The 117,925-nt window shown below is 35.9% G+C and overlaps 6 protein-coding genes across 7 annotated transcripts; 5 read left to right on the plus strand and 1 right to left on the minus strand.

Annotated features, from left to right (window-relative positions):
• Positions 1-18,576: 18,576 nt before the first annotated feature.
• Positions 18,577-27,129, plus strand: LOC129259049 (cytochrome P450 2U1-like). The gene is made up of 6 exons (XM_054897319.2): positions 18,577-19,559; positions 21,718-22,026; positions 22,333-22,632; positions 23,873-24,058; positions 25,696-25,902; positions 26,153-27,129. Exons 1-6 carry the CDS (start codon positions 19,208-19,210, stop codon positions 26,329-26,331), a joined length of 1,533 nt encoding a protein of 510 aa, XP_054753294.1. The 5' UTR covers positions 18,577-19,207; the 3' UTR covers positions 26,332-27,129.
• A 4,221-nt stretch (positions 27,130-31,350) lies between these two features.
• On the plus strand, positions 31,351-35,971 carry LOC129259580 (uncharacterized). Its single transcript, XM_064098350.1, has 2 exons — positions 31,351-33,133; positions 33,736-35,971. Exons 1-2 carry the CDS (start codon positions 31,351-31,353, stop codon positions 34,332-34,334), a joined length of 2,382 nt encoding a protein of 793 aa, XP_063954420.1. The 3' UTR covers positions 34,335-35,971.
• A 6,295-nt stretch (positions 35,972-42,266) lies between these two features.
• Positions 42,267-64,453, plus strand: LOC129259048 (dimethyladenosine transferase 1, mitochondrial-like). 2 transcript variants are annotated; one of them, XR_010293356.1, is made up of 8 exons: positions 42,267-42,601; positions 50,794-50,945; positions 52,182-52,290; positions 52,783-52,934; positions 57,096-57,215; positions 58,284-58,411; positions 59,253-60,040; positions 60,389-64,453. XR_010293356.1 is itself a non-coding variant. In XM_064098351.1 (7 exons), exons 1-7 carry the CDS (start codon positions 42,481-42,483, stop codon positions 59,425-59,427), a joined length of 957 nt encoding a protein of 318 aa, XP_063954421.1. In that variant the 5' UTR covers positions 42,267-42,480; the 3' UTR covers positions 59,428-64,453. The 2 variants fall into 2 exon arrangements, 1 of the variants encoding a protein (XP_063954421.1); XM_064098351.1 differs by having other exon boundaries at positions 59,253-64,453.
• Positions 64,454-70,008: 5,555 nt separating this feature from the next.
• Positions 70,009-91,392, plus strand: LOC129258467 (organic cation transporter protein-like). Its single transcript, XM_064098352.1, has 11 exons — positions 70,009-70,511; positions 77,870-78,124; positions 78,639-78,742; positions 81,314-81,468; positions 82,265-82,433; positions 83,718-83,856; positions 84,554-84,645; positions 85,064-85,272; positions 85,631-85,739; positions 86,370-86,579; positions 87,120-91,392. The coding sequence occupies exons 1-11, from the start codon at positions 70,362-70,364 to the stop codon at positions 87,247-87,249; spliced, it is 1,722 nt and encodes a 573-aa protein (XP_063954422.1). The 5' UTR covers positions 70,009-70,361; the 3' UTR covers positions 87,250-91,392.
• A 284-nt stretch (positions 91,393-91,676) lies between these two features.
• LOC129258461 (osteopetrosis-associated transmembrane protein 1-like) lies at positions 91,677-100,154 on the minus strand. The gene is made up of 6 exons (XM_054896729.2): positions 99,536-100,154; positions 98,552-98,654; positions 97,814-97,920; positions 96,459-96,584; positions 95,303-95,465; positions 91,677-94,971 (listed from the first exon to the last, which is right to left on the minus strand). Exons 1-6 carry the CDS (start codon positions 100,031-100,033, stop codon positions 94,895-94,897), a joined length of 1,074 nt encoding a protein of 357 aa, XP_054752704.2. The 5' UTR covers positions 100,034-100,154; the 3' UTR covers positions 91,677-94,894.
• Positions 100,135-117,211, plus strand: LOC129259577 (ribosome production factor 2 homolog). Its single transcript, XM_064098353.1, has 8 exons — positions 100,135-100,477; positions 106,899-107,069; positions 107,588-107,709; positions 109,262-109,338; positions 111,778-111,877; positions 112,715-112,817; positions 113,949-114,093; positions 115,316-117,211. Exons 1-8 carry the CDS (start codon positions 100,464-100,466, stop codon positions 115,487-115,489), a joined length of 906 nt encoding a protein of 301 aa, XP_063954423.1. The 5' UTR covers positions 100,135-100,463; the 3' UTR covers positions 115,490-117,211.
• The last annotated feature ends 714 nt before the right edge of the window (positions 117,212-117,925 follow it).

A 117,925-nucleotide genomic window follows, 5' to 3' on the forward strand; every position in this document is an offset into this window, starting at 1 on the left:
CAACACACCTTCACTCCATACACATATCCCTATTGAAGAGAACACGCTGTCCAACAGTGTGTCCACAATATGTTCACAGTGTGGAACACAATGTGAAATCACCTTCACATTGTTAAATTTCAGCACTCCAACACACTTTCACTCCATACACTTATCCCTATTAGACAGAACCCAGTGTCCTACAGTGTGTGACACAGTATGTTCACAGTGTGGAACACATTACGAAATCATCTTCACACTGTTAAATTTGAGCAATTCAACAGTGTGAATCACATATTCACGTAGTCGACCATGTGCACACGATGTGAACAGTCTCACTGTCGAGGTGTCCACAGTGTGAAAATATCTCCATTGTTGAATTTAGACATTTTAACAGTGTGTATAACATTTCTACATAGTCCACCATGTAAACACACTGTGTGACACTGTGTTTTTTCGAGCAGGGATATGTACGCTAGTAAAAATAAAGAAAAAAATGATAAAACCCGAATCCATTTGATAAATAATACCTTTCTTGATTTGATTCTAGTCTTGTATTTTCCACTTTTTTCATTGTGTCTTCGAATGTTTTTAATAAATGATTGAAAATATGTTAGTGGTGTTAACAAAAAATATATGTCCTTTTTTCAAAAATTATTCATGTAAGTTCAGTGATCAAGGTAAAGAACTATTATGGGAACCTATTTTGATAGACACAAAGTAGGAGTTTTGACCAGAAAGGTATAAATATTATGTTATTCACAATGTCACATTGGAGCTATTTTAATCACGCGTCTACATTGAATAAATAATTAGCATCTATTTTTGGATCCTTCTTTGATTGCGATTCTTCAGATATAGTAACTTAATCCGATAGGTATACCAATTCTGAACTATTTCCGTCCTTAATGGCATGTGATATCAAATTCCGTGTTTACCTATACTGGAAAAACAACATTAAATCCTCCAAATTTGGATTGACACAATGTCACACAACTTAGATAATACAGATCGTCATGGTAAAAAAAAATCCTTGTTAAATTATAATGTCGACAGTCGCCTCATCGAACAACTGGGCGACGCGACATTTGCTCTGGTGACGACTGCTCCGGGCTTTATTTCGTCGAAGATATTAGGTTTAGCGTAAGGGTAGCAATGGGGTTTTATGTTATAGCAAAGGGTTAGGTTTAGGGTAGGGTCATTCCCATTTAGTGTTTGAAAATTTACAGCGGAACAATTATCGCCGGAGAAAATGTCATGGAACCGATTGAACCCAAAAACTGTAATGAGCAGTCATTCCAGGTGAAAATGAAAATGATGTCACATGTATTTGAGAAGAATTTCTCTATTTTGACCTCTACGTGGTGTTTCGCTATATACCCTTCATAAATAAATCCGATACTCAGTTGGCCTCTATTGTCTTAATACAAGTATCTGTTGTTTTTTGTTGTTTTTTCTACGCTGGTATGCCGGTTACACTGTGTGTACTCTAGATAAACAAATAAACAAATTATTAGTCTTCAGAAGCAATCTTGTATAGTAATAAATTGTTGTTTTTCTAAATGTCACGTTTTTATTCGCTTATTTACTCTTTATCGTATTACAAATTCAGATTTCTTTCCCCCACCCTTTTCTCCTGAAGTTTTCGTTATAGACAAGTTATCCTTTTTATTCTCTAAAAAAATAATGAAGGAATTTTTTAGGCTCGCTTACTACGCTTGCTCGCTGCATTTCTTTGAAATAACACACACCTTGCAGGACGTTTTGACCATCATTCTGTCTTGCAACCACTGAAACTTTGCTCGCTCGTTTCGCTCGGTCGCATTTGGACATTAACTGTAATTCAGTAGTTAGTATAACAACAAAACTATTACAATATCCATCGAAAAAATTCGGAATAGACCTTCAACTGACATCACCAAAAGTGATGGATGGTAGTATTATGAACACGGTTAAAATTATACCCCCGTTTAAATAGCCCTTGTTGTGATGATAAGATACACATCACTTGAAAGACGTTGTTGATCATTATTCTGTCCTATTCTGTCCTATTCTAATTAAAATTTGCTCGCTCGATTCGCTCGCTCGCAGTAGAACATATGTAACTGTATTTCAGTTGTATATATCTGAACAAAACCTTTACAATATAGCCATGGAAAAATGGTGATATGCCTTGAATTGAAAGATGGTAGGATTTTGTACACCCCCCCTGCTTGGATCGGATTTACGCCATTGTATAGATGTTTTCATTGCCGATATTATGATTCACCTCTGAATTTACATGAAAACAAAATAATGTTTAATATGCGTTTTACCAAGATACCAGAGATAATATCATTACACTGCGCTAAAATTTGATTTGATTTGCTCAATGACTAAGTACAATAATAAGTTGGAAAACAGGTTTCTGCAAAAAGAAACAAAAGTGGTGAAACCTAAATTGAAATGGGGCTTGTATTTCTTAGGTCCCTGAAAAGATACGAATGATATGATTATTTCATTTTTATCATTAAATAAAATACACAATTAGCCCAATACTGTTGAGACCAACTATATAGCAAATTTCATGTCTCAGGGACATTGTATCATGAAACCGACTATAATTGGTTCTTCGACTTTACTTGCAGTAGGTCTATCACTTGCTCTACTCTGTCTACTGTAATTACTTAATCGCATTATTCCTCAATCTAGTATTTTGTTTGAGAACTTAACGATTACAAGACTCTTAGCACAAACAATACCTTGGATTGTAAACCCGTGCATACACCAATGATGATATGATATTTCGCTATGAACATTCGAATTCAGGGTCCATTGTACTGTTCAAAAATTGATTTAACTGAATTTATTTTTCCCATGATGTACGACTTAGTTTACAACAACTTTCCCTTCTTAAGATTTGAAGTGTCAATTCAGTGTCAGACATGCGCATACGGTCACAACAGTTACCAGACGTACAAGAATGATTTGTTTGTTTTGCCACACTGCGGAAACAGCAATGTAAAACCTACATGGTGTATATTTAAAACTTGATGGTGTAGGCTTGCCATGACACTGATTGCTTATATAAACACCGTAGTTTTAATGGGTGGGTACAGGGCTGGTGCTGGTATAGAAGAAAAAATTGACGAGCAATAGAAAAGGTTTTTCATTCCAAAATGAAAGGGATTTTGGTTTCATTTCTTCTGTTTAGCGTACCTACCTGATTTCAATGGGGTACGTGCTGCGTAAGGTGTATAAAATACGCAGCACCCCTATGCAAATCTTGGGGTGCTTCAGCACCCTCTATTCCCAGAGCCATGGAAGGATAGCCTGCCTACATGTAGTGATAGCATGGAAATTACCACCACCCCCCTCCATCCTCTCATCGAAAAATCAAAAAGTGAAAATGGAAAGATGGTTAAAGAAAATTAAATCGGAGGTAAACATGAAGAATGGCTTGGTTGTCAATAACGGGGGGGGTGGAGATGGGGAGATAGATCCCCCAATATATATTGGCCTGTATGTACCCCTCCCCCTCCCGATAATTTACAGTAGAACATTATACTATTTATGATGAATTATACGGCAAGTAAGATCATGGTTATAAGGGAGGTGTAGAAGATGTGACGATCATGATGGTGGTAGGTTAGTGATAATTATCGTATATATATATATATATACAGTGCGTCCCAGAAAAAACGAAACCGAGATTAAGCGATGATTTATCATAACTTAATCACAAATACAATAGACAAATGACCTACCAATGTAAAGCTTAGAATCTCCTCTTTCATCTGATATTACTTAGAGTATTCCTTATTCACGCATGAGTGAGCAAAACACTTTGAAGAAAGGATGCCAAAAACTCATTTGGCGGGGGGTATCTGAATTTCAAAAAGAAAATCACATGCCTAAAAAGTTCAATATCTGCTCTTTTATTTGATACCTTAATCACAAAAAATGGTCAAGAAGTAAAAAAGTTATGTTCCCTCGATACAATGCTTGTATTTCCAAAATTTCATTAAATAAACGTGTTTTCACCGGTTTCCCACAGAACCTATCGCGAGCTTAACAAAGACTTGATGCATTGCTGATCGTCAACAAAACGGAGTGTCAAGTGAGTTTGAACGCTAGCCTGTATAGAGCCTCTTCATTTTATGGAATTATTGAATTTCAAGCCTTATTTCAAATAACCAGAACTTTGTTATTTCTCAGTTGACCATTTTCGGTAATTGAGGTATCAAATTAAAGAGCAGATATTTAACTTCTTAGAAATGTGGTTTTCTTTTTGAAACCCAGAGATACAGCCCGCCAAATGACTTTTTGGTATCCCATCTTCAAATTGTTTTTGCTCACTCATGCATGAATGAGAAATAAACTAAGTAATTTTAGATGAAAGAAGAGATTCTAAGCTTTACAATGGTAGGTCATTTGTCTATTGTATTTGTGATTAAGTTATGATAAATCATCGATAAATCTCGGTTTCGTTTTTTGTGGGACGCACTGTATATATATATATATATTCAAACAACAAGCAAACACATAGTTACCAAGATTCATTATAGCATTTTCATTTATCTCAATGCAGGATAAAAGAACTATGTCGATTAAACTCCTTGCTCATGGGCATAGGTGCCATGGCCGGGGATCGAATCCCGGACTTCTAAATGGCTATCAGCGGCGCCTAGGACCACTCGGCCACTGCATTTTCACGTTTATAATTATAACTATCGATTTTTTTTCTCTTGCATTTTTTTTAATCTTTATTGTAATTGAAAGAAACAATTCCTTTCAGAAACTTTTCAAAAAAGATGAATGGAGCAAGAAAAGAATTCCAGGATGAAATAAATCAAAATCTTATGTTTATGTTTTTTTCATTAATTTCATTAATTTCTTTACCCTCCCCTCAACCAAGCGAATCGGTGTGTGCCTTGTTTATTTTACCACCAATTTGTTGAATATCAGTTCATTTTCGTAAGTATTCTTTATTCTGGTTTATGTTGTAAACAAAGTCTAGGAAATCCAAAATACATAAATGAGATTTTTTAAATCCCTCACATAAAACGATATTTGCATCATACAGTCATCTCCCAACCATGAATACCGATCGACACCCATAGAAAGGGTATGAGCGGACTAGAGGGGCGTGGTCGTTAACGTCAACCACCAACCTCGCTTCCTGCTTCCTCCTCATTGGTGGAAATGCCGAGTCACGTGCCCCCTCGGGCACGTTGCAGAGAGACTTGCAATCAAACGTAAACCAAGAAAAAACAATCGAATGCGTCGTTCGTGACTTGCGCTTGATTTTTTAAAGCTGTTTTTAAACGCAAGACCCCTGGACTAGCGTTGTGACGTTGGAAATATTCTGTAGAAACTTTCGATGAAAACATCTATATGGTGACTGGTTCTTCTGCTCAGAATCTATTCCAGACGGCATGATGAGGTGATACTCAACCCGAGCTCCTAGTCCACCATCAAACAGACATAAGACGTAAGTTGATCCAGACCGTGTTTTCAATCTTCATGTTATAACTAATACAAATTCGCAATGCTAACTCTGTTAATACATTTAAAGTTATGCTTAAAACTCATCTTTTTAAATCTTAAATTGATCATATCATATGTTTATTGGCCCATTGATGGTATTTCTTTATTCATGATCTGGCGAGAAAAAGTTGTAAATTGTAATATTAGTTTTGATACACTTTGTTGTGCAAAGTATTTCTATTTCTATTTCCTCTATACTTCATTTTCCTTTCTTTTAACCGCTTAGAGGCAATTTGCGAATTTGCGGTATATAAAATTGTTATTATCATTATTTACCTTACATGATAATAATATGATGCTCGTAACTTTCCGATCTTATCATGCTTATATCGAATTTAGGACTTGCAGTTCGCCCCACCATCACTGTTTTGCTCAATACTTTTTATAGTTTGCTTTATTAACGCTTACTATGTATATTTCCAAACTATGTTGCATATTGATCTGAGCTTTGATGATAAGGAATTCAGGATTTTGATATTGTTATTTTACAGTCTATTTCATTTTTCGTATTATAATTATCATTCACGTTATCATTAGTATTGTTTAAACGTATTTTCTTTAGCTTCCAAAATTAAATCGATCGGTCAGAAAAGAAGTAGTAGGAGAAGTAGTAGTCTGCTATAATCGACAGATCACCTCTTGTTTTGTATTTCAGAATGTTATTTATCACTATGAGGTTGTTTGTTTTTATTCACGATAAAAACTACATAAATATAAAACGAAATATGCATTTTATGAACAAAAATAATATGTAACAATACCTCCACAAAGTAATGAATGTAAACAAATATAGAAAATAAATCGTATATAGAGATACACCGTTAAAGATTGCTTCCCCCTCCCCGAGGTCTCGGGAATTGCTATTACAGTTTCTATGACAATAATAAATTAATGTAAAATAAATTAAATAGTTAGGATGTATGAACTTACGATGCAAGGTCAGATATCACCCTCATCTTGCACAGCTCCGGTTATTTCTATTTCTCTTTTTATAAGTTGAAAAGTAATCTGTTTAGTTTTTGGATGGAAAGGGGTAAATTGTACAATTTTCCAAAACGATATTGAAATGTCCGTTTATAGTTTTTAGTGTTAGGTTTAGGCAAGATAGTTTGATTCACTTTCCTTGTAGGGTAACTCAGTGCCTCAAAATATTTTTTCTTCAAATTGGCATGAGAAATATAAAATATTTTATAGAATAGACATTACTGTATATGGAAAATTGATGTTGCTAAAAAGTAATTCCTGTCTTAAAATATAAAGAATTTCATGCACTCTTCTGTGATCTGATACTTTGATTTTGAATATTAAAATTGTCCTTAATGTATGGTTTTGCAGTTTTTGTAAAATGCCAAGACAAGATTCAGTCGCCGATAAAAGATTCAAACTTAACTTATTAAAAAAAAAACTGATAGTCCACCAAGAAAACTGATTATCTTACAAACTTTTGTGAAAAGGTCTTATCAATTACTATTCCTTTTTAGATTAAAAACAATAGTAATCCCAACATGACCAGGGTAATTTATAGATTTAACCTGTTCAATATGGATATCCTGAATTTTTAGGTTTAATAAGTAATCTTCGAATAAACGGTGTGCATTGCCCTATATTCCGTATAAATGTAATATGTGAAAGAATATTTTGTGACTAAATGTACTGAAAGCGTTGCTTAAGTAAAAAAGTATTCCAAATTACATGCTCTATGTTAGCCATCGCTTTTGTAATTTTGTCGTAAATATTTACTAACGCTAAGCCTTTGAAATGTTTCTTTCTAAAACCGTATTGATTTGGAATCAATAAATTACGCAATTTTAAAAAATTGTATAATCTTGTATATATACATGTATATATATATATATATATATGTATATATATATCATTGTCATTGTCAGCTTGTCATTGTTCGAAACCCACCTTCACCCGACAAAGGAAATTATAATTGGTATAGTGTCGAAAATTTGTCTATCTGACGGTCAATCGGATCGGGGTCGCCCTAGCCACTAACCCGTCTCTGTGGTCTAGTGGTTAAGGCACCGGCGTTCAAAGCTGGGGGCCCGGGTTCGATTCCCGGCAGAGACATTTTTTCGGCATCACCAATTTTTCCAAAGGGTAGATAGCTCTGGGGAACCTTGATTTAAGCTACGCCTACCATTGTTCTCTTCATCCATTTCTTTACAATATTTAAATAAAAAGAGTTGCCAAAGCTGTTGTACATGTATAACTTTACACATTTGTATACGTTCCCCCTACGTGTACTGTATCAAAGCAATAGCTTTGATCCAGCTGAAGCATGGCGGCTTGTCATTGTTCGAAACCCACCTTCACCCGACAAAGGAAATTATAATTGGTATAGTGTCGAAAATTTGTCTATCTGACGGTCAATCGGATCAGGGTCGCCCTAGCCACTAACCCGTCTCTGTGGTCTAGTGGTTAAGGCACCGGCGTTCAAAGCTGGGGGCCCGGGTTCGATTCCCGGCAGAGACATTTTTTCGGCATCACCAATTTTTCCAAAGGGTAGATAGCTCTGGGGAACCTTGATTTATGAGCTACGCCTACCATTGTTCTCTTCATCCATTTCTTTACAATATTTAAATAAAAAGAGTTGCCAAAGCTGTTGTACATGTATAACTTTACACATTTGTATACGTTCCCCCTACGTGTACTGTATCAAAGCAATAGCTTTGATCCAGCTGAAGCATGGCGGCTTGTCATTGTTCGAAACCCACCTTCACCCGACAAAGGAAATTATAATTGGTATAGTGTCGAAAATTTGTCTATCTGACGGTCAATCGGATCGGGGTCGCCCTAGCCACTAACCCGTCTCTGTGGTCTAGTGGTTAAGGCACCAGCGTTCAAAGCTGGGGGCCCGGGTTCGATTCCCGGCAGAGACATTTTTTCGGCATCACCAATTTTTCCAAAGGGTAGATAGCTCTGGGGAACCTTGATTTAAGCTACGCCTACCATTGTTCTCTTCATCCATTTCTTTACAATATTTAAATAAAAAGAGTTGCCAAAGCTGTTGTACATTTATAACTTTACACATTTGTATACGTTCCCCCTACGTGTACTGTATCAAAGCAATAGCTTTGATCCAGCTGAAGCATGGCGGCTTGTCATTGTTCGAAACCCACCTTCACCCGACAAAGGAAATTATAATTGGTATAGTGTCGAAAATTTGTCTATCTGACGGTCAATCGGATCGGGGTCGCCCTAGCCACTAACCCGTCTCTGTGGTCTAGTGGTTAAGGCACCGGCGTTCAAAGCTGGGGGCCCGGGTTCGATTCCCGGCAGAGACATTTTTTTCGGCATCACCAATTTTTCCAAAGGGTAGATAGCTCTGGGGAACCTTGATTTAAGCTACGCCTACCATTGTTCTCTTCATCCATTTCTTTACAATATTTAAATAAAAAGAGTTGCCAAAGCTGTTGTACATGTATAACTTTACACATTTGTATACGTTCCCCCTACGTGTACTGTATCAAAGCAATAGCTTTGATCCAGCTGAAGCATGGCGGCTTGTCATTGTTCGAAACCCACCTTCACCCGACAAAGGAAATTATAATTGGTATAGTGTCGAAAATTTGTCTATCTGACGGTCAATCGGATCGGGGTCGCCCTAGCCACTAACCCGTCTCTGTGGTCTAGTGGTTAAGGCACCGGCGTTCAAAGCTGGGGGCCCGGGTTCGATTCCCGGCAGAGACATTTTTTCGGCATCACCAATTTTTCCAAAGGGTAGATAGCTCTGGGGAACCTTGATTTAAGCTACGCCTACCATTGTTCTCTTCATCCATTTCTTTACTATATATATATATATATATATATATATATATATATATATATATATATATATATATATATATATATATATATATATATATATATATATATATATATATATATATATATATATATATATATATATAGTTATATATATATATATATATAGTTATATATATATATAATTTTTTTTTTACGACGCTCATCTAAGCGCGAGCTAAGAAAATAATATTCTAACCTGAAAACTTAATATACTTCGTCGTCATATTCATCTCAATATGTTTTCGCTCGATAGGTTATTTCACTCACTGCACCATGGCATCAATTGGAACGTTTATTCTCTCTGTCTTCCTAATGACAGCACTGATACATCCTTTACGTAAGCGAAACACTACTAAATACTTGTAGCCAATTAAGCTGTAAGCTGTTCTTCCAGCGGGCCCTGCATAACATGTTATGATTGACCTTTCTCCATTCTTATGCGTCGAGCGTCCGACAAAAATAAAATCATTTTTTTAAAGTCTTTGGTATGACTCGGCCGGTAATTGAACCCAGGACCTCTCGTTCATGAGGCGGGCGCTCTACCACTGAGCCACCAATACCTTTCTTTATTGTCAAAATGTTAAGCAAGATCATTACTATGTTTATTACACAGTTCGTATAACATTCACCCGGAGAAAAAAAAGCACTTCGCAGCATCCTGGTGCACATTTCGCACAAGAGTATAGACCCTTAATTAGTTTAGCAATTGCCACAAATCCCATGCAATTCTTATTCTATATGTAGCCAAATTGAATAGATGTATCGTTATTTTTACTCTTACTGATAAAATATAATTGATTTTTTTAAATATAAAGTATTGAAATAGCTTTGCGCACGATTTCTATCGAAAAATTATTTTAAAAACAATGAAGTCGAAGCCCAAGGAAATACTTCTGAAACTTAAATTCATACTTGTGCGGGATGTGCAACGCATCACCCATTGGTGAAAGAAGAAAATCCCCGAAAATGTATTTCAGAAATAGGCCGAACACGTTAAAGATGATTTGATACTGTTAATGTCAAAGATTTTGAAAGAATCGTGCGATCAATGCAAACACATTTTCAGTCCCAGAATCAATCATACATCTTGCAGTTAATTGCAAATTAGCGATTGATCGCTGATCTGTTTCATGAAACAATAATTATTAGGAGTGTAAAGTGATTTTCTACAGTGCAAATTTATCTAGAAGGGCATATCCTATATGAAATTGCCACAGAATTTTGCGATTGATAATGCAAATATTTTCTTGCAACACCTGCAACTTGCAACACCAGTCACAAGTACCTATTGTGAAACAACCTCAGTTGCATGTGACAGCCACTTATAATTACTCGCTGTGTGTTGTTTCCTCTTTATACGCAGTCGGTACTCTATTAAGAGCTGCGGCCTGCGAAGGCAAAGTTCTACATATAGAGTGTCCAAATAGGATCTTTATACATTGGGCATATTATGACAGAAGAAATGAATACAAATGCAGAGTTGAAGGAATACATTCTTGGATGAGTGATGATTATGGAATTTGCCACGAAAGGACTGGCATTGCATCACGTGTCGTCAGAGCCCGTTGCCATGAGAAACAATCGTGTTTTGTGCCTGCCATCAATCCTGTCTTTGGTGACCCTTGTCTTGATACAATCAAGTACTTAAAGGACAAGTCCACCCCAACAAAAAATTGATTTGAATAAATAGAGAAAAATCCAACAAGCAAAACACTGAAAAATTTCATCAAAATCGGATGTAAAATAAGAAAGTTATGACATTTTAAAGTTTTGCTTAATTTCACAAAACAGTTATATGCACATCCTGGTCGGTATGCAAATTGGCAGACTGATGACGTCACACACTCACTATTTCTTTTGTATTTTATTATATGAAATATGAAATATTCTAATTTTCTCCTCCTTGTCAAGTGAAACAAAGTTTTATTTCTCCCTGAACATGTGGAATTACCATTATTTTAACAGTATGTGGTTAAGTTAAGTTGGTCCTTATTGTCAAATCTGTAAAAATTGAAATATTGTATTATTCAAACAATAAAAAACAAAAAAAATTGTGAGTGATGGACATCATCGACTCTCTCATTTGCATATCGCTGAGTTGTGCATTTAACTGTTATGTGAAAAATAAGCGAAACTTGAAAATGTCATAACTTTCTTATTTTACATCCGATTTCGATGAAATTTGCAGCGTTATGTTTGTTTGATTTTTCTCTATCGATTCTAATCAACAATTTTCTGGGGTGGACTTGACCTTTAAGGGTCTATTATCGCTGTGTGTAAATCAGCTGGCGAATTTAGGAAAATCACCCCGAAAGAGAGCCCGTAATCGAGACTTGGGGGTGATGCAGTATAGTTGAGCCACTTTTCTTTAAATATTAATCGGGGCCATGCATTTCCAAGTAAAACCTTTCATTGTTTGTTTAAATTAGAATTATCTCAATTTGGGGTTTATTTACTTAGGTGATAGCTTAGCTATGAAACATCAGTATAAGCGCTCTATCAATGTTATGGTTATAGTGCATGGTTATGTATTCTATTATATATAGGTAGTTGTCTGGTTTCATTTCAGAATATAGTAGACGATATTTTCAAAAATAGAATATTTGTGCCTTAGAGTCTAAAATCAGGAGGGATCAGTTGAACATACTCACTGCTGAAGGGAAAGTCCACCTTGACAATAACGTTTTAATCCAGAAAAAAAATAATGGTGAAGGTTTGATGAAAATCCATCATCCTCATCAAAGAATAACAATTTATGACTTCCTTTTTTTTGTCTTATGCGAGCAGTTCAAAATTAGTTGATACTATTTAATGGAATGTGATGAATTTAAATATTTTTCTCATAAAAATAGGTATGAACTGACGTGCCTGATGATGTATCCATCGCACAGATTAAATCCCTTTAATTTTTTTTTGTGAACACGAAATTTGGAGGATCTGATCGTTTGTAGCGTCGTAAATTACAAACTTTAAAAAGTTATAACCTTGTAATTCTTAGACGGATTTTCACCAAACTTTCTTAATGATTTTTCTGCTTTCATTAAAACCAACTTATTGGAAGCGTGAATTTCCCATTCGATGAGAGTAAAACCACACGGGGACAAGTTAGCTTGTGTGAGAAGAAAAGTCAAAGAAACAAAATAATGAAAATTGGAGAAATAATTAACATTGGAAAGTTATGAGCATTTTAAATGTTAAGATAACTAATGATGTTATCACACCAATCCTGTGCAATTGCCTTGTTAAAGTTCTAAATATTTTACTTAAAAATGTCACTTTTATCAAGTCCGTATGCCTGCATAACTCAAGAGGAACGGGTTATCATGGGATGGTAGTGATTTCTATCATGAGCAAAGAGTTTGTGCTGTCAATAGAATGGGAGACAAATAAATAAATAAATAGATAGATGAATAAATAAATAGTAGATGAATGAATGAATAAATAGATGAATGAATAAATAAATAAATAAATGAATAAACAAATAAATTGATGTTTAGGGTGTATTTTCAGTGTCCAAAGGGAATAGTTGTACTTGTGTGAACTTGTGTGAACCCCGGTCACATTGCAAATTGGAGGGTCTCCAAAATCATTAGTCATGTTAGTGATTTTGACATTCAAATGCTCATTTTTTCCTAATTGTTCTCAAAACTTTATTGATATGTTTCTTTGATTTTTCATACCAGCAAACTTGTTCCAATCGTTTCATTCCCCATATTTTCTGTTGTATCTTATTCTTTCTTCGTGGTGCCCCGCCCTCGCCCCCATACCTTTTTGTTCAGTTATTTTTGTCATCCATGATGATGCATTTATCACTCCCTAATCTCCTATTTACGTTCATTCATAATTATTTGCATTCTGTTCGAGCGATATCCTTATTCAACATGTTCAAGCCTCGCTTTTGAGCTGGTAAATTTTTCATTTCTCTTCTGTTTTTAAGCATACATACCGCTGTTCATACTTTTAAGAATGGTTAATTTACCCATGGAAATAATGATTACAGTTTATTGTATTTTGTTTGTGTTATTATTACTAATTCGAAATTGTAAGCTCTGCCGTTATTTTTGTTGATTTTGTTTGTAATTGATTTGTGTCTCTGATTTGTTTGTTAAGAAATGGTTATAGAGGTGAAATAAATCAATAAATTTAATTTGATTAAATCTTATTCAAGAGCCTCCCCGGGAGAGTTTTAGCCATCATGTAAATAAGAAGAGGGAAAGGTTTGTTGTTTGTTTGTTGATAACTTTTTTTATAAACCAATCAATAAAATAATAATAAACACATTTCTAATGCGCAAAGAAGAAATGCTCAAGGCGCCTGACAATTGAATATCAACTCAGCATTATGACAGTAAATAAGAAAGAAAATATTAAATCATATTGTATAAATGAAAATTACACTGTAAATCTTTTGGAGAGGGGGTTTACTAGGGTATTGAGGGGCATTATGAGACCTAAGATATGTTTTCAGGTTTCTTTGGAATGACTGAAGAGAAGATGAGATTTGAACTATGGGGGGAAGAGAGTTCCAGAGACGGAGTGCAGGAGCAAATAATGCCCTGTCTACATGGTCAATCGGCACGAGTAGTAGAAGAGGGATGAATGTATTTTTGGGGGGGTTTGAACGTACAATTATTGTGATCAACACATCCATACATTTGACAATTCTTAACGAAAATGAAATAAAACAATGTCATGAATAAATTCTAAATCAATTCAATTTGTTCTCAAAATATCTGATATACATTTTTTCTATATTCTTTTCTCTTACATTTATACACATACATAATCTATATGTCTAATTGAAAAACAGTACAACCTAAAATCAAACAAATTATTCACCATTTCTTGATGGTTGTATCACACACAAAAAAAATCTTGAAATTATTGAAATGCACTAATAAGATTTATGAGAGAATACTAAATATTCATAATCCTCGGACACACTCACATCCCACCCCCACCACACTCAACACAGATTCACGCACAAACACAACCCCCTTCACACACACACCCTTACACCCCCCCCACACACACACACGTACATACATCCACCAAATCAAATGCATTTCATCTGTCCGCATAAGTGTCATGGCAGCCGTCATAAAAATAAGTGCATGTCTAAGTTTAGTCAAAGAAACAAATGGATTCGGAATGCCTCGTCGTCATGAAGTGTGAAAATTTTCCCACTTCCTCAGGTGACCGGATAATTTTCCACGTGCCTCTGCTATTCTTTTTTCCTCCTTTTCATTTTCAAGATTTTTTTCCTAATCTCTTGTGGCTCTGAAGTACGATCGATCACACACGACTTCAGTCGTAAAATTCGGGATTTCCGTTTTCAGAGTTTGCAATGATAGTCGTGAATTTTGCGACTTTCGTTGCAAACTTTGCACTTTCAGTCATAAAGTTGGCGATTTTCGTTGCAAAGTTTGCAATAATAATCGTGAATTTCACGATATTCGTTGCAAACTTTGCAAGTTTAGTCGTGAAGTTCGTGACTTTCATTGCAAACTAAAATTGGTAAATATTTCTTTTCTGCAATAGTTTCGTTTTCAATGCTATTTCTGTCAATGTTCTGGGAAGTTTATAATGTGGCCTGTGATGGCCTAGAATCCTTTAATAAAGTACCCTTTGTCCAGATAATCATGATCCCATTTTATTTTATCCTATCTCTCCCTTAACCAGACTTAAACAAAATCTGGACTGTTTAATCCTTATTTGCTCTTTATATTTCTCTTTCCTTTTCTAACGTTTACGTTACTGATAATCCACCCTTATCATCCTCTGTAATATATGCATATGATTTTAAAAAACTACAGCAACATTTTCAAGGCTTGCTCACTACGCTCACTCGCATTTCCCCAAAAAATTACACACCCTTTAAAGGGATGCTCTGGGCTGAAAATATTTATATCTAAATAAATAGAGTAAAATTCACAGAGCAAATTGCTGAACATTTCATCAAAATCGGATAACAAATAACGATTTGAATGTTAATGTTAAGTAATATTTTGTGAAAACAGTGATATGCACATCGTCATGAATATTCATTAGGTGGGCTGATGATGTCACATCCCCACCTTCCCTTTTCTTATGTTATTACGTGAAGTCATAATTGTTTCAGTATTTAATACATATGTGAATGATATGTCTCCCTCATAATGAAATAAGTTGCTGCAATGAATGTCTAATGCACTTAATCAGTTTTCAATCCAATGTTTTAAATTTTAGAAGGAAAATGATTTGAATAAACCTAATTTCATGTAATAAAATACAAAAGAAAAACTTGGGATATGACATCAATTTGCCGGAATAATGCAAAATTTTAAAATGTCGTAACTTTGTTCAAGTTCAAGTTTAATTTATTAAAAAACCAGACATACATGTATAAGTACAAATCAATGAACAGATAATACAAAAGGATAAATAACATAATATGAAAGGTTTTCGAGGACCCCTAAAAAGCAGAGCTTGTGAGTAAAGGGCCCTACAATAAATGAGATGTAAACAGTGAAGGAACATACTGTACATAATAAGAATAAAATACAGAAATGTACAGAAAAAAAGAGATAAACAAAACAAATATGCAACACACACACACACGACTAGGCTGGCTAGCTACGTGATAACTCGTAGTTTTATAAAAACAACATTTTCTATACTAGATTTAACCCAGATTATCAAAGAGATATCTTTTACATTGTACTTTAAACCGATAAAGAGTTGTACAGTTCCTAATATCAGCAGGTAACCGGTTCCACTCTCAAGATGTTATGAAATAATTCAAGGAAACATTAGTTCTTACATAAAGTCGGTGGATAAACGATTAAATGCAACTAACTCATGAAGTGGAAGCAACTTTAACTGAAGGAATAAGGGTTTACTAGGATGTCTGAAAGTTGAATGGGTGATAAGCCTCAAAATTTTCTTCTGTAAAACTTTTAGTTTGTCAATGTAAGTCTTAAAAGTATTGCCCCATGCAACATTGCAGTAGGTCAGGTAGGGAAGCACAATGCTGGTATATAAAGTTTTTAAAATAGCCTCAGGTAAAACACATCTTAATCTACATATAACACCAACACCTCGAGAAACCTTTGTACACACTGATTCTAAGTGGGGTTTCCAAGTCAAATGCTCATCGATAATTACTCCTAGAAATTGAACATGCTTACTACGAGCAACATTGTGGCCTCCAACATCAAGATTATCCACAGTTTCTGGAATAATTTTGCCTCTTGAACGAAAAATAATACATTTAGTTTTTTTTTACATTCGGCAAAAGTTTATTACAACAGAACCAAGCTAGTAACTTTTTTATTTCTATATTCGCGACCGACATAAGAGTAACAACGTTTTTATGAGACAATAATAAACTAGTGTCATCAGCAAAAAAGAATAAAAAAATATATTTGATGAGTTAATGATATCATTGATATAGATTAAAAATAATAAAGGACCGAGTACCGAACCCTGGGGCACACCGTATTGAATATTACCAGATTGTGATTTTACACCATTACCATGACATATTGAGTACGATCATGAAGGTAGCTATGGAACCAAGCCAATGCTACTCCGCGTACTCCATATTGCTCAAGTTTACTGAGAAGGATGGCATGGTCAATCGTATCAAATGCCTTGGACAAATCAAGGAAAACTCCAAGGCAAAAAAATAACATTATCAAATGATTCTATAATACTATTTAATAAGTTGAAAACACTCATGCTTGTAGAGAAGTGTTTACGGAAACCAAATTTCTGAGGGATCAAAATGTTTCTTCTCAATAAAAACTAATTTAACCGCTTGTAGACAATTTTCTCCAAGATCTTAGAAAATATTGGCAAAAGAGCTATAGGTCTGCAATTTACAATATTCTTCTTGTCATCTTTCTTGAAAACAGGAACAACCTTAGCTACCTTTAACTTCGATGGAACTATTCCAAGAGATAAAGAGTTATTAAGAATAACACATAATGGTTCAGCAAAGTAATGAATACATTCCTTAACAACGCTAGGGGCTATATCATCAGAACCACCTGACTTTGATGACTTAAGTGATGAAACAAAATTAATTATTTCGGAAACAGAAGTTGGTCTAAGAAACAGAGAAAAATTATCAAAGTTTGGCTTTAAATATTCATGAAAAGACTGAGGCACTGTTGGAATTTCTGTACTTAATTTTGCAGGCAATCCAATGAAATACTTGTTAAAACATTCAGCTTTATGCTTACTTGACACTAGAAATGATCCCTCATGGAACATCTCTGGGGGATCAATTGCTTCTTATCCCTGCCCAATAATTCATTGATGTGTGACCAAGTTTTCCTAATATCCCCTTTAACACTTTGAAAAAGGTAGTCATACAATTTTTGTTTTGCTAAGCGAAGCGTTGTAACAAGAACATTTTTGTATTTGGCATATTTTCTTTTATTTGTACTACTTGGCGTTTTGACATATTTGGAATATAAGTGATGTTTGCGATCAAATTGATCAAATTTTCAGGGTTTTGTTTGTCTGATTTTTCTTTATCTGTTTAAATCATATTATTCTCAGCCTGGAGTATCCCTTTAAATGGGGATTTTTGGTCATCATTCTGTCCTCCAACTATTGGATATGTTCTCGATCGCGTCTTTAATTCATTTCTTTATCTTACAAATCCATTATAATATACATGTATACCCATCCAAAAACCGTGATAGGTAAGATGGTAGTATTCTGTTTACGGTATATATACATATATACATTGTCCGTGATGATTGTGGTATACACACCACTTAAAAGAGGTTTTTAACACCATTCTCTCTTCTATATAGCTTATATATATACGCTTGTTCGAATCTAACAAATCCATTATAATATAGCCATCGAAAAATATTGTTGTAGGTCTTTAACTAAAATATGGTAGCAATATGTACACATACTTCCGTATACATAGCCCTTGGTGTGGGGGCGTCCCCAAAATTTTTAATTATCAGGTCAATATATTGCTATCACCCCCCCCCCCACACACATACACACACACACACCCACACACACACACACACACACACACACCCTCACACACTATTCGGACCAGATTTCTGCCAGTGTACCATTCTTTCTTCCCCCCTTTCTTCCTCCTTTCTTTTTCCGTTTCCCCTATTTGTTTCACTAATTTGGAAGTTATAGGGGCGTGATCGCCATCTACTCTAACACCCGTAGTGCCGCCCGTAACACAGAGTATACAGTTCTGGTCTTTATCACGAAGATGCTTCATGTAGTTTGTTAGTTGAAGTATGCAAATAGCCAAATATAATCAGGACGTATTGGGCTCTATACATTCTAAAACAAACACCGAGCCTTCTCCTCGACTAAGTTATGTAACCTACCCTGCAATCTGGGTATTAAAAACCTGCTATCATTTCAGCAAACTGATTGTTCAGGTTGACATTCAGGACCTTCGGAACACAGAACCGAGACGTAGGACGACGCCATAACCGTTTTTTTCCATACTTCAGTGAGGAAAAGTGTAGGCCATCATTCATATTTCCTTACTCATTTCATGGAGTTTTATGCCAAAGGCTTACAAAGAGTCATCAAGATGATATGTGCCTATAACTCAGAGAGATAGCTATACACAAAACAGAAGAAGCTTTTTTTGTTATTTCGCTGTCAAGCAACCACCAATTCCTGTGCACATTTTCAAGTCGCCCTTCGTCAAGACACTCTTAGAAGCTTTCACATCAGCAAGCTAGGCTGCTCATGAAAATTCGCCTGAATCCCAACTCTTGTAGCAAGATACGGAGTAATTCGCAGAGGTAGAGGGTTGTTTGTTTATGAAATATATACTTCCAATTTCATAAATATTCTCTTAGAAGAAAAGTAGACCAGTTACAATCAGAGAAACAATGGCATTACTGACTGACTCATACGGAGTCCTCTTGGCCACCATAAGCCTTGTTCTGACGCTGGTATGGTACTTTAAGAGCTCAAGCTTTCGGAGATTTCGTCATCTACCACCAGGCCCCCTCGGGTATCCCATCGTCGGCATGTTACCCTACCTCGACGAGAAATATCCTTCTGTTGGTATCACAAAACTGTCCAAGAGATATGGGCCGATCTTCGGGGGTTTTCTGGGCAGCTACCGAGCGGTGTTCCTGAACGATTACGAGACGATAAAAGAAGCTTTCTCAAGAACTGACGATATCTTCAGTGATCGGCCGAGGATTTCGGCATTCGAACTTTACAGCGACGGGCAAGGTAAGAGGCAATTCTTTTAGTTGTCAGAATTTTTACCCCCCCCCCCCTGCTCGACGATGTTTTACAGGTATGCCATTCGTAAGAAGATACAAGAAAGAACTTTTAATCGATTCGGGTACTCCTTTTTTTTAAGAAGTTAAATTTTCAAATACCATAATTTTGTTATTTTCTATCCGATTTTCTATCAAAAATTAATATATCATTTGATTGATATGATTTTCGTTTCATGTTAAATGTTAAAAAGAAAAGTCGTGTCCAACACGGTCCGTATAAAGATTTTTCTCATCATAAATATTACCATTATCATTATGTTCATTAGTGTCTCTACCATGACAATGTAGGGTTTACGATTTAATGTCACTAATTGCGAAGTTTAATGCACTATATGTTTTTACACCCGACCCGTCGGTTTATAATTAAAATTAGCATTATCTTGTAAATGTGTTAGTGCCGAAAAAATACAACACTTTAAAATCATGCATGTTGCCGTGCATACTTAAAGTTATCAACAAAGAATGCCGGGAGCAGTGGCAACGCCAGTGTTTCTTTTCAGGTGGGGTGTTACGGCACATTTTGGTAAATTACCAACATTCAATTTTCAATTCATTTCTGGTTTTATTGTAAAAAAGGTACATAACAAATATCACAATTCTAGTGCTAGACAAATAATCAACAAATAAAGCCAGAAAAAATCATTTTGGACAATCTCAAAAAAGATTAAAATGATTGAAATTATAACATTGTAAAACTATCATTGTCAAAATGCAACATGTGCAATTTACCTAAATTTGCTTTTCAATTATTATGATACGACATATTTTGGTAACTGCATATTTTGGTAACCAACATGTCACGAATGTGTAAAACACATTTTGGTAATTTCTTGATCATCTAAATAGTCGGCTCTCACCAAATGCAATTAGACTGCCAATGCAAAATATACTTTAACGACGCAAGGAGGTAAGCTATTATCAGTCTATTTTCTAAAACCACACCGGCTGAACCCACTTGGTTAAAAGTTAATTGTATCTAATCAACACTTGGGGCCCGTTTCATAAAGGACTTGCTACTGTTGTGACTTTGCCATTATGGCAACTACTATGGTAACCTTGATTTTGATTGGCTGCTGAGCCCTGTAACCATGGTAGTTGCCATAGCGACAAGTAACAGCAGTCGTACCTCTTTATGAAAAGGGCCCCTGGTCTAAGCTGAATGGTCTAATACCCATTGCCAATAAATTATCTCAAACCACTTCGTCTTTTCATCTATTCGCTCTACAGAGTATTAATTTTGTTCCGTCTATGCCAAGTTTGTCAAATGTCTCATTGTTCGAAGTTTTCATGAAAGAGGCCACAAATTGCCAAGTTAGCATAGCTGTAAATGTGTATTGAATGGGCCCCAGTATGCATTTCTTTTGGTATGAAAATCATGTAGTTAAGTCGTATTGTAAATACGCTGTAACTATATATGTGAACCCACCATATTCCGTTATTCCTCTCCCAGTTTATTGATCCTGGGGCGGTGGAGCGAACTTGAAAGTAGGGGCTCAAGAAAAAAGCACCTTTTCTTTCGAAAAGGGCACTATCTTAAAACAAAGAAAAAGTGGCCTTAAAAAAACCCTGATTAAAATCGTACAGATTGAGAGATGGGGTGGTGGGCAAGTTTCTGGAACGGAAGGAAAAAAAATGAAGAAGAAAAATTTAAAAAAGATAATGAAATGAAAGGAAAGGGTAAAAGTGTGCACATCATGTCAGAATTTGTCACTAAATCAAATTGTTCTAAAAAGGTCATTAATTGGCACGTAGCAACCTGGATGTGCATATAACTGTGTCATTGTATTATTAAGCGAAGGTGATAACTTTTTTAAAAACTTTATATCAGATTTTAATGAATTTTCATTGTAATACTTGTCTGATTTTTTCTTTTTATTCAAACCATTTTTTTTTTTGGGGGGGTGGACTTCCTCTTACGCTCTTTGTACAGAAAGGTTTTTTGACACGGTAAATCGAAATCACAAAATTTGCGTCACATTATTTTGGGTACCCATGATTTACGCGGGTTAAGATAAATTGTTGGACTCCATAGCTTAATTGATAACACTTTACTTGCAAAGCCACTGCATTTCACTTTACATTTATCCCTAAAATTTTCCACACAGGAGTTGCATGCTGCTACATTGAAAACCATTGGAAAGAACAACGTCGGTTCACACTTCGCGCCCTGCGGAACTACGGCATGGGTCGTCTCCAGGGCTCCCTACGAGACGCCATCGATGTCGAGATTTCAATCATGATGAAGGAATTCTCCAAGATCAAGAAACCTTTTAATCCATTCATCTACATCATGTCGACTGTCTGTGACATCACCTGTAAGATGGTTTTCGGTCGGCGATTCGAGTACGACGATGACAAGTTTACCGATTTCCTTCACAAGCTTGACAGGATATTTGAAATGACTGGCGTAGCAGGTGCGTACATTGGCCGGGATATTGACTAGGGCATGATTATAGCAAGGAGGTATACATCCTTGGTATTAGTGACCATGCATTGGTGGTGCAGTGAAAGGGGTAGTGTGTCCGCCCCGACGAGTTCAAGTAATAAAATAGACGAAAGATCTGCATATGAGTGGGGGGGGGGTTGAGAAAATATGAGAGAATATGTGAAATTGCTGGGTTGATGCCCTTCGCTTTTTCATGAAATATATATATATATATATATATAAAACACATAGTATTAGATTTTTTTCCGAATTTAATTTCTCTTATTTTTTTCAGGAGTGACAAATTACCTAAGCTGGATGAAGTACGTCCCTTTCAGCGGGTACCATGAACTGGGGAACGCCGTCAAACAACTGGAGAATGGTCTCTTCACCGGAGAATGCGAAGAACATCAAAGAACCTTCGATCCAAGCAGGGATCCCCGTGATCTTATCGATGCCTTCCTCCTTGAGATGCACAAGAAAGAAGAGGAGAGGGCGAATAATAACGGAGAGCTTCTGGCTCCGACGGGTTTCAGCCGGGAACAGTTACTGCATTTCATAGGGGATATTTTTGCAGCGGGGACAGATACGACAGGTACGCCTTGGTTCCTCTCCATGGCCCTGGGAAGCGGGGGTGCTGGGGGTGTTGCGTGTACTATTCACACCAAGCACCCCCGCTTCCCTGGAGATGGGTTAAGTATGCTTAATAGGATATGTTTAATTAAAATCAGCTTCATTCTTATTGTATCGAAACCCTTTTTTTTCTTGTTGAATTTCTCGTGACCAAACTTCATTTTGTAGTGAAAGCTTTTTTTCGATCTTACATCTCCATTATTCGTTTCATGTTGATAATTATTCGTCATATGGTATGACCTCGTACTATTTACTTTTTCTATTTGTAAATAAGAGCAGGGGATTTAGTATCAGTGGCGGTGTCACACATTTTATGTGCACGTGAATATTTTTTAGAACAAACTTTTCTTCTCCTTTGTATTGATCATTGGTTTAATTATTATGTATGGGGGATCTTACTGGTCAATTCCGCCCAACTAAGCTACTATAGCAATAATTTTATTAGTATATCTAGAAAAAAAAATAAAAAGCCCAAATTTGAAAATTCCCAGACGTAGGATGTAAAATAAGAAAGTTTGTTTAATTGACAATCTGTAAACTGCACAACATCTTTTGTATGATATCGTATGACACTATTGTAACACATCATTAGATTAATTGTAGCATGGTATTGTTCTGTTCTATCGCCCATATATTCTGAAACCCTGTCCATCAAAGACAATGTAGGTATAACTCTAAGCTAAAATTAGGCGTATGTGAAGCTACAAATTTCAAGTTCAGAAATCATGATTGATAAAAGCATCTGATTGGATACATTGAACCTCTACTATTGGTGGAGGGGTCACGATTGGTTATTCATAATTAAACTAAGACTTTAGGTTATAGGGTTTGAATTAACCCCGAGTTCAGAATACGGGGATTTGGGTATACATTGTATTTAAATGAAAAGTTTACTTGATATCTTTAAAAAATATATGAAGAAAAAACATTTACTTTCGATTTTAATGATAGTTATAGATACATAAGTGCGTATCACATTGTCGTGGAAGCAACTGAAGTAAAATAATTGTAATATCATATTTCCCATTAAAAATGATATCTGATTTTGGTGAAAATATAGTTATTTAACCTGATTTGTTTCTGTCTAAACAAATCAACTTGTTGGTATCCTTTAACTTAAATTTATTCTAATAATATTGTGAATAATGCATGTTATAATCCTACGTACTAACACCATTCTTTTGTTTGTATATGCAACGCAGCTTCGTCTTTGAAATGGACTTTCCTTCATCTGATCAAATATGAAGATGAGCAACGTAAGATGCAAGAAGAAATTGATCGTGTTGTAGGACGGGACAGATTACCAACCCTAGAAGATAGACCAAGTCTACCGTACACCCAGGCATTCTTAACAGAAAGTTTGCGACGCGGAAGCCCTGGACCACTAGGTAACGTTCGTTTCACATATTTTTATTCGCTATATTGGTACTAGTATGCCCTAGTAGTAGAAGTGGTAGTAGCAGTATAGTAGAAGTATTAGTAGTAGAAGTGCATAGTAGTAGTAGTAGTAAAAGTATGGTAGAAATAGTAGTGGTAGAAATAGTAGAAGTAGTAGTAGTAGTAGTAGTGGTAAAAGTATGGTAGAAATAAAACTGGTAGAAATAGTAGAAGTAGTAGTAGAAGTAATAGTAAAAGTATGGTATAAATAGTAGTAGTAGCAGTAGTAGTAGCAGCAGCAGCAGCTGCTACTTCTAAAAATATTTTTTGTCTATCCGAAATAATGTGTAAATATGTATAGGCAAATATTGTCCTTATATTGTCCGATCGCATAATGAATGTCAATGACGTGTATCATATTACTGAGGGCATATTCCCGCAGAAATTGCAAAAATTCTTCAAACATAAAAAACGACAATCCAAGATTTTATTTGAAAAAATATACATGTATACATGATTTTAAATCATGAATATTCATGTGTGATTATTTGGTTTTGATAGGGATTGGTTTATCTTTTTAGAACTATAGAGGTCAGAAAGTTTTGCTGTGCGATTTTGATATTAGAGGCAGAGAACATGTTTAAAGGACAAGTCCACCCCAACGAAAAGTTGATTTGAAAAAAGGAGAAAAATCCACCAAGCAAAACACTGAAAATTTCATCAGAATCGGATGTAAAATAAGAAAGTTATGACATTTTAAAGTTTCGCTTAATTTCACAAAACAGTTATATGCACACTCTGGTCGGTATGCAAATGAGGAGACTGATGACCTCACCCACTCACTATTTTTTGTATTTTATTATATGAAATATTCTAATTTTCTCCTCGTCAAGTCAAACAAAGTTTTATTTCTCCCTGAACTGTGGAATTACCATTATTTTAACAGTTTATGGTTAAATTAAGTTGGTCCTTATTGTCAAATCTGTAAAAATTGAAATATTGTATTATTCAAACAATAAAAAACAAAAGAAATAGTGAGTGAGGGACATCATCGATTCTCTCATTTGCATATCGCTGAGTTGTGCATTTAACTGTTTTGTGGAAAAAAACGAAACTTAAAAATGTCATAACTTTCTTATTTTACATCCGATTTCGATGAAATTTGCAGCGTTTTGTTTGTTTGATTTTCTCTATTTATTCAAATCAACAATTTTCTCGGGTGGACTGGACCTTTAAGTTAAGATATGCTATTCTCAGTGTAAAAAAAGATACTGTTAAATTTATATTAATTAATATCACTCCGCAAAGTTGTCAGATATTGGTTTATTAAATCAACCTTATCATCAGCATAACGGCTATATTCTGACGAAGACTTAGTGTAGAAAAAGCAGATAAATTAATTTATTTATTCACTGTACACATGTATAAGGAAAATATCGACAATCATATGGCCTTAAAATACCGTTAGGAAATAATAAACATAATTTCAGTCATATAATTTGCGTTCTATTAATTTTTAAGTGTTACTTTAATGGAAAACGTCAACATTTTGTGCGTATTTCAATGTTGAGATGAAATGAAATGGTGATAGCACCTATCCCTAGGGGACGCATAAAGAAATTCTTATCTTTCTATCTCCTTATGATAGGTGTGCCGCATGGGTCTAAAGAAGATGCGAAATTTCGTGGCTTCGACATCCCCAAAGGGACCGTGGTCATCGCGAACCTTCAAGCTGTGCTCCATGATCCAAATGTGTTCCCAGAACCACAAAAATTCAACCCATCCCGTTACCTAGACGACCAAGGCCAGCTGAAGACGTCGCTAGTGGAACGGGCACGTTCTCAGTTTGGAATAGGTGAAGTACTTGCCTGTTATGTAATAGATCGAAGTTATTCCAATGTATGCTACTTGTTTGTTTTTATTGATATGCTTGATTTTTTTCTATGTTCCAATCGATTTTCACCCCCCCCCCCTTACCATCAGTATCAAATTCATTGTAAACATATGTATGTTTGATAATTGTGAAACTTATCTCTGAAAACGGGTTTCCATTTTTGTGGGACGCACTGTATATTGATAAGTTAATACCTTCTCATGTCTTCCAGGGCGTAGACATTGCGTTGGATCGGACATGGCCATGATGGAACGGTTTATATTGGTGTCCAACCTTACCCATCGCTTCAACGCCAGGGCGCCACAAGGACCAGACTCGGTAAGCCTTGAGCCAAGGAGCGGACTGACCTACATCCCCATGCCATTTGAGATAGAACTTACACAGCGATAGTCTCAACTCTAGATAAACAGAGACTCCGACTCTTTCGCTTTCGACGGGTTCTTGGGGTTGGAGTCTCTATTATCATCTACGGCTTTTCTCCCCAAAATGTGTCGGCATTTGTCATCGATGTGCCCTAATGAATTTAAAACGTCATTCGGTGATCACGGCAAGGGTCAGGAAGACAGCTTGTTGAATGGGAGGGAGGGATGAGATAGGGGATGAGAAAATAAGAGACTTCGCCAACCACAATGGACTGTTACTATCAGAATTTATGTACAAATAAACCGATACAGAGTGACACGCGACCTAAATTTCTCCCTTAGTTCATGTTGATGGTTATTTTCTAGAGGTTTAATATTTTTCCTCCTGATTATCATTATCATAGAAGTCTTCATTTAGAGAGAAGACGAAAACGGAAAATAACATGATAAAGATTAATGAGTTCGTCGTGTTTTCTTTTAATTTTGAAATTATTTTTACAGAGGGATTTCAAAAGTTTATCACTATGATCAATGCTAGTTTCTGACGAAGGAATAATGCTATATAAAACCATTCTTCACAATTGTAGCAATCCAGACTGCATTTTAATGCCAATTAGGCCTAATAAAATTAATTACCAGACTGTATATTCTAAAATATATTCACCTTTGGTCATAAAGGTATAAATACTCTCTAGATGTACATGGTTGTATCTGATCTAACTTTACTTGCTTTTTCATATCGTACTTTGTATATTTATCAATGTGTATTGTCTAATTGATTATTTTTCTTATTTTGTTAAAAGAAATCAATCAACTTTATCATCAATTGTGCATTATTGAATTATCGCTGATGTAGTTTACGGTAGACCATGTGGAGTGTTATAGAAACAGTGGATATAATAAGAAAAAGGAAATGGATAGGCGAGAAAGTGGAGATTTGAGAGTAGAGTATTCTTTCTTGAATAGTCGTAAAAAGAACTGTAAACCAGAAGAGATTGATGAGTTGAAACACAGCTTGAGTAGCAGGGTGGATGAGGAGATGCTGGCTTGAGTCGGCGAGTAGAGATGATGAGTAGAAGCAGTAGACTGGACGTTTCGGGCAGGTTGACTGTCCGTCTTCAGGAGTGAATTGAATTATCGAATTAATCAAATGTACTTGTAAACCTGGGTTACACTTCGTAATTCCGAAGGTTCTTTATTCCGAAGGTTCGTAATTCCGAAACACGTAAATTGCCTATACCTCGATGTTCGTTAATCCGAAAACGTAAAAGGGTTCATTAATCCGAACATTTGTGGCGTTATTCCGAAAGTTCGTTATTTCGAAGGTTCGATAATCCGAAAACGAAATAAGGTTCGATGTTCCGAAGGTTCGTCAATCCGAAAACGAAATAAGGTCCGTTGTTCCGAAGGTTCGTTAATCCGAAAACGAAATAAGGATCGTTTTTCCGAAGGTTCGTTAGTCCGAAAACGAAATAAGGTTCGTTAATCATTAGTTTTCGGACTAACGAAACTTCGGAATTACGAACCTCACTTCGTTTTCGGACTAACGAACCTCCGGAATTACGAACCTTCGGAATATCTGAACCTTCGGAATAACAAAGCTTCGGAATTACGAATGTATGCGGTAAACCTGTTTACTTTGAACTCGCCTCGCGGTTCTTCTGTTGAAATATAATGTAATATAATGCCTCATAAAATATTGAAAAATCCACCAGTAATCAAATTCATGCCACAATATCTCATAAGAAACAAAACGAATACACTTTGTTTCCAAGCACTAGTGCTCGTAATCGAGCTGTTTCTTGGGGAAAATTGTGGCATCATGATTATAATTGCTGGCGGATTTTTAAATATTTCATGAGGCATATATAACAAGACTATAACACTTCTCTAAATGTTGCAATCTGGATGAGAATCCGGGATCAATACGACATGTTTGAATGGTTGCGGTCTATTAATTATGTTTTTTATATGTCTGTGATATAATAACAATAATAACAACTGTAAAACACACGGTAGCCACTCAAGCTATCACTTAAATTCCATCAGTAGGCCTATACATCCTGCCTAACATAGCACTTTCAACAAAAGAATGACGAGGTGAGTTGAAACTAAAACGTTTGACAAGTATACTTTTGATTAATTGATAATGCAAAATTGTAGATAAAGTTGATTGACTTCTTTTAACAAAAAAAAATCACAGTTAGTTCAGTAGGGGAGACCGGGGACAATATTGTAACTCATTCCAAGCAGAAAATAAGGTACAAAGACAAGCTGTGAACAGAGCATGCGCATTTCACCGCTCCACATGCTGTTTGGGTGTAAGCAAATTTAAAGGTTCGTGGAGCTTTCTACAGCAAATTCATCGTGTTTAGGGCAGGAAAGTCACATCTCACATTGACATTACCTTGTGTTTTTTTTTGTTCAGGACAAATATGTATGCCTAATTGAGCTATAGCTAAACATCTTTTTATATGTTTAGAAAATATGTTCTTAGACCTGTATTTGGGCTAATCTTTCAACGACAAATGCTAAAAAGGTAAAATGAAAAAAAAAAAAAATTCCAAATGTGGCTGCCCTCCTCGGGGGCAGATGCATGTTACAATTGCCCCTAGCACTTTATAAACTCTTGAAAATAAAGTTCAGAAAAGAGAATTGCATAATTTTGAACATATCTGTCAATCATGTAATTTGTTTACAAAGAAAAAGTAGCTTTAGAAATAAGATCTACATAACTTTGAACATGTTTGTCAAATTTGTTTGTTACAGAGCAAAATATGGATTTTTTCCAATAAAATTTGCGTATTATTTGTTTCACTGTAATCAGAGCCTTCAGTGTTTTTTACTCAGAACAAAACGCTTAAACAACAAAGAAATGCTGTGGAAATAAAATAATAGATTTTAAAAGGAGCGTAGCTCTCAAACATTAAAGGTAGAATAGACTCACACTTTTCGTCAGTGCCAATCATGTGACCAAAAAAGAGAATTCAAAATCCGTTCTTGAAACAGTCGTACAAAACACCTAAAGCACTTTTTTTTCACGACTCTTTCAGAAACGGATTTTAAGTTCCGGCTCTTCTTTTTTTGTCACATCATGGGCACTGGCAAAGAGTTTGACTTTACCTTCCATTTTTGAAAGCTACGCTTCTTTTAAAATGTATGATTTTATTTTTAATATATCTCCAAGCGGTGAACCTATATCCCCCCATCCACTTGAATAATATGACGTCATGGATTTAGGCCCATGTATATGTATTCGTGTCACTGGCGTAAATCCGTGTTGATGGGTGGGGGGGATGACTGAAATATTTTGGCATTTTTTTGCAATCATGTTTTTAGATATGCAAGGAATTGTCATTGATATGTCCACAGTGGCGTACCGTGGGTCACGGCATTGGGGGGGCACCAGCAAATTTTTTGAATCACTGAGTGAGTGCGCTAGTGAGCGCGCGAAGCGCGCTCAGTTGCCAGTTTATACTGACCTAATAGAGACATTTTAAGGACAATGTCATTAAACGGATATGTATCTCACTGATCAAATAATGCGAGCGCGAAGCGCGAGCTGAAATTGTTTATATTCACACCTAAAAAGGGACATTATAATCAAATTTGTGTAATTATGATAGGTACCTGTCTCGCTAAACAATGCGAGCGCGAAGCGCGAGCTGAAAATTTAGATAATTCAGACCTGAAGTGGGGCATTCTAAGGTTTCTTTGTAGGAATTAACTAGGACCATACGTATTTTATTAACCAAGTGATGCGAGCGCGAAGCGCGAGCTGAAAATTTTTGATATTCAGATCAGAAGAAGGGACATTTTAAGGACTGATTTTGGGAATTCATGAAGAGCAGACATATCTCACCAATCCACTAATGCGAACGTAAACACGGACAGGAAATGTTTTATATATACGAAGACCTTAACATGGGGCAATCACTTTTTGAGACATGAAAAAGAAGCATATATGTCACTACATAAAACAATGATAACTCAAGTGCTAGGAAATATATTTGGTTTGTATTGACTTGAAAACGGGATGTTTTAGTACAACAGGATTATATATCTCGTTAAACAGACAGTGCGAGCACCAGGAACAATGAAGACGTAGGCCCTGGGCAAATCATAAAGTTATGATAAAAATGCTTCTTATGTAATGTAACATAACATAATTATGATATAATATATTATAATGAATAATATTTTCTTCTTTCACTATGTTTTTCTTCCTTTCTCCCTCTTTTCCCCCTTTCCCCGTTTTTTTTTTTTTTTGGTCAGCCGATGGGGGGATGTGCCCCCCATGCCCCCCGTAGTTACGCCACTGTATGTCCATATGGCAAATACCCCTCCAATATTATTTTCTTTTTTACCCCATGATGGTTTAATGGTTTTATTAGAGATTACATTCATATTTTTTTGACATTCCATCTTAATCCCTTCCCAAAGACCCTAACATTGATGAATTGGAAGAAACGGGGGTTTGTCTTCAATATTATAATAAGGACATAAGTATTTTGTTTGGAAATGGTGAACTGGCTCTTTATTTGCATTTTATGATTAAATAATATTGTTTTATTTGTTAAGCGGTATTTTAGGAAGAATTTTCACCAATAAAACAATTATCTCTTGTGATTTTTTTTTCATTTCTTTCGTAAAAAGTGGGGGTGTTTGTACAGGCCATCCCCCCCCCCCTCCTCGAAAAGTGGGGGGATATATCCCCCCCCCCATCCCCCCCCCCGGGATTTACGCCAGTGATTCGTGTGTTTACTGAATAATCTCGTGAAAAACACGCACACTGTCAGTTCCTGGATGTACCACTAGAGGGAGCACACTCGTTTGATCAGATATAATTATGCAAATCATACTTTATTGTTCATAGTGGGGAATTCCAAAGTTGTATTGATAATGGGAGTGGACATTTCCAACACGATTGTTTTGGGGTTATGTAGGACATATGCCGCCATTTTCTTCTCATCTGACATTTTGCATTATACTATTCGTGGTATTCTTTAAGCTATATAGTTGAAGAGAATTTCCACATGCTATTAAAATGGCGGCAAAGGCTGTGGAAAAACTCAATCGCGAATTGGACTGTGCTGTTTGCATAAACACCTTAAAGAATCCTAAATCCTTATCTTGTGGACATTCTTTTTGCGAAGAATGCCTGAAACAATGTGGTCAAGTTCGCCCGGGTGCGATCAAGTGCCCCATGTGCAGAGAAACAATTACCCTTCCAGTGGATGGTGTGTCAGGTCTGAAGTCAGATCCACTGATCAGCAGGGTCATCGAAGTTCTAGAGGCTAAGAAGAACTCGACCGAAATAGCCTGCGACGCCTGTGGGGACAGCGATTTGATTCTGACAACGTATTGTAGAGATTGTCTCAATTTCATCTGCGACTCATGTGCATCTTCTCATTCAAGAATGAAAATATTAATGAAAGATCACCGCCCAGTACCCCTGGAGAAAATCGTCAACGGTTCGGTAAAAATCAAATGGATCGAAGAGGGTATGTGGAGAAAGGAAAACGAGTGCGACGAACACATAGGTGAGGTACGGAGATTCTTCTGCAGGACATGTAAGAAACGCATCTGCAGAGACTGCATTGTTCTTGACCACACCAGACCTGACCATGACTGCACAACAGTGCAAAATATGTTCCTGGAAACACAGGAGAAAATGAAAGATCGTCTGGAGAGTTGTCAAAGAAAGCAAGAATCTGTTCAGGCCATGCTCAGTGACGTGGAGAAAAAGGAAACAGAGATAAACCAGCAGATCCATACCCTCAGAGAAAATATTCGGGACCTCAAAGCAAAGGCTGTAGTGAATATGAACAGAACTGAAGAGGAGCTCCTTCAGAATGTTGAAGCATTCAAGGGAAAGCTCAATCTCAAACTGAAAGCTTTCAAGGGCAATTTGAAAACATCTACAGAAATACTGACAAGTTTACAAATAAAAGCTAATGACATCATTTCAGCAAAGCAGGTGACCGACCTCTCGAGGGGCCCTTTCTTGCCCGAGGATGTTCTTAAAGAACTCGAAGAGGAGATTGCGTCAGAAGTCACTATGACAATTTTTAGGGATCTCCTGGCTTTAAAAGGTACCCTGGTTCAAGGTCCTAATTTTCCGACACCAGTATCGCCGTTTGCGGTGTTGTTATTGCCGCCCATTTGGCAAGAGAGACGGATGTTTCCTATTCCTAATAAAGACATAGTGAAAATCTCATGTGACGGAAATTCTCTATACGTTGCCTGCAAGAATGGTATTTACAAGAAACTGTTGTCTCGCGAAGCTGAATCGTCAACCTGGATGAAGCTAAACCAAGAAGTCATCAAACAGGTGGTAGATATGGCTATATCAGTGGAAAACAGGACACTATCTGTCCTTGTTGAGACAATCGCAGGTGATACGAAATTCTTCCGATTGCAGCTGGATGCATTTTCCAAATCCAATCAAGTCTTCCTCAGTGCAAGTTCGTCGATATCAGTCTCGTCATGTCAACTCAACAATAACGCCCGGATTGCTGTTGGTTTCCAATCTCGTGTGGTCATTACTGACAACAATCCTATGGACGATCAAGTTCATAGCGAACCAGAAAATCCTGCTCGTTCGCCATTTGGGAAACATGCAAACACGAATTTTGCTTCATTCAACTTCCAGATCCCTAGCATGGACAGGTCGCAATCTCCCTTTGGCGAAGCTCGGAGTTCACCTAAATTTCGTCAACCAAGTACAACCAAAAGTTCTTCAAATTTTTCATTTAGTCAACCTGGTCATGTTGGTCAAGGTACTAAGAGTTCATATGTACTCCCTACGTTCGGTCGAGTAAATACAGGTAGGCATATTACATTCTCAGTCATGCACTTGTAAATTTGTACTTGCAAGTTGTAAATAAAAGAATGAGTTGATTCTTTCATAAAGAATATATTTGTCTAAAATAACAGTTTCATTTGAATCAAAATCTAGAATCAAAATCTCATTTAGAGAGATGAGATGTAGGCCTGATAGTCTATCATAGTCACGAGCGGTATGTCTTTTGTTTACTAGCCATATCAGGCAAAGTAAATAAACCTTAATTATTTTTTTTTCATAATTCAAAGGTTGGCCTGATGTTGATGAAAAAACATAAAGCATAAAGTTTGATGGAGTTTCTTCTATAGTTTATGTGACTCATTAAGGAGGAATCGGAGAAGGGCATATTAATTGTTCCGTAGTTTGTGATTACAAATTGTTGTACCATATTCCAAGCATATTCTGCTTTATTATCCTCACTATTTTATTTCATATTTATATTTCATAATTGAAATGAATAGTCAAGTGTTAATAAAATATCCCTTGCAATTTAATAGTTAGCGTAAGCATTTATTAGTCAACACCCCCACCCCCCCCCCCCCCGTTCCATTATCATAGGGTTCAAGTTATCTCCCACCGATTCAGGAACGAAACACAAAACGGCTTCACAGGAAATAGAGAGCAAAGCAGGTTCTGGATCATCCATTCTTACGACGTCAATTACTGTCTATCAGGGTCGCTCTAAGAAACAGGTCAAAGGTTTCTCGTTCGGCAGCACTCTACTTCCTTTGGCAGATCAAGAGTTCGATAATTTCAAGGTGCCTATTGAGAGGGTTAAAAGTCTTGCAGCCACCAAGTCAGGTCAGTTGGTGTTCCTCCGAGGGGATAAGAAAGCCGTCATCATCACTTATTACAATGGTACAATACAGCAAGAAATCAAGGAACCGGGAAGGATGTACCTGTCCATCTCCTGCACAGAGAGTGACGCCCTCTACGTTCTATCCGCCAGCTGGGGCAGCCACACCATTACGCTCACTAAGCATTCCCTGAATGATGGTCGTGTTCTTGAGTACATCATCGACGAGCTCGATGTATCAGCAGATTTCAAGTCAGAAGACTGGCCAGTAATTGCTAACCATGGAAATGACCTCGTGGTCATCAATATAGGCAAGGTGATTCGTGTCTTTTCAGCAAAAGGGGATATAGTAGATGGCGATGACGGATATCCAATCGAGGGTAACTAACCTGCACGAATCGCAAACCTTATGAAATTGCAACGTCCGAAATGTCATGGATGTGGAGATTATATTATTATTATCATAATTATTAGTTTATCTCGGATTCAACGTAGACATATATGTCCGTCATGTCTATCGCTCCATACCTACATAAAATGATGTAAATGAATAACTCATTTGGTTAATTGATTCAATAATTTTGTATGTAATACAATCAATAAATCTTCAAACAGACAAGTAAAAGACTTAATTTTCGCCTATATTTTTTCTGCGTAAATTTCTGCTGCTTTAAAGGTGCTTTATATTCAAATCATGCATATAAGAATATTCTAGAGTTTAAGTTGAAAGTAACCAAAATTTATTGCAGTGCAAGATGTTAAACATGATGGAGAAAATAAGTTTGTAGCATTACCAAAATTAGTCAGACTGTCATTGTTAAGAGAGAAATGTTCTTATGGATAAAAATGTCAGACTTCAACGACTTTTTCTGCACTAGATCGTGAGTACATCATCTGATTTTGGGTTGCAACTTTTTATATTTCAGTTAAAGACTCAGTCTGGCCATTTTATACAGTATCTACCCAAATAAAACTTATTTAAATTACTCTTTAAGCATGTTAAGTTTGAAGGCCTCATCAATTCTTACTGATTTCTATATTCATTTATGTTAATGTATAAATGTAAATATGCACATGATTAATTGTTGTTGTGAATGTTGTCTATTATTCTTACTGATTTCTATATTCATTTATGTTAATGTATAAATGTAAATATACACATGTTTAATTGTCGTTGTGGTTGTTGTCTATTATGGATTTTGCTTATTACGTTTGTATCATTTTTTTTCATCGGGTGGCAAATAGAATCCTCCATTTTACTTTAATAATCAGCCTATAATGCAAATGATATAATAGTTTTATTGGGTGTGCAAAATAAAACACAATATTCTGAATAACATGAAGAAGACGATGAAGATCAATACCATAGTTATTGTCGAGAGAAATGATACTTTTACATAATATTCAATCATTTAACCGCCAGGGTTGAATATCTAAAACGATCTATGCTTTCAAGTAGACATTTCCTTTATAAAATTATGCCCTTATACTTGTAACTGTTAAAAAATAGTTATAGACCTATACGGCATGTTCGGTGTGTAGGAAAAAAATCATGTATTCTGAATAAATATAAGGAAAGCAATAAAGGTCATTATCATGATCATTGTACAATAGAAAATTTAGCAAGTATACAAAATTATTGTTTATCTTAACTTGCATTATGTATCATTTATTCTTGGTCATTATTATGCACATTTTTTATCTTAGAAAAGATATGCGATATAATCTTTTTGTTATAGGATTATCATGAAAACTGGTATATCGCGTGTACTTTCTCTTCATGCTGAAACTGGAATTTAAAGCCATACAATGATCAATGTATTTTGCAAACTTCTGTTGGATGAAATTGCAGTACTAGTGGACTCAGTAGCGTACCTACGGGGGGGGCACTCTGCCCCCCCCCCTGACGAGCCACAACCCATACAAAAGACATATACCTGCCCCCCCTGACGAGCTTAAAATACCTTTTTTGCCCCCCCTGACGAGCTTGAAGACCTTTATTGCCCCCCCCCCTGATGAACTTGAATTGAAGACCTTTTTTTTTTTTTTTTGCTTGTCAATTTTTTTGGCGGCCGATTTTGCCCCCCCCCCCCCCCCCCCCGCTGTGGAAAATCCTAGGTACGCCAGTGAGTGGACTGCAATTTCATCTAAAACCATGGTTTGAATCAGTGACTGGGGTGGTTGGTATTCCTCAAAATGTCCAAACTACATTCCACTGCATGTCCTTTCCAGGTTGGTGAAGTGGGGGAAGGGAACTTTTCTTCACCAATGATTTGGTCCCCCTTGTAAAAAAAAACCACAAACAAACTGAGAATTGATTTAACTTTGAGAGACATGTATAGGTTTAAAATGTACACCAAAAGAAGTCATCACTAAGAAAATCCGATAACAATGTATTAATTGAATTAAGTTCCCCTTTTTCTTTCCGTTTCCGTAATACGGGGAGGGGTTTCCGCGGTCTCAACAACCCCCCCCCCCCCCCTCTTGTACGGCTTTGCGATGTCTTTATGCGATTCGCATAAACTATTTAATGCTTGGTTTATTATGAAAGTTGAAGACTAATGCCAACTAGGAGCAGTTAAAGGTGCGATTTTGTACCCACTTTATACCTTTCAGAAAGTAAAGCACCTTAAAATAGCAGCTTTGCAGCATTTTCACTCCTCAAATGTTGAAATGTTTCTCCCATTCACTCTTAGCTCCCAAAAATATTCAGTCATAGCAAAAATCTTGCAGGTCGTTATATAAATTTTGCTCGCGCTTTTTGCAAACAGTGGTTGTTGATTGAGATAAATAAATGATCTGTTTAATAGAATAACATGGGGCTTAAAAATCAAGTGCTGAAGTCAATATGCACAAATTGGTCTCGCTATTCAAGTTTTCATTAATCGTTTTACGCGTCCTGCATGTTCATGAATACAAAAAGTGATGAAAATAGACCCCAAAAAATCATCTCGCGCCAATTGTTTAGTTAGATAGATATCCATCCTGTTCGTGGTTACAACAATTAGTGCTTATATAGAACATCAAGTTATCATCTCACGATATAAAACAATCAGCTCGTGCTTTACTTTCGCATTGTTTGATGTGATATCATCTTCAAATGTCAGTAGGGCCTATTTAGCTCGCGCTTGATTTTGTGAAACGTTAAAAAAAGTGTCCGCCTTTGCCCCCCCCCCCCCCTAGTTCAAAAATCCTGGTGCCGCCACTGATCTTTCATATTTCAAAGAAATACGAATGTCACACTGGGAGCAGTGAACGATGCAGTTACATACATATTTTGTACCTTTCAGAAAGGGGAGCACCTTTAAACGAGGAACTTTGCACATTTCATTTCAAGACGTACAAGTTTATTTTACACCTATATTGTGCTCCATGTGTGACATATATAGAGAGATAAATCATGTCCTTTAAAATAATTATTATGCTATACATTTAGTGTCAGTGTGATGTTCCTCTGACAAGCGGATATGCTTTTGTTTTTCTTACTAAAAGAGCGTTACCGGTAGAATACTAGTATAATAGTTGAATATTTTATTCAAATCTTAATCATTTTCTTAAAAATTGTGTGAAGAAAAATGTGACATCATATTATTTTGGGTTTCTTTTATGTCATGAACAGGCATTTTCAATGTCTAAATCAATACTATTACGTCAAGGGATTTTGGTGATCATGTGAAAAGTATTTAAGATAACTCTTTCACAAAAATAAGAAATGTTTTATTGTTGGTTGTAAAAAAAATGTTGTTTTTTACCCATTTTAAGTATATATTAATACTTCTTTCCTCATGCATGGTAATACAATAACTTGTACTAAGTTCTATGATTTAAAGGTCAAGTCCACCCAAGTAAAATGATGATTTGAATAAATAGAGAAAAATCAAACTATATAGTATAACGCTGACAATTTCATTAAAATCGGATGTGAAATAAGAAAGTTATGAAATTTCAAAATTCCGCTTATTTTTACAAAACATTAATATGCACAACTCGGTGACATGCAAATGAGACGGTCGATGAAGTCCCTCATTCACTATTTCTTTTGTTTTCAATTGTTTGAATTATACAATATTAAATTTTTTACAGATTTGACAATAAGGACCATTTTTATTGAACTATATAGTATTGAACAATGCTAATTCCACATGTTCATGGAGGAAATACCCGTTGTTTTACTTGACAATGAGGAGAAAACCAGAATATTTCATAATCCATAATGAAATACAAAAGAAATAGTGAGTGGATGACGTCATCAGTCTCCTCATTTGCATATACCGACCAGGATGTGAATATAACTGTTTTGTGAAATTAAAGCGAAACTTTAAAATGTCATAACTTTCTTATTTCCAGTGTTATGCTTGTTGGATTTTTCTCTATTTATTCAAATCAACTTTTTGTTGGGGTGGACCCTTTAAGTCCTTTTAGCAACTTTCTCCCAATTGTTTTAGCCTATGATGTTAAAATAATTGTTTCATTATTCTCTGATTTTGTTTTGTGTCTGTTTGATTGTTTTACTCTTACTGGTTTAACGTTTTGTTTTATATTATTGCATTGTAAATGGAGGGCAGGCCCTATATACTGCACACCGTGTTATACAGTGTGTTCACTTGCAAGTGCATTGATCACTGTGCAAATTCAATTCATGATTTCATGTTGTTTCCACCCTTTGAATAACGTATGAGACACTGTTATTTTCAGTGGGTGGTTACAGTGTGTGTAACCATGGTGTAACCGTTTGTAACAGAAAGAAATAAAAGCTATATTGGAATGGATTGAAAAGAAGGAGTGCGCATGGTTAAAGTCCACCGAGGCATGTTTATGACAGAGCTATATTTTCAAACATTGATTCTGTATATAAACACCACATGCGACCGAGGAGCTTCCCCGTAATCACATCTTGCAATTAATACAAATTCAATAATTTCGAGAAAATATACCGTACTTTATGTTGTTTAATTCTATTGAATTTGTATTATAGAGATGTGATTACGGGGAGCTTCTTTAATGTGCTGTTGTACAGAATCAAAGTTTTCAAAATTCATAGCTCACATAATAGCCTATATGCATTCATAATCAAACACATCTATACCCTGCTATATGGGAAGAAATATACATATAATAATTCATTCCTTTTGAATCATCTCAAAAAATAAATATAGAATTCAACCTATCTGATTACAATTTCTCTACAAGTGTGTGTTTGTTTTGTTTGGGGGCTTATTGTGGTTAGTCTACACGTATAACGCGTTCGTGTGAAATTGCACTGATCCGATTGCGCAATGTGAGAGGAAGGATGTACCCAAGGATGTACCTAATTAACCCCAAGATCGACGATTGCAAAAAGTCCACCAAGGCATGTTTATTTATGACAGAGCTATATTTTCAAACATTGATTCTGTACATTAACACCACATGCGATCGAGAGGCTTCCCCGTAATCACATCTTGCAATGAATACAAATTCAATAATTTCGAGAAAATAATATACTTTATGTTGTTTAATTCTATTGAATTTGTATTATAGAGATGTGATTACGGGGAGCTTCTTTAATGAGGTGTTGTACAGAATCAAAGTTTTCAAAGTTCATAGCTCACATAAGCCTAATCATAATTATTTGCTATGCATTCATAATCAAACACATTTATTTCATATACCCTGCTATATGGGAAGAAATACATATATAATAATTCATTCCTTTTGAATCATCACAAAAAAAAATAATAATGTTCAACCTATCTGATAACAGTTTCTCTACAAGTGTTTTTTTTTTTTTTTTGGGGGGGGGGCGGGTACTTAATTAGATAGTCTACACATAACTATCGCGTTCGTGTGAAGTGTGGTCGGAGTTGCACTCTCCAAGATTGCGCAATGTGAGAGGAAGGATGTTCCTAACCCCAAGACGATTGCAAAATGATCAACAGACTGATATGACTTAAAGCCCGCGTCAAAAATATCGTTTTGTCATTTTTTTTCATAACTACACTCTTGTAATTACTCGAAGAAAATTGATTTGAGTAAATATAGAGAAAATAAAATCTATAGGAGGCATAATATTGGAAAATCTCATCAAAATCAGATGTAAAATAACTGAAAACAATAAAGTTGTGACAAAATAGCCTACACAGTGAAAATGCTGGTAAAAGAATTATTCAACGTTGTTTACTGCCATGAATAGTTCAGTTATTAAACATTTAGTTCAGTTATTAAACATTTTAAACAACCATACTTACTTTATTATATATATAATCACCCACTCACTAAGAGTCCATTTTTTGTACATGCAATAATTAAGTCAAGTTCACCCCAGAAGAAAGTTGGTTTTAGAGAAAAATCAAAGAAGCATAACACTGAAATTTTAATCAATTTCAGATGTAAAAAGGAAAATGTTTCGACATTTTGAAGTTCAGCTTATTTTTCACAAAACAGTTATAATATGCACACCTCAGTGATATGCAAATGAGAGAATCGATAATGTCCCTCACTCACCGTGGCCGAGTGGTCTAAGGCGCCTGGCTATACATGGAAAGTCCGGGGTTCGATCCCCGGCTGCGGCACCTATGCCCGTGAGCAAGGCATGTAATCTACAATGTTCTTTTATCCTGCTTTCAAATAAATGGAAATGCTATATGCATTATTGGTAACTAGGTGTGCACTTGTTTGTTAAAAAAATAATAATAAAAAAAACTCTCTATTTATTTTGTGTTTTATTGTTTGAATAATACATTTTTTCCCCAGGGGAGGGGCAGGCAAATTTGCTAGTACATTATTTCCAAACACCCCCCCCCCCCCCCCTAAACGACGAGTTTTAGAGTGCAAAATAACCAACAAGTTTTTCGTTGGCTTCATTTACACATTTTGGCCCCTTAACAAGTTGTCGCCAGAATATGACCTCTAAAAAAATTCTTAGAACAAAACAAAATTGGTCACGCATAGCTGTACGGCAATTTGACTCCCCCCGGGCAATTTTTACTGATTTGAAAATATAAGGACCTCCTTGTATTTGAACCACAGAACATTGGTAATTCCACATGTTCAGGGAGGAATAAACGTTTGTGTGAATGTTAGCCCCTGCAAAACTTTTTTTTTCTTTCTTTCTCTCTCTCTCTCTCTCTCTTCAATTCTTTAATTTAGTCTTCCGTTTTTTTCTTTCTTTATTCTTTCTTTCGATCTTTTCCTTCTTTTTTTTCTTTCTTTCAATATTCTTTCTTTGATTCTCAGTTCTTTCTTTGTTTCTTTAACTAGCTTTCTTTCTTTCTTAATTCTTTAATTTATTTCTTTCTTTTCTTTCTTCCCCCTTCCTTCCTTCCTTCCTTCCTCCCTTTCTTTCTCTTCTCTCCCCCCCCCCCCCTCTCTCTCTCTCTCTCTTTCTTTCTTTCGTTCTTTCTTTTTCTTTCTTTCTTTCTTTCTCTCTATTTAATTCTTTATTTCTTTCTTTCTTTCTTTAATTCTTTGTTTATTTTATCTCACTCTTTCTTTCTCTCCCATATCCTCCATTTTGCCAAATGGTACCGGTATATGAATTTGCCGACTGCCCATGCCAGAATGTTGGGGGTGTGGTGTCTAAATCCCGGGGGGGCCACTTCCTTTCACGAATGGATACCATGCGCGACCATGGGGTCTCGAAAAGCACCCTAAACACGTAATTTCCATATTCTGAAAATGCACCCCTTAACAAGTATTGGCGTGTGAAACCCTACCCTTAACAAGTATTGGAAACAAAACGACACTCTTGGCAAATATTCCCTGAAATGAACCCCTAAACAAGCAGGAATGTTTTATTGTTACGGGTCCCTTCGGTCGTCGGCTTTACCTTATTTGGTTTAGTACGACCCCACCTTCTACACCTTGCGCAAATCGGACTCTAAACACGAAGTGTTGGGGCAAAATGGACATCCTTTATAAAACATTTTAATTTTGTTTTATCATTCCCGCAAATTCGACCCTAAACACGTGGCGAAATAGACACCCTTTTTTCATTATTTTTGTGTTTTTGACACCCTAGCTTATCACGTTACGTACGTAACGTGCCCTATCGTGAAAAGGACATCCTTTTTACGTGTTTTTTTGGTCGCGCATGGTATCCACTCGTCAATGTAAGTGGCCCCCCCCCCCCCCCCCCCGGGGTCTAAATGCCAGTGTTTGGGATGTCAAATCATCAAAAGCTTTTACCGGTAGGTTACTCTTGTCGGAAATAATAAGCACCGAAAAGCTTAGCCGTCAGCAGGACAAATGAAAATGTACCTGTGCAACCACCACGAGAATGGCGCACCACGCCGCACGCGTACGCACGTACCATACACATCAAGGAAATATAAGATATCATGCATTTAGCACAGTATCGGCTGCTGGCGCGGGTGGCACTGTACGCACGTGTAGCAGGCAGGATCTCCTCGCCTCTTACCGGTACCCCATCAATTCGCACGGGACACTGTCGGCTGATTTTGTCTGAGAATTCCGCTAAACGACGTAGCCTTCCGAAGGAGCGCAGCGGGCAGACTAGAATACGAGTCTAGAAAAAGAATCTCAATAAAGACAATATGACGTCAGCAAGATCAAGACTCCCTCCATTGCCCACTATTAGAGAAATTATCAGATTATATGGACTTCGAGCGGAAAAGCATCTTGCTCAGAACTTCATCCTCGATTTGAAACTGACAGGTAAGCCCCCGGGCCCGGGGGGGGGTACCTAGGGCTAAGTTCGTGCAGGCTCACGTACGTGCAGTCGCCGCTGGCTAACGTCAGCTTAATGGACGACGCCATATTGCCAGATTCAGGCAGATTTGGCCCGCGCCATCTCCGGCTACACGTACGTGCAGTCGCCGCTGGCTAACGTCAGCTTAATGGACGACGCCATATTGCCAGATTCAGGCAGATTTGGCCCGCGCCCTCTCCGGCTAAAGCTCGAACGCCATTCACCCATACACTAATTCCCCTTGATTACCGTTGTTAAAAACCTCTGTCATATCTTTTCCAGCATTTTTATGAATTAGCGATTGATGTTTTTCCGTTTATCAGATATCCTTCATTATACACATATTTTTTTCATATTTATAACATTTTTATTTTAATCACAATTTTAGTCCAAACGCGGGTCAGTTTTTGTTAACCCACGTTGTTTGTGCATGCCCACGTATAGCCTTACGCGTATTGAAAGGAATGATGTTGGGTCGAAAAACAGAATTGTTATTGTTTGTTCCTTGTTTGTTGGGGATGAAACTATGATGGCGACCAGTCACGTTTGACTGTACCGCCAAATAGTTAAGATTAATTAATTAAGGTCAAGGTGAGATAAGAGAAATGAGCAAGGGGCATTGTGGTGGGGGAGGGGGAGAGGGAGAGGGGGGGGGGGGTTACGAGGGCCGAGTGGGGATACAGTTTCATCATGCAGTACAGGGCGTCGATGAACACTTTTATTTTTTTCTCCAAAATATGGAAAGTGACAGAATAATCAGAAAAAGGTTGATTGGTTCTGATTTTGAAAAAAAAACAGAATTTATCAAGATTGCTGTTATTCTTCATGGTTGTAGAATTTAATTTAGTTTCTCTGATAAGTATAATTCTTTCAAACAACTCAAATTTTGATTAATCGTATTTCATTTATTTCACTCTTTTCTTTCGCCTCGTTTTTTTTTCTTCCAAAAAACCAGGGAGCTGAAAAATATGAGAGCTAGAACCTAAAGATATGGGGTAGCTATGACGTTGGAGGGGGCGCAGCCTCATGCACTTGCAGATCCAAATCAATTTTCACAGGGGACACTTAGAGTAGCCCCTATTTCTTTAATATTATTTTTACAAGCAAAAAGAAGTCAATGAAGACATCAGGCCACCGACAGCTGCCTCGTCAAAGGGGGGGGGGGGCGGTCGATTATTTTGAGTATTTTTTTTTTCATTTTGTCCTCAATAAGGGGGGGGGGTTCAATTAATTCTATATACACTTCTATTGTCTTTATATATGGGGGGGGGGGGTCTGCTACTGAGCATGTTTTTAAAAGGGCTTAATAAGGGGCTTAATACAACAGAAATTGTACGATTTAATACAATAAAATGTATCATCGAGGTTAATACTAAATTAATACATAATTAATAATTGTTTTAATTGAAAATGAAAATAATAAAGGCACCCATAGATCTTAACATCTCATAAATACAGGCCTAAACCTGTATTGGAAGTTGAACAGGCATAAAGTATAAATGTTTAGCTATATAGCTGATGCTTTGATCCCGCAACCAAATAATGTTATCATAAACTAGTAGATGTTATATCAGTCATGTCAGTGGCGTAACAAGTGAAAATAATTGAGGGTACTACGATATGGCGTATCAGGCAAAATTTATAAAATATATAGTTGCAAGCAAGCGACATAAGCATAATTTTGACTTTTGGTTACAAAAATCCAATTGAACAATTTCGCAAGATTCTCTTACCTTTTCCTTTTTTTTCTTGTTCGTGAATTGGGGACCCACCCCCCCCCCCCCCCATACAGCACCACTCTTTGTTGTCACTGTCTAAAATTTGATTTAAACTTTGAGAATTTGAATTTCTTATCTAAGTAATCCAAAGGGATAAGACAAATATATTTGCAGATTACTTATTTCAAAGTATTTTTATACCTATAACTCCCCAACTCTGCTCTAGCTGCACTGCACGTTGCCTAACGGCCTTCCACCAAAGGGCCAGGCCGACTCGCCCCGTGAGCAAGTGACCGCGTTCGCGTAAGTTCACCCGAAGCCATGACTAAATTCTGACCATAAACATCACCTAACTAATCACTCTCTGACAATATTTCAAAGTATCTTTTATTACAGTCGATCCTTTGGGCCATTAAACGATAATATTTCCAATGTTATCATGACAAACAATTTTAATGAGATAGTGGCATTGTAGAAAAAACAAATTTATAAGCACGAAATGGCACCAGATAAATCATCAAACATACAGCGCAGCGTTCGGGACTGGTGAGTGGTACGGCTCTCTTGGAGTTTTCGCCCCGACGAATTCGGCGAAAACGCTACCATTGCGCCGTGCGAATGTTCAATCTGCGGCTCTCAATCAGAGACTTGAATGTCTCTTTTTGCATTATCGAAAATGTATCATAGACTTTGTTTGATTTGTTTACAAGTAAGTTGCATATCCGTCGTGATAATTAGGAAAATCCATGATGTCTTCTTCTAATTCTGTAAAAATTACCTCTTCAAAGTGCCTGTGTCAGAAAATTGCCGGAAATCGTAAAAACTTGCCTAAAATGTCTCTTTTTGAAAGTTCATCCATGGTCTGGAAAAAAATGTTATAATTTATGTAGACGTATACCGTAAACAAATACATCCTCGATCACTGAAATGAAGTGTTTGCTAAGCTTTTATATCTCAGACCGCGTTACCATGGCAACTTGGGAAAACCTTTATTTTTTACTAATAAAATTCTGGTTTTAAGGGTCATTTTAGAGACATAAAACTAACCATATTTTGAAGTATTGGGTTTAAATTTCACATAAAACTGAATTATCTATGTTTATACTTTCGTATATGAATATTCATATTTCTTGTAGAATCCTAGTTTTTGATTGGTCAATGTTTCAGTCATGGATAATAACTGAGCGTTAAAAAATCTGAAAATGCGCATTTTATCGGCAACCAACAAGCAAGATGGCGGAACACATTAAGTTGGCGCTATGCACGTACGTGGCTAACGCTCGGCTAAAGCTCGAACGCCATTCACCCATACACTAATTCCCCTTGATTACCGTTGTTAAAAACCTCTGTCAAATCTTTTCCAGCATTTTTATGAATTAGCGATTGATGTTTTTCCGTTTATCAGATATCCTTCATTATACACATATTTTTTTCATATTTATAACATTTTTATTTTAATCACAATTTTAGTCCAAACGCGGGTCAGTTTTTGTTAACCCACGTTGTTTGTGCATGCCCACGTATAACCCAGAGAGCTCCGGCCCGGGCCGGAGCTCTCTGGGTTAGCCCACGTATAGCCTTACGCGTATTGAAAGGAATGATGTTGGGTCGAAAAACAGAATTGTTATTGTTTGTTCCTTGTTTGTTGGGGATGAAACTATGATGGCGACCAGTCACGTTTGACTGTACCGCCAAATAGTTAAGATTAATTAATTAAGGTCAAGGTGAGATAAGAGAAATGAGCAAGGGGCATTGTGGTGGGGGAGGGGGAGAGGGGGGGGGGGTTACGAGGGCCGAGTGGGGATACAGTTTCATCATGCAGTACAGGGCGTCGATGAACACTTTTATTTTTTTCTCCAAAATATGGAAAGTGACAGAATAATCAGAAAAAGGTTGATTGGTTCTGATTTTGAAAAAAAAACAGAATTTATCAAGATTGCTGTTATTCTTCATGGTTGTAGAATTTAATTTAGTTTCTCTGATAAGTATAATTCTTTCAAACAACTCAAATTTTGATTAATCGTATTTCATTTATTTCACTCTTTTCTTTCGCCTCGTTTTTTTTTCTTCCAAAAAACCAGGGAGCTGAAAAATATGAGAGCTAGAACCTAAAGATATGGGGTAGCTATGACGTTGGAGGGGGCGCAGCCTCATGCACTTGCAGATCCAAATCAATTTTCACAGGGGACACTTAGAGTAGCCCCTATTTCTTTAATATTATTTTTACAAGCAAAAAGAAGTCAATGAAGACATCAGGCCACCGACAGCTGCCTCGTCAAAGGGGGGGGGGGGCGGTCGATTATTTTGAGTATTTTTTTTTTCATTTTGTCCTCAATAAGGGGGGGGGGTTCAATTAATTCTATATACACTTCTATTGTCTTTATATATGGGGGGGGGGGTCTGCTACTGAGCATGTTTTTAAAAGGGCTTAATAAGGGGCTTAATACAACAGAAATTGTACGATTTAATACAATAAAATGTATCATCGAGGTTAATACTAAATTAATACATAATTAATAATTGTTTTAATTGAAAATGAAAATAATAAAGGCACCCATAGATCTTAACATCTCATAAATACAGGCCTAAACCTGTATTGGAAGTTGAACAGGCATAAAGTATAAATGTTTAGCTATATAGCTGATGCTTTGATCCCGCAACCAAATAATGTTATCATAAACTAGTAGATGTTATATCAGTCATGTCAGTGGCGTAACAAGTGAAAATAATTGAGGGTACTACGATATGGCGTATCAGGCAAAATTTATAAAATATATAGTTGCAAGCAAGCGACATAAGCATAATTTTGACTTTTGGTTACAAAAATCCAATTGAACAATTTCGCAAGATTCTCTTACCTTTTCCTTTTTTTTCTTGTTCGTGAATTGGGGACCCACCCCCCCCCCCCCATACAGCACCACTCTTTGTTGTCACTGTCTAAAATTTGATTTAAACTTTGAGAATTTGAATTTCTTATCTAAGTAATCCAAAGGGATAAGACAAAAATATTTGCAGATTACTTATTTCAAAGTATTTTTATACCTATAACTCCCCAACTCTGCTCTAGCTGCACTGCACGTTGCCTAACGGCCTTCCACCAAAGGGCCAGGCCGACTCGCCCCGTGAGCAAGTGACCGCGTTCGCGTAAGTTCACCCGAAGCCATGACTAAATTCTGACCATAAACATCACCTAACTAATCACTCTCTGACAATATTTCAAAGTATCTTTTATTACAGTCGATCCTTTGGGCCATTAAACGATAATATTTCCAATGTTATCATGACAAACAATTTTAATGAGATAGTGGCATTGTAGAAAAAACAAATTTATAAGCACGAAATGGCACCAGATAAATCATCAAACATACAGCGCAGCGTTCGGGACTGGTGAGTGGTACGGCTCTCTTGGAGTTTTCGCCCCGACGAATTCGGCGAAAACGCTACCATTGCGCCGTGCGAATGTTCAATCTGCGGCTCTCAATCAGAGACTTGAATGTCTCTTTTTGCATTATCGAAAATGTATCATAGACTTTGTTTGATTTGTTTACAAGTAAGTTGCATATCCGTCGTGATAATTAGGAAAATCCATGATGTCTTCTTCTAATTCTGTAAAAATTACCTCTTCAAAGTGCCTGTGTCAGAAAATTGCCGGAAATCGTAAAAACTTGCCTAAAATGTCTCTTTTTGAAAGTTCATCCATGGTCTGGAAAAAAATGTTATAATTTATGTAGACGTATACCGTAAACAAATACATCCTCGATCACTGAAATGAAGTGTTTGCTAAGCTTTTATATCTCAGACCGCGTTACCATGGCAACTTGGGAAAACCTTTATTTTTTACTAATAAAATTCTGGTTTTAAGGGTCATTTTAGAGACATAAAACTAACCATATTTTGAAGTATTGGGTTTAAATTTCACATAAAACTGAATTATCTATGTTTATACTTTCGTATATGAATATTCATATTTCTTGTAGAATCTTAGTTTTTGATTGGTCAATGTTTCAGTCATGGATAATAACTGAGCGTTAAAAAATCTGAAAATGCGCATTTTATCGGCAACCAACAAGCAAGATGGCGGAACACATTAAGTTGGCGCTATGCACGTACGTGGGCTCCATTCCACTTCAGTGACTTCACTACTGCCACATTACCCTCCACCTACCCGAACTTCGGGACGGTGAACTCGATCGGATATTCCGAGTGCAGGGACTCGGTTTTATAATTATAAGGGGAGCAATAAAAAGCTCTCCTAGAACTTTTAAGGAGAGCGGTAGAGGAGCACTTCAAAAAGCTCTTCTTCAACATACAAGGGGAGCTTTTTGCCCAATTAACAAAATGGATGGAGGAAATGTATGTACTATAAAATTACAATCAACAACCAAAGGAAGTATTTATAATGTATTGTAATTAGATTGTGTGTTGTAAAACCTGTTTTAGTTAGGTTTTGACTTTGGCTAAAAGTTAAGTCACTGACAATTTTTTTTTTTTTTTCGGGGGCTCCATTTTAATTTTTTTGTCAAATTTCGGGGGCTCTTTTTAAATGCTACTTTTTTGTATTTTGAGGAATACCTGTTCACTTATTAAGGAATTATTACTTTTTGTTTAATATTGTATGATTTTTAAAGTTATTTATCATGTTTAGAATCTTGGATGTGGGTGTGTGTGGATGGGTGGGTGTGTGCGTGTGTGTGTGACTGTGAGTTGGACTTGGATATAAATGAATTCAATATCTAATTTCTACTCCATTTATTCCAGTACAATACCCTAGTCAGCCATGTACATGTACAGGAATAAAGGCCCACTTACCCTAACTAGTAACTTTTCCTGAAGTTCTTTGAAAACGCAGATCTCCATGAAAATTTAATTTCTCTATGGGGGAGTCTAAATTTGGTGAGAATGTATTCATTAAGAACTTAAATATACATGACAATGAAGAAATCATCAAACTTTATTGGCAGTTTTGAATAATATTCCTGAAATGTAAACTCTGTCTGAAACAGAAAATCACCATCATTGAGGCCTTTACTGAGCGAATTGTCCTCCAGAGCTCTGGCAGAGAGACAGAGCTCCAACTGGCTAGCTAGTAAAAGCGCCAATGCGTGAGCCTGCCGCCGTCCTTGTAAAAAAGATGGAGCTTTGTTTGATGATTTATTGTCTGATATAATACCTCATCCCCTAGAAAAAGAAAACAAATGATTTTTTAGTTATAATTGATAAATTAGATAACTTATTTTGGAAGTTAATAAGCCGTTTTGAAAAGCAAAGCCGAATGACAACTCACCAATGCTAGGTTACTAGACTCTGGGATTTATTTCTTGTGTAATTCGAATTATTTTATCACAGAATTGTGATATCTGTAGGGGAAACATGTGCATTCGAAATGGCACACGGTGGTAGTCATAATGGACCCCTATACATGCAACTCTTTCCCGACCGTTGCGTTGATTTTTTTTTCCATACCTACCTGGTACCATGTGTATGGAAATACGTGGTACAGAAAAAATAACGCAACTTCGGAATTTGAAACTGCGCTACTCGCTACTTTTAAGGCTTATTCGTGATTTTGAGTGTGGATTTTGGATGGTTTTTAAATGGTAAGCGGAGCTCGAGCATATGGCACTAGTGGGCCGTTGAGTTGTTATCACTCGGCAATAATTTCAGGGGCGACATTCAGATTGTATGTCGCCCCCGAAAGCATGATTTTGGGTGATTTCGAGGGCGACTTTAGGCATTTTCGCGCAGGTCAGCTATCGCGAGGCGCGCTATTAATCGCGCTACCAAAAATGGATTAAGGCGCGCATGTAGCGCGCGATCGCTCTTGCGCGCCTTAAAATCGAGTCCCTGCGAGTGACAATTAAAGGTGGGATCAAAAACTGGTTTATTGTAAAAATTAAAGAAAAAAAATATAACGAGAAAGGAAAATAGCTAAAAGTTAATTTCTTACTCTTCACCCTTATTTCACTCCGTGTCCATCCTCTGGTTATCCTCAAAATTTGTGATTTTGGGCCAATATCAAATTCCTCACACGTATTATTCACGGCCTATTTCAAAACATTGCATGCAACGAACGTAGAGGGCAGCAACACACATCAGTTTTGCTATTAGTATTAGGAAGGTCCACTTGATACGCGCATACAATATGTCTTAGCTGACAATGTGTTTTTGATTGAATGCTCATCTACCAGTGATGTGGCTTCTACCAGCAAATAGCGATAGCTTGCTTCGCACTCAAATTGAAACAGTGAAAATCACTCTGCAAACCCAACACAGCAGTAGCACCAAAGACCATGATCCAGTCGCCAATCATCCGTAAGGTAGTGCTAGTTAAGTTGTACATAAAGTTGTACGTATAGTAATAGTTATATATTGGGTCGTTCATAACCTTAGTAACTGTTCAATGAAATACCGTCCAGATTGATCTTTTTTGTTTTACCTAGATAAGATTGTCCGTCAAGCTGGAAGTGTCCAGGGATCCCATGTTTGCGAAGTAGGACCAGGACCTGGTGGTATCACTAGATCTATCATCAATCAAGGAGTAAAAGACCTCTTGGTTATTGAGAAGGATACCAGATTCATCCCCAGTTTGGAGGTAGACCACTTTTGTCTGATTTTCAAAATCTAATAACTAATTTTCCCCAAGAAACGTAAACATATTTTCCCGAATTCACAAAGGTGGTTTTCAGTCTGGGTGGAAACTATGGTTTATGAAGATTTTATAAATACAATAATCATGTTTGTATTATTAAAAAGCTCTGTGTGTTGAGAAGTAACGGATATGTGTCTATGTCATGGGGCACTCAAATCACCTAGGTTCAATGGTCAATTATTATTGTTTTGAATTTTTTTGAGTCCACTATGTATTTGAATCAATTTGTGTAGACAGAATCAAACCATAGCAAGACGCACAAAATTTTGCACCTTGTAAACAAAAGTGCATTTCTTATTGGACCCTTCTTCACAACACTTGTAATAAATTGCAGTGCACAGAGAGGGATGTCAGTTGGAAATTGTTTTAAGAGGGAGCTGTCCCATTGTGGGCCAAACATCCAAATGCAATCCTTTTTGCAATGCACCTCATGACACACATAGTGACACGAAATTTGCTCCTGCGACAATTGCTCGGGCTTAAAATTATGTAAGATGTAGGGTTAGTGTTGCAATAGAGTTCCATGTTAGGTTTAGGGTTGGGTTAATGGTAGGTATAGTATTAAACTCAGGGTTGAAGTTGGTCATTCAATTCGTGTGTGGAATTAAGAGCAGAGAAATTGTCGCAAGAGCAATTGTCATGGAAATCACATGATCCCCTCTTGCAAGAGCTGGGATTTTTGCTGTAGAATGATTTTCACAGTCCAGGTGGGTGTTTCATAAAGCTGTCCATAAGTTACAAGGATCCTTTCTTATGGTAAATGTTTCACACCTGATTTTCATGGGTAGTGATGTTTCTAAGAAAGGATCACCAGTCGTTCATAAAGTATCTTGTAATTTTATACAAACAGCTTTATGAAACACCCTCTTGGAATGATTATTAACCCAGTCCCGCATTTTGACATCGACAACTCATGATTGAGATAAATTATAACAAGTTCTGTTTTTTTTTGTCTTGTAAAAAGATTTGTATATAATCCCAAACTCATCCACTGAAACAAATGGATCAAATTCCTCATGAAAATTAGAGCACATATGAATTCATTTTGAAATTTCACTTGTGTTTCTCCAGTGTTCTTATATATGATTCTCATTTATTGTTTTTAATTTTGTCATTTTCATTTTCCCACTTTTGCTTTGAATTATGAAAACTTTGATCCTTTTTGTGTATTTTTTACAGATGTTAACTGAAGCAACAGAAGGGAGAGTGAGAGTAGCTTGTGGTGATATCTTACGGTTCAAGTTTGAAGATGCCTTCCCTTGTCATATCAAGAAAGAATGGGATGATGGTAAGGTCAAGAGTAAATAAGCCATTTTAAAGTATGGACTTGTTGGACATTTTATATGACAAAGTCTGTTTTATTCAACAGCTACCATAGTAACAGTGCAAGCGCTGAAACTCATACTTCATAGCACGCAAGATTGTTTTTTTATGTGATATTGTTTGAGCTTCACCAACGATGAATTGTTGACACTCGGCGAAACTTGATGAAATCTCCCCCTGCGTTTCGGCTTTGGTTTTATAGAAGAACAGTTGACGAAGGCAGCTTCCCTTTGCCTTAGACTACACTGCATGATCCTGCGTCCACATGTGAGCACAACAAAGTATTTACATACATATACATTTTAAAATACTTCAGTTGATATAAGATGGCCGATTTTAAAAAGATGTGAATTTTAAAAGTATTCTTAATACTAATGTGTGCTTTCATGGGTTGGCAACTCCGCATAACTTCACTGTTCGATTCATCCTTTTAATTTGTCTTTTTATTGTTTCCTAGATCCTCCCAATCTTCACGTAATTGGAAACCTGCCTTTCAATGTCTCTCTTCCTCTGATGTTACGATGGTTAGAAGCCGTAGCCGAGAGGACGGGTCCGTTCTCATATGGGAGAACTCGTATGCTACTCACATTCCAAAAGGAAGTTGCCGAGGTAGGTTTGAAACTGTCACAGGTTTATTATTTAGTTTGTCTACAAGAAGTTGGTCTATTTCTCAGAGAGTCTAATACCATATGGGCTGTTTGGTCTCACTACACTTTGTCTAATATCCACCTAGTCAAAATTTAATTTAGTCTAATGCCCAGATAGTCTAATTTAGGATTCATACCAAATGTAAAAATTTGAAAAGGTGATATTACATTATCATTTTATTATTGTATTTCATTATTTTCTTCTAAGATTTGTTCGTTGGATGTTCCAACTATTCTGACCTTCAAAAACATGAAATTTATTGTTTTTAATCCGAAAAATAAAAATAGATGATACATTCATGGATTTTGGAGGGAGTAGAAACAAAACTTGCATTGATTTTTAGATGAAATCTTATTTTTGAGCAATTTTTTGGTCTGTCTTGTTTTGATGCATTATAAAGTACCTTACGCTTTCACCTTGTAGGATTTTTTTTTTCAGCTTGGAATTCAAAATAACAGTCGGTCCGCAGCCCGTCCGAAAGTGCTCTATTTTATTCAGCGGTATGCATAGCCGACCGTGGTTATGCATACGTAATGAGCTGTGAAGACGAACTTTCCGATCTGTGTTTTTTGCTCTTAGAATTGTTTATTCCTCACAAAATTTGTCTTATTTTATAGATAAAACTTTGAAATTTCTGATCAGTTCAATAAAATGCACATTTAACATATTTTGAAGACCGATATTTAGCTTAGAAAAAATGATTTTTTTTCAAGAAATATATGTGAATAAACAGAGCGTATTTTTGCATATAAATCACACTTGCGTCAAATTGATATTATAATCAATATAAAGGCAAGCGTAGACATTCTTCTTTCCGACTGAAAAAGAATTATGAAATTTCATGATGTAGCAAAGTCAGGAACCACAAAAAACCACGGCAATGTCCATCGCAAAATGATTGGAATTGCAGTAGAATTGCCGACGAGTTCTGATTGGTCAAGAGCGGCGCACAGACTTACATCATTTCATATAGCATTAAAAACCCGGAAGTGGTACGAAAGCAATCTATGGCGAATTGCGTAAGCACAATGTTTTGACGTGTGCAAGGACCCTGGTTCGAACCCTTCAGATTGTGTGTTTTTTTTTCCGGGGGGGGGGGGGGGTGGTGTGGATATATTTTGTCTTTTTCTTTAAATCATATTCCTTCCCCATTCCTACCCTGCTTTATTCTCTTTTTACTCTTATGTGAATTTCTATTCAGGCCTGTATTTATTAAGTCATGGAGCTATTAATAGCTCTATGATTAAATCTTTCTTCTTAATCACTGCTTTTGATTTTCAAGTTCTTCATTCCACTTTTTTGGGCAGGGGTGGGAAGGGAAGTGAGTTAAAGGTCAAGTGCACATCAGCAAAAAATTATTTGAATAAATAGAGAAATTTCCCTTTTAACACAAAACAGTTATATACACAAAACAGTGGGATGCAAATAGAGTTGATTATGTCCCATCACATTACTTTTTAAATTTTTGTTGCATTTTATTATATAAATTTTGGCAAATTTGATATAAAAACTCTTCATCAAATCACAATAGGTTACATTCATGGAAACTACGAATGTTAATGGAGGAATTAAAATCCCTCTCAAAATTTGTTAAAGAAAATGAGAAATTAAAAAAAATATAAACATGTCATGTATATGTATGAAACAAAAAAACACACAATAAATTAGAGTGTGTGTGACATAATCGGTTCTGTAATTTGCACATTGACCAAGATGAGCATATAATTGTTTTGTAAAATTAGGCAATTTCTCAATGTCAAAATAGTAATTTTTTTGAATTTTGAATCATAGTTTTTATGCAATTTTCTGCAATACTTTAATTTTCTTTAAATTCAAATCAATTTTTTTGGTGGGGTGGACTTCTCCTTTACTCTTTGCATGGAATGTTGGGAATGCACATTAATATTTATCCATGAACAAAATTGTCTAAACATATGCAAATCAGTAATTGGACACATGTTCACTTTCCTTTCATCCAGGCCACTCACTCACATCCACCAGGTTTACAGTCTTATAACAAAAATGATGAATTAATTATAATACCATCACACCATAGCTCCATGATCAAACAACATTCACACAGTGCTTCACAGCAAATATTTCACTTCTGTTCATACATGCAATAAATACTGTGGAAAACAAAAACTAGGCGTAACCACATTCGAATACCGTTTAAAAGGACAAATATATTATACCTTTCGAGAAAAAAAATTGTGAACATACATGACACTTAACCTTCAGCACATAAGATAACATATAACAGAGTTGCTTGAGAACAAAATATAATTATGGGGCATTGCAAGAAACTTATGTTCAATTGCAAATCAACTACATGTTTGTGTTTCATCAAAGGACTTACCCTTGATTTTGGAATGTGAGATTGAGTAGAAAGTTTCTAGCAATGCACTATTAGTAACATTAAAAATGTTCTTTGGTTTTAAATTGTGTATTCTTATTTTTGTCAAGCTGTATTCCTGTCCAAGTCAGTATTCTAAGTCCTCCCCAAAACTGTGCTCTAATTTTTTTGTTTCCAATATCGATAAAGATCAATTTTCTGTTGTATCATTATCAGTCCAAAATTTGCAAATGAAAAAATGGCTTTTTCCAAATCACAGTCTGACCGTTAGTACATGATGGAATCTCCCAGAATGAAGCAAAGACCAGAGTCAGCAAGTGTGCAGATCAGTGTGTAGAAGAGACAAAAAAGAGAGAAATAGTCTAAATTACTATATAATCATTCAAAGACAAAGTATGAATTATGTTACATTAAGTCAGGAGACTAATATTACTGTCTGCGACAGCCACTTTTTTTTTATATGAATAAAATGGTTTATAAATACTACGGAGTACGGTAGTACCAGACTTTTTTTGTATGACTTTAAACTGTTTATAGTCTATAGAGTAGACTGTCTGAGCTAATCATCATTTCATTCTTAACCGCAGCCTGGGGCAAAAATCATGGGACTTTACTGTGTTCGGGCTGCCGCAGTAACATGGGACTCAACTTCGACTAATTAAGAAAAAAGGTTAATAATTTTCAACATAAGTCAAGAAATATCTCAATCTATACAAACTTGATGGAATTCGGAAACCTGATAATCATCAAATAAAACTTTAGAATTGATCTACTTATTGAGCTTCGTTTATATTAAGTCTTAATTACAAAAAAAAACAGGTCCACCGTCCAGTCACATAAATAATGCGAGCCATCTGTCATCATGATTACAGAAGTTTCAACGTATGGGACCAAAGACGAAATTCTACCAACCCGCGATGAACGTAATTTTTGCATTATTTCGCGCCATCGTAGAGTGAACGAGAAGGTTACTTCGGGTTAAACGTAAATTTCTTGATTTTTAGGGTATCATTTTCTCTAAAATAAAAATATAAGGTGAGTTTGTGTCAAATTGGTTCTGACATATTTTGAACAGTGACTTTTCTTTCTAAAAAACCCCGAACGAAACAATTTGGTTATGTAGCAAAGTCAGGAACCAAAAGTGAGATTCCGACTACAAAATCGCAGTTAAAATATTACTAAAATAAGAATCAATTAAAGAGGTAAAAATGGTAGGGTGGAAATGTCGAAATATGGAAAATTATATATCAAAATGTAGATAAAGGTCTTGAGAATAACTTACCACAATTCGTTTTGACGTAAACTGAAGTTAGCGACCAGTACAGAGCTATAACTTCAGCCCCTCCAATTCACTGGGAAAATCAAGCCAAATAGATCGCACGTTTTCTTTCGGAGACCGCTAGAGGGCCGCTGAATAAATCTTCGTGAATATGCTCATTATCGCGCGAGCTGCGGCCTGACTGATAACAATCACAAACATCTAGAATAATACAGAAAAGTATCAATCATGTTTAAGTTGGCCAATGTACATGGCTACCTGCTAGTTTTCATCTTGGAAACAGTCTTGGTTTTTTTTTTCTTGATTCAGATATTAACAGCGTCACCTAGTGGCCCATTCACCTTTATACAGTTTATTTTTACTTGAAATTCAACAATCCAAACAGTAACAATAATCCTAAAAAGTAGTAGATATTGCCAATTTACATAGCATGCTTGTTTTTTTTTTATTGCACATAGTCTCTGTTTTTTTTCTCCCCTTGATTCAGAGATTAACAGCGCCACCTGGTGACATCCAGCGAAGTAGGTTGTCAATAATGGCCCAACATCTATGTGACGTCAAACAGTGTTTCGTGATCCCTGGAACGGCATTCGTCCCAAAACCACAGGTAAGACCAGGGATGGATTGGGGTGAAAGGGCCTTGCAGGGTTCCCAGCCCATCAGGGAAATTATTTTACTTTTTCCAACCGTGGAAAAATCAGGGAATTTGAAAAAAAAATACCCAAAATCAGGGAATTTTGATAAGCCAAAAAGTCGAAAGCCCGGTAGTCAGACTCTGTTATATTTTGTTGCATATCAGAACAACATCCATTGAATGACTGGTTATGGTAGTACTAATTAGTTTTACATTATTTTTTTTATACTGAAAATACATGTCATTCACTGCAACAACTTAAAAAACACGCGAAACTGGGAATGGGTTTGAATAATTATCAGGGAATTTTTAAACTTCATCAGGGAAAAATTAGGGGTAAAATCAGGGAATTATGTTTTCTTGAAAAGCTGGAACCCTGCCTTGTCTTCCTACCTCTCTTTTCCCCTGACTACATGTACTCTTTTTTTGCCAGCACTGCTTTGAATTTTGTGTGTGTGTGTGTGTGTGCTTGGCTGGATATTTTTTGTTAACCGCCTACTGGTACACGACTGGTGACCCTTTCTTGTGAGCAATGTAAACCCTACATAGCCGACTTTGCACCTAAGAACACGTTCCAGTCGTGTTTAAAGTTGTGCATAACTTTACAAACAACTTTATGAAACACCCACCAGTGTCCCATAACATAAAGGTTAGCACTTAATCGTACGCTTGATTTCCACGATTGATTGTATATTGTAGTCAATGCAATCAATTTTAGAAAAATGTTCTACGATCATTGCTAAGCTTTGTGTTACGGGCCTTTGGTGGATTTTTCCAGGGGAGCATTTCATCAATATTTTTGTCCGTCAAGTTCTCAAATCTGGCAATTTTCGTCTGTTCTGATTGGCTGAGAAGCACTATTACTATGGTAACTGTGGGATAAAAAAGGACTTGTTGGATAAGATCATGGCAAATTCTTCCATGAAACGCTCTCCACAAGTATAAAAGAATGTTTTCTCACATATGAGTCTATTCCACATACCTGTCCTAATCATGAAAACTGGATTGAAATCAGCTATCATAATAATGTATTTTGTACAGATAGACGTGGGTGTCGTTCATCTCACCCCCCTTCAAGAGCCGGAGATAAAGGTACCCTTCAAACTGGTGGAGAAGCTGGTGAGGTGTGTCTTTCACTTCAGAAGGAAATACTGCAAACGTGGAATTGAGTAAGTTATCATGCCCCCCCCCCCCCCCCCACCCCCTGAAAGAAAGAAATCCCAAGATTTGGAATTTCAGTGTTTTCAAGAGAATCAAGTAGAATATTGTATTGGGAGTACCAATTCATTTATTGCCTCTATACATCTTGATAGTTGCCTAAAGATTCTTTTCTTTAATTTGTGAGTGTCCTTTTCCATGATCAAACTTCAAACTAGACTTGCGTATTGAGATGCAAGTGACTTAGATCTAAGTACACAACTATTATGCTTCTGAACTATTCTTTCCATCACATGCTATACTATACTTCATTAATTTCATTTATATATATTACAAATATACTGGAACATTGATAAAATGCTTCATGATTGATTTGCTAATTGCTTTCTAAGCTTCTCAACAGTTTCCTTATTCATGCCTTTCATCTAAAATATTACCGGTCCCATACACAACACTACCATAACTATTTAGCAAGATTCTTTTTTAGCAAAATAGACAGGGGTGTTAATGTACATTTTGGCTATTTTCTGTTAGTCAATGAGTGGAAAAGCATTCCTGACATTTCATTTTCCTCAATTTTTTTATTTTTTATTTTTTTTTAAGACGAGAGGTACTTTAAGGGGATTTACCAAATATAAGAGAAGCTTTAAAATATTGATGAGTTGAATGAAATGTAGCTCAATTGTCAGGAATATAAAACTGGTTGATTTATAGATCTTCTGCATACATATACATGTACCAATGACATTATGATAATAATAATAATAGTGGTATATTTCCCCAGGGTAGCCACTTCAGTTCCGAAAACTGTTCTCCCAAATTCAAATTTCTGTTTTTATCATATTTACACAGGACACTGTTTCCATTGGAGAGACAGGATTTGACCCAGGAAGTGTTTGATACCTCTGGAGTTGACCCCACCCAACGACCTCTGTGGTTGACCATGGAAGAGTTCAACGCACTTTGTCTGTCCTATAGAAATATATGTGAGCGGATACCCGGGATGTTTGCCTACAACTACAGATGAGAAAACAACCGATAGTTCCAAAAGAATTGTCTGCGGTTAAGTTCAGCAGTTGGTTGCTGAAGACGTGGCTTTACGTCCTATCCAAGGGAGGTTGCGGTACGAACCTGGGCTGCCAGACTATGGAATCAAATGAATGGTTTCTAAGAATTTGCATGGTTGGAGATCTTGTAATGTATGCACCTTCTCTGCAACCTCAATAGTTGGTTGCAAAAGACATGGTTTTACATCCCATCCAAGGGATTTTGTGGTACAAACCTGAGTTGCCTGGCTATGTAATCACATGAGGGCAATTCTTGGTCACGTGTGTGACCGAAATTATGACAAATCTTGGCTTTAATTAGTTTTAAATCTAAAACTTTAGAGATTTTAGCTGGTGTTTGTAGACATGGCTTTACATCCTATCCACAGGACCGTGTGGAATGTTCCCTAGTTACTGGACCATGGAATCGATGCTCTCTACCCACCGAGCTATCACACCTCATCTGCCTTAGGAATTTGATTAAGGTTTCAGTAATGCATTGTTTGAGGGTGGACATGTATGCAATTATGACTGAAACACCTCTACTACTCAATTATGTTGTTAATCAATGTATGCTATTATATTAAAGGGGGAGTGAAATGTGTGTGGTCTCTCATTGACTGTGTATTATAAATACATAGTCCTACAATATACTTTTTCAGATATCTACTAATACTACAGAGAATAAAGTGACCTGTAATTGTATTTGTATAGAGAAACTAAAATGCTTTGGTAGGAAGAGTAATTGTTTTGCTACTTGGTAACATAATTATTGAAGCACAAATGTATTGAGTAGTTAATTAGCATGTTATCATTCAAGTGGGTCTATATTACTAGACTACACTAGCATTATGGGTCAGGAAACTGGCTAGCTATGAGTAGTTGAGGACTCGAGATGGCGCTATTGGTTCGTATCTGCTTTAAAAACACTTGGTCGACAAGCACATGGTCTAATACTTAGTCTAATACCACTTGGGCTAAACCAAATTGGTTTAATATTGGGTCTTATTGCCATTTGGTCTACACTATATTTGGTCTAATACCGAATGAGTCTATTTCTCATTTAGTCTAATTCTAGTCTAATTTTAGTCTATTTCTCATTTGGTCTAATTTCCACTTGTTCTAACTATTAAACTTTTCCAATGATGGAGATATCGGCATACTTTCCATCTTGATTAGGTAAAAAATGAATGAGTGCTCAAGGTGCATTAGAGCAAATGAACAACTCCCCCAAAACAGATTACAGATTTTAAACTTTATTAATGAATAAAGTAATTGATGTCTATAAAAAAAAGCACTCTTATACATGTAGGGTATGTCTTACGGTACAGGTTGCCCCTTAAAGGCGTCACTGATGTCTGGGTTTTCAAACTCATTGGAAGTGAATTCTACAGGTTTGACCCCTCATTATAAGCAAAGAAAGCCCATCCCCCCATGATTTCTTTGAAACTGGAACTTGATTGGAGGTTGAGGTTCACATTACCTACAAAGCTAGGACTTTTTGTTACTCTAAATATATTCTTCAATCACTTGGTAGCACTGGCATAACTAAATACATGATGTCATGCTATTCAATGGGGGGGGGGGCTGGCACATCCCCCCCCCCCCCCGAAAAGTAGATTCCCTGGTTGAATTTGCACTGGTGCTTAGTAGCAATACATTGCTTCAGTTGTTTGGGTGTACAGTATGTTTTCAATGAGGCTATCTGCACACATTAATCGTGCTTCATCAAACATGACATTCTTGAAATTAAGATAGCAAGCTATTCACTATCTACAAGCTTAATTGATGTGGCATTGCCTTTCGATAAACCAGTTCAAATTAGGATTACATGTATGTCTCCTAGTTTTTATTTTCATGGCATTAAGGTTGAGAGTAATTAGGGCAAATATTGGGTTCCTTATTTTACATCTCAATCCGATCTGCAAAGTTTACTAACCAAAGGTTAATGATACCTTTGCACTGTATGGTATAAAAACTGCTTCAACATTTGGGCAACTATATGATTTATGGAAGGTTAAAGATATGCTGTCTAGATTGTTCAACAAATGGACGTCACTTCACTTGTCATAAACCTACCATATAGTTAATCCTAACGAGGCCAGGCTATTTTGGGATATTATATGGCGGGGGGTCTCATAGCCGCCCACCCCTCCTTGACAACTTAGCCATCAACTACACAATCGCGCTGAAAATTGGCACGCATATCACCTGCAACACAACCTACAAAAATTGTATTTATTTTGTTCATTAAAATTGCTTTTAGTCGATTTATTCGTAAATCCTGATGTAAAGCCCCAAATGTGCTACTTTTGGTGCAGAACTAAACCCTTGATGTTTTAGGCAATCATACTTGAATGAATAAGAAAGCTGTGAAGTTGTAAAAAGTTATAATTACTGGCTATTAATCACTATATCTCTGTAGACTTCAGATACGCCCCATCATTTGTGTCAATGTGGTGTATTGGAGTGAATACTTTTCCATTTTCTCAAGTACTATACACAAATAGCTAAAATGTGATTTTTCATAAAAAATATACTTCAAATGAACTGTAATATATTTCGATTTCTGGCCCAGGGGAATATTCAGTCCACTTATGATGAAGAAACCACAAATCCCTGACAATGAAGTACACGCCCTTTGTGATAGTTGCCCAAACCACTTATCATAATTTAGTTATAGAATTTCCAAGTTGAAATTTACAGGCTCAGTGATCTAATTTTTAAAACAGCTATAAGTTTACTTATTCCTTGTCCGATTTCCTCCAAAGTTTCATAATTGTTTTTCTTATTTTTCTCCTCTCATACACCATTTTATGACCCAGGTTGGCTGGGATGGTTTGGTTAATTGGACTCTGATCTGTAAGACACAAGTTGAGTTTGTATAGCCATATCTCCAGCCTGATATTATCTTAATCCTCCTAGATCATTGCACCTTCACAATAAACAACGGGGGGGGGGGGGGGGGCTCACAAAGAGTTGATTATTATTAAAAGTTGAGCCTTAATTTCCATGGTTGCATGCAGCATCAAATGCATCACCACATTGTTCAAATCCTAGACACGCACTACTGCATATTAATCAATGTTGTGTGTGTTAGCACTGAAGCATGACTTAATAACTCTTTGTAACCCCCCCCCCCCCCCCCGGCCTACAGTATACAGACCTTCCAACCAGTACGTTTTAGCCGTATTTAGTACGTTTTTGCAAACAAAATACGGCAGTACGTTTTTTTTTTTTTTTTTTTTTTTACTAAATCGTTATTTATTGAGAAAAATAATCTCTATATGTATCTATTTCATAAAACGTGCACAGATATGGTTATTAGATCAATGTAATTTCAGGTAACTTGTTTTTTTTTTCAATCATTTTGTTCAAACCAGGGTGAAGATATACACATGTTTTAATGTTTTTTTTTTCATCTGCAAGAGCAGCGCGCATTTTAGCTTGCATGCAGCTTGAGCGCCGTGATGAGCGAGTGCGCCAAGCATTTTATTATGAAATACACTTTTTTGGGGGAAAATACGTTTTTTTAAATCACAGAATACAGTTTTTCATTCCCAGAGGTTGGCAGGTCTGAGTATATGAAACATGGGGGTTGATACAAAGATTTAAGTGTGACTTAAATTGGACTTATGGTAATAGTCGTGTGCTGTATAAAAGGCATCACTGCATTGGTAAAAAAATGCTTAAAGGCCGCACAGTACTGGCTATTAATCAGTTAGATTACATGTTCAATATCATTTGTACGTCGGCTCTAAAAGGACAAGTCCACCCCAAGAAAAAGTTAATTTCAATAAAAAGGGAAAATCCAACTAGCATAATGCTGAAAATTTCATCAAAATCGGATATAGATTTTTTTTTGTGAAAAAATAAGTGAAACTTTAAAATGTCATAACTTTCATATTTTATATCCGATTTCAATGAAATTTTCAGCTTGTTTGATTTTTCTCTATTGATTCAAATCAACATTTTTCTGGGGTGGACTTGGCCGTTGAGTATAACTGAACACTTAGCACACTTAACTCTTTGTAAAACACCCCTAGGGCCTATAGGAGATATCACAAATTTTTGTTGTTGTTGGCAGGTCCTTAAAGACTGCAACGCAGGAAATTTGTTGAATTTATCATATGCGAGACTCACTGACATGAATACGTCATAACCTGTGAGACCTAATTTCTAATGCTCCTGTAATTTGTATTTCTTTTTTTCTTTCATCATGATGTCAAACAAGGCTTTATTTTCTCTCTGAACATGTGGAATTGCCATTGTTGTAATCTTTTTTGAACAGCTCCCTTGTTCAATCTTTAGAAAAATTCAAATATGCTTTAATTTATGATGTAACAAATGACATAAGCTCTCATTTGCATACCATACACATTTTTCAACATGCTTATCATACGTGTTGTGCTAAAAACAATTTTGTGAAAATGTGCAAAATTTTCTTTATCATGCATAATTGATTTTTCTCTACTTATTCCAATCCAATTTTTGCTATTGTAGACTTGAACTTGAACTTTTATTTAACTTATTGATCATGCCAGGCTAATGATTCCTTATATGATTCCAACATTGTCTACACCTAGAGTTTGGGCAATATAGCTTTGTATCTTTGTATCATAATGATAAAAGAAAGTGACTATTATGATAACAAGGATGTTAATGATGATAATGATACAAAAATAAGTCAGTGTCATCGTCATCTTATAACAATTGTCACTATACCATGATCATCATCATCATCATGGTCATCATCATCACCGTCATCATCATCACCGTCATCGTCATCATTGTCATCATCGTCATTGTCATCATTATGATCATCATCATGGTCATCATCATCATTACCATCATCATCTGATTACTCACATCATTCAAAGATTTCCTTCTTACATTTCAACAAGGGTAGATATGTTGATAAATTCTCTATTTTTTTTTATTTTTTTTCCAACAGATCAATTGAAAGTGTTCAGCATTATTACTAAATATACCACGATTATACAGCGATTTTGCAAATGGTGTTCGATATCTTATTTCTTAAACGAGGAATTTGATAGCGATTTGTGGTGAAAGAAGAAACTTTTTTCTCGGGAAGAGGAGTGAAGAGAGCTTTCTAGAAAACAAAACCCGGAATGGAAAATTGAAGATGTTATAGAGAGAGATGGAAGGGGGGAGAAAGGGAGAGGTAAGAAAAGCAGAAATACGAAGAAATTGGTGGGGTAGAGAGAAAGAGGGGGTGGAGAGATAGAAGAGGAGAAACAGAGAGAGAGAGTGGAAGTTTGAGGGACTTATTAGTGTTAATTGATCGGTGTGGAGTCGGTTTCGTTGATGTGACTGCTATAATTATCTGAGTACAGCTTTTTACCACTGATCACAATTTCAAAGCAAATCAAATCGATCGATTTAGGAGGTTTGCTTGCTTGCTTCCTCCTACATTATGTCCTAATTTTTTCAGGACCCCCAATATTGGCCCCTCAAATTCATATTTCCTTGTATGAAATTGATCATGATATCAAAGCAAATTGAAATTGCACAGTCATTAGCAATCATCTTCCTGAGTGACATTCATGTATGCTCATACTTGAAGGATGTTTACTTATTTACTCTTTCCATGCACTAATCTCTTGCTATAGATATTAAAGGGAAATTGTCTCATGATTATGAATGTGTATTATTATGGATGCATGACACAATTGGTAGAGTATTTCAGCTGCCTTTTTGACTGTCTTTGATTTGACCTTCATTGTTTTAAATATGGATTTGATGTATTAGTTTTTCTATTTGGGCAATCAGTCGATGAACACTCCAGGGTCCCGCAACACAAAGGTTAGCGATTGATCGCTAATTTCAAAGGACAATTCTGATTGGTTCATAGTCAGTCTACTTAGCAAAATGCGCATGCAACGATGATCTTGATTGGTCATTTCATTTAGCGATTAACCTAATCTTTGTGTTACGGCGCCCAGGTGGGTGTTTCACAAAGCTGTTTGTAATGTTACGCATGACTTTACGCTCGACTGGAACATGTTTTTAGGTCATAAATCAATTACATAGGGATATCGCATAGCACAAGAAAGGGTCACCAGTCGTGTGTAAAGTCGTGCGTATCTTGAACAGCTTCATCAAACACCTGTATAATTAATTTGCAATGATTGAGGAAAGTATCATTTATAGAGCTAAAAGCGAAAGCATGAGAACAAAATATATGAACGAATGCCAAGGGAATGAGAAAGGGAACGAAGGTGAAAAAAGGCGGGAGAATTAACTTCGATGGATGGATGGGTGGATAGATAGCTATAGCTAGATAGATGGATGGATGGATGGATGGATGGATGGATGGATGGATGGATGGATGGATGGATGGATGGATGGATGGATGGATGGATGGATGGATGGATGGATGGATGGATGGATGGATGGATGGATGGATGGATGGATGGATGGATGGATGGATGGATGGATGGATGGATGGATGGATGGATGGATGGATGGATGGATGGATGGATGGATGGATGGATGGATGGATGGATGGACGGACGGATTGACGGACGGACGGACGGACAGACAGACAGATAGATAGATAAAAAGATAGACAGACAGGCAGACAGACAGACAGATAGATAGATAGATAGATAGATAGATAGATAGATAGATAGATAGATAGGTAGGTAGGTAGGTAGGTAGGTAGGTAGGTAGGTAGGTAGGTAGATATATAGATAGATAGATAGATAGATAGATAGATAGATAGATAGATAGATAGATAGATAGATAGATAGATAGATATAGATGGATAGATAGGAAGAAAAATTGATAGATGGACAATTAGACATAAATGGAGAAATACGTGGATAAAGAGAAAAACAGAAGAGAGGCAAACATGATATAAAGAAAGGAAGGAACATAAAGAAAGCCGTGACGCAATATGAAACATACAAAAACATATTCACTGTAAACAATAAAAACAATTTCATGTCTTCAATAAATCACTCATCCTGGTCTTAATTTGTTTGCTTCAGATGTTGAAATAACTTTAAAATATTTTTTGCTCCAAAGTCCGTCCCACCTCTTACACACCCACATAAACAAAGAGATTTATATCATGTCATAAGTATGCCCTCATAAAATTTCAAATATATTTGCTATTATAATGATTTGATCATGCACTATATATATGTTTTCATCAAAACGAATAAGTAGGATGACGAAGGGATTTGTGTTTGGTCATGTTCCATATCACTTTTGTGGTGTTCTACCGTGTTTATATAGCGTTATTGTGCCTTCATAGTGAATGCTTGGTGTCACGTGAAGACGTCTTTGTCTTTTCTGTCCACAAACATGATTTCCTTTTCAATTTGCATAATTATCTTCATTTTCATTATTCTTTAATTGTTATTTTTGTGGTTCTCGTCGTTATCATTATTAACAATATTTCCTCTTAAATAATTGTCGTATATTAGTAGTAGTATAGAAGTAGTAGTAGTAGTAGTAGTATATACATTGGCGGCGGAAGCCGAAAAATTTAGGGGGGACCACAAAATTTTTTGACCAGCAAAAAAAAAAAAAAGAAGTTATCAACTTAAAATTTAGGGGGGGGACCGTCCCCCCACCTAAAATTTAAGGGGGGACACGTCCTCCCCCCCCCGCTTCCGCCGCCTATGAGTATATAGTAGTAGTAATAGTCAGGGTCGGATCCAGGACTTCCCAAAGGGGGGGGGGCACATTTTCCCTATGAAACTTTGACAAGGAGAAAAAGTCCTCGCTTTCAAAGGGGGGGGGGGCACGCACACTTGGGGTAAAAATTGCATATTTACATTAAAATTTTTGATTATGACTCCCCCTGCCTGGATCCGCAAGTGGTGGTGATGGTAGTAGTAGTAGTAGTAGTAATAACAACGCTCTATTTACCCAGCCACTTCAGTTAGAAAACTGCTCTACCAGCGGGCCCTGCATAAGTACATAATATGTTATTATTACCCTTCTCCAATCCAAATGCTGAGCAAGAAGACAGAAGGTCCCATTTTTATAAGTCTTTGGTATGACTCGGCCAAGGATCGAACCCACGACCTCCCGTTCATGAGGCGGACGCTCTACCACTGAGCCAACATGCCCGGTAGTAGTAGTAGTAGTAGAAGTAGTAGTAGTAGTAGTAGTAGTAGTAGTAGTAGTAGTAGTAGTAGTAGTAGTAGTAGAAGTAGAAGTAGTAGTAGTAGTAGTAGTAGTAGTAGTAGTAGTAGTAGTAGTAGTAGTAGTAGTCGTAGAAGTCGTAGTCGTCGTAGTCGTCGTAGTCGTAGTAGTCGTAGTAGTCGTAGTAGTCGTAGTAGTCGTAGTAGTAGTAATAGTAGTAGTTCACCATTTCCAAACGAAATACATGTCCTTATTATAACATTGAAGAGAAACCCCCGTTTCTTCCAGTTCATCAATGTTGGGGTCTTTGGGAAGGAATTAAGATTGAATGTCAAAAAAATTTGAATGTAATCTCTAATAAAACCATTAAACCATCATGGGGTAAAAAAGATGACAATATTGGAGGGGTATTTGCCATATGGACATACAGTGTCGTAACTACGGGGGGCATGGGGGGCACAACCCCCCCCCCCCATCGGCTGACCAAAAAAACGGGGAAAGGGGGAAAGGAGAAAAGAGGGAGAAAGGAAGAGAAACGTAGTGGGAAAGAAGAAAATATTATTCATTATAATGTTATGTTACATTACATAAGAACATTTTTATCATAACTTTATGAAACATAATTTGCCCAGGGCCTACGTCTTCATTGTTCCTGGTGCTCGCATTGTCTGTTTAACGAGATATATAATCCTGTTGTACTAAAACATCCCGTTTTCAAGTTAATATAAACCAAATATATTTCCTAGCACTTTAAGTTATCATTGTTTTATGTAGTGACATATGCTTCTTTTTCATGACTCAAAAGTGATTGCGCCATGTTAAGGTCTTCGTATATATGAAACATTTCCTGTCCGTGATTACGTTCGCATTAGTTGATTGGTGAGATATGTCTGCTCTTCATGAATTCCTAAAATCATTCCTTAAAATGTCCCTTCTTCTGATCTGAATATCACAAATTTTCAGCTCGCGCTTCGCGCTCACATCATTTGGTTAATGAAATACGTATGGTCCTAGTTAATTCCTACAAAGAAAGCTTAGAATACCCCACTTCAGGTCTGAATTATCTAAGTTTTCAGCTCGCGCTTCGCGCTAGCATTGTTTAGCGAGACGGGTACCTATCATGATTACACAAATTTGATTATAATGTCCCTTTTTAGGTGTGAATATAAAAAAAATTCAGCTCGCGCTTCGCGCTCGCATTATTTGATCAGTGAGATACATATCCGTTTAATGACATTGTCCTTAAAATGTCTCTATTAGGTCAGTATAACTGGCGACTGAGCGCACTCACTCAGTGATTCTAAAATTTTGCTGGTGCCCCCCCCCCCCCAATGCCGTGACCCACGGTACGCCACTGTGGACATATCAATAACAATTCCTTGCATATCTAAAAACATGATTGCAAAAAAAAATGCCAAAATATTTCAGTCATCCCCCCACCCATCAACACGGATTTACGCCAGTGAGTAGTAGTAGTAGTAGTAGTAGTATAGTAGTAGTGCTGGTGTTTGTAGTAGTAGTCGTCTTCTACTTGCAGGCATTTTGTAGCAAAATTCCTTTATAACAAGAACTTCATGCGCTTATATGGAAAAAAATGATATTATTTCAGCGACAAAAAAGGTCTCATCACCCAGATAATATTGTCCGTCTCTCCCCTCCCCTCCTTGTTTCCTTTGAATATATTTATCACAGTGATATATATACCAGAACGTCCTTTTAGTAGGATATTCCATTTACGTACTAAAGTCAATGACGTAATGAAGAAAAAAACATGAAGTCTGGGGTGTTATGTTATGCGCTATTGCAAGCAAAGCGATCGAGCCAATTTAATAGAATTCAATATTTTCATTATTATGCCATTTATTTGACCCGTAAAACGTAAACGCATCCATGAAATACGCAAGAAAATTAGATGAAACTAACGATGTTTAATTAAATAATGTGAATTCTCTTTCTGAATAGGAGAACCCGCCCCTCAAAATACAATAATGATAATAAATAAACAAATGACTAAACAAATAAATATATAAATAAATAAATAAATAAATAATAGAGACAGGGGAGATAAATATATCAATTAATATTACAACAATATTGAATGAATGAATAGATGAATGAATGAATATTGATTTCGAAAATAAATTTAGATATACACCATTGTAAAGCAAACATGGTTATCAATATAGAGTGTTCACTTAATTGTCTTGAAAGTCATCTTTATTGCCTCTCCTAAGTGATCTTCGATATTTGGTTCATTATACTCTATAAAGGCCTACTTGCTTTAGGGTATAATTTTGACAAGTGACTTCTGTACGTAACGACGTATAGACCCAAAACAAATGGTAATTACTGCTTTGAGTGTGTAAATATAAGGAGCTTGAAGGTCCTAATTGGTAAATATAAAATCTCCTATACGAAGCTCATTTTGATGCCTCCTCGAGAAAACAACTTGGGCGTATTTATCAGAGTAAACTTTAAAGTAGTCAGGCTGCAGTGATAAGATGTTTCTGGTATTATCGACCTTCGGTACGTCAACATAAAACATATTTGAGGCACAGCTACAGCAATGAGGCTCTCCCAAATCGATCATAACGATCGCGTTAATTTCTAACTAGTATGATAGGTTTGCGTGATAACGGTTCTATCAGTGTGACGACTGCATTAATTGTTGACTCTTAAATTCATTCCGATTGAAATCATTCAGCGAGCAAGTTGTCATTGAAAAGGATATCATGTTATATATACCTCCGACAGTTTAACATCAGGAAAGTATTGTAGAGAGATCAGAACCATGAAGTTTGATGATATTTTGAAAGAGATTGGGGAGTTTGGAAAATACCAGAGATGGGTTTATGCGATGGTATGCATCATAGCACTGCCTGTAGCCGCCCATCAGATGGCCCAGGTCTTCCTAGCCGGTGCATCAGACCACTGGTGTGATGTAAGTAAAAAAATAAACTCTGTCAACCTCTCCAGTCTGACACCCACAACGATATTATGGGTCGATGTAGTACAGACTTTGGGCCATGAAAATTTCCGCGACTGAGGATCGAAAAGGGAGAAAGGAAAAGTAAAATATGATTTTATTTTATGAGAAATATGTCAAAATATATCAAAATGTGTTTTTCGTATTAACAAAGTCAAAAATTTTGCTGTCGCACCTCGCTAGCTCGCAGCTTTTTAAAAACTCTGTCCCAGAAGACATGTCTGGTCCCTCAAGTTGTTGTGTATATAGTTTTTTTTTTTTAATAATGCTATACAGTGATTTTGTTATTTTTCCCAAAGTAACGTAACATGGATTCTGGTTAGATAGAAGCCAGTTACACCTGGGGGATGTTCCATAAAAATTTTGCTATAATAAAAAAAAACTATGAAAAATTGAAAAAATCTCGGGCAAACAGAATTATGCCATCGACACATTAACACGTTTGTAAACTCCGGCAAAATTCGCAAAAATATAAAACTGCCAGAGTTTTTCTTTTTACGCTACAGGCCCCTGGAAAATAAATTGTTGTCTGAAATGATTTCAAATCCGACAACTTCACTTTATTTTGATTGACTGAGAAGCAAAGGTGTCTGACTGTTACAATGGTAACTTGCAAATAAAACAAACTTTGTATTTCAGCAACCGAAATGTTAATTTCATGAAACGCTGACTAATATTGATAATATTAAAGTAAAGGTGAGGAGTAGGGATGAAGATATTAATAACTAAATATATGGAGTAAAATTTCATTAAAATCGGATAACAAATAACGAAGTTATTGATTTTTTGTTATTACATGAATTCATAATTGTTTCATTTTTTCATAAATGTGTAAATGATGTTTCCATTATTATGAAATAAGTTGCAGCGAGAAATAACTAATGCACTTAAGCAGTTGTCAATCCATTTGTTTTAGTTCTTGGTAGGAAAATTGTGAAAAACCTAATTTCATATAATAAACTACAAAAGAACAAGTTGGGATATGACATCATCAGCCCACCTAATGAATGTTCATGAAGACATGCCTAGAACTAATTCACCTGAATAATGCAAATCTTTGAAATTCAATAACTTCGTTATTTTGTTATCCGATTTAGATCAAATTTTCAGCATTTTGCTCTGAATTTTACTCTATATATTGAGATATGAATATCCTCAGCCCGGGGCATCCCTTAAAGGTTTCCAATGATGATTTCAGGAATTTATGTTTTAAAAAATCCACAATTAGTTATCGATATGTGGAAAAAGTCTTTACTTGCCAACATAATACACAAACAATTCAAAATAATTCTAAGTTTCTATCAGTTTTGATTTTTTTTATATTATTGCTTTTGCTCGCTAGCTCCACTCGCTCGCAGAATTTAGTTAGAAGTTGAAAGTTTGATATAAGATGCAAGAATTTGAGGCACAATTCTGACATTAACCTTAACAATAATTTAGTAAAAATCGGCGAAACAACAAATGTCGCCCATCTGATAATTTGAAGAATATTTGTGGACATTTAACTTATTTACGATTTTTATTCAGGATAATTCATTTTAAAAATTGAAGCATTATGAGCTATCGCCTTTCTTGCTCTAAAATTGATTCTTAGTTTCTTTTACTTCATTCAGAAATCACATTTTCCTGACATTTGACGCACCGGTGATACTTTCTAAAATAAAATCCTCACATAGGCCATGAAGACTAAACCTAACCCCTAACCAAAAGAATTAACTGAATAAAGTTTTCGTTCTGAAAATTATAACAAGGACAATAATTTTCTTCTTCATTACGCAAATATCACGAAAGTTGCTCTCGCTTCCCGGCGAGGCAATTAATATTTTGAGATTTTTTTATCGCGGTCCGGAACGAGATGACCCCCCCCCCCCCCCTTAAGCTGCTGGATAAAATTCATAAACCGGGGGACAGATCACCCCCTCCATATGGATCGCGCCACCTTTTACAGAGTAGTTGCACAAACAGACAAACAGGCCGTAGTTCACCGGGGTGTTCACCGGGGTGGCAAAAGCATCCTTCCTCGATCGAGTTCATCAATATTTTACCCTATTCACATCAAAAGTATACTAGGAGTCGATAGTATAATGTCGTACAATATGGGGATATGAATTGCAAGCTTGAACAAAAAAAATCTGTTCCATGTTTAAATCTTGATAGAATCGGAAAATACAAGCAAGTAAACCAAAGAATAAGATCCATACGCAACGATTTCTGGAGATATTTTTATTATCACGGCCTGGAGAGAGGAGAAAGATATCATGTTCATCGCACTCCTAATGTTATTGTTCGACATCAACATAAATAAAAAGGAATATACAGTAACGCTGTTTCCAAAACAAGAATTTAATTCCATTAAAGCAACACACAAATGTCACAATTTGTCGACGAAGCGACTGAGTACCTCCGTATCTTTTCTCTGATGGGTGTTATACTAGAGATAGATTATTATGAAAAACATTCTCAAAGAATATGTGGGTTTTTTCGCTAGGTCGCTACGCTTCCTTAGAAATTAGAAATATTTGGGGGCCGGGAAAGGGGGAGACAAGCTGCTCGGTCAGATCAGTATGGTCTCCCACCTACACTGTGCTGCCCATGATAGGCCATTTTCATAATCCAACGTCGAAAACTTTTGAAGCCCCCCCCCCCCCCCAAAAAAAAAAAAATAATAATAATAATAATAATTTTGCGCTGGATGTGGGAATGATTTGACTGTTGTAAAGAGGGAAACCGATATAGAAGTCTGGAGATTGAAAACGAAGGCGAGAAGCATGTGGATATGTTTAGAAACATATGCTTTTTGTATTATATGCCTATTTTTCATTCTATCGCACAAGTTTCATAATAAATGGTATTTTTTTATATTTATGTTTTTGTTATAAATCATCATTACAATATTTACAGTAGAGTGGCAGGATAACAATGCAAACCCCCAAAACATGAATAGAATAAATGTTAATAAAACAGGCAGAACATAAAACATATCAATTAAGAATAAACTCCTAGACTGACCGGGAATGTATGAGACTTGACAGAAAAACGATCCAATCGAATTTGCTTCGCTTTAAATACTTTACTTAAATACAAAATGTAGAAGAAAACAAATTTAAATAAAAGAAAAAAAAACATCCCAAACGAGTTTTCTTCACCATTCAAATGGCTAGACAAAACTGATCATCAAAATAGTACTCGGTCCGTTATTTAGCCCTTACTGTCATCATGGACCTATATAGGTCCATGCTGTCATACAGTTATTACATTTGTAGTATAATTTAAGTAAACCCATATAGGTTCATGTGGAGTCCCCCAGGAATCTGTCATTTATACTCTTTTATTTGAAGCCCCCCCCCCAAAAAAAAAAAAATGAATAAATTAATAATAATGATAATAATTTTGTACAAGACCATCATACAGCCATCTTGTAATGAAAAAGTTGTCTAATATTATGCCATTAGAAAATAACTTATATTCCTTTGGTATAGAAGCAATACTATTTCTTAAGAATATAAAATATTGATTGATTAATTTTTTCACATAGGTTAATAGCTAGGCTAGTATTAAGAATTACACGACCTAGGCTTCTTTTTTTTCACCCTTTTCCTCTGTTTTGCCTGTCTTCTCTGGTTCAAATTAAAAAAATGTCATAGTTTTGCAGTTCCACTTCCCGGTAGCCAGCAATGATTTTTTTTCACACTTGCGACAAGGGTGTATTAAGATTTACACGACCCTGACTTCTTTATTTTCCACCTTCCTTTTGCTCTGTTTTGTCTGTCTTCTCTTGTTCAGATATGAAAATGTCATAGTTATGCAGTTCCGCTTCTTCGTTATCCAGCTATGATTTGTTCACACTTGCGACAAAAAAATACGCATAAAATAATGTGAAAGAAAAATAAGAAGTTGCACCTCATAAATTACCATAATCTATGGCATGAGAGTAAAATAAAATGTGATGTCGAAAAGTTCAAATAGGGAATGAAGAGGGTTTTTTTTAGCCATTTGTAATAAAATCAATGTGCAGACATTAAGAATATAAATTCGTTGAAATCTATTGAAATTAGGCGTACATAAATGGTGTTAAACGCATTTTCTCGTTTCCGATATGTTTGAAAGTTTTCGCGTCAACCAAAGGTACTCGATCATTCCGTGTTGCTATTAACACCAACGAATTGGGGTGCACTTCCTAACTGAAAGTGTGCTACCAAAGGGGAGTGATAACTTTTTTTTTTCTTTCCGATTTGCTGTTGGTTGGACGTCTACCTGATTTCGACACCATGATTACAGTAAATGCAGGGGTATGAGGGGTATAACCAAGTCGGCACCACCGGTGAGCCAATTGCGCGATAGCCCCCCCCCCCCCCCCCCGTAATTTCGCACGCAGTGGAAAAATAAAAAAAGAAAAGGTGAGAAATGAGAAAGAATATCGTCTAATAATGAGAGGTTACCCTTATTACATGAATGAGGAAAACAGGAATTCATCTTTATATTGACTATCCCGGCAGCTCCTCCCCCCCCCCCAAAAAAAAAATAATAATAATAACAATGCCATGGCAACACCTATGACGTACTCACTAAGGTGATTTATCTTCAAATTATTAAACAAGATAAAAGATGAACAGAGGAGACAATTGTGAATTCAAACTTTTTAAAAATAAAAAGAGTGTATTGGAATTAGTATATGCTAGTGTGTGTAACTTCTAGGCCTAATGTACCCCTTTTTTTTCTTTTCAGGGTAAAACTTGAAGTAAACTTTTTAGGTCTCCTTGCCCTTAAACCCTGGTGCCGTCCCTGGGCAAACATGTCGTTTTATTTGAGCGTAATGAATATACGAGCTCTGTACTCTATTGTTCTTTTACCATGTTTAATCATGTTGGACTTTGAGTCTGTTATTATACACAATGCTCTCGGCAAAAGTTGACTGATCCTAAGAGTTTCTTTGACTTTAATATCTTGTTTGCATGATGACCAAATATCACGACAATTATCATTGTCATTTTCCCTCGCTCTCTGCTTTTTTCTTTATGTTACCGACTTCAGTTGTAGAGTACTTGAGGAGCGATGTGTTTTTGCAGCACAAATAATGTTTTTTTTTTAATATATATTCCGCTCTATACCCCTATTGAAATATAACCATGAACATTATATCATGTGAGGTTTTACTGTTTAACACTGCTTGAGTAAGAGGTATGATGAAATGGCCAATAAATTCAGATAATTCAATGAAATTCAATTAAAAATGGTTTATTAAAGTTAAAAGAACTTCGGCATGTAGCTGCATTACATTTTTTTAAATATTGACTACATGTAAATCGATAAGACACAGTGATATAAATTATGGCATAATTATCACTAACATATGAAACGATATCATCACGAATAATGACGCATACAATTATTGTATTATACAACATATATAGAATCATATAGACGTAACAATATGGCATGACGTCAGTGACATTGTCACATGGCATAACATGAATAGGATAAACAAAATTCACTTTAAAAATACAAAATTTCAAAGTTATTATTAAGAGACAGTTGTTAATGAAAATAACAAATTATCGAACAAATATGACAAATTAACAATAACAAAAACAAAATGTTGAATGCCAGATCGTGTGCAACTGAGAGTGCATCTATAATACAAAAAAGGAGTAAACTAAACCTTGTAAAATAGTGACACTATAGCTCAACTTCAGATTCGAAGTCTAATATTTTTTTTCCAAACTAAATGATAATTTGCTTTTATACAATGATTTGTTTTACTTATGGAAAAATATACCTACCTCAATTTATATTGTTTATATAAGTTTCATTTGCAAATTTCATTGTAATTATTTACGACCATTTTATTTTGTTCTGTGAAAATGCAAATTTGAATCATGTAAAGGTGAATTACAGTTTTACTCATTTGAGTATAAATGCCCATCAAGTAATGACCTCTATATAAATATTCAAATGTGTGAAAATTATCATCGCGCGAGAAGAACTGTGCCCCTTTTTAAAATAGGGTGATTTCTTCAATTTCTCCCCTATTTCATAAAAAACCGTTTCATACTGATCTAGACTTCTTCAGTATTATCTATATTCATTAATTTTCTTGTAGATTGTACTCTTATCTGACTACACGTATATGCCTTAGGGGTTGTCAATTATATAATACGTCAGTAAATCTATCTGCCATTTTATAACAAGTCAGTGCTAACGTGAGCTCTATAGCTTTGTCTATCTGTGCGAAGTTAAAAAAAAAAGTTCTCTCTACGGGGTGCATGTATTTCAAAAAGAAAAATCATATGCATAATAAGCTTGATATCTGCTCTTTAATTCGATACCTTATTCACAGGAATTAGTCGAGAAATAACAAATACAAAATAACAGTATCCTTCATTCTTTAAAAAAAGTAATTATTCTCCTCCGAGAGAAATCGAATTAGAATCATCCGATTTGTAGAGAGTCATTTTGTGCTACGCCCTTTAAAAAAATTAAGGAACCCCAAAAGCGATCCTTCGTTAGTTTCCCATGTATTCATTTCTTTTAAAGCACATAAGTGCCAAGCATACATGTCCCTATTAAAAAAAAATAAGCACGTCCCATGTACACTATTATTCAAGACAAATTAATTAATGAAATTAGAAAGTAAGTGAAAAATGTTTGGCTCTGAGTTCATTTCATATTATTATAGAAATATTTTAGAGAAGTTTGAAATATATCTGTCTATGTCATTCGTTTTCATTTATGTATAAAAATCATTATTTCATTTACCAATTTAAGTTACGGTATATTGTTGATTTTCAATCATTTTCCTTTGTACAATTTATTTATGATTATACAATCTTTTGTGATACAGTTTATTCTTGTATACCCTTAAGACACCTTTCCAAAATAAACGTGGCTGTAAATGAATTTTTGATAACATTTTTTTTATTTCCGATGTATGCCATATAGAAATATTTTCTAGCGCGATCATGGCTGAAACGTTTTGGTGGTGGCAAGCCCCTTCGTTCTTTGTATTATTTTTATATGTTTGTGTTTGTTTTTCCGTTATATTGTCAAATTTACTTCTATTTAGTTAAGTTCGAGCTTACCCTTTCTTCTATTTTATGATGAATTACTAGTCATTTCGATTGACCTGTTTTGTGATATATTTGAATTTGCAATGTCGTGTTACTTTGTTTTATCGTGTGAATGGAAAATAATAGATATAAGAACAAATGCAAATACAAATGGTTAAAGGGAGGGGGAGTCAAAATGACGCTTTGCTGTAAAATATTATATCTCCTTGAAATCTGTGGGTTTTTTTATCATCCGTTGCTATATAGGTGGCAGCTTGGAGCGATGAGGATTGCGAAAAATGGAGTTACACTGAAGAGCAGTGCATCGAAGCAAAGCGAAACGCCAGCTCACCCGTCAATGGAACAGAAGACGAGCTCCAGTGTACGAAGTATTCCATCGTCGACAAACTCGTCTTCAATCCGGGTCTCGATCCCGTGAACTACAACGATACAGAGACCATCGAATGCAACAACGGATGGGTCTACGATAGAAGCCAGTATAAATCGTCACTCATACAAGAAGTAAGATAGTTATATAATATTGACTGGCCTTGAGGAATAGATACAATATTGCCCAAGACTCCTCCCACGCATATTGCTGGAGTCGAGGACGAAGGCAAACGTGATATCTCCTGAGAATTCCATTAATTCAATATAAAATTATATTTCTAATGACTTGTAATCCTAATCTGGGAATCATAGTGACGTCTGAACTTATGAGCCCGACCACGGATAGTACATAATCTCTCCCTTCTAACGAAAGAAAGAGTGAAGTATATTATTATCATTACCATCATAATCATTACTATTATTATTATACTTCTATGATAAATAGTATTATTATCGTAATCAACAAAACTTTCTTTTACATTTCCAATTATACTTTGGAGAAAAAAATCACTTACAAATCTCTTTATCGGAAAAATACCCCGATCGATGCAGTTGCCTTTTGGAAGAAGACCAATTTCTATTCTGATTCTTTCAAATATTTTATAAAATTAATTTTCACGTTTTTGTTTTATTTATTTTTTTTTAGTTTGACCTGGTATGCGATGATGGAAATTTGGACAGCGTGGCTCAGTCATTATTCTTCGTCGGTGTCCTTATTGGTTCTTTGCTCTTTGGAGCCCTCGCCGACATGTAAGTCACCTGTTAGGTGACACGACATTTGCTCCTGTGACTTTTGCTCCGGTCTTAATATCTCAGAAGGCATAGTGTTATAGAGTTATGATGAGAATAGAGTTATTGGTTCAGAATAAAGCAGAGATAAGGATTAGGGTTTATTTAGTTTTGGAGGTTAGATTTTATGTTTGGCTTAATGTCCATATTTTCCTTCAGAGCAATTGTCGCCGGAGCAAATGTCATGAAACCATAAGTTATAGTCACACAAACTAAATCGATCCCACTTCCGATGAAAGCTCTACTCCATGATATTTCAAGTCATTAAGAAAAGAGAAGAAAAATGTGGGGGCATCCGTGAGAGAGGAAAAGAAGAAAAGAGAAGGAGGAGAGTTTTGGGAAAAAATTACTTGGACGAGAAAATATCTAACTTCCCTTGTGTGTAAATGAATTAACCCACCTTTATGTTATTTCTTTCGCTCATTGCAATTTTTTCTTTGGCAATGATTATATCAATGGCGTACAGATGGGGGGCTCCCCCTTTAAAAAAAAATCACGACCAAGAAAAAAATAGAGAAAATGAAAGAGAGAAGGGTGAAATATGATAATATTTTCTGAATATTATGTCAAAATCTATTACAATATTTGATTTTTTTAATATTAAAAAAATGTCGGTTTATTTTTTCTCGCTCTCAATTATTTTTATTTTTTTTTATTTAACGTGATAATACATTATCTAGCCCCCTAGAAATTTGTGGCTTATTACGCCACATAAATATATATGTTTTTGCCAGTAATGTATACGTATGTACGTTCAGTTGCGTAACTACGGGGGGGGGGGGCATGGGGGCACGTGCCCCCCAGTCGGTTGGCCAAAAAAAACAGGGGAAAAGGAAAAAAAAAGAGAAAGGAAGAGAAACGTAGTGGGAAAAGAAGAAATTATTGTTCATTATAATGTTATATTATATTATGTTATATTACATGGGAAGCATTTTTTCATCACTTTATGAAACATTATTTGCTCAGGGCCTATGTCTTCATTTTTCCTGGTGCTCACATAGACTGTTTAACGAGATATATAATCCTTTTGTACTAAAACCTCCCGTTTTCAAATCAATATACTGTACGCCAAATATATTTCCTCGCAATTCGAGTTATTATTGTTTTATGTTAGTGACATTTGCTTCTTTTTCATGACCACGTAAAGTGATTGCCCTATTTTAAGGTCTTAATATAAAACATTTCCGGTCCGTGCTAACGTTCACATTAGTTGATTGGTGAGATGTCTGCTTTTCATGAATTCCTAAAATCAGTCGTTAAAATGTCAATTTTTCTGATCTCAATATCAAAAATTTTCAGCTCGCGCTTCGCGCTCGCATCATTTGGTTAGTGAAATACATGCTTCATGTGTTTAAATGTAATTCTAACAAAATCAGAAAGCGCTTGGCACTCGCATTAGATGACTATGGTGAGATAATAATGGATTCCTTAAAATATCCATGCTTGGGGTCAATATATACCAAAAATTCAGCTGCCGTTTGGCGCTCGCCTCATTTGGTTAGTGAAATACGTACGGTCTTAGTGAATTCCTACAAACAAGCCTTAGAATGCCCCTCTTCAGGTCTGAATTTCCAAAATTTTCAGCTCGCGCTTCGCGCTCACAGTATTTGATTAGTGAAATGCGTATGATTATCATGATTACAATGACTACAAAAAGTGCTTAATGTGTTAAGATGTAATTCTAACAAAATCCGCAAAGGATGGCACTACCATTAGATAACTATGCTGAGATATGTATACTCTTAATGGATTCCTAAAATATAGTCCTTAAAATGTCCCTGTTTGGGGTCAATATACACAAAACTTTCAGCTCGCGCTTCGCGCTCGCATTGTTTGTTTATCGTGACAGGTACATATCATGATTACAAAAAATTTGCTTATAATGTCCCTTTTGAGATCTAAATATCAAAAATTTTCAGCTAGCGCTTCGCGCTCGCATTATTTAATCAGTGAGATACATATCTGTTTAATGGCACTGCATGTCCTTAAAATGTCTCTATTAAGTCAGTATACCTGGCAACTGAGCGCGCTTCGCGAGATCCCTAAGTGTCACGAAATTTTTGCTGGTGCCCCCCCCCCCCTTCCCCAATGCCGTGACCCACGGTACGCCACTCTGTACGTTGAATGATAAATGTGAATCTTTTCATAAAATAAATATAAAAACTTTAAAAAATACGAATGTATCAATCTATGCAGAGCCATTGATAACATGTATTTGTTCTTCCTAAACATCATTTAATTAAATCCGCACAGTATGATGCCACATCTCTATAAGTATTGCTTATTTAACTCTATTTATGTTTTGCCATCTTACTCTAGACTATCAATCCAAATGGCTTTGTTTTGATAATAATATAGTTTCCTTTGTTTGTTTCGGGATTTTTATTTTATATATTTCTTCTATTTCATTCTTTCTTCAGTTCCTTTCATTATAGGTTATTTCTTTATTTACAACTGTCTTTCGTTTTCTTTCTTTCATTAATTATTTCTTTAACAATTAATTTTATTAAAATTAATTTTTTCTCTTTCCAGGTTTGGTCGCCGTATTACTCTATTTGTGGCACTATTCATACAGATAGCGGTCGGTGTTGGGATTGCTTTTTCTCCTAGTTTTTGGTGGTTTGCAAGTTTACGTATTGTCTTAGCTTGTGCAAACATGGGGGTCTTTCTTCTTTGCTTTATTATCGGTAAGTAGTCGGATTAAAGGTGTAAAAAATGACGATTCTAATTTATCTACAGAAGCTTTAAAGTACATGAAAGTATATAGTATATATATATATATATATATATATATAATGTTTTCAGATCTTAGGAAGATTGAAAGTGCTCTCTACTTGACGATATGACGAGATAATTAATTACCGTAATCATTCTGACTTAAAAGCGTTATCATGATCGTGTCAACATGGCGAGACACGTTATATTGCCAACTCGACGTGTTAAAAGAAAGTGTGTGTGTCTTCACGGTGAGATAAATATAACTAAATATACACCAAAACACCCTAGTATTTTTACTTTTTAAATAAGTTGACTTGGCGAGATAACACATTTCCCCATGTCGGCAAACTAAGGCTGTAAGGTCGCCTTGGCAGATAAAGTAGATGGGAATGTATTGCTTCGTCAGTAAATATCAGAACATGATTTACACGATCTCTATAAACATGTAGGCCTAATGATTTGGACTTCGTCTGGTTGTATGTTCGCATTTTATAAAATTCATTTTTTTTATAACAAAACTTTTCAATAAATAGTTCAGATATGACAAAATACAATATCCTTGATTAACTATATACTCAGAAACTGAATTTCAACTTGTCGACATTGTTTATTTGTTTTTGTTTTTGTTTTGTTCCTCCAGCATTTCAGTTATCACCCATTGATCATATTTGATTATTTTTTTTTTCCTTCAAAACATAACCAAAGAGAATCGAGGAGTAATAATTGAAATGAGCGGTTCAATTTTTCTTGTTTAATTAAAACCAGGCACGGAGATGGTTGGGCCTAACAAACGAACGGTAGCAGGGATGTCTATACAGATAGCATTCTCTTTCGGTTACATGTTCTTTGCTCTAATTGCCTACTTTATACGGGACTGGATGATCCTCCAGCTCGTTATCTCTCTACCAGCTGTTTTATTCTTCGTCTTCTTCCCGTAAGTGTATCTGGGCCCCCGTCTTATGAAGAGTTACGATTGATCCGATCAACCTCAACTAAACTCCTCAAAAAAAGTTTGTAAATCTGATTTTGATCAATGTAAATCCCTCCTCAGTTTTAGTGAATATTAATGTGTGATTGATACTAATGAATGGAGATCACTGAATTCTCTTTAAATTAATGATACCATATATGATATGATTATGGTTCACATGGAGGTGCATTGCCTTGAAATGTGGGGCAAGATCAAAATTCAAAACTTGCAAGATGACACTATGGAAAGTCGTTTTGCAGCCTTTCAATTCAGACCTCATCCAACACTTTTGAATCCTGATCTTTTCGTGATGGCATGATCATAACAAGCATGATATCATTTTAAAGAGAACTAAATGATTTTTTGAATGATATCAAAAAGGCATTGTGTAAAATTATTTGGAGAAATTAATGGCCAAACTCACATTTCCAAAGTTGTTTTTTTTAGGGGTTTATATGGAAATCCACCGATAACATATTTTTTTACAGGAAATTTGCACAATGTCCTTTGAAACGAAGACTGAGAGGCACGCTGATTTTTTTAAGAAAACGATAGATGTATGCAATTACGTCATATCTGGAAAATTATTTTGAACAAACATGTATTTTAGTAGTTGACGTAAGACGGTGGCCTGATCTTAAATGCTATAGCCAGTATTATCATTATAGAAACAAAAACACCAAATGTGTACTGTACACATAAGTGTACAAATGTTTAAGGATTTGAAAATAACAGAAGTCGTATATTAGTATTGAATTTCTAGAATACATGTATTTACGTAATGAGTTTATTGTTGCTAATTTCATTATGGATAAGATCACAATCATATTACTCATAACCATCATAATTATTTTTTATTATCAATATTATTGTTACTTTTATTGACATTATTGATTTTATTATAATTCTATAAATTTAACAGGAACAAGTCCGTTATTTTTATGGAATTTGCTTTAAGAAAACAAGCGCACTAAATGCTTATTGTTATAAAGTACAACTTTGTTATTATCATCATTATTATTATTATTGTTATCATCATCATCATCATCACCATTCCAATTATTATAATTATTTTTACTATTATTATCATTATTATTATTAATTTTTATCATTAGTAGTAGTATTATTATCATCATCATCAACATCACCATTATCATCATCTTCATCATTATATCTCCATTATTTTTTTGTCTTTTCTATTAATAAAACATTGTAATTCAAAACTTTTGATCATCATCTCATATTTAGATTTATACCGGAGTCTCCGCGTTGGTTGATTTGTAAAGGGCGAACCGAGGAGGCAACAAAAATTATCAAGAAAGCTGCAGATACCAACAAAAAAGATCTCCCGGATCCTATTTTCACATCAGAAGAAATTAAAGAACAGGTAACCGAAAGAAAATTCAAGCAATTTCATCTTTCAAAACACTTAATTGATTCTTTCCGGTTTAGGTTTGGGATTCGGTAAACTTTGGTTTCGGTATTGGTATCTTATCAATTCTTTCTCTTATTTTCTTTCTTTTTGATACTTTCAGACTTTTTCGTTCTTTCTGTCTCCTTTTCTGTCTATATACCTACCTGTATATATTTTTTTAATTTTTCCCTCTTGCTTTCATTCTATTTTTTTCTTTCTTTCTTTCTTTCTTTCTTTCTTCCTTTCACTTCTTTCTCTCTTCCTTACATTATTTCTTTCTCTCTCTCTCTCTTTCTTTCTTTCTGTCTTTCTGTCTGTCTTTCTTTCTTTCTTTCTTTCTTTCACTTCTTTCTTTCTTCCTTACATTCTTTCTTTCTCTCTTTTTTTCTTTCTTTCTTCCTTTTTTCCATTCTTCCTTCCTTCCATTCTTCCTTCCTTCCTTCCTTTCTTCCATTCTTTCTTTCTCTCTTTCTTTCTTTCTTCCATTCTTTCTTTCTCTCTTTCTTCTTTCTTTCTTTCTTCTTTCCTTCCTTACTTCCTTTCTCTCTTTCTTTCAATCATTTTTCTTCTTCCTGTCGTTCCTTCATTTTATTCTTTCTTCCTTCCATTTTGTTGTATTAAAATTCTTTCTCCTCAGTGATTGTGTTCTGTTATATCCGTCCCAATGTAGCAAGATGCACTGACAGCTAAACAAGCCACGTTTTTAGATCTCTTCAAAACACCTAACCTCCGAATCCGTACTCTCAACTGTATGTTTAATTGGTAAGAGAAACAAACGTGTCGTCGTTTTTATTCCTGTCATGGAACATCTGTTAGAAAATTGAAGACATGGGATTTTGTTATAATTTATGTATTTCTAAAATGTAAATACATTTAGTATTTGCTATATGGGCTACATTATGTACTGTAGGCATTGTTTATAATATACATGCATTGCAGAATGTATTTAGTAGATTTACAAATAATTTAATTTTATCTACAAGTACAGGAGCGTATGTTTAAACTGGTTGATTTAACTGGTTCCTATGAATTCCCTTGCTTTTGTGTGCATTCGTAATAGTTAAACTTATCAATGCCTATAAACTCGCTATTATCATTGCATTAATTGGATAATCCATTCATTCATTCATTCATGTTTGATAGTAACTGAAGTCGAATTATCTTTGCTCTTTGTATATAGGTTCGTGAATACCATGGTATATTATGGCTTATCACTGGATACCTCCGACCTGGGTGCTAATGATTATATCGCATTCTTTATATCTGGTGCTGTCGAGGTACCTGCGGTCATAACCGGTATCTTTGCTATCGATTACTTCGGTCGAGCCAAGAGTACCTGCGGTTATATGGTCTTTGGGGGCGTGGCCTGTTTATGTACCACATTTACACGTAAGTACATAAAGCTTAGTAATTAAAAAAAAAAGTAATTTTATATGACATGATTTCACCATCCTCAAATGTTCAAGCTCACATTTTTAAATGTTACTGTCAAAATCACGATTTCTATAATATCCTGCATGCTGATTCAAGATTTCACTTTCATCTTAAATTCAAACTTATTAATTGTTTAGCTCGTTCGCTTCCATCCATTGCAAATTTTCCCAATTTGATGTGCCAAATCAGTAACTCGGCCTCCACATTTATTTAATATGTTTATTTGTCTGTAGGGGAGGGGGATAAATCACGCCACTGCATGTAGTATAGCAACATTTGGATTCCCAACTAAACTAATCCTCTCTTTCTCTAGCTTTGGGTGCCTGGCGGACTACGGTTGCTATGTTAGGCAAGTTTGGTATCACAGCATCATTTGCAATTATCTATATATTTTCAGCGGAGCTCTTCCCTACCCCAGTCAGGTAAGAATATGTTGAAACACTTTACTTTGATTTTATAAACTGGATAAGTGGTATTATCTGTAACCGTAATAAAACTTGGGGCTGAATAAGCCCCTTCCCCCCCCCCGACATTTTTCGTGATAAATTCGCCGCGCAAAGTTTTTTTACCGCGTTGCTCGCTGACTTTTTACTTTCAAGTCTTGCGCAACTTTTTAGACCAAATTCGCGACCCCCGGGTACGCGGTTCCGAAATTACGTAACATGTAATTGCATGCAGACCCAAAAATTGCTCAAAAACGTGAATTCGTCCCGGGAATTCGTTTACAAATCCAATGCAAAAAGTGTTTTTAGCCAAAACTCACAATTGTATCGTCCTTTCAACTTTTTACGGTCTTCTAAATAGCCCGGTCTTTTTAGGGTTAATTGCAAATTTTTACAAAACAAATTTAGTTCACATTTTCATCTATGAAATGCTACATTTCATCTTTTCAGCATCAAAGACAAAATAATATAATGTAGCAAATAATTCATCAAAATCCATTGTATCCTCGGATGTTTCTATTTTTCTCAATTCATAACAGAATTAATTGTTTGAGCATCTATTCACCTCATGATAAATTTTTTTAATTTAATGTCTATCTTGATTTCCAGGAGTGTTGGTGTAGGAATCTGTTCCATGTCTGCGCGTATAGCGGGGATATTAGCACCCTACGTATTGCTCCTGGATGAGGTCTGGGAACCCCTCCCGGTCATCATCTTCGGGGTTCTGTCTATCATCGCCGGAGTTCTCATCCTCTTCGTTCCCGAGACGTTAGGAGCACGGCTTCCCCAAACCATTGAAGAGGGAGAGCTCTTCGGAACGTATGTATTCTTGAGTTTTCTGTATGTAGCTGTGATGGTACGTGTTCAGACGCCTTGTTTAGAAGAATCCCATTGAAATATTTTAGGGAGGGCACTTCAGGCGCTCGCCTCTGTGATATTTGTCATGTAGTGAAAAGAAAAGGAAAAACAGAGGAGAAAAAGAAGGGGGATCGAGGAAGATTATTTATTTGAATTTAAAAAAATCCCGGGGTTAGAGGTCGTCGTGCCCATCCCCCTTATAAACGAAGTACCCTTGTGCTGCTCCTGTAATACACCTTTTCTTATCTATCTTTCTCCCACACAAAAATACACACATGCCCCCCCCCCCCACACACACACACACACACCAACCCACATTACTTGATTCACTTTCCTCCAGTATCTCAAGTCTCTGCCTTTTCTGCCTGAAGTCTTCCTCTCCCCTCTCCGCGTACCTTTCCAACTCTTTGTAAAACATGTCAAAAGTTTTCTATTACCATTGTGTAAGAAATGTTTTATTGAGCGTGTTATTATAATCATTATTCTTATTTTCAATTACAGAAAGAAGGGGAGGGAACTCCAAGAGAAGAAGAGCGAAGACTACACTCTCCAAACGATTTCTTCATCATTGGACGAGAAACCAAAGGAAGAAAACGGACAAGTCAACCAAGCTTTCGAGAACAACATCTAGAATCTATATTCTATCATCTATATTGTTCTCACTCCTTTCCTCTCGACCTTCAGTTAAGGATTCGATATTAGCAACAAACACACTCTGAATATCTTAAATTGTCATGGAGAACAAATCCGTTTTCTTTTTCAAAAATTACCACAACTCTTTGATTCTTTATTGATTGAAATAAATTCTGATAACAATTTTGGATTGTCCCCCTAATCGTAACTTTTAAAAGTAATTTCTAAACGTAGAAGGTGATGTATCCTCATCTATCTTGAGAGCGAAGTTGGTTCAGTCCTACGTAAGGCGTCTGCCTGTCGAACCAAAGGTTGTGGATTCAAGTCCATCCCGGGCGGATGGCTGAAGCCCGTGTTCTCTCCCCTGTTCCATAGACACATGCTATGTTACAGTGGAAACACTCCGTCCCTCGGATATGACGTTAAATGGAGGCCCCGTGTAGAGGAGAGTCACCACGTTAAGAACCAACTGCACTATTCGTATAAGAGTACGGGGAAACCCCGGTGTAGAGGTCCAACTGCACTCCCCCCAATGAGTTATATCGGGAGAGACCTGCGAGGGCCTGCGGGTTACTCTTCGCCTGCGAGGCACAGGTGACGCCAAGCGAATAACAATAATAATAATCTATCCAAAAAAATATATAAAGACAATAGTACTCATTTCTTTTACCAGATCAAACCTGCGCAGTGCGCACATATCTGACTTGTCTTTCTATGATACCTCGGTGTATATTTTATACATTTTGTTTTCTTGTTTTATTCTATTATATGATTGCCATTATCATATTATCTCTTATGTGTTTGTTTTATTTTTACTTTCATGGTATGCAGCGATCGAAAGCCCTTTTCAACAAGACCGCTCCTTAACATGATTATCAGACGCCCATATGCAGCACAATTTCGTCTCTAAACATAGTACTGTCCATCATAATCATATTTATCTGAAAGCGAAATTAGGTCTGGTATGACGGAAGGCAAAATGTAGACAGAAGTAAGTCAAAATTTTGCCCGTATAGTGACACAATTTGAGCCAAAATGTGTCTCTATATATACTGACAAATTGGCTTTTACGCGAGTTACTCACTTTTTTATATTGTTTTGTGTATACTTTTGAAATAAACTTAAATCCATAATCAACATGTAAAAGATGAACAATGGAAACGGAGAATATAATAAAGGAGAAACTATGCATTGGGGAATAGATGGGTCGGGTGTATATATATATAAATTGAATTGAATTGAATATCTTTATTGTCCATAAAGGAAATACTTTTTTCACTGGTTTACACACATGTAGATACAATGTATATACACAGAACAAAACAAAAGATGATGAAAACATGTCAACAAATTGGTCCTACCCCTATTTTCTTATTTGAAAACTAAATCATTGTCTCCGCTGGATCGACGGTCTTGCGCCCATCAGATTATCAAGATCCACGCCCCTGCCAATTTATTCATCTGCTTTTTAAAGGACAAGTCTACCCAAACAAAAATTTGACTTGAATAAAAAAAAAAGAGAGAGAGAATTAATCCAACAAGCATAACACTGAAAATTTCATCAAAATCGGATGGAAAAATAAGAAAGTTATGACATTTTAATAAAGTTTTGCTTAATTTTACAAAACAATTATGCATGTCCTGGTCTGCATGCAATGAGGGGATCGACTGATGACGTCACTCACTATTTCTTTTGAATTTTTATTATATTAATATGGAATATTTAAGTTTTCTCCTCATTGTCCTGTAAAACAATTGCAAAAAAAAAAGAAATAGTGAGTGAGGGACATCATCGTCTGTCTCGTTTGCATGTCACTGAGATGTGCGTATAAGTGTTTTGATAATATCATTAGCCAAACATTGAAGTGTCATGATAACTTTCTTATTTTACATCCGATTTTGATGAAATTTACAGCATTATACTTATATGATTTTTCTCTTGTGATTCAAATCAACATTTTTTCCGGGATGGACTTGACCTTTAATAATAAGTACTTCCTTGGATTTACAATATATTCTTCTTGTGTCCCTTTAACTTTCACTCAAATATGATTTATATAGCTCAATATTATCTCAGTATATATATATTTCACAACATTTTAATAAATAGAGTTGCCAAAGCTGTTGCACATGCATAATTTCTCACGCTGGCATAATAATTTGTTTCATTTTGTTTGAAGAAACGTCCCAGATCAGACGTGAAACTGTTCTCTCCATTTCAATCTGTAAGTCCAGATGATCAGATTTATCTCTAATCGAAGTTTGTCTTTCCTTCCTGGATGAATCAAAGTATAAATCAGTCCACTGGCGGATCCAGGGGGGGGGGGGGGGCACAGCCGGCCCGTGCCCCCCCCCCTTGAGAGGCACAATTAAAATTTGTAATGTAAAAATACCGTTAAATCAAAAGTGTGCCCACCCCCCCCCCCCCCCTTCGAAAGTGAAGACCTTTTTTTTTGCTTGTCAAATTTTTCCCGGGAAAATGTGCCCCCCTTTTGACAAATCCTGGATCCGCCCCTGAATCAGTCTATACTTGTACTGTATTGAAAAATTTGCTTTGATCCAGCTGAGACATGGCGGCTTGTCATTGATAAAAGAAACCTTATCTACACCAGACAAATGAAATAATAGGTGAGGTTGATTATAACTATTTGTCTGAATGTCAACCAGATCGGTTTTGCCCTGGCCATGTAGTAACCCGTCTCTGTGGTCTCGTGGTTGAGGCACCGCGCGCCGTTCTAAGCTGGTGGCCCGGGTTCGATTCCCAGAAGAGACAAGTTTTCAAAAGGGAGAATATATAGCTCTGGGTATATGTAAATGTATGTATATATGTCATTCCATCCGTTTAGTGTTCTCACTTGTTTGTAAATAAGGTAAATCAGTAAATCATATAATATAAAGCATGCGGGATTCCAGTCAAACCAAATGAAATTGAACAATCTAACACTTGGCACTTTGCCATTGCAAGCGGGGAAAGACTTTGAGGAAAGGGTCAGATTACATGTTATACTTGTTATAATGACCGTTATCAAAACACACTTTGAAAACGGAAAATACAATTGAAATCGCAAAATTATTCAGGAAAATCTATATGTACGAATCTAACATGTTTTAGTCTCATAATACAATTCATGACTATATCCGTGACTGAGTACTCCTGCAACGTATTTGATATCTTAAACAGAATTATCTATTTTTTAATGTTGATGTGAAAGAGAAATGTTGATATATATTTATATTGTACATTGCACGAGAAATCAAACAAGACAACCTATACTATTAAAGCATGGTAAGCGCACAAAAGCAAGAGTTTGTTAGTTAAGCGCACAAAAACAAGAAATGTAGGCCTGCCGCCCTTTTAAAGCATTTTAAAAAATAGAGAAATTATAGGTATGGCCTCAAATGTGGGAATGGTGATGTGTTGATTGAAGAAAAAAGAAGAAGAGGGTAAAGACGAGGAAGAAGAAGAAGGAGGAGGAAGAAGAAGACGGAAAAATTGAGAAGGAGAAGGAAAGAATTAAGGAAGGAGGAAGAAAATAAGGGGGTGGAGGAGAAAGGTGTGCATATCATATATTTTGTGAAAATAAGCACATTTCGAGAAAAAAAATCATAACTTTATTTTACATTCAAATTCAATTAAAATTCCATAGGAATGTCTGTTTTTTCTACAGTTTATCAACTAATCTTGAAGTCCTTTTTTATGGACTTTGCTTTTAAATCAATCGATATATCATACTCGAGCTATATACGAAACATACTTCACATAATATAATAAAAATATTCCTTTAAATTGCCCTCTGTTACTTTCTCTGATCTGCTGCCTCTACATGTATACAGTTCATTACTTTATGCATAAAATTGAAGAAAGATATTCTATTGATTATCATTTATTGAAAGGCTGATAAATGTTCTAAAAAGAATAGAGTCAGTCCATGTATATTCTAAACGTTTTGATCTCATTTCGCTGCGAAGGTTTTTGCATGGTGTTAACAAATTATATTTTATTTTTATCTGTATTCTTTCTTCTCATTTATACCAAGTTCATTGAATAAATATATGCTACTAAAAATAATTCATGGTTGATTCTATCAAGTATGTGTAAAATGTGAAATATTCTTCATAAACTCATTGGATTTGATAATGATTGTATGACTCATCATTGTCTTATGTCTAAGACATGTTTACATTGTGAATCGCGTTTGATTTCTATCCTGTTTTAATCATTTATAATTTAAGAAACAAAAGAAAGGGAGTGATTACAAGGGGGAGGAGAGAAGGGAGATATCGAGAAGTCAAGAGAGCGGGGAGAGGAGGACTGGGTCCGGGAGGGAATACCAAAATCTGAAGCCGAAACTATATAGGGCCATTTTCACTGCACAAACAATCAGAATACTGAACAAAATCAATATTAATTTAAAGCCAAGAGCATTCTGCATATCATTGAAAATTTTATTCTCAAAAATATCTGAGGTTATTATTATTATTTATTCGGCAAATAATATTCAAAAATACATTTCAATGTATACAATACAAAATAAGAAATATCAACCAGTGGAACGCCAGGGACAGAAAAAGTTAACTTAATTACTGTGGCATGAAGCCTCCTGTCCCAATTCCAATGGTTGATTTACAATATATAGGTTACTTACCAAATCAAAATCGTATAATAAATTTCATCTTTCAATACACATATTATATAAGTTTCAATTTAATCCAAGAGTGGTTATTGCAAATTCCTGACTGATATAATAATTTAAAAAATGTTGGGTACATATTCCGCAAAGAACTTCCAATTATGGTGACTTTGCCATTATTATCAAAGTACCGTGGAAACGGTGCAATCAAATAAAGGTTTCCATAATAGTTTACAAAGGTTACCTTAGTGGTAAGGTCTTTTTTTTTAATGGGGCCCCCGAACTTCCAGGGCCTGTTTCATGAACTTTTTATAATAATAAAAAAAATTGCATAACAGTTAAAAGCTACTGTAATCATTCAATTTGGTTGACTGGTAGTACATTTATATTTCTTATTATAGCAAGCCTTTATTAAACAGGATCCCGTGTTGTAACCATATACTCAAAGATGTGACAGCGATCGTTCTGCACCCCAGAATTCAGCCCCTTTTAGCAGTGTTATTATTTAAGCCACTGTATCCCCTATTTCACAAAAAATGGGCGTAAATTGCATCCTAAAAAAACAGCCCCATTTTCTTTTTGCATTCTAAGTACACCTTTTACTAAAGTATGCACTTTGACTGCAAACTACTTGTAGAGCCAATAAAACTAAATCACTCTTTATTTCAATTTCAAGTCCATATTCAAACCCACCCCCTAATTTGGACGAATAAAATTTTGGAATAATAAACCTTCAAAATAACGAGCTGTAACCCTTGAAACAATTATTTTTCCCTTAAACCATATACATTATATGTTCACGATCAATTTTAAATAGGACCACTTTTAGTGCAGAACTTTCAACAATCATGGTTATGCATTTGAATACAAAGTTACAAGAGGGCTAAACCTCCTCCAAATATAAACAAATCCTTTGAAAACAAAACTTAGAATAATAGGAAAATTCCATTAAATATGACCACTTTGCAGTAATATTTATATGATAAACAAATGTCCTCCAAACATTTTTGTCCAATTACATGGATTGAACAACAATGTAGATTAAATGAATTACAAATTTTCAGGTTTCAAACTCAAGCCTGCCTCACACTTTACAATCCACTGTATTAATAAATTTTTAATTCAAAATTGTGAACAAAAAATGATTTAAAAGACAGTTTTTATAACTTTTGTTGATTGATTGAGGTTTAATGACACTACCAACACAATGTGTCATATGAGTGCCATCTGCAAAGTTATGTTAATGTTACAATTTGTTTGCTTAATGCTATTTTATGATCTACGCATTTAATTATACAGTAAGCGGAGTAAAAAAAAAATGTTAACTACTTCAATGCATAGGGAAAGTTCACTGGTCTTTTCAAACAGAAAAGTAGTATATTTTAATGTGCAAGCTGTCAAGGATTCAAAGTCAAATCAATTATTTAGCTTCAAAATCATTGTAATCCTCTAGGTCAGACGGGAGCCAAGTGGTTCGTTACTTATCAAGATATCTACCATTATGCAATTAGGGTACAATACCAAATTCTTCTGTGTTGCATACCGCTGAGCTTGGCCACCCACAAGTTCATCTGTCTGCAAGTTATTTTCCAAAATAAGATCAGAGCAGATCATATAGTCCGACACAGGCTTCAGTAAATATGAAATAATGCACATATCTTCTTGACATATATGTAAATATCAAAATGTCAGTAGGAGTAGCAGTAGTAGTAGTAGTAGTAGTAGTAGTAGTAGTAGTAGTAGTAGTAGTAGTAGTAGTAGTAGTAGTAGTAGTAGTAGTAGTAGTAGTAGCAGCAGTAGTAGTAGTAGTACTTAGTAGTAGTAGTAGTAGTAGTAGAAGTAGTAGTAGAAGTAGTAGTAGTATTAGTAGAAGTAGTATCATCATCATCATAATCATTATGATTAATATAAAATTATACTATTATAAATTAAATCCTTCTTTATTATCTCTCTTCATAAGAATAAACAACAACAGTATGTAAATCATTGCAAGAATATACATACATGTATATATATTAAGTAAGGAGTGGAGCAAATGCTGCATTGGAGACTTGGGAGAGAAATTGTAAAGATACAAAAACCCTGTTAGTCAGTGTTTCTCAGTGACTAGTTTGCCTCAACCAATCAGATGCAGGGATTTGCAGTAAATCACTGACAAAACTTTTTATGAAACCATCCCCTGAACAATCTCATTAGCAACACCTGTGTGCTACTTTACCTAGCGTTTGGCTATGGTATATGGAATCAAACACACCAATGACAAAGAGTAGTACTATGGGGAATAGAAAGGCAGCTAGGAGAAAACAAAAGCTATGCAGGAATTTTACTTAATTTCATATAACTTACCTCCAAATGGCAGATGATAAAATGAAGACAATCTGAGTATAGCAGTGTATTTTACCAAACAAACAATGATTACATATTTGATTTAAATACATACATACATCAGGGGCGGATCCAGGAATTTTTGGAAGGAGGGGGGCCAGAAAGCCCCGTAACATGCACCGAAGGTTTCTCTTAAGTTAATAAGGACACTTTTTTCTGCAGGTTGCCCCAATATGGGAGGGGGGTGGGCGCCCCCCCCCCCACCCTGGATCCGCTCCTGTATCTAATATGTCATATATTTGACTTACATAATATTTCATTTTTTTAAAGCTTAATATTAAACTCAAGATGGAAAGTTCTCAAATTTAAGGCAGATTAATAAATGCTGAAGTACAAGTGAGTAAAACCTGCCTTAGCAGCTTCCTATCTATAGCAGAAACCTGTCTTTAATGGCCATCAAAACTGTTTCCATTTAAAAGGAATGTGGCTACTTTTTCTTTTTTGCATGAGTGGCCTTAACAGACAATTTTAACAGTATACTAATAACATTGTTTTGCCTCCAAAGTCTATCGAGTCCTTGTATTTTGTCTCAAACAAAAATAAAGTATGATGCTTTAACATGTCATCGAGGTGACATTTCCTGATTTCCTTTGGAGTCTTTAATTAAAGGCATATAACATAAATTAATTAGCGTAGGGAAGTTGTTGTCCCAGCATAGAGTCTTGCTGAAGCTGATAGTGACCTCCGTTTCCTTTCTTTGGATTCTGTACAAAAGTAGAAAAATATTGACCAAATTATTCTATTTCTAATAGTTCATGATGCAAAATTATTTAGCCCTTTATCAAAATACTCCCCAGGGAGTGGATATTGTATTTGGGGCTGTGGTGGGGGGGGGGGGGGAACTGACCGAATCCTTCTATGAAGGCAATAATCATCTGTAAGAGAGTTTATGCCCTTAAGTACATGCATAATCTTGATTATTCATTGTTACCATCATTGGTACAAAAACAATGAACAAATCAAAGTTCACAATGAATGTCTATGTTTCTTCATAAATAAATGTTCATGTTTAAAAAAAAAAATCATGGTACTCACTTTCTACAAGTCTTTGTTGTTTTTTGGTCCCATGCAGCATTGCAGTAATGTAAAAGAATAATGGCAATATACAGACAAAGACGCTTAGGGTTACTACAGCTAAAAACTCTCTTTCTATCTTCCGACATTGATTATCTTTCCACATGATGCGGGTGCGATTCATCTAAAAAAGGAAAAACAGCAAAATAAATTTCAATGTAGCACGTTTCAAGATGATACAGTTGAGGCCAGAAGTTTACATATACCCAGGAAATTCAAAGAAAAGTTGACACTTGCCAAACATCATAAATTTATTGTATCTTATAAAATATTTGTGCTATCATGACAAATTTGATATCAAACACATTGCTTTGTCATCCCAACCATGTGAAAGAGCTTAATACGCTCTTTCATTTGATACCAAATTTGTCATTGTAGTATATATATTTATGAAGATATAGTAAATTTTACGATGTTTGGCAAGCAAACAAATTTCACTGAATTTCATGGGTGTATGTATGTAAACTTTTGGCCTGTATGTAATACACAATAGTTAACTAGAAGTACATCCCAGACTATCTTCTTTAGAACATTTTTCAAGGATACACAAATTCCTTTTAGGGAACATTTACACACTTAGCCAAAGAAGTGTTCATGTACACACTCACAAGTGAACTAATAGTGAACCCCTGCTACTGTGATTTGATGTCTTTTTAGTACTTCCAGTGACCCATGGTCATATAGAAACCTAGTCAATGTTCATATACTAACAAGTTATACATTTTAAAGATAAAATTATTCATTGACATTCATTTCATATTCTCTTTGTATGAATGTATTCCAAGTCAAGTTTTCTATATCTAGGCAATGGTCTAGCTCTGCGCTAAATATACGGAAAGCCCAAAAGGTGAGCAATATGTTTGCATGGTATGTTTCTTATGTGTGGATGTTCTTTCTTCATGCTTTGATGGTGACGAAAGCTACATGTGCTTCAATTATTATTCCTAGACAGTTGTGAATGATTTGAGAGTCATATCTTGACACTCACAGATTTGTGTCACTATTGGCTTTCCATAGTTAAACCACAACTTTAGACCAAAATTTGAATTAGACCAGAATCCAGAACATGTGCCAGCATTTCAAGTTGAGTTTCATTTACAGCAGTTAGATTGCTTACCAAGTCTATGATGTCCATACAAAGTTGGTCGTCGCTCATGTCATTGTACAGGGCATTCAGTCTGTCATATTCTTCACTGCAATTATCACATAACGTCATATTTGAGTCGACTGGAACTGGATCATCCTGTGAAATGAACATCAAAAAGATTGTTGGATAATATATTTAATACGCACTTAGTAAAGTGAATAAATAATAATAATAACGTGGAACATTAATATAATGCTTAATACAATGTTTCTAAGTGCTGCATACCAGTGGCGTGCCTGGGATTTTTCACAGGGGGAGCAAAACCGTCCGCCAAAAAATTTGACAAGCAAAAAAAAAAAAAAAAAAAAAAAAAAAAAAGGGTCTTCAAGCTCGTCAGGGGGGGGGGGGGCAATAAAGGTCTTCAAGCTCGTCAGGGGGGGCAGGGATACGTCCTTTGCATGGGTTGTGGCTCGTCAGGGGGGGGCAGACTGCCCCCTCTGCCCCCCCCCCCCCCCGTAAGTACGCTAGTGCTGCATACTATTAATTATCCCTGATCGAGTACACTGAGCATTCAAAGGATTTCTTCCTACTGGGTAGCGTGAAATTAAGCAAAACTTTAAAATGTTGTAAGTTTCTTATTTTACATCCAAGTTTCATTTTTTTCTCTCTCTTTTCATTCAAATCGACTGTTTGTTGGAGTGAATCTGCCCCCAAATCATTACTGAATCTGATCAGGGAGCTTGTGATAAGTAGGTGCAAAACTTTCATTTGTAATGAGAATGTTACAAGCATGACTGTGTAACCAATGAAGTGATTGAAAATTTACTGGAAAGTTCTTCAAAGCTATGTGGGTTTTCCATGTAAACTTAATTTAGTTTAAATCTTGATTTTGTTTATTATTCTGTTTTCGATGAGAGGGTCAGTTATTTTGACATGCTATGAGTATTTTTAATCACAACCATGAACAGATTTTTCCAAACAGGGCAAAATAATGTTAAATTGGAAAGGGAATACATACAGTAAATGTACAAAGTGGGGGAATGAAGCAACCCAGTTTAGTTATTATCACACTAAAATTGAATTATCTGGTACATACATTATACTCTGTGCCATTGATGTACTTATTACACTTAATAATAGGAGAAAAATTAAATTGATAATCAGAGTGTGCTCTTGCCATTTTATCCACTTTCAGTATCCATGTAATAAGAAATATCAGGCAGATATTCTATAGATTGACACTATGACACGAAGTTGGGAAGCAGAGGAACAAGAAACTGAAAGAAAATAAATAGGAGGAAGTGGAGGATTTATAAGGAGAAGAGGAAGAGGAAGAAGACAAAAAAATAAAATAGTAATGAATTATCTCATTCAAGAATACTTACAGAGCATCCGCCATTGTTCAAAAAGCAGGTCATCGTGTCATTATAGTTCTTGAGGAATTCTTGAGTTGAGTTGGTTGCATTAAAATTCAGATTTTCATCATAGCAATCTGTAAAGTTTGCAGTGTAAAGAAGAAAAGTATAACTGATAAGGAAGAATGGAAAAGTAATAACAATTTAGTCTTGTGTACACGTAATTAAAAAGGAATCAAAAGTAATGTTTTTTAACTGACAGTAAATAAATAAATAAAAATAAAATATCTCTATCAAGTAATTAATTGAGAGCTTAGAGACTTTGAGCGCTCAGAGACTTAACTGTAACTTGCACTATATAAAAATTGAGTATTATTATTATTGTTATTAAGTGATGTACATTATGGTTAAAACTTGTAAGGACAAACTACCTAGAGTATATAAACTGAATGAAAATGAAAATTTGCTTACAGGATGACAGTATAACGTGATTAAATTGCATCAGAAATGAAATGCCCTTGCAACTTATACAGTGAAAGTACATGTATGCAGAAAGAAAGGGATAAACAGAGAGATTTAATGAAAAAGAGAGGGGGAGAGAAGTGTGATGTGGAAATATTTGAAAGAGAAACAAAAAGGGTAAAAAAGGCGGGAGAAGGGAAAAAAATATTCATTATCAAAACTACCAAATATCTTAATACAGTCACACATGGAGTCCTATTCTACCAGGTGGAGGGGATATGTCCGGAATGTTTCCTGAAAACTTACTTTGACAATTCCCATCACGCCACAGCTGAGTGAGGAAAGCTTGTGTTTGACTCACAATCTGCAGTTTATCAGAAACAAGTATATCTTCTTTGCATTCTTCATCCTGTAAGGGAAATACAAATTGTGAATCATGGTCTAGTCTAATGGAATGCCTGTTTGATTTTTTTTAATGCCATTTCTTTTTGCTTAGAACTAAAAATACTTACATGTATTATTAATTTCTTGACAGTTTATTAGTTTGTACATAGATTTTAATGTGCAGAATAATTATTTGAAATAAGTTATTGATTTACAGGTGTATATCTTGTGTATAAGACAGCTCGTTGCAGTTTTGCAGGCATTTGCCATAGTGAGAAAGAAAAAGAACCAATAAAACCATATTCAGGAGTAAACAATAAAACCATATTCAGGCATAAAACAATAAAACCATATCATCATTATATAAGCATTACTGACACACTTGTTCACTGCAACCACCCTGCCTATTGTGAATCTACATACATGTAGATCTATGCAGTATATCACTTCTGTTTTGTAACAAAAAATACTTATTATACCCAAGAACAAGAGAAAACACATAAAACATTGCCAGCCTTATTTCCCCACACAGGAAGTCCTAACAACAGAGAACAAGGTTATATCATAACCCTGTTCATTGAATGAGTGCACAAAGATGCACAATAATGGTAGAGTTAACTAATCATAATTTATATTGCACATGGCTATTTGACAGGTCAGACTAGTCTTTAGATAGAATGCCAAGGACATTCAAAAGGGAATAAGCAAATCCATCCACGCTTATAAATCTGGAACTTGGAAATGACCTGGCGCAGATAATCTACACAGATTGAAGAGCGCCAACAGCTCCAACACCAACCGAGCTGCGCACTGACATTTAAATTCCCAGACTCGAGCATAAAAATGAACAAAATAATAGTAAAATGCACACTTATGAATTAAAGACAATAAAGTAATATAGCCTACATTTTCAATATTACTCCACGCTTTCCTTGATAAGTCAAACTCCAATACACATTGTCCACAATACAAAACCGGCTTGGCATTCTTAACTGCACATTCAATGAATGCTGAGGAAGCATTGCTGTATGCACTCAATAGTTCTTTTCTGTGATGGCACTTCGTAAAATCCACAGGCAAGTTGTCAATGTCAACTAAAATATGTTCTTGAGTACATGCAAGAGGATTCAAATGATCAATGGCTGCTTGACCTTGTCCTTGTGAATTCGAGTTTAACTTTAAGCCAGGTGGATTGACGAATAAAGAGCCCTCTTCACGGGAAATGGAATGTAGATCCCCGCTGGTGCTCCCCGGCATCCACTTGTCACTGTCCGCCGAATCAGCAGCCACAAGAGTCCGAGGAGAGGGCAACAACAAGCTCAAGGAAAAAAGCGAGATGGACATGATGGAAGCTGAGAATATGATGGATCCGCACAAGAATGATATGAAAAATAATGGCTCCATAATTGTCACAAGTAAGTAATCCGATTCATTCAAGAACAGTTCTGGGAGCTGTGTATTCCATTCCACAAGGCCCCATCATTTTGGTCCACTGCTGTTGAGTCATGTGATAAATCATGTGACTGAAATAGTCTTTCAGGCATTATTTTACTACCTTTATTTATTGATATGAGCTTCATTAAAATCGTGCTTTCTTATTAATTATATCGTCTTTTCAAATATTTAACATTCTTTTTATTATCATAAAAAGCGTTCAATCCACTAAATCTTTGTTAATAGGTCAATTTTAATAAACTAACCGATTCGATTCAAATCTTATTGAACAAAGCCTAGGCCAATTCCACGTGTGTGCCAGTGCGGTGTGAGCTCAAGAATACCCTTAATAATCGCTAAAAAACAACATTGAATAAATTACTTTACTACAGCCAGGAGGATGCACCGGATAGTGTAAGGAACATTAATCAATTCAATTTTAAAGAATCGTTCAATTACTAGGTATATGATCACAATTTGTTTATTGTTTACCTTGATTTACGCCTTCTTCGATATCAAGCTCCACGGACAGTCGTCGCCGCGCAGCCCGGGCCCGGGACCGCGGGGGTCTGGTAGTCGGCACACGTCGGTCGGGTCGGGATCTAGACCAAAACTTAAAGCTTCAGTCTCTGTATTTTGGTTGTTCCGCTGAACTACGTTGGCTCCACTCACCATACATAGACTGAAGGGGATGGGGCCCCGTACCTACAGCCAACGTATAGTGAACTAGCGTTTTATAGATCGCGATTTAAAACTGTTTTTTAAGCAAAATTGAAAGTTTCATGGTTTCCATTATCAGGGAAATATAAATAACTTAAGACAATTGCATACCTTGGGCCGGAGTTATTGAAAAAAAATCCTCTGGATGATTGAGAAATCTGTCATCTAAGACATTTTCACCTGACCTGACGGTTTTTCTTGCAAGTTGCCATCTTGAATGACGTCATTATCGTTATTAACTTAATGTCTCGAATCGATATATCGCGATTATAACTAGTACTAGTACTAGTATAACTAGTATCGTTTATCTTCGGTTTCGTTCGCATATGGAGCAGATCGTATAATATCGAAAGCAATATCGATATCACATTCGTGATTGTTGACGTTCGTTTGTAAATATTTTATAGTTTGGCTGCCATTTTGACCATTTTTATCGTGTTCAACCCAATTAAACATCGGTAAAGTATATTTTTCATGCCTTTTTCATCTATATCGTTTAAAGTATTCAAATATTGGAATATCAAGGTTCAAAAGTTTGTTGTTTATACATCCTTAGATTGTAAATTCGATGTGTAAAATTACATCAAACTTTGGACTGTGAATTGACAAAAGGGAGGGAATGAGAACACATGCGAGCCCACACGTACACCCTACCGTCGGTAAATGGGGATTACAGTAAAATGTCAGAAATTGTTGAATAAATCCCCAGAAACGACGGTTATTCCTGTCTAGTCGGGATCGTGCTGGGTGCAGCCTGGGGCCCGTTTCTCGAAACCGTCTGTCTAACTTGTTTTGACTAAATTGCAGATAGTGTCCTGAGCTTATTGTCCGCTAACCTAACCACTTCACGAACATGATGAAGCCCCAGCCAGGCAGGGTGACCAGATTTCACAAAATGAAATACGGATTACGGGACAATCGACAAAGGCAAAGCATGCCGCGTTGCGTTGCAAGCTGGATCGACTGAGCCAGGTCTTAATAAGAATAATCAACAAAGAAGGCTATACAATGTTAGACCTGTGAAAAAAAATATAAAGAAAAGGAAGGGAGGGTGAACGAAAGAATGAAGGAAGGAAAGAAAAGACATAAATTGAGAGGAAATAAAGAAAAAATGAAGGGAAAAAAAAAAAAAATTTAAAGTCAAGGATGAAAGAAAGAAAAAGGTTTCCGTCATTCTTTGAAATGAATACAGAAAGAAAGGAAGGGAAGAGGAATAGTTGTGTGAAAGAGAGAATAAAGGAGAGAAAGAATTATAGGAAATAAAAATGTTTCCTTCATTCTTTGAAAGAAACAAAGAAGAAAAGCAGGAAGGGAAAGAAAGAATACAGTTACAGGAAAAGAAAAGAATGAAAGATGGAGGAAAGAATGAAAAAAGAAAGAAAATAATGGCAAGAGAGAAAGAATGAAAAGAAAAAGGAGATGAAGGGAGGAGGAAGCAAAGAAAAGTTTAAGGAAAGAATGAAGGAAATAGAAGATGAAAATTTTAAAAAGAAGGAAAGTAAGAGAAAGGAAAGAAAGAAAAATGAACGAGAGAGAAAGGATCATGAAAGAAAGCTAGGAAAGATTGAACAAAATAAAAAGGCAAGCAGGAAGGATGAAGAAAGGATAGAAAAGAAAGAAAGAGGAAAAAAGTTCAAACTTCAAGCAAACAAATAAAAGTCCAATCTAACAAAAATCTTAATGATATCATATTTGTGGGGTTTTTGTCTCGCCTGCATAGCAGAGCGAGACTATAGGCGCCGTTTTTCTGACGGCGGCGGCGAAGTCAACATCAAATCTTAACCGAAGGTTAAGTTTTTGAAATGACATCATAACTTAGAAAGTATATGGACCTAGTTCATGAAACTTGGACATAAGGTCAATCAAGTATTACTTAACATCCTGCCTGAGTTTCAGGTCACATGACCAAGGTCAAAGGTCATTTAGGGTCAATGAACTTAGACCATGTTGGGATAATTATTTTCAAAATCTTAACCGAAGGTTAAGTTTTTTAAATGACATCATAGCTTAGAAAGTATATGGACCTAGTTCATGAAACTTGGACATAAGGTCAATCAAGTATTACTTAACATCCTGCCTGAGTTTCAGGTCACATGACCAAGGTCAAAGGTCATTTAGGGTCAATGAACTTAGACCATGTTGGGATAATTATTTTCAAAATCTTAACCGAAGGTTAAGTTTTTTAAATGACATCATAGCTTAGAAAGTATATGGACCTAGTTCATGAAACTTGGGCATAAGGTTATTCAAGTATTAGTGAACATCTTGCCTGAGTTTCAGGTCACATGACCAAGGTCAAAGGTCATTTTGGGTCAATTAACTTTGGCCAAGTTGGGGGTATTTGTTGAATTACCATCATAACTTTGAAAGTTTATGGATCTAGTTCATAAAACTTGGACATAAGAGTAATCAAGTATCACTGAACATCCTTTACGAGTTTCAGGTCACATGACCATGGTCAAAGGTCATTAAAGGTCAATGAACTTTGGCCGTATTGGGGGTATTTGATAAATTACCATCCTAACTCTGAAAGTTTATGGATCTAGTTCATAAAACTTGGGATATAAGAGTAATCAAGTATCACTGAACATCCCCGGTGAGTTTCAGGTCACAAAACCAAGGTCAAAGGTCAGTTAAGGTCAATAAACTTAGGCCATGTTTGGGTAATTGTTGAATTGCCATCATAACATTAGATAGTAGTGCTGTTGTCGGGAACAAAAATCCATGTCAACCTGTCGCTTAAAAATTAATCCCGACATCGACAATGTCGACATGAAAAAGGGACTGTAATTTAGCCTAGGCTCCTAACATTAAAAAAAAAATCATTCGATCCTAGAACATAACACTCTTAATCAAATGTATTCACCTTGACACGAGTGATATCCCCACACTAGATCTAGATCTATATAATACAGGCTCAGTTCGGAAAACATTTTCACTAAGCTAGAGTGAATTCACTTCCAAAATCACCGATTAATCCACATTTTTTTCTGGAGAATCAAGTTTTTGTACCACGATCCGGTCTCGAAAGCATTGCGCAATAACACTCGGAGCCAATTTGAGAATCACCAATTACAACAGTGATCATTGCGTATTATACGCTGGTACACATGTGCTGCAAACGCAAGCTCCTCAAAGTGACAATAAAAAATAATGAAAATCGACCGATAATTTCAGTATCACTTCCGCGGCAATCCGTGCAACGATCTCCAAACGAAGGAAGGGAAGTTTTCTGTGACTTCGTGATATAAAGTTGCTCAATTGCGGCGGTCACAACTTTGACAAAAACACATGTTCGCTGCTGCTCACGTTTTTATGTGAAAAGTAATGCATTGAGGAGCAACGTATTATCAAGCACGGTGAATAGCGATGGGTACATATTTCCGTGGATGGGTACGGTGAATGCTACTAAGCTACGCTCGCTATAGCGCTAGATATATATCTAGAGTGATCGTCGGGATCGAGGGCGGCTCAATCGGGCAGGCCGGCCCCGCACTGACGTATTTCTGCTGCCGCGCAGCTTGCAGGTATTCTTTTTTTCATTTAATGCGCTGCTAAGCTGAATAAACCTTTTAATCGCGCCAATTACTGTGGATAAATGCTTCTAACTTTTCAGCTAAGCTGTACACTCGTGACTTTAGGCTAGACCCCTTTTTATTTTATGTTTACATGTCGATGTGGGTGCGTGCATGTCGACATGTCGGAAACATTGAAAATCCTTTGTATGTCGACATCAATGTCGATATGAGGCCTATCGACAACAGCACTATTGGATAGTTTATGGATAGAATAGAGTGAATGAAATGTGGACATGAGTGTAGTTGACAAGTCTTAAGTCACCATTCAAATGTCATTTATGGTCAATGAATGTGGTATTATGTCATGATATGAATGGTGTTTTTGTTAATGATTATTTTATAGTAGTTTTCAAAGTTAGCACTGCTGCTCTATTAAATCGCGTAATGCAGGCGAGACTGCCAGAGGCGTTCCTCTTGTTATATATTTTAAATTCTTTTAAAAACAAAATGTTTTAGAAATGAAAAAAATTTGTTAAACTTAAAAATTAGATGAAACATCGTGGCATCACACACAGGCATCTCTCATCCCATTACAAGTTCGCACCGATCACAACAAGACTCAAGAAGCTTTAATAACTAGATCTAATTATGAAAACTCAAATAATAGGCTTTCTCCTCTGATTACAACACCAAATCAGTAATCTGAGAATCCATAATAAAGCATATAAATTTCCTGCCGATTTTGTGATTATTTTGGTGGAAAAACTGTTTGTCATGTTGAGATTGTTTGCACCAATGAGAATCCGCTCCGATCCTACCACATGCAGCAGGCCAGTGCAAGCCACGTGCATGCTGCAGCTAGTACATGTATGTATGCTTGTTTGCACTGTAATGGGTAGCAAGAAAATGACCGCAGCCGGACTGCAGAACTTGCAAAAGTTTACAGTTATCGATTTTATTGTTGTCTCTGCTTCGTCATCTGTTGGTTATTTGATGAAAATTATTCACTTTTCTATGTATTAATTATATTTTGTTCAATATTCTGAAATACGGGACAAATAGGCGTCCCGGGAAGGGTTTGTCGGGATGCTGGGACAATGGAGCAAAATACGGGATGATCCCGGGAAATACGGGACGTCTGGTCACCCCGCGAAGCCCCTCTAACTCTGCTCTGCCAGGCCAAGACTTGCAAGAGACAGCAACAACCCTCTTGACATTTATTTACTGAGCCGAGTCTGACTCCGACCCTGTCAACATGGTGAAGGCAGTGTCATAATTTTTTTATCATTATCGGCGCCATGCCATGACTAAATGGGTATACTATAACTATGCCAATTGCCAAAAAGGGCCTCAAAATGGAAGTTTGATATTATGTGATCAATTATAAAAATTTAGAACAGAACATCAATCATGACAATCACAATCACAGACACAAATGTCTAGGTGTAAAAGTTAGAACATGTAAAGCTTAAGTTCAAACCATCTAGATAAATTTCAAATGCCCTAAGTGAAGACCAGAATATCTACAGAAGAAGTCCTTCATTCCCGTACCTGATTGGATTGTGATGAAAATAAGAGTTTGGTAAAATGCGCATGTAGATGTACATAGACTCTAGTTGAAAAATATAAGTCAAGTCAATGATATTGAATTGAAGTTAACTGCTACTTCAGGCCATCCACAATCAAACACATATGTGTATTTGTTATTGCAAACACCATTTCAATAAAATTAACTTAAAATTTGATACTAAAAAGTGTTTATTAAACAATATTCATGTTATTATTGCTAATTACCGGGTAATGAAAAGGTGTTTTGCAATGGAATATACTGCGATTCTCATCCTAGTAATATTATGACTTCATTGACATCTTGATTTTTTATTGCAGTCATGACCTTATGCCTTATATTTACACAGATCAAATTTACATCACAGTAAAAAGTACCTAATGATTATCCTAAATAATTTGATACCATATTTATGATAAATATGATATCAAAATTATTAGGAAGAAAATACACTTTTATACTCGAGCCCAGACTAATAGTTTTGTGTTTGTGACATATCTTTTTCTTAACTTGGTGATTTGTGAGGTTTAAGGTTTTTCTGACTCACATGGTATAAAACTATTATAATTTGAAAAGCATGATTGCAAAGTTGTACCATTGACTGGGAGGAAGTAATTCTCCAGGCATTGTTGTTTACTTGTGGCAAGAACTATCTGTGTGTTTGACTGAGATGTGGAGTACAATGTTTAATTAAACATTGTACCGTACTCGAATGGTTTGGTTTTGAAACTTTTGAAAAAATTAGTTTTTATTATAGAATGTTTTTTATGCCCTTATCTCATTTTGGCAAAAAGAAGCTGAGCTGAAAACTGCTTCTCTAATAAAAGAGAGCCAATGGAGTAAATTAGAAAGTCAAAAGGGGCCTAAGCTTTCGATCCTAGCAGAATCTTCGTCGGAGGCAAAATGACAAACATATAAAGTGGAACAACTTATCTCATTTTCTCATGTCTACTTTATGCATTTCTGCAAGTGTAAAATCTTTGATAAGAGCTTTATGTAGCATTTTCTCTTTCTTTGTCTACCACCACAGAAAACCTAAGAATCAACGAGTCAAAAGGGCTCTTGAAAAGAGAGACCCAAAGCTGGTTGAAAACACCAAGACCTCGTTGATGATTCGAGGTGGGCATACAAGTGAGAGGATAACAGCATTGCTTACAGAGTTACACATGCTCAGGAAACCAAACAGTCAGATGTTAAAGAGGTGAGGACATAAACAAAGAAAAATATAGGCACTAGTGTCCCTGATAGGGACAGAGTGGCCACTTCTGGGGGTTTCATAAAATTTAGACAGGAACTTGTGCTTCCATGAGTGGCCTTTTTTGCCTACTTGCTTGCTTGTCATGAAATTATTACAATTACAAATATTATTGGCGTATTTAAATTTTAATCCCCTAATCTGGGAGAGTATCCAAAAGAAATATCCTACATGTTACCTACATGAGAATTGATGCAAGTGAATAAAAGATTTTAGGAAATGATTGTTTTTTAGTCTGACCAAGAGTAACTGTTTGGTGTGGTAACATCAATGCTATGTTCTAGGACTGCTAACCCAAGGTCCTGAAAGTCTCATTGATTTCAACTTGTGCAAAAGTAAAAAGCTCTTTCACCAGTTTCATGAATATTTTAATGCAGATTTTACTAAAAGTAAAAAAAAAATCAAAATCTACCAAGGACTATCCATATGTATATGTGTTTGTTCCTTCATTTCGTGACTTACAGAAAGAACATCATGCGTCCATTTGAAGATCAGACTTCTTTGGAGTTCATGGCACAGAAGAACGATGCCTCATTGTTCGCTTTTGGTTCTCATTCCAAGAAAAGACCCCATAACCTGGTCTTTGGTAAGTCACTTTGTTGACAAAATAATGTCACATAATATGGTCTAGGAAAAGACACAATAATGTCACAAAGCACTGAATAAGAAAAGATATGATAATGTCAAATGGTGCTGTCTAAGAAAAGCCATGATAATGCCATGCAGGGGTGGATCCAAGATTTTCCAAAGGGGGGGGGGGGCACATATTTTCGGAGGAAAATTTTGACAAGCAAAAAGAAAAAAAGAAAATTGGCACGCAGGTTGTCTGGGACATAATCTACAAAATTGTATAGTAATTTGTTTTATGCGAATTGTTATTAAGTAATTATGCTAATTTATGCGTAATTAGTATGCGAAATCATACTTTTTCCTCTAACTCCCTAAAGAAAGCTCCAAATGTTCCAATTTTTGGCATAGAAACTCTTTGTGGTGTTCTTAGCAAGTTTACATGAAAAAAATTGTTATATCAGATCAATTTCTTAGATGTATTATTGTTTTTTGCAATTTCTTATATATTTCTTTGTTTTTTGGACCCTTTGTTTTTCATTGTTTTTTCAATTAAATTTGTTGGGGACTCTTCTAAGATCATAAACAGCATAAAATACATACATTTAGATCAGCAAAACTAGAAATAATCATACATTTATGATATTTGGTTGAAAACACAATTTACATTGACTTTGTACACGAAATCACGTTTTTGAGCGATTTTTTGTCTGACATGCACTTACATAACATTGCGTAATTTTGAAACCGCGTACCCGGGTGACGCAAAATTGATCTTAAAAGTTGCGCAAGACTTGAAAGTAAAAAGTCAGCGAGCAGCGCGGTCAAAAAATTTTGCGCAGCGAAAATATCGCGCGACTCATTGAGGGGGGGCCTCGGAGCCCCCCCCCCCCCCCCAGCCTAGATAGGGTTAAGGATATTTCATACCAAAAAAAGAAAAGGTCTTCACTTTAAAAAGAGGGGGCACACCTCTGTTTTAATGGCATTTTTACATTACAAAGTTTAATTTTGCTTCTCAAAAGGGGGGGGGGGCACGGGCCGGCTGTGCCCCCCCCCCCCCCTTGGATCCGCCAGTAATGCCATGTATTACTGTCTATGAAAAGACATAGAACATAGAGAACTTAATAACATTGTTTTTGGTAAGACAAATTGTTACTATTTTAGAAAAGATGTAATGTTTGTTTTGGGTAGGCATCCCCCCCCCCAAAAAAAAAAAAACAGTCACAGTACTTGATGTGTGCTTTATTAATGTTCAAATGCTATGATTGCGCTATTGTTTTCCCATAGCGCAACTGCTCTTGCGGAATATGTAAACTCGCTCATACTGGTCCATGATTGTTCAGCTTTATACCTTTATTGTGCCCGGGTAAATGTAACTTTTTAGCCGAGCGTGACATTGAGATAGCTAGATTAAAGAGTAAGGCTTATAGAAATGTATATGGAAACAACCTTCATTTCAAAGATTTTCCAATAAAATGGTTGCCTGCTGTGACTACCTGTTGAGGCAAATGTCATGGAAACCTATGTAGGCTCCTTTATTACCGCTTCCTTTTATCTCTTTTATTTTACAGGTCGAATGTTTGAGTATCATATGCTGGATATGATAGAACTCGGTGTTGAGAACTTCAAATCTATGCATTCATTTAAGGTAAGGGTATAGATAATCCAGTTCATAGTATTAGATGAAATAGAAAAAAAGAATACAGGAACATATCTGATGGAAACTCCATCTACAGGTACCCAGCAGCATGCCTTAAACATGGAGGCAATGCTTCTCAGAAGTATTCTAAAGATAGTGAAATTGTAGGTATCCTGATGAATTACTGGATACTTGGCGAAAACTCTTCACATTCCTGTCTGACCTAAATAATAGTAATTGTGATTGAATTGACAGCTGACAATTTTTTTTTAAATCCTGAATTAAGTTGTTGCCTTGAAAGGAAATTTAGTATCATTAGACTTACTTGATTTATACGTTGCCTGTTATACACGTTTCATTGGTTTTAATCTGATATACTTGGTGAATTATGGCATGACTACATGTATTATGGTCAACCCATATCAATTGCTGCCTAGCAGAGGCCATTTGTGCAGAATAAAGATGAATGTTTTCAAGCATATTGTATGATGAAGGGGTTTGAGCAAGTTTTCAGGAAAATCCCCAAGTCCTCATTTTTGGGGGGAAAATGGCATTGGGTTCATTTGCAATTCCAACCCCCCTCCTTATACTTGTTCCTTTAATGGTCCCTCGTCCTAGAAATATGATTACAAATTCCAACCAATTGTTTAGAAGGGAGTTAAGACAGTTCTCAGACTAAAAACAAAATGTTATTTGCTTTTTAAGTAATTGGCAATTAGTACATGGCCTATTGCTATGATTATATTGTTGAAGAATGAAGAGCTTTTGAAATATTTCTCTGACAACAAATCTTTGATGGGGAGTTGTTTCAGATTCTTTCGAACTTCCTATTATGACGAAAGAATTGATCAAGCATAGGAACGATATCTTCATCAATGAGTCATAAAGTATTGTTTTCTGTTGATTCCCATTGAAGATGAATGGCCCAACCAATGCCCTAACCAGAACGAAACCTCACGACCGATGTTGACATTGGAGTGGATGGGAAGTAGAAGACGAAATCTGTTTATATTTGTGGTTGTTTACACTGACCTTAATCAAGAATGATGTTTCATCCCTATTTGAAAAGTCTCTTGGGAAACCTTGGTGCAGGATTCTGCAACCTTTGCAAGTACCTGAGTGGTTTCACCTCTTGTCTGCTTCTAACAGTTTTTGTCTGATGCATATCTTGTATTGATACCACTGAACATCCAAACGAACGGTTCAGTACAACTCTGTTTCTTCAGAATGAAACTTGATGATTTGCATTTACCTCCTCCCAAACATTAGGACAGACCTCTGACTCCTAGAGTATCCCTTGTTGAGGTTTTAGCTTGTCCTTTCATGTTGGTACATCCTCCTGATGGAATATTTGGCTATTAATACATTCACATCCTAGAGTCGAGAAGAACCTCAACTTATTGTTTGGAGGGGGGTTGGAGACGGAGACAGTTTTAAAGGGGGAAAACATTACTTCTTTTTATTTTATTTATCTTCATGAAGAGGTGTGGATTCGAATTCCCAACAGCTGTGATGTTATCCTCCATTCAAATCAATATCCATCACTCAGAAGGCCTGTTGTATGTGTTTTAGTTTATGCCTTCATGTTGGTACTTTGTGATGTTCTTTCAAACTCTAGACTTTGCTGGAGAGCTTTGATCAGCAAATAGATGTTCGGAAGCCTGAGCAACTTGCTGTAAGCTTGTGCGGTTCCATGTCATGATGAGGAAGACTTGTTTCTCCGTTGTAAGCTCATGTTCAGATCTTAACTCGGTCTGATTGAAAGCTTTGCTGTATTTTGCAAAACAAATATTTACATGTATGGTGTTAAATAAATCAACATTTTCTAAGGAAAGTTAGTGGCCTCCTTATGAATCTTGAGCAGTAATTCTATGCAAGTTGTATTTTGATACAATGTCACATCTTCTTGACCGATTTGTATTGTATTGTTTATTATTATGAAAAAAAGGCATATATTGAATTTTATCTTACTGACAATGTTTGCTTTTACAAGATTTTATCTGGGCTGGACTGTATGTTCCATAGATGTAGTATGCATAATCCTTTTCTTCCCTTTTTTTCATAACGTGTACACATATATTCCCACTCATAATATTATGATTTCTTGGACAGAAATTGAATATCAGAGGGAAAAATAACTTGGAAAGTTGTGTGAAATCAGGTGAGAGGATGAAATGCACAAATTTTTTTTTTTATTTATTTTAAGTTGCTGAAATGTAGCTAGAAAGACTAGTGCATTTTCATTGTTATCTTGATCTTACTGCAGTGACTGCAATCCCACCCCCCTTCCCCTGCCATGATGAATAATGTAAAAAAAAAAAAGAAGAAAGTATTACACTTGTCAAAGCAAGTGTTTTATGTGGATTTGAAATAACAATTTTACTGTAAAAATATTTATCCTCTGTATTTTATAGCTGTAACCACTTCTATCATTCCTGTTTGTTACAGACATCAAAGTGTACATCTGGGACTAAGCCTTGTCTGATGTTTACTGGAGAGCTGTTTGATAATGATCATATACACCAGAAGCTTAAGAACTTACTCATAGGTAAGACATTCAATGGTTTTTTTCTTTCGCTTTGATGTTATCCAGTTGGCGTACCTGGGCAAAAAATTTCTTGAACAAGTGTCACCATCATTTCCGGATGCAACTGTAAACAAAAAACACAGAAAAGGGTCATTAAAATCGTGTTGGAGGGGGCACTCTGTCCTGCCCCCTCCCCTTCCCTCTGGTATGCTAGTGAATGTATCAGTTAGTATCCAGTTTCTATGTTCACCCTCCTTTGCGGCCATTATATCAAGCCAATATGTTTTCATGGCACTGTTGAGAAATGCACGTTTCAAAATGTCATCACCTTCCATTTAATACTTTGGTATCAAATGTTTGGGGAGTGATACTGACTGACCTCTATCCCCCCCCCCCCCCCAATCTGGGAAATGTGTCCTCTCGTTTGTCTTGAGAAAGCACTTGTAATATGTGGATGTATTCAGCTTTAAGGTCACTTTGATGCAGTGTTGTGAAAAATGTAATACAATATTGAATAAAAAAGGTTAGATTGTTGATTAAAATGGTTTGGGAAAACTCTGTTTTAGAAGAATGTTTAAATAAGTTTTTATTTTGTGACATTACATTTGATTTGCTTTCTTTTTTTTTAATTATGGGAGAAATTCCATAAAATGTGTTTTTCCAACCCTATATATATGTGGCTCTCCTGAAAGGATTATTCTTCATTTTCCAGTTCATCTGAAAAATTGTAATGCTATTATATTATGGCTAGTGCATATCATGAAATTAAGTGAGAATGGAGAGAAGTTGAGATCAGATGCAAAAATGAATTCATAATTTCACGGCGTTGCCTCTCTATGTCTTTGTTTTTGTTTGCAGATTTTTTCCGTGGTCCAGTAGTAGATGCTGTCAGATTGGGTGGAATGGAATGTGTGCTCAGTTTTACAGCTATTGATGGGAAGATCCTCATGAGGAGTTACAAGTAAGCACCAGAAAAAAATAAATGCATAGTGATCTCTTTTTAGATATGATACAAGGGGAAAAAGAAGAATGAAAGGTTGGTCTGCACATTCTCTGATTTAAAGTTTAAGAGTTACATGTAAGGCTCGTTCAGAGATAGTGCAACATAGCTCAGACACATTATGTCTCGCCTGCATAGCAGAAAGGAGACATAGTGGCCACTTTTCCAACTGGGGCAACAGCTGCGTCTACATCAAATTTTGACCAAGATTAAGTTTTTGAACTGTCATGACTTTGAAAGTATTAGAACCTATTTCATGAAATTGGATTTGGCATAAGGGAATATGCCATCCTAATAGGTCATTTGGATTTTTTGTCAAAAATCCTTGAACATTGGGTATGGCTTTGAGCTGGAAAATCCCTAAGCATTCCCCCCTTTTTCAATCTTGAATGATGACAATTTATTTAAATTCATTTATTTATTTTTAGCTCATCTGGCCAGATGAGCTTATGCCGTGGCGTGGCATCCGTCGTCTGTCCACAATTTCAAAATGGTGATACAAAATTTCAACACAGAATTTTGAAACTCATTAAATATGCTAACTTATTCATATATTTTCAAAACTCCAGAAAATACTTATTTATTGATTGATTGATTTTGATTATTTTTGTTCCATCTGAGAGCTACATGAGGTTTACCAAGGTTCTACACAGAGTTTTGACTAGAAAATTATTTATGATAATTTATATGAATTTATTCATAGATCACAAAAAATGTTTCTTCTATGTCATTTCTTCATCAATTTCAATTCTGTTTCCTCAATTTATGTCACCAATGTATTCACTACAGTGTCAACTGGGCTGAAATAAAATTTGTGTTAAATTTTGTTGCGAGATGTCGGATGAGCTCCACATCATTGATTTGCTAGTTTTTTTTTAGCTTGTTAATTTTTTCTTTTTGTAAATCCTAAAAAGTTTGTACAATTTTCAGCCAAAATTACTCTTAAAAATAGGTATGAGTTTCAAGGTTTTTTATGTCCAAACAAAATCTTAGTACCCATAAAGTGATTGTGCATCAGAGGTCAATGTATTAGTTTAAATTTCATCAGCATAAAAAAAAATATTGAAACTGTGCTCACTGTGTTTTTTTCAGAGTCTTGTTGAAGAAATCGGGGAGCCGAACTCCTCGTGTAGAGCTGACAGAGATAGGCCCATCTTTAGACTTGGTCCTAAGAAGAAATAGACTAGCTTCACAAGATCTAGTCAAGAGAGCATGCAAGAAACCCAAGGCCCTCAAGGTAATTTAATTTGTACGATTTTGAGAATTTTAAATTTTTCATTTGAACATAATATACAAATAATGACTGTTTATGAGTACGATAGCCAGAATATTTCATGAGGTGAAGAAAGATGAAAGATCTTTCACGGAATAAAATATTTTGTCCATTGCACGAATGAAAAACATATGTTTATATGACGCCTTAAAATAGATCCTTGTCATTTGACGTTTTTTCATTTCGATGCAAAGGTGCATACAGCTGAGCGAGCACGGTCTGTTGATTGTCGCATACGTACATGTGACGGTGATACACGCTACAAACAGTGATTTTAAGTGTGGTGCCAGTGGTCTCGGCAAGCATGCAATGTGCAAAATCGTATGGATCCAAAATTTCATGATGAATGCGTTTAATTGCGTGGATGATGACGTCATTGTAAAATGGACTGAATGGTTGATATCAAACAACCAATCAGATGGCAAGGATCTCTCTAGGTGTCATATAACTTAATGAATATTCATGGGCAATTCCAGTAGATACTTACATCCAACCCCTTATTTTGTTTGACCTTCTTGAAACGATTTGACTTTGTTCTCTAGTTCATATGAAAAGTTGTAATGTTCTTACATTATTTTGACATGAGCAGCTGAAATTAACTATTAAAGAGAATGGGGAAAATGGGGGTCGAGAATTATAAAAATCAGGTGATTACTTTATGGGATTGCTCTTAGTCCTATACAAATTCTCCAGGATTAATGTTTTTGTTGATGGTGGGATGTGTGTCCTTGGTCGATTTTTCTCTTATTCTCATGATAACTTGAATTTAAACATGGGTACATGATGATAATGAATTGATGATGGTGGTGGTGGTGATGATGATGATGATGATGATGATGATGATGATGATGATGATAATGATGATGATGATGATGATGATGATGATGATGGTGGTGGTGGTGGTGGTGGTGGTGGTGGTGATGATGATGATAAAGATGATGTTAGATGATGATGGTGGTGATGATAATGATGCTAGATGATGATGATGCTTATGCTGATGATGATGATGATGATGCTAGATGATGATGATGTTGATGATGAAGATGATGCTAGATGATGATGATGCTTATGCTGATGATCATGGTGATATGATGATGATGCTAGGTGATGATGCTAATAGGTCATGTCGGAGCACATCACAACATATTTTCCTAATCATTCTCCGACATATTTCTTTCATCACCAGCCAAAGAAGAAGAAAAACATCAGCCATGACGTTTTCAAGACCATGCACGGCAGAGTTCACATGGAGAAACAAGACTTGGCCAAGTTACAGATCAGAAAGGTCAAAGCCCTTAAGAGGACAAAGGAACAAACAGAAGACAACCAGAGTGATGTAAAGAAGAAAAGGAAGGAATGATCAATTCGAGTGAACACACTAGAACTTGATGACATGCATGGCAAACATGGATATTATATTTGCCTGAACTTTAAAGTCAGTCTATTTTGACTTTTCATATGGATTAGATCATTCACTGACACCGGTCTCTGTGAAAAGCAATGGGATATTCTGATGTATAGCTGCATCTTCGGGGATCAGCCAAGTTGAGACTGTCCCATCAAACAGAATCAAGTGCATTCCTATAATAGCTTGATTCTGGTATTGCCAGACCAGAGATAGTGAGGTATGAAATGAATATAGAATGAGGCGTGGAAAAGAAAGCAATTAAGATGACACAACAAATGCTCCTGCGACAATTGCTCCGGGCTTAATTTCGTCTACGATGTAAGGTTAGGGTTGCAGTAGGGTTTTATGTTAGGTTAAGGGTACGGTATAGTGTTAAACCCATGGTTGAAGTCATTTGATTATCGTGTGGAATTTAGAGCTGAGCAATTGTCACCAGAGAAAATGTCATGGAACCAGCAATTAGAAAGTATCTATTAATCATACAACTTGATTCAACTGTCACCTGTTACTGGGTCGTGCAGGTGTAAAATTGTCAAAATGAAAGTTTTGGAATGTTATTTTGACATGATAATGGTACTCTGATAGCCATGGTTGAGTTTAACCTGGGTTAACTGAGACCATACTTTTATGGAGTGCCATTAGTCAATACATTCATCAATTAAAATGTACTATCCTGTTGCAAAAAAAGTTGTACAAAAAATAATAATTCAGTTGTGAAATGGGTTGAATAGAAAAATGTGATGAACTTTAATGAATCCATTGGTACATTATAATTGCCATAAATATCAAACAAATATCATGAAGCCCAGCATTCTATAGAAGTGTGGATTAAAATTATAGGTTAGAATAGGATTAAAACTAGTTTTAAAATCAGAATACTACACTGGCCCGAATTCACAAAGGTGGTTTTGAAAACCCACGGTTGAGTCCATGGTTTATGCAGATTTCCTGTATAAATTACGCTTAATTTAGCGTGTATCGGGCGTGTGTATAAAAAATGTCCAATTCTGATGCGCGCCATGTGATCTCCCAAAGTACCTCAGCTTAGATAGGGTTTTAAGAAATCAATAACCAGTTTAATATGTGAATTTCATTGTAATGTTGAAATTATCAGTCTGTGTTTTATTAAACTTGAATACTAAGGTAATATGTATCAGAAATTAGATTAGTATAATTTTTACGTAAGGTCAAAAGTCGTTTTAGATCAATCAATTTTCATTAGAATTTATATTTTTTATAGATTTTTTTATCATTATTGAATGAATTTTGTATAAGATGGTTATTTGATTATTGTCAAATAAATGATTTTAGTTTTTACTCTAATTTTGAAAAATTATTCAATAATTTGCTTTCATTTTCCATGAAAGGAAAATAAAGTTTCCAAGCGGATGCGAGTAACATTGCCCCTTCATATCTTAGGATTATTGCATTGTAATATGTAAAGAATAAGATAAAACATTATTAGGCAGAAAAGCATCTATAAAGATACCACATAGTTACATATTATGAAGCAGAAGTAATTTATAAAGCAGTAAAGAGATATATGTACATGTACAATGTAAATATAAAAATAACAAATCTCCACTTTTTGTATGTGTATTATTGGGAGTTTACCTCTTTTCTTTGAAATGAAATGTTATTTGTCTTTTATAAAACCTTCCAACAAACTCTAAATTTTATGTTTTATGAGGGTTTTATTGTGAAAAGAAAATGTTGAAAGTTTGAAGGGAAAGGGAGAGGGAAAGGGAAAAGGAGAGAAAGAAAGTGAGGGAAAGGAAGAGGGAAAAGAAAATGAAGGGGAAAAGAGAGAGAGGAAAGAGAAAAGAAAAAGGGATAGAATATAGAAAGGAAGGGAAAGCGAAAGAAGCAAAATGGGGGAAAGGGGAAGAGAAAAGGAATAGAAAAAGGGGAAATTAATGAAGTGTAAGAGAAACAAAAGAAGGGAAACGGAGAAAGAAAAGAAAATGGAGGAAAGTGACGTTGAAATGGTTCTGCTATTTTCCCACAAAGGAGTAAGATGACAAGGAGATAAAAGAAGAAGTCCAGGGGCGACTGGCCCTAGCTTTCTCCCTCGACCCCCCCCCCCCCCCCCTCCGCGCTTAGACAAAGGAAAGAGAGAAGGGTTAGGGTTCTGAACAGCGGCGTACCCAGGATTTGCCAAAAAAGGGTCTTCAAACGTAAATAAAGGAGATTTCGTACAAAAAAAAGAGGGGGCACACGTCTTGTTTCTTTCATTGCATTTTTACATTACAAATTATTATTATTTTGCTTCTCAAAAAGGGGGGGGGCACGTCCCCTGGACCAGTTGTGACCCGTCAGGGGGGCAGTCTGCCCCCCCCCCTAGTGGTTCTGAAGGTAAAGGCCAATAAAAGGATGAGAGAAGATAAA

This window comes from Lytechinus pictus, chromosome 4 (assembly GCF_037042905.1).
Source record: "Lytechinus pictus isolate F3 Inbred chromosome 4, Lp3.0, whole genome shotgun sequence".
In the NCBI taxonomy this organism is placed as follows: Eukaryota; Metazoa; Echinodermata; class Echinoidea; order Temnopleuroida; family Toxopneustidae; genus Lytechinus; species Lytechinus pictus.

Bases quoted from the DNA above. Each gene is read 5' to 3' on its own strand.
- LOC129259048 (XM_064098351.1), top strand. From the start codon at position 42,481: ATGACGTCAGCAAGATCAAGACTCCCTCCATTGCCCACTATTAGAGAA. The intron at 42,602-50,793 runs GTAAGCCCCCGG...TGTTTTACCTAG, and splicing joins CCTCGATTTGAAACTGACAG to ATAAGATTGTCCGTCAAGCT. The intron at 58,412-59,252 runs GTAAGTTATCAT...ATATTTACACAG, and splicing joins TACTGCAAACGTGGAATTGA to GACACTGTTTCCATTGGAGA.
- LOC129259580 (XM_064098350.1), top strand. From the start codon at position 31,351: ATGGCGGCAAAGGCTGTGGAAAAACTCAATCGCGAATTGGACTGTGCT. The intron at 33,134-33,735 runs GTAGGCATATTA...CCACCGATTCAG, and splicing joins GTTCGGTCGAGTAAATACAG to GAACGAAACACAAAACGGCT.
- LOC129258467 (XM_064098352.1), top strand. From the start codon at position 70,362: ATGAAGTTTGATGATATTTTGAAAGAGATTGGGGAGTTTGGAAAATAC. The intron at 81,469-82,264 runs GTAAGTAGTCGG...AATTAAAACCAG, and splicing joins TCTTCTTTGCTTTATTATCG to GCACGGAGATGGTTGGGCCT. The intron at 85,273-85,630 runs GTAAGTACATAA...CTCTTTCTCTAG, and splicing joins TTTATGTACCACATTTACAC to CTTTGGGTGCCTGGCGGACT.
- LOC129259049 (XM_054897319.2), top strand. From the start codon at position 19,208: ATGGCATTACTGACTGACTCATACGGAGTCCTCTTGGCCACCATAAGC. The intron at 19,560-21,717 runs GTAAGAGGCAAT...TTTTCCACACAG, and splicing joins ACTTTACAGCGACGGGCAAG to GAGTTGCATGCTGCTACATT. The intron at 22,027-22,332 runs GTGCGTACATTG...TATTTTTTTCAG, and splicing joins TGAAATGACTGGCGTAGCAG to GAGTGACAAATTACCTAAGC.
- LOC129258461 (XM_054896729.2), bottom strand. From the start codon at position 100,033: ATGGAGCCATTATTTTTCATATCATTCTTGTGCGGATCCATCATATTC. The intron at 97,921-98,551 runs GTAAGTTTTCAG...CAAACTTTACAG, and splicing joins GCGTGATGGGAATTGTCAAA to ATTGCTATGATGAAAATCTG. The intron at 94,972-95,302 runs GTGAGTACCATG...ACTTTTGTACAG, and splicing joins ACAACAAAGACTTGTAGAAA to AATCCAAAGAAAGGAAACGG.
- LOC129259577 (XM_064098353.1), top strand. The intron at 107,710-109,261 runs GTAAGTCACTTT...TTTATTTTACAG, and splicing joins ACCCCATAACCTGGTCTTTG to GTCGAATGTTTGAGTATCAT. The intron at 112,818-113,948 runs GTAAGCACCAGA...TGTTTTTTTCAG, and splicing joins ATCCTCATGAGGAGTTACAA to AGTCTTGTTGAAGAAATCGG.